At 38.3% G+C, this 126,973-nt stretch overlaps 2 protein-coding genes and 1 long non-coding RNA gene across 15 annotated transcripts; 1 reads left to right on the top strand and 2 right to left on the bottom strand.

Moving 5' to 3' along the window:
- Nucleotides 1–27,736: 27,736 nt before the first annotated feature.
- On the bottom strand, nucleotides 27,737–37,062 carry LOC114143740 (retinoblastoma-like protein 2). Of its 4 annotated transcripts, none has more exons than XM_028016036.1 (15): nucleotides 36,969–37,062; nucleotides 34,821–34,888; nucleotides 34,615–34,734; nucleotides 34,250–34,356; nucleotides 34,051–34,157; nucleotides 33,184–33,321; nucleotides 32,936–33,103; nucleotides 32,770–32,821; nucleotides 32,581–32,690; nucleotides 32,330–32,506; nucleotides 31,637–31,735; nucleotides 30,992–31,052; nucleotides 30,323–30,462; nucleotides 30,055–30,213; nucleotides 27,737–29,940 (listed from the first exon to the last, which is right to left on the bottom strand). In XM_028016036.1, the coding sequence occupies exons 3-15, from the start codon at nucleotides 34,686–34,688 to the stop codon at nucleotides 29,734–29,736; spliced, it is 1,599 nt and encodes a 532-aa protein (XP_027871837.1). In that variant the 5' UTR covers nucleotides 34,689–34,734; nucleotides 34,821–34,888; nucleotides 36,969–37,062; the 3' UTR covers nucleotides 27,737–29,733. The 4 variants fall into 4 exon arrangements, with proteins under 4 accessions (XP_027871837.1, XP_027871838.1, XP_027871839.1 ...); XM_028016037.1 differs by having other exon boundaries at nucleotides 32,581–32,687; XM_028016038.1 differs by having other exon boundaries at nucleotides 32,581–32,675.
- A 1,017-nt stretch (nucleotides 37,063–38,079) lies between these two features.
- On the bottom strand, nucleotides 38,080–126,430 carry chd9 (chromodomain helicase DNA binding protein 9). 10 transcript variants are annotated; one of them, XM_028015031.1, is made up of 39 exons: nucleotides 126,141–126,430; nucleotides 117,579–119,194; nucleotides 88,285–88,697; nucleotides 74,972–75,080; nucleotides 72,847–72,993; nucleotides 71,128–71,196; nucleotides 70,961–71,016; nucleotides 69,281–69,398; nucleotides 68,841–68,927; nucleotides 68,441–68,578; nucleotides 68,054–68,175; nucleotides 66,507–66,750; nucleotides 64,272–64,448; nucleotides 64,039–64,182; nucleotides 63,434–63,689; nucleotides 61,648–61,858; nucleotides 60,284–60,479; nucleotides 59,978–60,160; nucleotides 57,902–58,087; nucleotides 57,644–57,754; nucleotides 57,332–57,528; nucleotides 56,429–56,628; nucleotides 56,167–56,326; nucleotides 52,802–52,891; nucleotides 51,565–51,668; nucleotides 51,186–51,303; nucleotides 51,041–51,098; nucleotides 49,730–49,778; nucleotides 49,310–49,562; nucleotides 48,988–49,193; nucleotides 47,444–48,325; nucleotides 46,649–46,818; nucleotides 45,703–45,933; nucleotides 44,591–44,768; nucleotides 44,102–44,250; nucleotides 43,760–43,981; nucleotides 43,498–43,647; nucleotides 43,044–43,148; nucleotides 40,607–41,608 (listed from the first exon to the last, which is right to left on the bottom strand). In XM_028015031.1, the coding sequence occupies exons 2-39, from the start codon at nucleotides 119,106–119,108 to the stop codon at nucleotides 40,607–40,609; spliced, it is 9,021 nt and encodes a 3,006-aa protein (XP_027870832.1). In that variant the 5' UTR covers nucleotides 119,109–119,194; nucleotides 126,141–126,430. The 10 variants fall into 10 exon arrangements, with proteins under 10 accessions (XP_027870833.1, XP_027870834.1, XP_027870836.1 ...); XM_028015032.1 differs by lacking the exon at nucleotides 126,141–126,430 and having other exon boundaries at nucleotides 38,080–41,608; nucleotides 117,579–119,108; XM_028015033.1 differs by lacking the exon at nucleotides 126,141–126,430 and having other exon boundaries at nucleotides 38,080–41,608; nucleotides 44,591–44,765; nucleotides 117,579–118,676.
- LOC114143211 (uncharacterized) lies at nucleotides 91,996–96,000 on the top strand. The gene is made up of 3 exons (XR_003595191.1): nucleotides 91,996–92,010; nucleotides 92,152–92,717; nucleotides 95,495–96,000. It is a non-coding gene; the product is annotated as an uncharacterized LOC114143211 (long non-coding RNA).
- Nucleotides 126,431–126,973: the final 543 nt, after the last annotated feature.

Raw genomic sequence — 126,973 nt, 5'->3', positions numbered from 1 at the left:
CAGTTTTAAAGAAGAGCTAACCCAGTGCTCACATGCTTTCTATGAGCTTTCCTGTTTACCACAATTGGTAGTATTCATATGTGTTGGAAGAGGATCCATCAAGGATAAAGACACTAAATAATTAATTTAATTGTAAAATGGAAAATTGTAACATTATAACCCTTCTTAGTAATCACTTTAAATTATAAGTGTGTGGAGGCGTGTGTGTGTGTGTGTGTGTGTGTGTGTGTGTGTGTGTCCACTGTGCAAGAAAGTGCTGATTATTCCTATTAGATTTGTATAGTGTTTCAGGCAGAGTAACAGCAGTGTCATCTGCCAGTGTTATTTCATGCTCGGTTGGGTGTGAATCAATTTCATTCCCGGGAACAATTACTGAAGATTGCAGTTTTTTTTTTCTTTTCCTTCCAATCATACCATTTGAATGAAATCATTGTGCTCTGCTCAACATAGTGCCACAATCAAAACACACTGGATGCTCAATGCTGTGATCATGCGATGCCTGCAACAGGTCATTTCTGAGGGAAAAAAAAGTTTTTTCTTTCTTGCTTTTTTGCTAACTGCAGTGTTTGCTTTGGTTTCCCTGGATTTAAAACCACAGCATAATATACTTGTTTTTTCTCTCCAGTTTTCTTTGGGTCAATAAATACCATTCCTGACCTGGTGACCTCTGGCTCAGAGAATTTACATTGTTGGGGCAAGCCAGTCAAACAATAGCCGGAATGGGTAGGTGATTAAGCCCAACACACTCTCCCATTACACACATAAAGAATATGGACTTGGTGATGGACAGAGATCCTGGATTTCATCAGCCTAGTTGGGCCAACATTCCCAGCTCATCCAACTCAGATGGTGAATGAGGTGGAAAATGGGAGAAGTCACAAGAATCCTCACTTCAGCAATTTAAAAAGAAGCTAATCTGACTCAGACTGAGCAGCTATCACTAACATAGCAACAGGCATTCAGACCCTCTTAGAACTACCTGGAGGAAAGAGTTAATCCATTATACAGCCACTATGTTAAAATAGTTCTTATGTAAGATGTCAACCAGACCCCATCAATCAAACTATCTTTATCTATTAGAATGTTCCATATAGAACAAGGGCAGCATAAGGTGCTTTACATACAAACAGGAAAACATAAAAAAATATGAACTAAAGAAGACAATGAACAAAATTAACAGAAATGTGTAATTAGCAGGGATAGTGTTGATTTGAAGACATCACAAATATGAAGTGTTACTTCAAAGTATTACTAAAATAAAATGTAAAAAACAATGTGCATTAAAAATCCAAGTAATTATAACTGAGTAAATACCCACCTCTGTGTAAGACCAGAGCTGGCTGTTGACTAAACGACAAATGAATGATCAGGCAGTTAATTTTTGAGATTCATTAATTTAAAGCTGATATGAATCAAATTATTTTCTGTCTTGATTTGAAGGAGACAGCAGCACTTTTTAGAGTTTGATGTAGATGCATGGACTCTAAAATCACAATAGGTGTTAAATGTAAGATTACCAATAAAAATAATGAGTATGAATGGACATTGACTCATGTCTAAATGAGGTCTACACAATGCTTTACATCAGTGTTTCACAATAACAATATTGTAAATAGCTTACAAGCCACTTGATGACTGTCTTGAAATGAAGTCAAGCTAAGCATAAACATCACATTGGTACAAAAGTAATTAGGCTAAAATCCAAACCCACCTGAATGTAGTTTTCACCCAGCAGCAAATGCTACAAGGTTTTACGAGCAGACATGAAATCATACAGCATCAATCTACTGTGACATGGGGAAACCGAGTTTGACTATTCTCAACCAATTTATATAATAAAACAAATACAAAGTGGTTAAAAAAAAATCTGCATTTGACCGTTTTCAAGCTGTTTAATGTTTTGTAATTATTTGTTAATTTGACAAAATGAAACCAAATCTCCAATTAGTTGTATTCTCTCTATTTTATGAAATACAAAAAGATATTATCTACAGAAGTGTGTAAAATCTATTGTTCAAAGCAGAATAAAATAAGATAATGTGTTTGTAAACATTGACTTTAAAATTGAGGATTTGTTTTGCCATTATAGTCTTAGTTCACATAACCAAGGTCCTATATTTCATCTATTATATGATGATCATATATTTGTGATCATCATATATTTGTTTCTTTTCTCAAATATTCGATGATATTAAATTTTATTTTGAAAACAGGTGAAGGATCTGTGGTAAGATGTATTCTTCAATCCAGAAAAGATAGCATTTCCAGACTCATAGTAAGGAAGATGTTTTATTTTAACCTACTTCTTTTGTGACAGAGAAACTGTTGGAATACAGTGTGCACACTGCATGCATGAATTACCCATCTTTTTCCTGTCCATATCACACAGATCACCAACTGCTTTCAACTGTGCTCTAATCATCAAGACCTGATTTTTCACTCAAGTTTCCACTATATCAAGTTGACAGGAATAGAAGCTATTTCTGACAGAGCCACGAGAGCATAAAAAAGCAAGTAATGGACGAGAAATCAACTGAGATCCTCTTCTTTTTTTATTTTTTTATTTTTGCAGCATTGGGTATTTGTAGTGTGGTGCATTGTTCAGTGCATCAACCTCCCACCCACACTTTGCAGATCTCAACTGACACTGCGTTTGTTGTTTGTTGTGTTGCTCCGGCCATATTTCTATTTATCCTGCAAGACAGCAATACAAATAGATGAAGTGCAACAACATGACATTTTCTGTACTTCAATTACTTTGCAGGGCCGGGCCACGTGGGTTAAAAGCCAACAAACCATAACTTTCCCTGACATTTCCTCCCCTCGCAGTGACCGTTGATGGATTCTCCCTGACAAAGCATTCATTATCGCGGAGAACAGAGAGTGCACTAAAATCTCTTCTCTTTTCTGCCCCCCCTTCCTTCCCCCAACTTTCATTCTGTGCCTCCCTGTCCAAATCGAGATGAACTCAGCTGCAGAAGCAGAATGGGTTCCACACACACCGTCAGAGGAGGAGAGCGTTGAATCGCTGCAGGATATTTACTGGCCATCAAAAAGTATATCCTTATAGCAGGCCAGCGGTTGTGGTGCGCTGGGCAGAGGGGCATATCAAATGGAAACAACTGCTCTGTGCCAGCTCAGATTTGATTCTAGTACAACGGAAAAGCCTGCTATGGAAATGAACTGCGATGGCATGCCATTGAAGATTAACTTCCTTTCATCATTTATCTCAGAGTTCAGTGCACAGAAGCTCAGTGGTCCAAGATACATCAAGTCACCACATGTCTCTAGATGTGTGTAACTCAAAATATAATATTCAGACAGCTCAATTTGTGGAGAAGTTTGAACATGCATGCGTAGCACCAAATCTTTTGGTCGGAAATATTACCTGTGCTACTTTCCTTGTTTTTAAAGCAGACACAGTCAAAATTGTGCGAGGCAACCTGTCAGAGTCTCTATATTACATTTCTGCTTTATAGATACAACCACACATGTACACACACACACAGGCCTTGTCCACCCAGAGGCAGAAGACTGATTGTCTGATAGCATTAGCATTCCTGTCAAACCCCAATAGAAGCAACACAGGAGCCAGACTCACTTCCAGAGCTTCGCAGACAGAAACATATCCATTCACGGTGGACAGGCTAATAAATAAAAGAGTGACCCTGTGACAGTAACAAGCCTGTAAAGAATAGCTATGTTTTACAAGTGAATCAGACAGACAGACAAGAAAGATGGTTACCTTGCCAGAGTCACATACTTTGTACCTTACAATGCTAGGAGGACATTGGGACTCAACTCAACTGTAGGTTGACTCTGCTTCCTCAGGATTTTGTTGTTGGATTTTTAGGCTAAGTTTATGTAACTTGAGTATAACCTGAATTCACTACAAACTAAATAACAACAATAAAGAGTTGGTCCTTCAAAAGTAAAGCGCAGAGATACCATTGACATTTATGTTTAATATTTTTACTTATCAGAAGTCCTTTTGATTTTCCAACATAACAAGAAAAGGGGGTTCTAGATTATAGCCTGAAGTTTAAAATGTATGTCCAAATAGGATTGTTCACCAAATTTCCTTTTCCATTCTGTTCAAGTTTGTAGCACACACTAATTAAACACACTTTCATATGTAAAATCTAGAAATACCTCAACAAACTTAAAGGATAAAAAAAAAACAAGCACATGGGAGTTAAGAACATAGAGGAAAGAGTGCTTACCTAACCTGGCAGCAGTGCAGGACTTAGGAACATTCAAGAGAAAAGTAGTGGTAACAAATTCTGTTGCTCAGATTTCTGCTCATAAAGGTGGTAATTTATCATGTGTGGAGGAAGAAATGTCACAGAGCTTTTATGTAGAGACTTAACAAACCAGCATCCTACCCAGAGATTTAAAAGCACCTGTTTGGTAAGCTCGGTCTACCTGTTATGGTACACGGTGATGAATAATTATTAAAAGGCTGTCATTTGAAAGACTGCAATTCTGGCACTATTTAGAAAGATGTTATAATTTTAGCTATTGTTCTGAACAACGTTTAACAATACTAAGGGAGAAAAGTATCCATAATAAACAGAACTAATAAAAAAGGAAAGGGAGGTCACTTTGATTAAAACATTATTTAAAGAAGTGTCATGTTATCAAATACTGTTATATTTATTTTATAAAATTTACCAAAATGTCATCAAAACCCTTATAGTACTATTTATTTATCAATTTCTGATCAAACTTAAATTATGTTTTAAAACAGAACTAAGGTATAGGATTATTCCAAAGTTACAAATTAATCTCTTTGTAAATGCTTGAAACAGTTCAGATTTAAACATTTAAATAGCAACACTAAGACCCAGGCTTATACAGAGAACTAAGCCAGAAGTGGATCTTACACAATAGACCTGGTTTCTGGTTTGGCTGTCATGACACATACACAGCTGGAAGATGCAGCAGCACTAAAGAAAATGACTCCATGCTAGCATAACGTATAGATGTCAGATACAGGATCATAACCTCTGATGTTTTCTTTAAGAAAAATTGAAGTTCCATCCAATCAGACCAACCTAACTTTATAATATCATTAGCTATGTGGCATAGCGTGCTAGCCCATGCCCTGTTCACTGACATTGTAATCAGCAGCACGCAACAAACATATAAACACATTTGTTTTAATTACACTGAAAGTGCCACTTTGACTCCATCAAATCTAATACATATTAGGAGCGATGTAACACAGCTGTTGCCATGGTATCACTGCTCCTTCAAGAGTGGGGGCTGGGAAACTGAGTCCCCCCAGAAAAAAAACAGATTAGTTTAACCGGAGATCTAGATGCATGCATGTGGGTTTGTGGTCAGAGTAAGAACACGTGTGCATACGGTTTTAGAATATTGGAGGTCATTCATGGTTATGATGGTGGCTGCTGTTTGGTGGATTAGAGAACCTGATTGTGTGTTTATGTTTCTGTGAGTAGGATGGGGGTTGTGGTTTTAAAAAAAAATTGAATGCCACACTCAGGTATGTCAGTTCAACCATGTGTCACATATACCATATGCTTCCAGCAGCTCTGCCGTTGGAGGTACACTGAGCCACAATGTACACCCAGATCTGTGAGCTGATCCAGGGGGACAGTGTGTGCTACCGTTACAGGGAAGCAGCCTGGAGGGCCTTCAGAAGGTCAGGTTTCTACACGAAGCTGGAAGAAATTCAAATCCTTCTTATTATTTATTATGAACACATTTGGTCATGTGGTGTCAGAAAAATATAAAGCTGTGTGTTATCAGCATGGCTATGGTAAGAAATATTGAAATTCATCATAATTTGATCTTGGTAGAGCATGTAGGTATTGAATAAAAGTGGCCTCAGATTAGAGCCTTGAGGAACCCCCACTTGTGATCTTTATTCACTCAGATCAATAAGAGTTAATGAGAAATTTTGGTCTGACAATTTAGATCTGAAACATTTTACCATTGAATCAAACAACCACAGCCACTTTTTCAGGTTATTTATTAATGTATTATAAACACACAGCAGCGCAATTCAGTGTTAATAGGATCAAAATTCATTACTGTTAGGATGTATGTCTTTCAAAACTTTTAATATTGAAGCATCAATTTTGTGATGTGGTTTTGGAGCACAAACAATATCAGTATTTACAGTTAAAATAGTTACAAAGGAGCAAAATATAATCTCAATTGTTAGAAGATAAATGTATGAAAATGTTTATTTTATTGTTATTCCGCCATTTTATCAATGACATTGGTAAAATTAAGTGTTTTACCAATTGTATTGGTTAAACTAACTAATAAAGCACAATAAATACATTATTTATTGAGTTTATGAACTATTAAAACTGCCTTAATATCAAGTCAAATTGTCAACTAAAAAAATTAACAAAAATGAGAAGCTTAAAACATCAAATTGTTGTTTATTTTTATAAAAATGTTTTATTCCAGTATAAATGAACAAACAATAAATATATTCACTGCTTGTTTATTAAGTTTTGGAAAATGTTGTTTTTAAGTGAGTCTAAATGCCTTTTCTAAAAGAATAGCTTTTAAAAAAAATCTTAAGAGCATAGAAAGCAAAATAAGCTTTGTTGTTTGTTTTATTTTTTATTTTTTGCTGGATTTGAGTCAGTCAGTCTTATCTTGGAGGAAAGTTGTAATGTGTCTCCATTTCAGCTCATACTTAATCATGAAATATAATGATTTTTATGCTTGTGTTGAGAATGTTTTGGGGGAAAAAATCTTAACAGAGGCTTTTAAACTTGTCACAGTTGTCATCTTGGCAGATTTCCGGCCAACAGATACAACGTGTGACATCCAAAGCTGTTGCTGCTATAATGTGCAAACATTACTGTTTGAGCTCTTCTGGTCTGATCCAGCACTCTCCCCTCTGCCTCTTGAAGAGCTGCAACCCAAAGCTGTGTGCAGTTACACATCTCTGATCCTGTAATTAAAGTCATTTCAGTGCCTAGTAAAACCATAATTGGAAACAGCTGTTTATTTGTTTTGTCTTTTGCTTTCCCAGTCCACATTATGACCAATCTGACATTTGCAAAAGCATCTCTGAAGCTCAAATAGAAACTATGTTTTCAATGAGCATAAACCTGTTTGGTCCGAATTGCACTTGTCTGTAACTGCGAGCCAACAAAAAGTGGAGCACTAACATGTATGGCATCCTCTTCCATGTTCCAAAGGGCACAGGATTTGGCTAAATCAGTCAAACAAGAGGTCCAGCTGTGCAACGAGCCAAACAACAAAGACAAAAATGAAAATAGATGCAACTGATGGGAATAACAAACATATGGATATGCTTAAATGGAGATATAAAGGCAACTAAAAGCATACTGACAGAAAAGAAAACAACTAGATGGTGAGAGATTGGAGTTGCATTTATGCAAACATTTCCCAGAGGCAGCTACATTGTGGGAAAATATAAGCACACTTCCTCTGTTTTAATGGATGGAAATTCAAACGCAGAGGGTTTATTTTATTGTATTTAGAACTTTTTATTTTCAGTTATGTTCAGGCTTGTGGCAAACAGTAATTGAAGGAAAATCATGAGCATGGGCTCTCAAGAATGCTGCTGAAAGAATTATGTCACATTTACAACTCTGAACACCATAATCCATACCACAGTGATCACTTGAGATAAAAGTAGCAATGGCAAAGTCTGTAGTTCAATTGTAAGATTATTATTAGAGCTTCAATATGACTATTAATCTGCTGACAAGAAAAAAGTCAGACTGAATGATGTATAGGAACAGCAGCTTAGAGACCTATGGAAACGGCACCCAAACTTAGGATTTATAACCCATCTGCACCATTTGTTTGTAATTTGTGATAGTCAAGATAAATTGCTAGTAACAAAAGTGTAGTAAAATAAATTATATGAAACAACTTGATTGCATTTGTTTCTACTCATGTTTTAACCAGCATTATTTCTTTAATGGGCATGGGGACCGGCTTTCTTTTCCTTCCAAACAACTGTGTTTCCAAAAAAGTCCACATAATTCTGACAAATGCTGACAAATGCTGCAAGGATCGTATTAGTTTAACTTTTCTCCAAATGACCTGTCCTTGTTTTACCCATAAGGATTTAATTGCACTGCACCACAGCAATGGAGCAGCTAAAATTATCTGAAATTCGAAGCCTCAAATCTCTGCTCTAAATTGATGCTGCTTCTCTTTTTCCCCCATCTATCTCTGTCCATAATTACAAGAGGTGAGATCAAGTCATTATTTTGCAAGTCACAAGTAATTCAAGTTTTAATTCCCAAATCCCAAATAAAGGCATGAAAGTCCAAAGTCGAGTCCAAACTCAAGGCATGCAAGGCTCAAGTCATGTTGAAGTCCCAATCTTTCAGTTTGGTTTTGATGGATGAATGGAAAATTTGTAATTCACATCACATTTTAAGGAAAATGTATTTGTTGATCGACCTGCAGATTCAAACTTGCCAAATCCTCCCTGCTGATTCTGCTGATTTTATTCTTGTTTGGTGTTGTTTATTAGATTTGATGATAAAATCTGAAGAAACAAAATACTTTGGCAGTTTAACAATTCATTCATGTAGCAAACAGTCTGCTCATGACGGTCAGCGGCTTGGTCACACACTGCTGTGGGATGCAACATCATTCTTCAACCAGTATTGTCATGAATGTGGGTGGCCGTGTTGATATAAGCAAGTTGATGCCATATATAGTTAATAAGGCTTGAGGTAAGAAATGCAGACTTGCCCCTCCACTCACAATTGTTTGGAGACAGTGTCTGTTAAACCCTGCCCTGTGGGGTCAAGCAGTGGGGAAAAAATTTGTTCTTGTAGTTGAAAGGTCAAACCCAAAGGGTCAGAGTGTATGTACTCCAGTATTACAAACACATTTTAAATGAAGATTGGCTATATCTTGCAATTTCACTCATCATCGAGAATACAAAAACACAATAGAACAGAATTATTATAACCTGTGTTTTGCCCCCCGAGGTCAGATCAGCATTCACTACTCTAAAAAAAATAGTCTTTACATAATAACCCTTCATTTTTATTCTGTTTTCCCTGTGATGGTCATTGTTTGTATTCCTCCTGTCTGTATACATTACATTTCACAGACTATTGCTCCGTTCCCACATAATGACCTGCAGGATCTGCTGTCTGATTTGCTATAAAATGTGAGGAGACATGACAGTGAAAATGACTTCCAATTCAACTGTGGAGAGAAAAGCTCTGAGGAAAAACACACATCAGATAAATAACAAATAGAGAAGCAGACTCTGCTATCAAGATATGCAATCACGATGCAACCAAGCAGCACAGCAACAGAAAACACACAATTAAAGTTATCTGAGCAATCAAAACAGAGGAGGCATTTTAGGTTTGAACTGTGTTTTATAAAATTACATTTTGTCAGCGACTGTAGTTAGATTATAATTGTGCTTGTTGTTTTCATTTAGGAAGATTTACTCTAGTCTTGAATGATACTGTCATTCAAACTCTATTTTACGGTAATATAATATTTTTACAAACTGCAAACTCTAATAGGCTAAGTAAGAAAAATTTGAAATACAGTTTAGATCATTTTGCTGCTGACTACAATATATTACAGTTCTCAAAAACTAATAGACTTTACTATAAATGTGCAATTATTTTGAATACTATTTATGTATTTCTTTGAAACTGGGAAAAATCTGCACTGACATGCTGTAGTGCTGTTTTAGTTTTAACCAAATGACCCAAGAACAACAACAATTAGATTTAAAGGTACAGCTTATCGTGGATTCAGTACTGACGATACGTTGTGGCGTGATCAAGTACACTTCTCGATCTTTGATTCCTTTAACCAGGACTAGTCTAGGGCTCATATTCAAAATGCCACAATAGCTGCAACAATGCAAGATATTTAATATGTTTCTGTCTGCAAGTCCCCAGGAGCCAAGAAGAGACAGAGCAAACAGGCAGCTATTCTAATGTGTGCTTGGCTCTTTTCCTTAACTCGGCTGCAACTAGCATGGATAGGGAAAAGATGGTTTTTATATGTATCTATTTCTGAGTGGCGGCAGATGTTCTGATCCTCCAGCAGCTCTCTGTTCCGGGGGGAAATCAGAGAAAACTACGCACTATAAAATTAAACCACTGACACTTCACTGGGCCTGAAACCAAATAGGGCCGGCAGCTCTGGCAAGCTGGAGCCAATCCATCATTTCTCATTTTTAGAAGGTTCCATCTGTGCTGACTTTCATTAACACTGGCTGTTTCTACACAGAGATGTTTTATTACACATAAACATACAAAGTCCAACCGTGTTTGAAATCAGATGAAAATATGCCAGGGCAGTTGGACAATATGTAAAATGCTTAAAGTTGCATTGTAATCTGATTTTATCTGAACTGATTTCAGTGTCTTTATGCATGCTGCATGCAGTTATGTCCCTCACAGGCAGAAAAGTAACGTCTCAGTGTCCTCTGGAAATACCAAACCATTCCATGAAATCAGCAAACTTATCTCAATAGGTGTTGCAATCCTCTATAATCTGATCCAGGTGTTGCATATCAATAATAAATAAAAGGAGCACTAGAAAGGAGCCTTGAGAAACACCTCTTGAGCGCAGATTTATAATTGACCAATGACAGAAAGGAGTCCACAAGTGATGCCTCAAGACATAGTGACAGATTTTTTATAGCTGAGATGAAGTGGGTCAGTAACATGAGCCAAAATATGTGGAACCCTTTGTTTTGGGACACAAAGTAACTGACACAGTATATTTTAGTAAAATGATGCAGTTCTGACTTCTCTTTCATAATATTACCTGTAATGCTGACAAAAAATAAGCTGTATAGGCGCTTATGTTGCTTTTGAAACTCATATTGTATATCTGCATGCCTAGCAGATCTTACTTTCATCTTACTTCAGCAGACCTTCATTATGACACAACTGGAGGTAATGTAGCATAATGAGATATATTTGCAAAATTTTGAGACTCTTAATATCTCAAGCTGTAGACGTTGGTGTATGATAGTAAAATTGTAATTGATATCTCCCCTTAACATCATAAAGTGAATAACATTTTAGGATTGTTGGGTTCTGTTTGTCTTTATGTTTATGAGCATTTTGGCATGCAGTAAATTTGTGGCTAATGATAATAAGAAATGGTTTACAGTGTTATAAACCATAAAGGAAAATTAAGTGTTCATAAAATAAGAATGAAAAGGACAAAGGGAAGATTGCTTTCTGCAGTCTGACTGCAGTCTGAAACACCTTGCAGAATTTACCACCTATAAAAAGTTAAGAAAATGTTCATATAAAGATTGAAAGTAATTAGTTTTGTACATAACACTCATCACAGATGATTAACAGTTTTCAAGGAAAATGGCCATTTTTTATGATCTTATAATTTTAGTGACAGTAGTCGATATGTTTCCATGTTTCACACTGCGACCTTTTAGCCTCTAAAACTGCTTCACTGGTAGCCAACAAACACCCAGTTGAACCTGGATAAGGGGGTTAGGCCTCAGGCATTATAAAAAGAGTAAAGATCAAAAGAGACCCAGCAGCGGACAAAGTGTTCAAGCAGGTAGACTGGTGGAACAAAGCTTTTTTAATTACCCTTTTAATTGCCCCTTTAACAGTACGAATTAGCATTTTAATGACGGGGATGTAATTAGGGTGGAAAAGGCTGCGGAGCTGCAGGCTGCTAATAATGCCTCTCAGCTCAGAGATCACAGCAACAGGAGACAAGAGCAGCTGCACCTGAGCGCCAACACACACTGTTCCACTCAACCAAAAATGAACAGATGCTGCATATACACATGCATACACAGCATGCACAGACACTCACCCAGACATATATCTGTGGCTGTCTGTAGACAAAGCATTTCTGAGAGGCACTGCATTCAACCTTATTGCTGTTTAATGCTCCGGTCTCACCACATGCGCATCTATACAATATACTGGGTATTTTTTAGCTATTCAAACAGATAAAAGGATTAATACATTAAAACAAACCTACCTACCTACCTACCTACCTACCTACCTACCTACCTACCTACCTAACTAACTAACTAACTAACTAACTAACTAACTAACTAACTAACTAACTAACTAACCACATAGATACTGTTCTAATTCAAATGATCAAGCAGCTACATAAAGACATTTTCTATGGATTATGTTTTGATTAGTTTTTGTTTTTTGCATTTGCAACATGTCTGATATTTATTTATATCACATACTGAACACACAGTTTGTGATATAAATCCTATGTATTGATCACTTAAAGACAATACACAGGAGCACAAAACAGCAATACACAAACTGGAACAAAGAAAGAAAGTTTCTTTCCATATGGATCCGCTCAACAATTCAATCATGCGCACAATATTTTAGAATCCAAGTTACAGTTCTCAAAGAGTTTCTCCAATTTCTGCTGAAAATATCTGTCCTTTTTTCATCAGCAGGTTGTAAACTTTCATATTGAGATAGAGGGAGGTTCATTTCAAACCCACTTCAACAGATGTTCTTCCTTGGCACCATTAAAAGTGTTTGAATAACTTCTTCCTGCTGCAATAAAGAGTCAGGAACACTTCCAAGCTAGTTTAGATGTGGATGATCAACTGGTTTACTTATTGCTTTACTGATGGTTACAGATACTGTCCTTAAGAAAATCTGAGTGACGAGGCATTCCCTCAGACAATGGAACCTTGTTCCAGTTTGGATCTCACATTTAGGACTGTTTAGGGAAACTCCACTGTTATACTTACTGTAAACATATCATCAGGTTGGTTCTTGTCCTGTTTGTTTGCTGAGCCCTGTCTGTTCCTCAGGCACACAAGTGCCCTCTTACTCCAACAACAACTCATGTTGTTGCTATCTCTTCTAGACAGGGGAAGGTCAGTTCTTTTAGAGAAATACATACATTTGTGAGACAACACTAGCAGACAGCAACAAAAATCCCCAGATGCTCTGCATCAACGCTCTCCTTGTTCCCAAAATCTGTCCTTGGCAATTACAGTCCAGGTTTTGGAAGCTAACTAATGTACATCCTGGTACTTCCACTTAAAAATAAAGGAAAACAGGCCCCTTGGTTTCTTGTTGCAGTCACTGGTGTTGCATAACTTTCCTGTTTGGTAAACTCCTGGATATAACAGAGTCTTCAGTTCATCAGATCTGCATACATGAACAAGGGTCAGTGGATTTGAATTATATTTACCATGCTTATCAGATTAAAAGTTGAAAATATTAGCACCTCATTTGAAGAAATTACCAAGCATGGTGGTTTTTTAAAGAAGCAATTGTACTCAAACTGTCCTTCACACAAAATAGGCCAACACAGCTAATTGGTGTATTTCTGACAAAAAAGCAAAAATGAAATGAATAGAACCTCTTGACCCAGAAGTTTAGTTACCCCAGAAGAAATGCTGAAACCTTCACTCTGTTTCACTGCAAGGTATCATTGAGATACTAAATATGTTTGTAGTTATTCTTATATAATAATAATAATAATAATAATAATAATAATAATAATAATTAATAATAATATTATTATTATTATTATATTTTCCTATTAATTAATTTATTTTTGTGGTTTAAAAAAACTCTTAAAAGGCTGGTTAAAATAATAAAAGAAAATGCTGAAATCATTAATCAAGCAGCACCACGTAATTGAAAACTAAAACTTGTGATTTTCACTTGTTATGGTAAAAAAATAATAACTATTATATGTAATGTAAAGCATTTAAAATCTACTTAAATTCAAAAGTACACACACACACACACACACACACACACACTACAGGAAACCCCCATCAGTGTATCAGACACTGGGAAGCTTTGATGACCATCCTGTAGCAGTTCACATGCAGAGACTGAAGAATAGAAAATGAAAGTTGTTTGGCTAAAGGCTTTCCAGCTAATTAAAAGACTAACCTAGTGTAGCTTCCATGTGACCATTTAGATTCATTTGGCACTGATGCAAATGGAAAGAGCTGTAAATCTCATTATGAAATGATGGTGAGGATCAAATTAGTGATCATCAGTCAAGCTGCTTTTAAATGCTTATCATCATGTCCCTGTTTGTGCATGCTAAGAAAGCTGTTCACCTGTCCAGGCATCATTTTGTAGAACATGTTCTAGTAATAGCTGGTTCCTCAGGGAAATTTGATTTAAATAATCTCCCCTAATGAGACACTGCTCAGGCAGTTGGTATGGCACGGTTAAATAGTAAGCAGTATACATATTTGTGTGCAAATAATCCTTAAAACTGAGTACTAAAAATTCAAATATGTAATTCTGCCATTCTAAAATGCAAAATGAGTTTTAATGTTCTTTTTTTTTTTTTTTTACTAATTTGTGACTTTATTCAACAACCTGCTGTCTCCGTCTCTATGCTTGTATTTTCCTCTTAGCTGAAAGCAAGTATTAGGTGTCAAATGTCAGTTTTGTTCAAATGCCAAAATGTTAATTTTATTTTTATGAATAAATTTTTAATTGAGTCTTGCACCAAATAATTACCAAAATATCATCAAATGTTTTATAGAAAACTATCCTCAAACTGTCCATATCAGTTATGATATATTTTATGAGTTACAAAATTTTTAAATTTTACTTTTACTTTAACTGCCGACACAACACTGAAATGCATTTATAATTGAATTCAGTCTTTAGCATATTTAAATATATTTTTATTAGAATTTGACATTTTTTGTGATCAACTTAATATCTAGCTCACCAGTCTTACAGTGTGACAATATTTAGATAGATGTTTTGTCAAAAGAATCTAATAAGCAGTTAATCTTTCAAAGTAATACGCAAAGCAATAATTCCTCCTGCAGATTTTTGTATTTTCTCTCTTTCTTTAGCTGGAGTTTTATTATTTTTATCAGTTAGTATTGGCACCAAAAATAGCAACTTCACAATTTCTGCAGCCTTCTGTATCTATTACTAATTTATTGCTCCTGTATATCTCTAGCCCTCTTTAGAGATTGCACATGTTGGAATTGCTTGACCAAAGCCTGGGCAATTAGATGAAGGTGGTGCAAACACAGAGAACAGCAACGTCTTTGTGCAGCGTTACTGCTGTGAGAAACAAGAGGGTTTCTCTGTGCGCTCAAGTCGCCCGTCCTAATTATTTTTCCCAGAGCTGAGGTCACATTCCTCATGGCCTAATCATGGAGTGAGAAGAGCTTGTTATTAACAATCTGAAGACAAACAAACATAATAGCGAATAGGGAGGGGTTTTTTTCCAGCTTTTTCTCCCCTTTTAGCTAATGGCACAATGATCAAACTTAAACAAGCGAATCTAGAAACCCATGGAGAAAATAAATAATAGATCATCTTGATATTTTAACCATGAGAGTTCTTACTTTAGAACAACAGAACTGCTTTTTTCTCTCTCTCTCTTCCCTTGAGGCATTCAGAACTGTGTCATGATGACACAGCAGGCAATAATGCTATTAGCAGACTATTAGTGTTATTTGATGTGCATACAGAAAGCCTTCAGCAGATGGTTTAGTGATGCTCAGGGTATTAGGCCTGTTGTCATGGTGAACACAAAAGGCTCCAGCAAACTGTTGGGGGAAATTATTGTGATAATAAGCCTCTCTTGTCCTAATGGGTTTGTTTCCAGTAATGACACAAACTGAGCATTCAGAAGAAAAAAAAGCAATCAGGAACACATACATTCAGTCACTTTCCTTTCTACAAATAAAAATGTAAAATGTCTGCTGCGTTTATGTCTTTTGTGTAACTCTAATATCCTAAAAAATAAAAAATGTGCAAGCAATTTCTGCATGAGCAAACCATCCTCAGTGTGCTGTATCGGTAGCTGCTTGTCGGGATCTCAGAGGAAACAGCACCAGGCAGAACAAAGAATACACAAACAGCTTCAGGATAATGTTTAAGAAGACGATTGTTAATTTCAGAAGAAATTCAAATGTGTCAAACATTACAGGTAAAGAGTAGGAGGATGAGTACAATGGTTGTCACCTAGTCAATACACTAGGCTGGAGGCAAAGCAGTGTAGCCGTCTATAAGAAGGAACAGAAAGGACTGTTCTTCTAGAGGAACTTTAGGTCTGTTCAACGTAGCAGTATTCATACAAAAGCTAAAAAAACACAATAAAATTGTCTTTTTCTGTTCTGGGGTTTATTTTTTAGCTCTGGATCTGATTTTGGCGCTGGATCCATCTACTGCCCACAGTCATCACCACAACAATTCTGAAAAGAAACCTACAACAATATTTATTTTCCCTTTGTGAATAATACATTGCTTTGAAATTTGATTACATATCAGTGCATCTCCTCATGAAACGATCTTAATCTTCCAGCAAGGTAACTTTTTAAATGTGAGGCAGCCATGTTGGATTTTGAATTCAGAGTACCTCCAACTATCTCAACATTTTAATTCTGAGAGCCAACAAGATTAAATGCTTTTAAACAGGAAGCAATAAATTTAAAGTTGGCTGTTAAAATGGATGCTCAGTATAAAACCCCATATTTACACCTGGTGGTCAGTGTGTGTATCCCAGTTTCCATGTGTAAGTTGTAACTTAGGTAAGTTGTCATGATGTTAATTTATTGTTTGTTTAATTAAATGTTAAGCGTGAAGGATCTGGTGGCCGCGTCCCTTTGCTTTATAACCAGCTCAACTGCAATAATGTGCTCATTTAATCAAACTCATAACTAATTAGTGAGGGAGTGTGTTTACTATCGCACAAGGCAAAAAACAGTATCAGTGTGAGTCTCTGAATTACCTTCTAGGCAATAAGACTGAGCTTGATGGAGGTGAAGCAGGAGGACAGTGGGATGATTCAACTCGTACGTTTCAGTTTTCTGAAAGCAATCCACTCATGAGTTGACATCTCCCACAGAGATATAAAAAACATACAAGTTTTCCTCAAAATGAAAGGTGTTTTGTCAGGTTGATTTCTACCCATACATTTGCTGTCTTTCTAAAAGGATATCTTAAAAGTAACATGAGAGCTCCTGTAAACGTGTTACTCTCACCACAACAAGCAGCGAAAGATGATTTCTGGCAACATTTGTCAAATTTTAAAACACGACCTACCCTCTATTTTACTCTATTATTACTTAGATTTGAAAGTACGTGTTTTCTCTTTCAGATGTAGCTAAAATATCCAACCCACCTTAAAGAAACAAATTTAATGTGTCCCATGGTTTATCTCGCAACCGCAGAGGTTATCTGAGGACCAAAACAAAGCAACAACACAAACTGCATCACACACAACAGCGTCCAATCTGTCTAGATAACACAGTCGCATCTGACACACTGCTCATAAAGTGGCCTCCATCACACATTTGCTTTCACACAGACATTTTTCGTTTTCTTATCAAATTTGATATTTTACGAGGCACTCTCTTCCCCGTTTACAATGGCGGAGCTGATTCTGCTGAAGGTCACCTCGACATCCAAGCTGAATGAATGACATTTAGAGTACAATTTTTTCCCCAGTTCCTTTGAAAGCTGTTACAATACATGAACAGAACATGCACAAATCCGGACTGCATATTTGTACATGTTGCCTTGCAAACGGATTCCAGGTTTTTCTATTTTTTTTAGCTTTAGTGCAGTTGGCTGCAGCTACAGTAGCAACCAGATCACCAGAACCGAAAGACTTTCCGTTAATGTGCATTTGTGATTTAGAAGCAAATTTAAATAAAAACGACAGAACCATGATATAACACACAATAACACTATTGAGAATAGCAATTTAATATTCAAGCAGGGAATGTATCATCAAAAGAGCAGGAATTGAAAGTAAAATGAAACAAAAACTTTACAATGACAGAATTAGCAGAAAAACTCCACTTAGAAAAAAAAACACAAACCTGAGAAAATTCAAACTTAAGGGGATCCATGAAGACTGCATTATGTATCTTGAAAAAGTAAATCCATAATTGAAGACTGCGTTTTCTTTGTGGTTCACAGAGTGAGCAGAACCAGAAACATGCTGAGAGACATGAAAAAGATGTTTAGAAACTCTTTAGTAAAATTAACTCACAAAAAGGACTCTGTACGTTTATTCACTGAAAATTTAATTTCAAAGATTAGAATCATAGAAAGATTAATCATAAGCCTCCTATTATTCATAGCTGGATTATAAAATGAGCAATTATAAGTTCAGAAAATAACCAAAATTTAAAACATTTAGACATTGATTCATATGGTTTATTGTAACATTTAACAATTTGAAAGACAATTCATTGAATGGGTTTGTTAAGATGTGGTTTGTAGAATCTGATTTGGAATAAGGACATAAAAGTTTAGAAATTTCTGTAGATTTACAGATGACACTTTTGTTTCTGTTATGAAAGAATGGTATTTATTTTCTAACCCTTTTGAAAAAGGACATGTCTCTTTGTGCGCCTATCCAGGTTAATCAAGTCATCCCTGTCCTCATGCCTCTCCCCATCTCTCCTCCGGAGCCCTGACCTTTATCTTCAGTTAAATCTTATTTGCCTTCAGGACTTTGTAGGGTTTTCCACTCCTTCATAATCTGTTTGTAGTGTCCTACAGACTTTTCATTGCTATGACATTAGACCAAAACCCCCACCCCAAAAAACAAAAAAAAAAACATGGTAAGCTATTTTATACCCCACTTTCATTTGTGGTTGACTTTTAGTGAAGCACTTTGAAAGCATCTGGATGAGATGGATCGTGAGATCCGTTCTACTCCAGGGAATTTCCTCTGTTGATGAAGATTACCTTACCTTATATGTGTTTCATTAAGCAGCTCCCAAAGGAGGACTCTAAGCTATGAAAAGGGGAAAAATTAATAAAAAAGTAACTTTAAGTTCTCAGAAAAGGTTAACAGTGAACCATTAATAACACACAATAACCTTTATCACTATTGGACATCTTTTTTTATATTTTTTTGTCAGGAATTCACAAACAGAGGAAAACAGATTCAAGATGATTCAACTGCATTTACAATTCATTTGAAATGTGGTCTTCTGTTAGCATCAGATGTATGCTCAGTGTTAGTCATTTAGTCCATTTGGATGAAAAAAGCATTTATTGAGCTGTTTGTTATCATTGACCACAACCCACTGAACACAGAGAGGGGGAGAGAAACACAGAGAGGAACGATACGACAGAAAATAAGATAAAGGCTGCTGGAGCATTTTAAGAAAGCTCGAGCTCGTCACATGACCAGTTTAATTTAAAATATTAAAGATGGCTGTTTGTACAAACATATTTTAGTAACTTTTTTGCAAACAACAGAAGTGCAAGGCTGCTCAGCGGGCCTAAGCGGACACCATGTATTACCAGGCATCATGAACATGTAATACAATATATTCGTTGTTTTTGGGAGGAATGGGGGATTAGGTAGAGTGATATAGATGTTGGAATCCTGTAAGTTGTATAGACAACAACTTACATCATGGCTGCTTAAAGATGCCGGCCTTCAGCATGTTTAACTGACCTTCATATTTTTGCTCCAAGCAAACAAGTTTTCAACATTTCTGGATACTTTTATTAACTGTTGTGTTCAAAATAAGTCTTATCTAAATGCCCTTAAATATCTTTACTATTTAACTACCTTTATTTAGCTATTTCTTGCATTTCTGGATGGTGTTTGAAGCTTAAAAGATGGTGGGACAAAATAAATAAAAAAAAATAGGGCATTCAATTTTATTATTGGCTGACTAGCAAAAAGACATTTTCCCTAAGTCTGCATGTTATTGGCTGATCGGCTTCTCATGATGACTCCTTCCCAAGAAGCTGCTGACTGTTGAGGACTGAGGCAGCTAAAATCACACCGAGAACAAAATACAATTGAACCTTTGCACCAAACAAACTAAAAAAAACCTAACAAAAGAACAGCCAACAAGTAGATCTTAAGACTGAATATCTGGTGAATTAAAATACTATTATTTAGTTAGTAGTATGTTAATATGTTCAACATACCATGCAGCTAAACTAAGACATCATGGTGAAAACTTAACTGAACTTAATACTGAAATGCTTACCATAAAAACACAACATAAAGGAGGAGGCTAAATTGTTTTTTTCCATTTTAGGTATTTTACAAAGGCAGGCTTCCAGACACAGCCAGCTTACACACACACAGATGAAGAGATTGAACTGGAAAACTCTGGACTGCAAAGCTCTCAGTGTTGTCTTCATTTAAGCTGAGATTCAAAAGAAATGGTGTAGCTGGGAAAGTTTGTATTTCTTGAACTTTAATACCAACCTAACAGAGCAGATTTACTTATATATTGAGACAACTCTTTTTTTCTGTCTGCTGCCAAATATACATGATAAATGATGTATTTATGGTGACCAGCTTAAAAAAAAATCAGTCTTCAGACTCAAAACAAATTTGAAGCAGTTAAGTGATTGATGGAGCTACAGCTGTTTCTTTTTATTTGTTTACGAAATAGAACACTAAATGGTTCAACGTCAATTTGAGATAAGATGGAAGTTTATTTTAGTCGAATCATGACCTCCTGCCTAAACTGCAGCACAAAGTGACTGTTACCCATCATAACATCCAAAGAAATTGATGCACCACAGTGTGAAAAAGACTCTCTCTGCAGGCTCTGTTGTGTGGATGGAGAGGAGGGAGCCGGTCAGTTTTCTGGGATCTGTGACATTCTTCAAGGCCAGTGTTAGATTAAAGACCAGAACTGTCATCCCTCTGATCAAATATTCACAAGATTCTCTGTGAAAAATGTGCTTTTAAAGACAGACTGTTAGAAAACAGGGCTGCTATTTGTGAATATTTGTGACAGTCCCATTATATGTTTCAAATAATGTTCCATTGCTGAGTGAGACGTTTAAGCCCCAAAGAGATTTTTGACTTTTCTTTCCCTTTCTTTTTTTTTTTTGTTGCTATTTTCATGTTTTATTTTGCATCTTGTTTGGTACTGTCATGTCCTCTTTGACACTTCACATAAAGAAGAAATGGGGATCCTTGATTTTAATGTTACTCAGACTTACGTATTTTTAAATTACGCTTTTCTGCTTTTTCCCTACATAGACGGAATGTTCTGTCCACATATAAACTTAAAATAGGTTTTTGAACAATGGCAGCATTTTCAGAACAATCCATAAAGTGCTTGTTATTCACCATGCTTCTGCTTGATGTGTGGAGTGTAATTTTAAACCAAGGTAACTGCACTATTAAGTTGAAGAGCAAAATTGAATCTTATAAATATTGTAATTGTATGATTAACCATACATTATTTTCATACAAAACCTTGAACCATCTACCACGAAGCTCTCTAAAGGGGTTCCACAAGGAGCCGCCCTTGGGTCCTCATGTTAGCACTTCATAATAATGATTGGCCATCTTATTTTCTAACTGCAATATTCAAATGTATGAAGATGATACAGTATTCCTTTTACTTTGTATCAATATAACACAGGTTGCTGTCATGAAGTGCGGGGTGTGGTGGTGAGGCAGACGCCACAGACCCAGGTACTACGGAGTGAAATGGTGGTTTTAATGAACAAAAACTAGACACAAAATAATCCAAATAGTCCAAAAACCAAGGCAGCACTGCTAAGCAGAATCCAGGGCTCTACGCAGGTAGCAACATGGCACAAGAATGAACTGAGATGACGGACTGAGGAACATCAGACAAGGACCCGACGAGGAACAAAGGACACAGGTGGGGTTAAATACACAGACGGTAATTAAGGAAACGAGACACACCTGAGAAACAATCAAGGGGAGACAGGACAACACGGAGACTCAGAGACACAGAAACTCGAAATAAACACACAGAAAAACACGGAACATGACAGTTGCAAATAAATAAAAAAATAATCATGATCTAGATTCTAGATTGTGGGGGCATTTCTGGTTTGTTTGTTTTCTGAAGAATATTTCCATAACTGATTGTAGCTTTTTATGTAGGCAATGGTAATTAATCTAAATAATATACATTTTTACTGTATTGTTTTATTATAGCGCTATTGTTTAAATGTTTGATTTTTATATTTGGATCTTGTATTTATGCAGTGTGTTGTCCGTTTGTTGATTCTTTCTGATATATTTTTATTGTGACTGTAACATCGGAGATATGAAATAGCCTTTTGATAACTAGGTAATGTGAGTAAGGTCATGGAATTCATGCAAATGTATTTACAAGTCGCAAAATGTCATATTACTATGAGCTTGTTAGAAAACTAAATTCATATTTGAGGTGGTAAAAGACTAACAAACTACAATGACACTTTATCAACTAATCATTTGTCTGCTAGGATACTTTTCAAATAACTATGAGATTCTGGAAAGCACATGAACAAACCAACCTGGATAGTGTTCAATGTCTGATATCCAAATCTAAAAGTTCTTGATGGGGTTAGAGAGAACTGAAAGTTTAATTTGAAGTGAATTTGATGGACTGAAAAAGTTGATAGGCTCATATTGATCAGTGTAACTTCACATGGAAACATAAATCTTGTTCAGTTGAGGAAAAAAAGCGCTAAATGTCACAACAGTCTTTGTGAAATTATAGACTATTAAAACCCACTAACACAGCTTTGTTCCCACATGAGCTTGGTTAGACTGAGTTGTTTTAAACTGTTAACTTCAGCTAAAACAGATGATCTAACTCTAACTAGTTGTTAACCTCGCACACATTTAGGATTCATTTACTTCTTCAAAAAGCTTATGTTGATATGATTTTTTTATGACAAGACCCAAAACTGTTACTAACAATACCTTCACAGAAAATCTGAACTAAATGTTTTGCATTTATTATTTGGTACACATTTGTAGAGTTTAATAATAGAAAAACAAAGTTTTGGAACATATGGTTTCCAAAACTTATAAATATTGTAATTGTATGATTAACCATAAACTATTTTCATACAAAACCTTGAACCATCTGCCACGAAGCTCTCTTGTATGTTATAGTCTATAGAAAAAGAAACTCCTACTTCAATCATACTTCAAAAAGCCTGATTGGTCAATGTCTGAGGTTTCACAACAAAATCTAGTTCTTTGGAATCAAACCATGAGTAAATAAGGATGACTCAATACTTTTGCACAGCTGTGTATTTATATGTAGCATGTGTGTGTGCGTGTTGTGTGTGTGTGTGTGTGTGTATTATACCAAACAGCCTTGGGCTCAGCGTGCAACCAACCACATTTATGCAGAAATGAAAAATGTCAATAGAGCTTCCTTCCATAATATTGCCTATTTCACTGGCACATAACACTGTCCTTTGACTCATGGACATAAATTCAGTGGACACAGCACGGCGAACTGAATAATGATTAATGTAACTTTCATCTTGGGTTTGCTTCACTTGCTGTGGCCTTGGCTCCTTTAATAGTCATGGAACAGTGGAAAAATGTGATTCTGCTTGTCCTTCAAATAAAATGTTTCTGTAATGGCTTCTCATTAAGGGATATATATTCATATACAGGCACATTCACTCCACCAATTGCTTTGCCCTTTTTATATCTTTCACAAGCGTGTTAATGAAGAACTCTGGTGGATCAGAGCTTTAAAGCACTTGCAAAACAGCATAAAGTACCTCAGCTGCTGAGAAGTATTAATATAATTATCAAGGTTATATCAGGTTGCTTTTAATTCAATTGTCTCTCAACATTTCTCAGCTATGTCAGTCAATGCGCCTGCCTTGTCTTCAAAGCAACAGAAGACTTATCCATTCCAGTACCATTAAAACATCAATGTCTTATTTCTGCTAAATGGCAGAGGAAAGATAATTGGCATGTGTGCATGCATATTAATTAACTGATAATGAGACGATAAGGCCCCTCTCTACCTGCAGGTGTGGAACCACTAATCAATTGGCAGTGAAATGGGGTAAAAACTCTGCTTCTTTTATCCCACCACTGAAATTAAAAACCTATTTAGCAGCACGTTTTCCAACAAAGTGCTTTTCATTTATCTTCTCCAGCACATTATTCAATCACAGTTTCCATTTGTATAATGGTAATATTTTCATGTAATTTCCCGCTGCCTCAGAGATGGGTTTTTTTGATATGGCTTTGTAAAATGGCTATTCCATTCCAGCTCCATTCACTCGCTGGTAATAAACTTACAACCTATATTTCGGATTAAATGTCTTCAGCAAATGGAGCCAGTCTCAGATTTCTCAGTGCTCTGTGGGAAGATCGCTTCTGCTCCCTGGTGGCGACTTTAGAAACCATCCAAATGGGGCTTCCTGCCCTCTGGTGGCAAGAACAGCAAAGTGTCAGAGAATCGATTTAACCCACATCTTGGCAGACTTTCATTTGCTGTGTAAGGTTTCCACGGCTTCTGACTGTCCAAGCAACAGACACCAGAAGTCTGATATGCAAAGCGAGCTGTATAGTTGAGAGCTGCAAGGATTCCCAGAGCTGAAACATAAGCTGACTATCTTAAAGGGTTACTGCTTTAGCCTGCAGCACATTTGGAAATGTTTGAAAGAATGTTTTGTGTCTATCGGTCCTGACCAGAGGTGTGCATAAGGAGAACTGTGGGGGAGGAAAGAATGAACTCATGAATTGCTGTGAAAGCAGAGACAGAAGATGCAGAGCATGAAAGGGGGCGTGAAAATATCTAAGGCTGAAAAACAGCCAGGCAGGATAAACTGAGCCTTGCAAAACACGCTTCTGCAATTCATTTATGTTACATTTACAAACTTCAATTGATCTTAATTGGTTTACATGTCATAGACCAACAAAACGCAGTACATCACTGGAAAATAAAAGGAATAGAAAGAAATATTTTTCTTTACAAACAAAAAATCTTAAATGTTTGGTATGCAATAGTACTCACCCCCTTTATATTAATACACATTTGAATACAATTCATTGCAACAAATCATTTTCAAAAACAATACAATATTTGTTCTCCACCTGAGTACTTTGTAGGCTGCATAGGTTTGAACTCTGGTGAACAAACAGCGTCTGGAGGATCAAGGAACACAGCAGAAAGGATCAGGAAGAAATCTGAACATTGGCTTATTAATGACCTGAAAGGAGTCTGGCACAACTTACCAGGAACTGACATACACCTAACCTGGCAACCCAAACAAGAAGAGCATGTATCTAACTAGAAAATTTCTGGAGAAATTTAAGGGGGCTGCGAAAGTGTTCCCGTCGATTGGAACCTAGAGTTCTGATGCTAAAAATTAGCATCAATTCTAGAGTAAGCTACAATGTACTCAATAGAATGTGGAAAGTCACAAGCATGTTGAGTAACATGGACTTACTCCATTCAGTATGTTAAATTCAGTGCATAAGCTAAAATTTGCCAAAATGCTAATGTTAGCCTAAGTGCTACCAGTAGCATGTGGGGTATCACTGGCATGTTGTTTTAGATTGACTTCCTCCATTCAGTGTGCTAAACATGGCTAATAAATTTTTTTTTAATTGCTAAAGAGCTTATTTTACGGAAAAGGCTACCGCTAGACTGCTACTGAAGGACAGTGCACTGCTATTGCTAATGACTGTGCTACTGTTAATGCACTGCTTTCTGATTTTATTTTTGCAAAAGTAAAAATCAGATGTTTACATCGTGGCACTTCATTACCAGAAAACGTGCTCATCTCTTAGCAACAGATTAACAAGAAATATTGTTATTGTTCAAAAAACTTACGATTTCTTCTGCTCTTTTGAAACTTATCTTACATTATTTAACACAAATTGTGCATATGGTGAATTTGGCAGAAAAATAATTTTTTCTTTTTCTTTTGTCATTGGTGGTAAATATATTTTAAAAGTAAAAATCTGATTTATACTTTGTGACAGTTCGTTATCAGAAAAAAACACTCATCTCTTGACACCAGATTAATAACAAGCAATATTATTGTTTATAAAACAAAAGCTCCTTTGAAATACTTATCTGGTTAGACACTAGAAATTTATAGTATAAACATCTCTTAACACCAAATTAATAACAAGTAATACTAGACAATTTCTGAAGAAGTTTAGACAGGCCTGCCAACGTGTGCCAGCCGGTTGGACCCAAAACAGATGTTCTAATGCTAAAAATTAGCAACAATGCTAAGCTTAGCTAAGCTGTACTCAATACTATGTTAACTAACATTACTTATTCCATTGAGTTTGCTAAAATTAGTGTATAAGCTAAAATTAGCCAAAATGCTTATGCAAGCCTAAATGCTGTCAGTGGCATGTGGGGTATTACTAGGATGTTGTCTTACATTGACTTCCTCCATTCAATAAAAAATGTAAAATAGTTATTATAGGGAAAAGGCTAATGCTAATTCACTAGTGGGGGGCAGTTAAATGCTAATATTTTTGTTAATGTTAATGCACCACCTTGCAGAGGTGATCCTGATGACACAGAGGTTGACGGACAGTAGTGCAGCGTTGCATCCTCTTGCTGACAGGCCTTCTTTCACCCTCAGACAGGCCAATCTGTACACACACCATCTCCGACACCACAGACTCCATCTCAGTCCCCATGCAACCCATTTGTCAAGTCAAACAACCTCAGAGATGTGGCTTTCTAGTTTCAGAGGTGACCCTATCAAAATGACCCCTACGCAATGGCCATAAATCGTTTGCTTTATGTAGCACTATATCCGTCTAAAAGGAGAATAAAAAGACATATATCATGCTAGTAAGTATATTGTCCCAAAAGATCTGAGAATCTGAGAGAAATTCAAAATAAGTTTCATTTGGAAAGATGATTAAGACGGGGATATCTAGTTAAACCTCTGTCTTTTCTTCTGCTTTTTCTCCAGATGTTTGTGTTCGGTTTCTCCTTTAGCATTTCAGAGATCCACCACCGCTGTGTCTTTGCTTGTATTTCAACCCGTTTGACTGATACAGAGCAAGCACACAGCTGATGAGATCACTGAAGCTTCAAAATAAAGGCCATCACCATAAAATCTCGGTGTTGTAGGCTCAGGTGGTTTCGCTCTCCAAAGCATCCTGGAGTGTTGTGTTTGGTAACTTAACCATGTCTTAGCTTTATTTTACAAGCCTTTGTCTGCAGGATTATACAGCCGTTTTAAAATCACCTCCTTAGCAATATTGGTTAAGAATTAACAATAAAGCTTGCCAAACAATGACTACTGATAAAACCTTGCAGTCACAGCCTTGGTTACTGACTTTCTGCCTATAAAACTGAATAAGATGGGTCAGGCTTTTTGAGTATCCTTCCACAAATTCTTAGAATAGTTTGCTGGAACATAATTCTTAAAATTTTTCCATTATGCGTTTGAGGTGTTACCTTAAAATTCCTCCCCAGATGTGCCCCCGATGTTGTGAATTAGCCTTTTAAAAAGCATAAAGTGTCTTGAGATCATAAAATGGGTTTTATTTGTTAAATCATTGTAGATCTAAATTTCTGAACATCAATGAAACAGAAAAAAAATCTCTCACTATTGTGGCAATCTTTAGTATTTAAATACTGAAATGTTGAAAATATTTACAACACAAATCAATTTTGTTTAAAGTATCTTTAATTTAATATTTGGTTTGATACACATATTTTTACTAAAATAAAGCATATTTTGCTACACACATCTTCAACATATATGGAAAGTGCACGTCTGCTGCTGCACAGAGTTGTGACAAATACTGTTTGCTCTAACTTCAGTTCCCAGATCAAATTAAATTGAAGATAATCAGCAGAAGTTCAGCAGATAAACTTATAAGGAGCTTTTTCTCCAAACAAAAAAAAAAACAACCAAACAGCTGAAATGGGAAATCAACAAGTTGACCACTACTTGTTGACTATTCTGAAACGCCTTCTTGGCTTGTGTTCCTTGAACTTAGTTATGATATTTGGACTGTAATGCGTACAGTTCTTTGAGTGGTTAGAATGACTCGAGAGGTGCCATATAAATTCAGTCCATAAACCATCTGATTTTAATGCTTTCATATGGCTCACTATGCAATCATTTAAATAAATACTGGAATTTCTGGACATAGAAAAACAAAGCTCTCTTTTTTGCAGCTGTTCATCATGGTAAATCTAAATAATAAACATTGTGCTTTCCCTTTTATTACATGACAATAAACAATGGAGTGAACACAAAGCAAATAGTAATAAAAATTTTACATTCAGCACAGTACAAAGACACAAGTATGAAAGTTAAAAAATAGGGTGCTGTATAGCTAACGCTTCAGATTGTTATTGCTACAATAGAGATAAATGGGCAACATTCCTCATGCATGAGGAATGCATGAGGAATTTTGATATTTCAAACTGGGGAGTTCTTTAATAATTTTTGTTTTGTTGTAGGATGTATCATCCTGCTAAAAGAAAACAGCAGAGATATGCCTCCGTAGGTCAGAGTTAAGTCTCCTGATCATGAACGGCAAGACGAAAAAAAAAAAAAAAAAAAATCAAAGCCATCCATGTGATGTAAACAAAAATGTGACTCTTCAGACTACACTATTGTCTTTGATTGCTCCATGATCCTGTTTTACTGCTCAAGTACTCCATGTTGCTTTTTTTTTATAGTAGATAAGTATCAGGCCAGTAAGAACTGTTCCTTCTTGGAATACTGCAGACTGGAAACATCCCACTAAAGCTCTAACCCCGTTGTCAAACCACCAATCTTTACCCATATCCAACCCCCTCCCCCCCGGTGTGAACACATCAGCTTTGAAGAAAAAGTGTTCACTTGATGCATAATATAAAATAAATTAAACACTTAAAAGTTACTAATACCGAAAATAGCATGGAAGTAGTAAAAACTTTCAAAAGAAAATATCTGACACCAGCTAACTTCTACAAATTCTAAGTACAAAAGTCCAAATTCCTTTATCAATTCTTACAATTGCACCATACTGCTTAGTGAAATACTTTATCATGCGTTTGGGTTAGAAAGCCTATTTTTTCTGAAAAAGGTTTACAAAAATATGTACGGCTTCAAAGGGAAATATTCTACCAGGACGCTGTTTGTTGGTCTCATCTCTTTTTTTTTGTTTCAAATGCAAGTTCACTATAATAGAGTTAAAGCAGGTGTAACCTGGTTGTATTTCTCTTTTGTTATAACTACACAAAATGCCTCTTTTTTGGTTATTTGTATTGTTTCTTACCTGACTGAAACACCTCTAAAAAAAACTGTCATTGTTTTAACCGTGTTACTTTAAGAGCGGAAGCACCGCCTTTTAATTTCTTCTTCTGTGGTATTGTCTTTAAATTGTTTGTGCCCCTTAGACCCTCCCCTTGTGTTATGTTGTTCTGTGGGAGAGGTGTGTGCTGTTTATTTTTTATCTAAATACATCCAGTTTATTTATAGATTTATCAAGTTAATTTCTGTAATGTACTTTTGTTTTATGTAGGAGTTGGAGTGGGCAGCCTATAACACGGTTGTTTTCTGTTAATCCTTTTTTAAAGACAAACCGTGTCACAGCCTGATCATTTAATAAAACCAGCACAAAGCAGAAAGGATCCAGTTACACAGGAACCGTTTCAATTAAGTAGTTTTCTTTTAAATGAGGAGTTTCTACATTAAAAAAATGAAGATTTTAAATAATCACAACATAGATTTACAGTTAACTTAAGTTACGCTCAATAAAATTGCACAAGTTAATGTTAATCAAACAGTTAATTTTGGACATATTTTTAGTAAAAAAAAAATGTGCAAAAATAACTTATAGGGTTACAATGAGTTATGTGTACATCCATGTCAATACAACTCACTCAAAATGATCAAATTAGTTTAGTTGTGTAAACTTAAGATGTACAACTTGCACATACTAACATTTTTAAGTTTTGGAAACTTAATATTTTTGAGGCAAGGAATTTGCATAAATATTTAAAGTAAACTTCACTTATTGCGTTTTACAGTGTGTATCATCAGGGTGGTTCTGGTTGTTCTGGTTCTGTGCCGCTGACCGATCTTTTTGCAGATTTATCAGTCGACTCTGCAGAGCTGATGGATTTTCCAAGCAACTTTGCTTGGATGAAGGCCCATCTTCTTCCTCCGTTTTAAACGACAGCGCACGTTTTCTGGTTCCATTGTTGATCTTACACAGGTCCTGTGTAAAGAAATAGGAATTTTATTACAATTTTGAAATGTTACCCGATATAAAGCGGATAAAAAGATGAAAATATACTGTATGTCTAGTGTAGTAAAGTTCAATAAAAGTGACCTCTCTAGAGCTTTTGCCAAATTTATAGGTGTATTTGGGAGTATGTTGAGGGACATCTTGTCTGTTTAACGGTGAGACGGTGAAGTTAACACCCTTTGTTGGGTGATAACTTTTTCTCGACGGAGGTGGCGGCAATGGAGATATGGGAGGAGTCTCTCCCTGCAGAAGAAAATAAATATTAGTGGTTAATATAATATTTGTTTGCATTATTGTTTTGATTTGGTTTGTTAAGGTTGATCAAGATGACTTTTGAAAACAACTAACATACCCCATAAGTTTGGGCAAACTTCTCCGCAAATGGCTGCAGTTTTATGCTGTAGAGGTGGTAGAAATTGATGAGGCTGCCTCTCTTATCCTCCACTGAGTTTTCTTCTGGTGTCGGAAAAGCAGCTCTATGGGTTCCAAGATCTGTCAGCAACAGCGTAATAAAATAAATCAAGTCTCAAACAAACATCTGAGGCTTCCACAAGACTTTAGTTACAGCAAGAGATTAAATTAGTAACTTCTTAGGGTCGCTTGCTCTGGATTGTATTTACTGAGGATACATAAATGAAGAAATTCAAAGCTACACACCCATTTTTATGACATAAAATTCCAACAACATAAATTTTACATTTTTGTTTGAAATGGAAAAAATGGGAATGAATACTTAAAGAATAGACAAACCCATAAATGTGGTAACAGTAAATTATTGTTGTGTTAGTGTCAGATATGTGTGCAAAGAGGAAAACTAAAATCTGAAGTTACACTACTATGATGGTTATGTTATCATTTAAACTGCTACAATATTGTTTTTGTTATTATGCAACAACTTTATAGCAGCCTTGCTAACAGGTAAAACAGAAACAAAATATTATTGGGTGAATTCACAAGTTAATACTTCTATAAAAAATAATATTTAATCTCTGGTGAACACCCGAACAGACAGAAATCATACCCATCATCTCTTTGGGAAGATTTTCCAAAGGTGACTCTGAGTTCAGCATCTCTTTGGAAACCTGAGGGTGAAAACGTTCAGTTGACATTTAGCAACATTTGAGGCTTCAAAACATGGCAAAAATGACATTAGATATACATAAAGAACAGTAATAATGAAGCTGCCATCCCCCCAAAAAGTATTCACATCGCTTCATTTTTTCACATTTCTAGTTATAGCCTTATTCCAAATTGTATTAAATTATTAAATGAAACTCTTTCCCAAAAGTCTATATGCAAATACTATTTGCATATAGTATTTGCAAATAGTACTCACATTTATACTCATATAAACACATTTATGTGAGTATTCACAATCTTTGCAATGAAGCTCAAAATTGAGCCATTTCCACTGACTGTCTTTGAACTTCCCCTCCTCCATACCTTTTTTTTGCTTACATAATTTCTCTGTTTCAATTATACCATGCTCTAAATATAGTCTCCTTATGAAAATATAATAAAATAATGGAAGTCATCTTATTCTTAATCAAGAACATGATCTCATACCAATCAATACATCAAATAATGATTAAGGATACTGAGCCAATGACAGTAAAGATAGTGAAAAACTCCCAACACTTGGATAAGTCAGAAAAACAGCACTTACACTTTCATTGGTATATGGCTCTGTCATAGATCGATAGAGAGATGTCTGAGGAGATAGAGCGGCTACTATCTCCTCAAACGTTAGCTTGTTCTTGGTAGCCTGCAAAAGCAAACAACAAGAAAAGCTAGAAACTGAATTGGTGATTTCATAAACAACATATTTTCACATCACTCAGGATGATTTTTTGTATTCTCATACTTTCTGAATTCGGTATTACAATTGTAAACACACACTCTCTGGATTTTGCTTCACAGTGGTTCAGATCTTTTAAATTTATTACCATTAGCAAACTTTCTTTCATTTTTAACCCAATGATTTTAACAGAGTCCTTGTATCAGAGAGAATAAAAGTAACTTTTTTGTTTGTTTCAGCTAAACAACCTTCTGCATAACGGACAATGCAAGAAAGACCATTTAAAAGCCTTCCCCAAAACTTTGTTGCCTTGTCTGGCAGGATTTTTATAGTCATGTTATTTTTCTGGTGTCTATATTTGCATAAAACAGTGATTCTCGATTATTAGTTTTTGACATCTAGACATATTGTACCCTAACATACATTTTGTCTTCAAAAACAACCAGATGAAACTGAGCTGAGAGAACAAAACCTGAAGAAAAAGTCTGCAGTAAAAAACAACATATAAAAGTATAAAAACATGGAAACCGATATGGGAGGGCTTAACAAATCAAAGCCCACCTTTGCTATGATGTAGATGGCGCTAATGAGCAAGTGGTCCAGGTGACCGTCTTTCATGAGGGAAGTGTGCTGGGCCAGGGAATTCTCCAAACAGGTCCACATCTTTGACATCAACTCATCAGAGACGTGTAGTTTCAAACACATTTCCCTCAGACGCTCTCCCATCTCACTGTAAACCTGATCACAGGACAAAGCACAGCTGCAGAAAACAAATATTTTAACTGTGGAAAGTTCTGGGAGTAAGAACTCACCATCCTAGCAAACTGGTGAAGGAAAGGTTGCCCCTTGGGTCTGCTTACAGCTGAGGAGCAATGCTGGTGGTCTGAGGTCGTGGACGACTCTGCTTCCAATATTACATCTGCTAGCAAGCACACAACTTATTGTATTTCAAGTCTTTTTCAATAAACTTAAGCAAAAGGAAGCTTTATCACTCTTTGTACCTTCTTGTGGGTTAGATTCCGGCTGACCTTCGACATTTGTTGGGGAAGTCAGCTGCGTGTGGCATTAGAAACCAGTTGGGATAAAGCAATACTGAAGTCTTTTTGATAAAAACTAAACACATGTCAGTATTTTACAGGTGAATGTTTTGTTTTTGCAATGGCAGACCTGGTGTTTGAAAGGTGGAAATCCTTCATTGTCTTTGATTTTCTCCCACAGGCGAGAGTGGCTGGCCCAAACAGAGCTCTCTAAAACACTTGTTCCAATTGGCTTAAAGCGTCTGATCGAGTCCATAAATTTTCCCTTCCAGAATCTTAATAGGAACTGGTTATGTACCTGTGAAACCACAAGACAAAAAAATCTAAAGCAGGTAACTCAGATTTTATAGCACGTCTTGAGAGTTTTGTGTATCAAACCTTTAAGAAAAGGTAGGAATCCAGTTTGAAAACTTTGAGGAGCAAAGTGACGTCACTGACTCGAAAGGTTAATTTCAGGGCGATCTGCAAGCAACAGGCCACCAGGCAGCGGTGCCAAAGGTCATCCTCCAAGAAGCACTGGATGTGTGATATCACAACAAAAGAACTATTACGTCACATCAAACCAAAGATGTGAGAGGAGAACAAACAAAATCAAAATTTGGATTCAAAATTATAAGTACACACTGAAGGTCCTGCATGTTTTATGCGTTTCCCTGCTGCTGCTCACCTGGTTTAAATGAATGGGTAATTAACATCTAAAATATGCAGCACAGTGGGGCCAGAGGACCAGGGTTGGTGACCACTGTTACACACTATCTAGCAAAGGGATCTCCAATTCCAGCACTGCGACTGTCCATAAGGAAACTACAGTACAGACCAAAAGTTTGGACACACCTTTTAATCCAATGAGTTTCCTTTATTTTCATGACTATTGACATTGCAGATTCACACTGAAGACATCAAAACTATGAATAACACATGTGGAAATATGCACTAAACAAAAAAGTGTAAAACAACTGAAAATACCCCTTATATTCTAGTTTCTTCAAAGTAGCAACCTTTTGCTGTGATTACTGCTTTGCACACACTCTGCTTTTTCTTGATGAGCTTCAAGAGGTAGTCACCTGAAATGGTTTTCACTTCATAGGTGTGACCTGACAGGTTAATAAGTGGGATTTATTGCCTTATAAATAGTCATGAAAATAAAGAAAGCCCATTGAATTAGAATGTGTGTCCAAACTTTTGGTCTGTACTGTACATGCAAATGCAGTTCTTAGTGTGGCCACACGAGGGCAGCATACTCACAGCGATGACACCAACACCAGACTTTAATCTAACCTGAATGCCAGTAAGACTTTCTAAGATGGTGTAGTAGTGTTCTGTGGCCTTTGAGAAGCACTTTTCCTCCAGCTCTGAAAACACCAGACAGTTTAAATGGAAGCATTTTGTTATTAAAATGTTCTGTAAACAAGTAATGGAGTAAATGGGACTCTTTTAGGGTTACCTCTTTTAGCGTTGTCATGTTGATCATCCTTGCAGTGCTGCAGAAACTCTTGCAGCATGTCTTTCAGTCTAATTTTTATTCCCTGTGTGGGATCTCTGGAGCAGGTCCTGAAGGCAATGTATTTTTCACAAGAAGAGGAAAAAAATATGTGTCAGAAATCATTTCTAAATGTGAATAAAAACAGTCTGTAAGTAAACATTTTCATAGATTCAGTGGCTTTCACAAAAAACTTTATCTTATTTGTTCAAAAACTATTGTTATAATAAGCAAATAATGCAAACATTGTAGCTTATAAATACTGATTTGCTAGGGAAACTATAAGTCATTGCCACAGGAGCGAGGAACTGTTCTGTTGCAGCGCTAACCTGAATAGAGTGATCAGACGGTCACTGGGGCCGGGCCCCGGCTTTTCTACGTTAGGTCCAGGAGCGGTTGCCATGGTGAACTCTTCACTGACGGCGGTCAAAGAAGGAGGCCGCGACTAACTGATGAAAAATAACATCAAGAACTCTCAGAAACAGAGAACAAAATCACATCTATAAATATTTGTGATACATAGACTGGGTTTTACCTGGCCAATGCCGATTTCTGATTTTCTTTGAAGTATGGTCTGTCAATCCAGACTTTGTTTTCTAAGGACTATGACACATAAAACGGAGAAATAGTGCAGTGGTGGGGAATTTAAAATCTCCAATAAACACACATTGGCAAGACTACAAACAAATTAACAGCATGATTAAATATTTTTTACGATTGTCACAAAAAGTTTAGGAGACCACAGAGTCACACCCTGCTTGTATATAAAGTTTGAAGCTTAGAAAAATAGCTGGGTACCTCCTTGGTGAACACTACGCATTCTTCAGGCGTTCTCTTATATTTTCTACATCATTTATTTATTCAGTGATGCTTGTGGCATGAATTTGTTTTAGGAGCTTTTCCTTCAAAGTGATTCAACTGATGTAATTTTACATCTTTTAAACACATTTGAAGTTAAAAAGGTACAAACAAAATCTTCATCAATCATTACATGTTTTTACTTTTTTATTTAAATCACTTAAACAACTTTCAACCCTTCTAAAACAATAAAATTAAATTATTTTCACGTTTTTATCCTTTAAAATGTTGGTTTCATTGTTTAGATGATTGCTTATTCCAAAAAAAGACAAATTAGCATTTTCTCTCATTCTGAAAAGCCCCACACTTCAAAGAAAACTAAAGTTTTTAAATTTCTCTGCCTTACGGTATAAAACCCCAAATTCTAAAATTAAATTAAATAAATTAGCCATATTTGAATTTTCTACTACATTTGACATGATTTGTTTTTCCTATTGTTAGCCTTTTTCAGTGAATTCTTGTTTTTGCATCAGCTTGTGTGCATTTTTGCTAGTTAAAGTGTTAAAAGGGTTGTAAACTTGAGGAGGGAACATGAATTAATTGTAAAGGTTTTCAATATTTAAATCTGATGGTGTGGGTGAATTTCTGAAGTATCTATGCATTCAAAGTCAGTGATCTCCACTAACACATGACAGTGATGTGTTTGTCAATAATCACACCGTTTTTGTTCCTACAGAGTCTGTAAGTCTATCTGGGCTGGTCACTGGAACGGCCTTAGTCAAATATGCTCAACAAAGTTTACTTTGGCTCTTCGGTCCTAATGGTATGATGTTATCTTTCTCTATCAACACACTGTATGGAGATTAGTCTTTCTATCTGATCTCATCCATTTATGTTTGTTGTTTGTAGATTTGGACTCTTCCAGGCCAGGCCAGTGTGACCAGAGAAAGAAAATGATGCATTTATCAACATTATCATTGAAAATTGATTTTTAAAAAAAGGTTCAGTGTATTTTCAATGAAAAGTGAAATGATTCATCTACCGCCAAATTTTTATTTACGTACATTTCACTATATGGAATTGAACCAAAATGCGCAATACACTGTATTATTTTATAATTTTCTAAAATGTTGACAATGAAAAAAAAGAAAAAAAATCATTTCCTCACTAGCTCAACCACTTGTTCAAAAGATGTGAAATGAGATAATGATCGACTATATTGCTTTTAGATTAAATGTAAACATAATCAGAATATATTAAATCAAATTGAACAAAAAAGAGAGAAAATACTCCATTTTCCTCGGGGAGCTACAGCGCCCCCTGGCGCCCTATTGGTGCAGCAACCGATTAAAGGCATTAGTTTTAACTGTAAAACATAAATGACGATATATTGCATTGTCTCTTCTAATTTTCACCTTCCTTCAATGTGTGTACGCAAAGACTTATGCTACGTAGCTACAGGCCTATCTTTAAATTACAACTGTTAATCTATATCTCCGATAAATGCATTAAGTTTTAGTTGAGCTGATTCAAATTTCCTGCCATTCACAGGAGCTTCTCGGCGGAGGTAACAACAGAAAAGAGGGGCTGGTCGTCCACCACCCCGGAGATGACGGCGTTCAAACAGAAAGAGTCACCTCAGGCTTTTTTCTTTTTCAACTTTCTAAAAGAAGACACGCGGTTTTGTTTTGTTTTCCCATTTAAAGTCCTGGACCTTTAACTGGTTAATACCGGCTACACTTCAACTGTGCCTGGATAATAATAACTCTACATGTCATCTTAAGTATGATACACTGTTGTACATCTATAGCAACAAGTTTTTACACTTGTTAATAAACAAACATAATCATGCAGAAAACAATTTAGGGTTTTCTTAAAGACTTACCGCATTACTAAGGACGCAACGAGCCTTCCTGTCAGCTGACTGCGGAAATGAACTGTAAGCGCGGGAAATATCAGGGAGGTGCACGTGAAACAAGAACACATCCGGGTACTCAGCGGAAATGTCCTCGCCCCCTTTTAAAAGGACATCATAGAAAACTACGGATTGGATGGGAGTGAAAGCAACTCCTGGGACATTTGGTGCAATAAAATAATAAAATAAGCAAACAACCGTGTTGAGAGTTTTGTTTGCTTCATCTTGCGTCGTTTCGCTGATTTTCTTCATTTTAATAAAACAGGTATGAGAAATGAGACAGAAATTCTGACGTAATGACAGAGGTAAACAACCTCAACTAGAGGGCCAAGACTTAAAGAAATTAACAAGGAGTTTCTTATTACTTTCTTAATGCATCATTTACTTAGAATTACGTTCCTTTGTAACTTTTTTTCACAATTTCTTGCCTTTTTCAAGAGATATAAATAAAAGATACAAATGTTATTAAAATAGGTTGAGATGATTCTAAAGTTATTTTATACAGTATGTTCAGATAGATCAAAGTCAGTCAATTAATCTTCTATTACTGTACTATAGCACCTGGTAAACTGTTTGGCATGTAGAAACATTTTTTTACAAAAAATATAAAACTATAACAATGGCTGCCATGGGTCAACATAAAACTGCATGGACCTCAATATAAATGCCACTTAATGGAATGGAGTATTTAAATGAACAGCTGTCATTAGACAAATCATTGCTGCTATTTATTAACTGTGAAGAAAGCTGTTTAAATTGAGGGGATAAGCATCACAAAGTTACCACTATCATTAATGATTATGAAAATGCATTAGAAAAATAAATAGCAAGATATATGACTAATTTTGAATGAATAAATATGCTCATTTATGTTTGCATCAATATAAAGAAAAAATAGAAATATAAAATAAGCCTTGGAATTACTACAAATGACTGATTTAGGCTTTTTTAAAAACCTACTTGAAGAGACTTTGGAAGAAGAAAATAATTTTAGACAACTGGAAATCCATATGTTTCTATAAGAACTGAACACATTAATAAAAAAGCCATCAGGCAAAGTAAAACGCACAGGCACATGGGATGAATAGTCAGAAGAATATGTTTAATAAAAATAATTAAACCTCAATTTCCTCTATAGAACTTCATAGAAAGTAATCCAATAAATTACAAATTACTTTAAGACGCATTTTCCTGCACTACAATAATTATTTTGACTACACAGACCACATCTTGCAAGAATTACAACTTTCCAATGAGAAAAATAAAGACAAACTGACCAAGGTGACATTTTACGGTCTTATCAAGCTTGAACCAAAAATACAAAACCCACGTTTGCTCATCGTGTCCTCCTTTTACAGCAGTAGTGTTTTGTCACTCCCCTTGCATATTGGTCTCTGTTTACTTGCGTCAAGCCACATTATGAACTCAAACATTTCCAATTTGAGTCCTTTTGCGTTCCCACTTCTGTTGTTGCAAGCCCTAGCACACAAATCAATTCACTGAGGCGTCGCTGAGGGGCAGCAAATAATCATTCGATCAGTGGCTTACAGCAGACGGAGCAGTGGCTGGGTGTTTGCATAAGGGCACTACCAGTTAAAACAGAGCAGAGGTGCAGATATACAAAATGACAGTGGTATGTTTTGCTCAGACATAGAAAAATACCATACTGTTAGTAATCATTAAAAAATGCAAGTTGCATTGAAAGCAAACCATGATGAGGTCTATATAGAGCAGGCATACAAGAAAACCACTTTAAAGCAACATTAGAAAACTGACGTGTCTTCAGTCTTTGTGTTCAGACCTCGCAAATTTTTTAAAATTATTATCATTAAGCCCACTGGAGAGAGAGAGAGAAGGAGAGGTGCTACAGATACTTAGGAATTCAACAGTTTATCCAGGGGGCCCTTCTCCTTGGAAATATCTAACAGTCAACGGTGTAACAGCAGTCCTAGAGCAAGCACTGTTGTGCCAGAGATTACAAAAAGGTACTTCGGCTCGAGTGTAGTCCAGTGTTTATGTGTAACCTGGTTACAGCTCTAAAATGAATGTGCGCGGGGAAAGCTGAAGGAAACACACAAGCATGGTGAGTGAGCGGCTCTATGGGAGGATGAGGTGCAGGATAAGGGCACTTCTACATCTAGCTGAAGCTCAGTTTGTCAGCAAAACATTTTTTGTGAATGATAAAATGAGACAAAGCTGCAGACTCCCAGCAACGCAAATTGAAATGATCAAGCCCTTCCTGAAGCAAACCCACCCAACGCTAACTTTAATACTCAGCTATAATGAACAATCAATACAGTCTTAAACAGGATTGATCCATGTTGTGCTTGTGGCACTTGTACTTTTAACACCACAGGCTGTCATGCAACACATTAAACTTCCTTCCTGAAGTCCCGAAGAGGCATGTTTGAAGAAAAAAGAACACTTGTAATGTGGTGTTCACAAGTCAAAACTAGTGAAGCTCCATAAACACAAAAACATTCAGACTGGAAAAGGTCTGGAAGCAGGAGTTACCGGGGCGTGGAGGGAGAAACGGCATAACATAGTCACAGAGGAGATGGGGAAACTTGGCTTCTGACACACATTCACACACAGTCCAGGAGAAACAGACAGACATGCATATGTACATCTGCACAGTGAAGTCAACTCTTTTAGCAAAGCTGAGGTAAAGATGCAGTCAAATACAATGGGATCTAAGGAATAATATCCACAACACTTTCAGGACATCTGAGGGTAAAAGGGCAGTTTTTTTGGCACACAGTAGAAACTGAATATCTGTCAATAGCTGATCATGTCAACTAACAATTACACAAGTGAATATTTGTGTCTTATTTGAGGAACTACAAACTAAAATGTGTCATTCCTAGGGAGTAGGCAAATAAATGTTCTACTGTCAAATTATTTCTGATTGTGAACATTCTACATTTCCCACTCAACGTGTAATCCTGTCTCTAACCTGAATAAGAAAAAAGAAGGGAAGGGATAGGATGAATGAATTGTGAACTGGGGGTGGAAACATGGCAGATGAGAGAATCTACAGCTTCAGTGACATTCATTAGCTGCCCAGGTTATTGCTGACATTATCCAACATCCATCTGCAAAGCCAAAGTGTCAACAAACCTGCAAATGTACTGGCTATTTTACAAGTGAAACCAAAGTGTTTGAAAAGTGTCAATCCTCCCTCCCCAAACAATCAAAATATATTAATAGTACTGCTCAACGAGCAAGTTGATGTAGTTTCATCTTTTTTTTTTTTAATAAAATTAATCCTGACATAATTACAATAATGCCTTTTCTTCTGTTGCAATTGTACATAATCAGGTGGTACAAGTTCACAGAGTTCAGAAAGTCTACCAAAGTCTGGCATGCAAAATGTCTCAATACAAGACTGTACCTTGTGAATAGACATGGACATTTTTTTTCTGGCTCCTTTAAGTCAGTTTTTTTTAAAAAGGTTTTTACAGTCTTTTTTTACACAACGTAGTTAGTTCTTGTATTTACACGTAAAGAAATCGCAACATAAGTGCTGGAAAATCCATATATATGTGAATAAATGTCTACATTTCTAGGCAATACATAAATAAATTTTTCATTTTCTGTTCGTAGGTTCAGTCCTCGTCACTGGAGTCCGAATCATCAGAGGATGAGGACGAGCTCCCGGACTCTGACGAAGATGACTCGGCTTTTGCTGAACCTTCAGGGCCGCTGTTTTCTCTCGGTTCTGCAGATTCCTCGTCATCCTCTTCCTCGTCGTCCAAAGCCTCCTCAGGCGCCTCGTCCTCCTCCTCTTCCTCCTTTCCTGACGGCTGCTCCATTTCAGTCAGGGAGGAATGGGAGGCTGCGGGGGCAGACGGAAGAGGAGCAGCAGCAGCAGATGGAAGGGTTGAAGGGTCACTGTTTGAGCTCTGCAGCTGTGTGGCAGACACAGGAAGGTTAAGGCCTGGAGTGAGAAGCATCCCTGGGTAAAGCATACTGGAGAGTAACAAGGGGTTAAGAGAAAGTGGGTGACTGGTGGCTGCAGAGGCAGCTGAAGCACTTGGTGTGACGGTGGCAGAGGAAGCAGAACTGGAAGTGGAGGAAGGAGTCGTGTTTACGTCCTCTGTCCTTTCTCCTTTGGTTTCCGAAGTGTTAGAGGGGGCATTAGACGGCTCGTATGTTCCGCTGCTGTCGGTTCCCTTCGTCTTCTCTTCGGAACCTCCCGCAGCTTCCTGAGTAGGCTTTCCAAGCATGCTGCTCATGCCGAGCAGGTTTGGCAATCCGGCCATACCAGAAAGCATCATGGGAAACATGGCGGCAAGATTGCTCGCGGCCAGGTTGCTGGCGTCTGGCGGCAGTCCCATGAGGCCTGCAGTGAGCTGCAGGGACTGTAAACTTTGGAGGTTTTGCTGGAAGGCCTGCAGACTGCCGAGGTCCATGCCAGAGAGGAGACCGTTAGCCAGCAGGGAATTTAAACCCAGGGCGGAAGGTGCAGAGCTGGGTGCTGCTGCAGCCGCCGAAGCCACCGCTGCCTTGGCCAGGGGATTCTTTGGTCGGCGTCCTCGTCGGCTCACCTCCTCGGGAACGATGGGTCCAGTCAGGATCCGGTCAAACATGCTCTCAGGGAGATAACCCTAGTTAAACACAACAGATGCACAGGCTTAGAAGGAAAATTAAACGGGCTCAGTTTCTTACAACCATGAATGTGAATGTAACTTATTGGGGCAATGGCAATGCTTTGCAAGGCATTTCAATGCTCTCCTATCCAATGCATAGAAGTCACCTATTATTGTACACCTCAAGATAACTGGCGCTTCCTTTCGCCGTTAATGCAGCTCATACTGCTGTGTGTCCCCTCACAATATATATTTCAACATGTGAGGCATGATTCCATAAGGGGTACTATTACTTTTGTTGGCATTTCAAGTAACCATGGCGAAGTAAGCAAAAAAACGAGCCAAATTCAAATCAAAACAAATTCTAACTGACACCGTTTTCTGTCAGTTATACTCAAAAAGGAGACAGAATTTTGTCTGCCCCTTTGTGTTTCACTCACACTTGATAGTTTTCAGAGAGGATAAATTACCATGGAAATAGAACACTGAGAAGAGCAGAGATGTAGAGAACTACAGAGATTTTTACCTTTGTAAAATTTGCCAACTCTAAATTTGTTGCGTCTAAGCAGATAAGCAGTATTTCAAAATAACTTTTGTTTTATAAACAATAATATTACTTGTTATTAATTTGGTATTAAGAGATGACTGTTTTTTTCTGGTAACAAACTGCCACGAAATAGAAATCAGATTTTTACTTTTGAGTTGAATGTCTATTTTATAACATGTTTACCACCAATGACAAAACAAACCAAACAAAAAAAAAAACATTTTGGTGAATTCTGCAAGATTCACCAACTGCAGAATTCCTACAATAAGATAAGTAGTATTTCAAAAGAGCAGAAGAAATTTTATGTTTTTTGAACACTAACAATATTTATTGTTAATCTGTTGCTAAGAGATGATCGCGTTTTCTGGTAACCAAGTGCCACGAAGTAAACATCTGATTTTTACTTTAGCAAAGTTAAAATGCATTAACATTAGTACAAACATTAGCAGGCAGTGCCTTTTCCCTAGCCCTTTCCCTAAAATAAGCTTTTTAGTTATTTTTAACATTTATTAAGCATGTTTAGCACACTGTATGAAGGAAGTCAATGTAAGACAACGTGCTAGTGATACCCCACATGGCATTGGCAGTAATTAGGCTAACATTAGCATTTTGGCTCATTTTAGTTTATACATTAATTTTAAAATACTGAACGGAGTAAGTCCATGTTACACAACATGCTTATGACTCTCCACATGCTATTGAGTACATTGTAGCTTACAATTAGCATTGATGCTAATTTTTAGCATCAGAACATTGGGTTCCAACCGAGGGGCACACGTTGGCAGGCCCTGTTTAAATTTCGACATACATTTTCTAGTTTTAATTAATGCTTTTTTAAAACAATTGAAAATACTAATGAATGCAGGACTTATTATTGCAAATTGTGACAAAACTACGATGACTCACCGACTGTTTAACCACGTCAGCCCATTCAGGTGGGACCCCATACTCTGGATTTTCCTGAAGGAACCGGCACAGATCCTTCAGAGGAGGAGCAAAAGCTCCACCGATCTACACAAGAGGAAAAAAAACAACCCATGTGAACAACAGCCAACACAGATATTTACACACAGAAAAACTACTCATATTTAGAGTTTTTGCTATTAAAAATCTGCCAAGTGATTGATATGCATTTAGCTTCCCAATACTACACTACACAGTGAAGCATGGTGATGGTAGTTTATACATCATGCTATTGGGGTGAGCTTGTTAGCTGGTTGTTTAATTAATGGGGCAATGGATGAAGCTAAATAGAAGACAATAATATAAGTATTAATCTTTTAAAGTTTTATTTGTAAAAAAACTGAAAATTGGGCACACTTTAAATAAAAAATAAAATAAATAACAGACACAAACTCACCTTGCGAGCATTTCTCCTGTTTATGATCTGGACTCTTTCCTCGCCAGTTAAACTGTTGACGTCGATCTTGTTAGGGTTCCTGCAGCGGTGCCGCTTCTGCTTGGGTCGGCCATCTTGGAAGTGGAACTGCATCTGCATCTTACCTACTCCCTGGAAACAAAACAACAACACACTTGTTGGGAATATTTCAGTAAACTGTGCGTTCCAACATGAATCAGTGCCCTAGAACGGGATGAAAATAATAAAAATAATCAGTACTAACCGGGATAAAAGCTCCTGTATCTGCGACAAAGCCTGGGTGTTCCCTAAGCCACTGGTCTAGGTCTTTCCTCATGGGAGCGTCGTCGCCTGCCAGTCGGGTGCCGTCCTTCAGGTTGATGACGGGGATCCTGGTGTCTGTGTCTGCAGGGATCTGACTGGAGTTCATTTGTGCAGCAGCTCCTGTGATGCCCACCTGGCCGATTCCACCCCATCCTGGAGCCACCTTGACAGACATATGAACATGATGCTGATTTTATTTAAAGTTTACCTCATACAGCTTGCTTTGCAGGATTTCTTTTGTTCAATTTGCAGAATATTAACAAGAGAGATTAAGAAATTTTACCGGGTCAGGAGTAGCAGATGATTTATTCCTGTTCATGAAGAGCAGCTCCATTCCTTCTACATTCTTCCTTCTCCCCCGTCGCTTCTTAACCACTGGCTGGCCGTCCATTACTCCGTTCAACCTCATCTGACCACTAACACCTGGAGTAACTGAAGGAAAGGCACCATGTTTGTCATCGTGTATATTGAAAGAAAGTAAATTGGCATTTTCAGAAACTTCAAAAGTTTTGCCTCAGTTTTATTATAAATTACAAAACTGCAATTTAAGTTAGGTGTTTTATCCTTCCACCAAACTTTCTATTAACATAATTAAATACAGCAATTTGTTAACAGGAAGAAATGCACAGCAAAAACATGATTTTGGTGCTAAAAACCTTTCATATATGCTGCCATCTAGTGGCAGATGAAGAACACAAACACTGAACATATCCAGCTTATCCTCCAACTTAACCCCCCCCCCCCCCCCCAAACCAAACAAAAGAGATCATACCAGTCTGGAAAGAGCTTTGAGGCTTGGTTATGTCTGCCAGGCCTGTGTCCGAAGCGCTCTGCAACTCATGAAGCCGGGCCAGATACTGTTGCTGGGCCTGGGGGCCCTCCTCAGACTCTAGGGGTCTCTTTATAGGCAAGCCCTGCTTCTGGAAGGTCAGCTTCAGACCTCCTTCCTGCTACACACACAGACAGGATCATGAGGGATGACTCGAGGAAAGGCAAACTCATGAAATAAAAATGAAAATTAAATACCTAGAAGGTTCATCTATGACCTTTAATTCATCAGAGATCACATTAGGATGTTCTCGTTTATACTGTTATTTGATTTATTCAACAAAATACAAATTATATCCCATTTTATTCCTCTTGCCTTAACTTTTAAAAGTTTAAAATCTAATCTATCAAAATTTAAACACACATTTATCAAACAATTACAGAAAACACTGTTCAGGTTGTTGTTTGTTAGTAGTGCTGGGACACATGAACACACAGTGGGTAGTGCTGAGCAAGGCAGTGGGTGAAGTCTATTTGTAGTCTGGACTGTGTTGAGAAGCCATGCCAGAGAGATAGCTGCTGTCAGCATGTAATGTCCCAATTTAAAGGTAAAAAGCAGCTATGAAATGAAAAACCACAGCTTTTTTGGAGTCTCTATCAAAAAGCGGCATCAAAAAAATAAGTACAAGCAAATATGATTCCTCCTTGGGTTATAGCCATGTTGCCAACAAGCATATTAGACAAAACCACCAACGGCAGAAGTTCCCATTCCAGTTAGATTATAGGCAAGACCCCTTCAGCGCAGAGGCTTCAAACAGAAGCTTATCATACGCTCATGACTGAATGATTTGTGTTCGTGTAATCACAGCCTGAGAGCCCAATTCAAATAGAGTGTGTGGGAAAAGAGGGGAAGGCTGTTATTAAATTAATCTCTCCTCCTGCCAGGCAGTACAAACCGCTAATCATCCTCAAAGGAAAGCAGGCCGACGGAGAACGAAGAGACATGCTGAACGCGGCAGCTAACAGCGGTCATGGCAGAGAAGAGGAAGGGGTCCTACAGTTAGGGCTGAAGCGTAGGGAGGGGGACGGAGCGAGGAATTGAGAAATCAAACATACATCATTGAGCTTTACTGAGAACTCCTTGTTTTCTGCAACATGCTTGGTCACCTTTGACCCCTGTGGAGAGGCAGAGGGGTCCTCGCACAGGCTGTTGGCATTGTCCAGCAGTTTGGTGGTATAGAAGGAGGCGACCGTGCTGCCGGGCTCGTAAACCCGACGATGGCCAGGCCACTTGCCCTTGAGCACGGCCTGGCAGATGCTGTCCAGACGGTTGATTATCACACGGTCCTAGTCAAATCAAAATAAAAAGTTAATAATAATTTTTAAAAAACTCACCCCTTGGCACCTCAACCCAAGCAGTTATGTTAGGCAATATGAGAGATTAGTATCAAAATAAAATAACTCTGCAATGGGTGATAGCATTTACTAAAGTTAGAAACTCTAAAATCTGATAAACTATTCACTCAACAATTACAATCACAATTAGTATTCATTCAACATGGGCAATGTGGCTTAAAAATAAAATCTCAAATTTGAATAAATTTTTCTTTTTACTTGCTTTCTTTTCGAAAAAGTAATTACAAATTAAAGAAAATGTTTTCAAAAAGCATCTATTTCAATCATTGCTTCTATACAAGGTGAAGTTTTGTTTAATTACAAGGATGTAATAATATTTTGACAATTTGACTTGAAAAAACATCTTAAAATTACAAGAAAAAAGTTGTTTTAATGGGGAGAGATGCTTAGTTATCAGGATCTGATGTGAGCAGCTCAGCTTATGTAGATCTTTCTTCAAAATAGACAATTGTTTGAATGATCATTTCAAAGTCCTGATAATAATTTCATGCTGAAGTTAAAGGATTAAGTATTTCTATTAATTATTAATTGTAAAATTTCATAAGATGCTCTACATTCCTTATTTTAATTCTTTCAAAAACCAAAAATTTTGATTTATCTATCAAATTGTTTTATCGCCCAGGAGTTATAAACAGGAGTTATTTACCTTGGGCCAGTACGATGCAGCCAACATGTAGCCTCCACCCTGGAAAGGATGGGTGGAGTTGTTTGTGACTCCATTCTCAGACACATGTGAGTCTTGCATTTCGTCCTGTGTGGTGCTCAGGGACGCCACGCTGTCCTCATCAAAACCCTTAACACTTGTTGTTACAGGCACTGTGAAAAAAACACCCAATAAAAATCCAACTCAAACTTTAACACTTTGTAAAGCTGAACAGGTTAGGATAGGTTTATGGGCTATTCAAAACATGTTCATTCAATTTCTTGCACAAAATTATTCTTAGAATTTAGGATTTCCATCTGGTCAGTTCTGCCTATTCTGAGCTCTTTTCAGAATAAACTGTTTTAGGGTCTCTTGTTACTTTAAATCCACTTGCAGGTGACAATGGCTGCAAAATTATAGAAATGTACATCTTTGAAAAGCAGAAGTACAGCCTCCAGCACAACCAACAGGAATGTTATGTGGTTTCTGAATGGTAAATCAACAAAACATTTGTGTTTCCAGCAGCCATTGTACAGCATAAACGAGCCGACAAAACACGTTTGAGTAGGTAACGGGGTTTACTGGAGTTAAAGTGCCTGTCAAATTTGACTGAACAATCCGGAGGTTTTTGAAACGGTTTATTTTCCAGACACCAAAAAACCTTAAATTATTCCCAAAAAACAGTGCTTGACTGTTTTTAGAAGGACTAGAAACCCTAATGGAAGTAAAAAAACAAACAAAAAAAAAACTGAATTGAGAACTAGGAAGAATTATTTCTTTAAAATCGGTGTAACTCACCTTTCTTCTTTGCTTCCTCTCCCTCGCTTTCACTGTCATCAGAAGAGGAGGAGGAGGACGACGATGACGACGAAGAGCCAGAGGAGCAAGATGAGGAGGAAGAGGAAGAGCTGGACCCGGAATGTGAGGAGGATGAAGAAGATGAAGATGAGGATGAAGAAGATCGTGATGAAGAGCTCGAGGAGGAACCGTCTGAGTCTGACTCAGAGCCTCGCCGGGCCTCCCTGCGGCCCCTTTTGCTCGCCTTCTTGGGTTTCCTTTCTGTGGAGTTGGGTGTGAGCGGCTTGGTGCGCGCCGCCACCATCTGCCTCTCACTGTCCTTCGCCACAGAAACGGGTTTCTCCTCCAGGCCTGTCGGAGTCGCTGGAGGCTGCGGGGGGCTCCAGCTCTCCCCCTGTCTTTCTTTAATCTCCTCTTCTTCTGAGGCTTCTTCCACTTTAGGCACAATCCCACAGGGATCTGGGTCTCTCTGGGTGGACGGGGGCAGCGGGGAGCCCGTCGGTAACGGTCCGGCAGCCTGGTACTGAGGGAGCAGGAGCGGGGTTGTTGTGCGTTGCTGCTGCTGCTGCTGTGCGGCTTTCACCTGGCTGTAGTTGCGTTGGGCTGCCATGAAGCACAGATCGGGGTCTCTCAGAATGTGGTAATCCGTCCGACTGACGCCGTGCTTTGCGGCGCCGATCAGCAGGTCGCGGTCGTGAGTTCCGGCCTCCCACCACACGGGTAAGTCGGAGCTCATCTGGCACAGGGACAGACGTTCAAACAGCAGTGAATGTCTGAGGACTTGTTCCCTGACCTGGCGAAGCAGCTCTACTCTGTACAGGGTACGAGAGGCTCGCTCTTCTGTGATTGGCTGGATGGTCAGGGATGGATCCACCGCAGAATCTGGAACAAAAGGAGGAAATGACGGTTTTGCTCTAAAGGTACAACCCAAAGGTTTGTTTGTGGCTACAGCTTAAGCGTCACACTGTTTGCCTTCCGGCTAATGATTAACCACATCACCAGGCTACCTCTGAACTGGTGGCACAACTTGTTTACCACAGACTTCTCTATAAAACAATGTCATACAGATGAGAAACGTGGCACATAGCTCTGCTGGTCTTCTTCAAGTTTGTAAAAAATAATAAACTAAGTACACTGCAAAAACTAAAATCTAAGTAAACTTAAATAGAATTAAGAGTATTAATGCTTTGTTTCTTTTCTGACTAGACACTTTTTCTCACTATGAGGTTATTCAATTAGAACATTTCCCTTATTAAAAGTGTTTTGTTCCTTAATAATCTTAATAAGAAATTAAAGCTTGACATTATGAATGTATTACTTATTATGAGGCAGTTTATGCTAGAAACTAGAATAGTTTTCAAAGAAAAGAAACAATAGAAAAAACAAACTTGTAAAAAATTTAAATCAACATCAGAAACATAAATAGCTTGTCATTATAGATTCAATAATTCCCAGTTTTCATTACTTAATTTGATCATTCACAGTCATCAGAAGGCTAAATCAAAACAAGTCATGCATGTTTTTTATGCAAATAAGATTCTGACCTCCATCTTTGGGTGGCAGGCGACACACTCGTCTACACATAGCAGTGAAGGCGCAGAGGTATTTCTGCAGGCTCTCGTCCGTTTTCTTGTGCAGCCGGGCCATGGCCCTGAACTTGGTCCAGTCAAATCGCCCGAGGTTCGGGTCAAAAACGACACCAAAAGTGGACACAACCCGATAAAAATCGGCCTCTTCTCGCCTTGTCCACCTGCAAGAAGGGCATTTAAATAAATAATCAGATGAGAATCCTAATGCGTAACATGAGTCTTGGATTTCTGTTTTTGTCAATATTTCAGTTTTCATGCATTTCATTTGCTTCCTGACCTCTGTTGGCGTTCAATCTTTGCAGCCATCTTGGGGTTGAGTGTGTCTTTGAGTGTGGGGGGCAGCGGGCAGATGGGGGCAGAGAGCATCATGGCCTGCTGGGGTTGAGACTGGGACTGAGTCTGGTGGATGTGTAGGATCTGCCGGCTCTTGGTGTAGCGCTGAGACGCCGTGATCAGTCGTCTCAGTCTGGCCGTCAACACTGAGGGGGAGGGCCAGTAGGAAGTCTGGCCTTCCGTCACTGGAGGTGCGTCTAATTGTAGGAACAAAAATTATAGAGATAGAATCCTATTTTTAGCCATTAAAATAGAAGTAGGTTGTTTTTCTCCTTCAAACTTTGAGATTTGTCCTGTGTAGGAAGGTTTTGCTTTTAATAAATCGTGATAATTCCACTCAGGATTGAAAAGATTTAATACCCACCTCCAGCATTATCAGAGACGACCAAATCTCCAGGGGAAGAGGCGTCATCCTGCGGGACAACAAACTCATTTTAGACACAACTGACTTTAAAAAAGTAAACATATTATTACCACACATCTAAGGTGGTAATACAACAACAGTTGCACTTGTCAGAAACTGCTAACTTTGAATAAAAACAGTAAAAAATAAAAAATAAAATTTCAAACCGGGATTTGATTATCCACATTTAGGCTTCAAAGCAAATGGCCCCAACATGGATCTTTTTTTTTTCTCTCTAAAACATATGTTGATACATTTATGAATGTTGTAAAGTTTCACTGGCTTACAAAACAAACAATTGCTTAAAATATTTAAAACAACAGCTGGCAATCAACAAACAGGATGTCTACTTGGGATTCAACTGCTGGCTCTACCAGAGCAGATAGCTAAGCTAATTAACCAGCTGATACCAGCTTGTTAAACTCCCAGTGTTACTCAACAGCAGAACATATATTCAGTTGAAAATTACTGCGAAATTTAGTACTGCTTTAGTCTATGTCTAAAAAGATCATAAATACATGGTATAAAAAATGACGATTTCACACTTTATTAAAATAATTTTGAAAAATTGCATTACCTAATGTTATCTTACTGAGAGTATTTCATTCTGGTCCAAGCCCATCATGTTGTTTACAAGTTGAATTTTAATAATCCCACTTTACCTGAAAACCTAATTAGTTGCCATGCTATATGTCAATATAGCAAATATGTCAATATTTGAAAATGTTGAAAAGATTAAAGCAGTGAAGCCAGAAGGTGGTGGTGCAGGACACACTTGCTTGTGGGTTTAATCTTAGAAGTGGTGGTAATTTCTAAACAGAATCCAACCTCAGCCTCTTCTTAAATCCTCCTGTCCTTGTCATGAGATACATGACTATGATATTGAATATTTTCTCAATGTCAGAAAATATTCCTGAATGCTGTTTTCATCAAAAATATTTTGTGTGCATCTTAGAATACAGCGAAAGCTCATTTTTAAATCGTTATGGAAGTTTCTTGACACAGTTCCCACTTTCAAATTAGAAATTACACACCACAGCGTGAATAGCTGTCGTAATAATGACAACTATTACTTTCAAGTCAAACATAATGGGGTTCTGATACCACATACTTAAATAAAATGCTAAAAGCTCACATTTGAGTGAGAATGCAGGGATGACAAATAATCACAAAATTGTCAAAAAGTAGGATATAAAGTTTTCTTAATCTTTCTAATTAGTAAAAATGTTACAGCTGACATGACCTTTTAATTTGTATATTTTGTAGACTTACCTCCATGTCGTCTTTCAGAAGAGCTGGAGCAGGCTTGTACTCTGGATCATCCACATCCCTGCATTCAGATTATTGTTGCAGATTATGCAGGTTTTAATAAACAGGGTACAAGCAGAGTACATGTTGGTGCGGTGTGTCTACTCACCCATCCATGAAGTCATTGCCTCGCTGCTCTGCAGCGATGGCCTTCTCATCCGGTCGCCCGACGCGGTCTAAGAAGCACAGAGTTGGGTCTGCACGAATAGTGTTGTACTTCTCATACCCTGGAAGCATGCAGAAAGACAAACACACACCAAATTTAGCAAAAGATAATGCATGGAAACATGTGGATAGTGATCAGGAAATACACACAAGCTGTCTAATTTCCCACTGGTATCAAAGAACTCAAGTTCTGGTTATAAAGCAAATTTATTTGACTTATGTAGATGAGTTAGTGTCCTACAATGCTAATTCTTGCAAAATTTTGATAAATAAGTTAGAGGATTTTCATTTTCACAAATAGTATTCCTTGTTCAGTTTCTCACCATGCTTAAAGACACCAAGCAGCAGACATTTATCGGCGACTGCATCCCACCAAAGGGCTGGCAGCTCTGAGTGGTCCGGATCTGGCACCCAGATCTTTACCTCACTGTGTGATATAAGGAGAGGAAGTTGTTGGAAAACTATCCACATAGAGAAACAAACACAAACTAGGCATTTTAATCAATTTTAATATCTTTTACACACAGTAACAAGTGGGGGGAAACAATAGACCGACACAAGCAGATCATCAGTGACTATAAAACGTCACATCTGACCTTAAGCAGATTGGATTCTGTGTCTCTTCCTCCAGACACTGCTACTTTGATTACCAAACAAAATGCAAAATTTACATTCACCTAAAGAAAATCTTTTCTACAGAAATCACTGTTTATGCAAGTTTTTCAACTCAATTTTTATCTTCCACGTAACTTTCCATTAATATACTTGAACACAACATTCTCTGAACAATCAGCTACCACCCTTTATATGAAAGTTGTCCCTTTTTGTCTGAGAACAACTGTCAGGTCATATTTAATTGACTAATTTTCTGATATAAATTGGAATTAACAAAAATAATTGGTTAAAATTTTTATGTAATGAATCTGTGGTGGTTTAACTTTTTATAAACAATTTTGTTGAGATGCAGATTTTTTTAAGTGCTGTTTTTTTTATTCAGAACATAAAAGTCGTTCTTATCATGTTGCCTCAATTTGCTGCTAATAAAAAGACTAACCCATTGCAGAGAGATTTATTATTAATCCCACAACACAAAATAAGCCTTGACTCCTACTTTTACAGTCAACTATGGTTTCAAAAAGACATAGCAAGGTTGAACACATCCAAACTAATTTCACCAGCAGGGGGTGCTGTGCATCCATTACAAAGAATATTATGAATGTGTTCTACCTTCAACCAGTTGATATTAGATGCAAATGCACACATGTTCAACCCAGAGAGAAAAAACTATTTCAACATTAAGGCTGCTTCAAACTAAAACTGTTGGCTTTAAGCAGCTTTACTGTCATCTTTGTAAATGTATGAAATCTAAACAGTCCATCTGACCTCTTAAACTTCAGCTTTGTGTCTAAAGTTAACTAGCAGCGCTGTGATTTAGGACAGTTTCTGCTTCTTTTGTATATAAATTATTTTTAAAAGTCCCATACAAAGTTCAGTGAGAGATAATTTATTTGAGTGGAGGCATCTGAGCTGGACATCTAAATATGCTGAAGATGAGCTCACCTGGAGTCCCCGCCGTCTAGCACCTTCTGGGCCTGACTTCCTATCACCTCTTGTTTCAGGTAGTAGAGCATTCTGACCCGGAGCAGCACCCTACGGAGAGAAAACCCGGCTGGTCACAACAAAGCCCCGTCCACCCACAAAACGCTGAGAAAGCAGATCCAACACACCCACTAAATACAATGCAAATGAGCGAAATGTGTGACAATCGAGCTGTAATCCAAAGCTTGTACTGTACAGTCACAGTCCAACAATTTTACTGCTGTACTCACACATTCAAATCAAAAATACATCTGAATTTTCCCCTGTTTTTTTATGAAACTTCCTTACATTACTCCCCTATTTGGTCAGGCAAAATTTAAACGTCTAAGCAACATTGAATAAGAAAACAGTGTGATCAATTGACTTGGTGAAACAGTTGAGACAACATCGTAAAACAGCAGCATCTCTCTGCAGCTGTCTTGTAGAGAGGAAGGCTGGGAAGTTAAGGCTGACAAGCCAGAGACAGCGTGACTCACAGGGGAGACATTAGCTCTATAATGCATGATCGCACATCACAGACGTCAGCTTGGAGTGGAGACGCGCTGAAGTGGTGGGAACTGTGGAGTGCCAATCTACATTATAAAACTGGCATGATATGAGAGGGTTTTTTTCCAGATGCAGAAAAAAATATGACCACTTAAAATGATTTTAAAGAAAGTCTGTCTTGATGCCTTTAAATCGCTTTTGGAAAAATGTGATATTGGGATTTCATAAATTGTAAAAGTTGTTTTTTTTAGCATGCCAATGAAGTTTAATCCTTCTTATGTGCAACCATTTAAATTTTGTTGGAGCGTATATATGTAAAGAAGATTTAAAAAAATAAGTGACACCTTCTATGTAAAGAAAAATTTAGAATATTTTCTGGACAACAGAAAGCAGAAATACAAATCAGTATTCAAAAGAACCTTTTAAACTTTTATTTCTGATCCCGATGCATTTATTAGGGTAAATATTAAGTCTCTACCCACACTTCTTTCAAAAACACTGTAAGCTTTGCTTTGCCACACAGTAAAGCCATGAAGAAAAACTAGACTCCTCCTTGTTTGGTCGAGGTGGCATGGCAGGGTTGAAGTCAACCCTCTGGTAAACCTCTAAGTCAACAAGAGAGGTAATCACAGACCTGAGTTAGTGAGAACAAGTGACGAGAGGGAAGGCGTAGGCAGTGGTCTGCTTTAGAGAAGAGTATCCCTCCCACTAGCTATTTCTGCCGGACTTCATATATAGTGCAAACATCTGTAAAAATTCAAGACTAAAATTTTGGAAAATATCTGTCAGATTAAAGTAATTTCGCAAATAAAAACAGCACAAGCTGAACCATTTTTCAAATCTTGTCACATTTCTTAATTGGATTTGCTTCTCATGTGTGACCTTGGTCTCAACGTTTTTGCTGCGTCTTTAGGTTTCGTCCCAGTATTACCTTTTAATCATTTCCATCCACCCTACGTCGCCTCAGAACAGCTTCCCTGTCCATGATATAGAAAAGAATCCCCACAGCATGATGATGCCACCACCATGCTTCACCATGTGAATGGTGTGTACAGGGTTAAGTGAAGTGTTATTTCACCTTCACACGCAGCATTTTACATGTAGCTCAGAAAATCTTTTTATTTTAGTGTTATTGGGCAAGAGCCCATTCTTGCACATTTTACTCTGTCTCAAACATGGCAGTGATGAAACTGTTTTTATTGACAATAACCATACCCATAAAGGCCAGATTTGTAGGGGAGTACAACAAATAGTTTTCCTGTTGACTGATTCTCCCATCTAAGCTGTGGATATCTGCAGCTCCTCCAGAGTAACTATGGGCCTCTTAGCTGATTTTCTCTTTTAGACTACGATTACCCACTCTGTCTCATTTTCAGGTGACGGAGTTAACACCACGACTATGAAATGTACAAAGCTTGGATACCGTTTTCATAACCCAAGTCTGCTTTTGACGGTCTTGAAATTTTTTTCACATTTTGGGACTTTACCGCCTCCCCAGGTAAAGTCCCGCTGGTGATGGAAAACATGAAACGGCACAGCAAACCTCACCAAAACATTCTGTATCGCTTAGTGGAAACTAGGCATTACAAACTTCTGAGTCCTTCATACAGCAGCTGTATTTATACTGAAATAAAATTACTCCTTTTCCTATCTACGTGACTTCTAACAGCAATTGAATATGTAATAATTTATAACGGGGTATCACTGTAAAGAAGGATGAGTATAACTTTTTAAGGCTTTTATTTGTAAATATATATATATATATATCATTCCCATAAATAATTTTCTTTCTACTTCAATCAAGTGCTTGTCTGTCACATAAAATCCTAATAAAATACACTCAAGTTTACCAATGTCCAAAAGTGCAGTAAAATATCTGCTTTGTGATTCCAGGTATGACCTTGATGTTAATTTATTTTTAAATTATCAGAAAGAAATACATTAGATATATTTTTTGCTACACAGGAGTCATGTGCTTCTGTAAACCTGCTGAGGATACCAGCGAACCCTTCACCCCCAGACCACCAGTCACATTCCAGGTCCTCCGACTGAGAATGCACAAGTCAGCAAACTCTTCAGAGCGTGTGTCCCCAACTGCCCGGCATGTCACACATCACACAATCACGAGATTCAGCACTACTGGACAAAGACACAATGGAGAACTTTCTATGGAAGCTGCAGAACTCTGCACCCAAAGCTCACTGAGCGAATGAATCCATCCTAAAGAGAAGAGACACTATTTAGCTTTTATATGTCAAACAAACGTTTCAATAATAGCCAACTTCTCACCTCTAGCTTAAAATAAGAAAGATCTATGATAGCCATTAGCTGGTCTGAAGATTAATAAGATTTAATAGGGCCGCTATTTTTGATGCTATCCACGTTTGTTAATCAATCAGTAAGCTGTCAGCTCCAACAGAAGTTGGAGTGCTTCCTAATTACTGTGGCTTGGCAGTGCCACCGTCAAAATCTGAGCCACATGCAAATTGTATTTTTATTCATTTAGCCTCCATTCTATTAGAAATAAATGAAGACAATCGCAGTTGGGCGAGAATAATGACCACCTGCTAGTTACTATAATGGCTTAAAGGCTTAAACATGAAGAACAAACACTTTCTCACCCAGAAGAGAGAAAAATTACCCAGGAATAAACGGTCAAAATGAGTTGTCTGCTACAAAACATTAAAACTCTTATCGATGAAGATAAAGGCTTATCCACTCTACCCTTATTACAAAGAATCAAATGTGTCAGAGTACACTTCGTTGGATAAAGTATTAAAATTTCTACAAAGTTGTGTGTAAAATATTTATAAAAGCTTGCCTGGCAGCGGAACACCTACTTGTTGCAATGATGTTTCAGATGCTTCTTGTAGCCATCGTCCTGCAGCATGTGCTCAGGGTTGTGTTTCCGGAGCCACTCAGCTTTGTGGATGTCAAAAGAACTAGTTTGGGTCTTCATCTTTTTGCCTTTTCTGCCCCTAGGTACCGGGGCAGACAGGCCTAGAGGGAGAAAAAGGAGAAATCATTTTGTGCTCCAATGAGGGGTAAAAGGTTTAGTTTTAAGATAAAATCAGTTAATAAAATTAAACGGAAAACACTCACCGAGGTGATTCTGCAGCTCCTTGGTGCGCCCGTCTTCAGTCGGCGCTATGAGGTCCCACATGAAGCTCTTTATTTTGTCATCGCCCCGATAATGGACCAGGCAGTAAGCTAGAAGGGCTCTGCAGATGGACTCCACGTCCCACTCAGTCAGCTGCTTCTTAAAGCGACCGTGGTTGAGGATGTCTTTCCATCGACCCCATCTGGAAAAATAAAACGCCAGAAAAACATTTAGAAAATGAAAATGTTTAAGTCAAACTGCTCTGGTGGGAATTTCAATTCATGTAAAAAATGTAATAGAAAATATCATGTACTGCAATAACTAAATAATAGAAGTGGAACTTGTTATATTTATTACAGACAGAGTAATACAGTTTTTACAGTGTTTATTTCTGCTAATTTTGCTGAATGTGGCTTACAGTCAAAGAAAACCTGTCAGAACTGCTGACGTAAAATAAAAAAAAAATACTTTGTTCCATTTACAGAGTGATTAATCTGAGCACTTTAATGGAAAATTAAGTGAAAGGTAAAACCATGGTAGAAAAGTAGGCACACACAAAAGGGTAACGTCAGCTTTGAGGATATTCTGAAACAAAGTCCATTCAAGAGTTTGATAAAGTTTGATTCAGGTGAAAACCTGGACTAGAGCCGCCAAACATCTTTGTCATTGCGCTTATTTTCAGGTGAAAGAAACTCTTGTTTTTTATTTAGAAATCAAGGTTCCAGAGTTTAGAGAGAAAGTGAGCAAGGTCCTTAATATCCAGTGTGAAATTTCCAATGATGATTTTGTTAGTCATGTTATCTCCTGGCCAAAGACATTAGCTCACCGTGTTTATGTAGCCATCAGATCAACAGAAAAGCCACTGAATATCAAAGAACGTAATCAAACACTTGTATTGAACTCACCCATATACAAGCAAATTCTTCTCTACTCTGAAGCACTCTGTGCGGCCGTAACTGTTGAGGCGATCGTTTCTTCTGAGCTTAGGCTTGGTCTCATCACTGTCACTTTCACCCTCTGACAGCTCTGCCAACTCATCTTTGGTGGCACTGAAAGGTCTCGTCTGCTTTCTTACACGAGGAGTGTCGATCACTAAGCTGTTCTGTGGTGGAGAGGACGACATGTTTTCAGGAAATCAACCTTCTAGGTTTATTCAACACTGTCCAAGTAAAGGCTCATCTTTTTTAAATCTGCATCCACTGTAGTGCGGCACTTACTCTGCCATTGACCATATCCATATCAATGTCAGCTTTCTTGGCCCACTTGTCCCAGAAATTAGGGTCATCCAGAGAGATGTCTGTGCGGTTTCCAGATGCTACAAAGCTGGCCTGAAAGCACAAGCAAAGTTAACTTGAACACACTTTTCAGATTTCTTGCTGATTCAGGATGAAAATCTGGCAAATTACACAAGAATTGGGAGTAAGTATGATATTTGTTATTAGTACTGAAACACTTTTCTCCTTAGTATTGTTTACCTTGGCAAAAGTGGATCCTCGTCCCTCAGACTCAATTGTGATAGTCTTCGTCCTACGCTGGAGGATCTGGTCAATGTCCTCCTCACAGAATTTGGCCCCTTCGTCTTCCTCATCCATGATGGCTCCATAGGCGCCACGTCGCAACAGATCCTCAATCTCTTTCTTGGACAACTGCTGCTGTGCAGCCTAAAGAAAGAATGCTCAGTTATTGTAAATAAATTCACAAATGCATTTCCTTATTTACTACAAGACACTGAAACTAAGCGTCACCAAGAGAATCAAAACATACATACAAGTGCACACGTTGGATTGTTTAGAAATCTGCAGCCCCTGATGTAACCCCAGCTGCTGTTTGGTATGCAAATATGCTGAGCCGACCAGATGTAGAAAAACAACTCAACCTCCATATAGTTCATTTAATTCTCAAAGGGACTCAAACTGCAGCTCAACATCCACCTACACTCTACACACACTGCTGACACACTTCCTCGTAAACAGATTAAACTAATAGGATCAGTTACACAGTGAGAAAATTTCAGTAGTGACCCTCATGCTTTTTTTTGTTGCTTTTTTAAAAAAATAACTTGACATATTAATTGTTTTCCATATTTTCTGGTCTATTTAAGTATTAAGAAACATTACATTTATTTTTATTTTAAAATATTGAAAATTTATTTATGTATGAATTACTTAACCTATTTCACTTTAATCCATAATTATCTGCAGAAAACAACAATAGGAAAGCTGATTATTTTTGGCAAAAACGTTTCTTTCCTTGTGTGATATTCAGATCTGAGCCAAGTAGAATCAAGATACGCCCAATCTAACTAATATTTCCAACAAGAAAATAAAGGTATATTTTTTGATAATGAATAAAATGCAGTGTCTTGCATAAGTATGCACCACTTTAGCTTCTCCACATTTGTCATGTTACAACCACAAACCTTAATGTACTTTAATAGGATTATAAGTGGTACAACACCATAGTAGCACACAATTGTGAAGTGGGAGGAAAGTTGTAGAAGGTTTTTACATTTTTTACAAATAAAAAAAAAAAAAATCAGAAAATTGTTGAGTGCAAAGGTATTTGTCCACTTTACTTTGATGCCCCAAAATAAACTCCAGTGAAACATATTGCCTTCACAAATAACCTACAGTTTTAAGTAGGTTTAAGTTATACAACAGTATCCCAAACCTTGGACATCTCACAAAGTTCTGTTCAATCCATTCTCCAGAAATAGATTGAGAATGGCACATCTGCAAACCAACCAACACATTGCAACTAAAATGAAATTGATGTCATCAATCAGAGTGGCAGCCAAGAGGTCTGTGGTAACCCTGTAGACACAGCAGGGATCCACAGCTCAAGTGGGAAAATCTGTTGACAGGACAACTAGTAATCATGGATTCAACAAATGTGGCCTTTATGAAAGAGTTCCTTGAAGAGAACCCAGTGTTGGCAGAAAACCTAGCAGAGTTTTCTTGAAAGATTATCACATTCAGGTAGGAGACGTGGCAAACAACTGGAACAGTTTGATTTAGTCAGATGAGAACAAAATTCAAGCTTGGCCTACATGCAAAATCACATGTGGAGAAGGAAAACTAACACTACACAACACCCTGAACACACCACAATCACAGTGAAACAATACGGTGCGGATACTTTTCTTTCACCAGAGCCAGTGTTGGTCAGTGCGGAGCTAAATACAGGAAAAAGATGCAAGGAAACACTTAGAGGTAGAAAAAAATTTAAGACTTGGGTAATGGTTCACCTTCCAGCAGGACAATAACCATAAACATAAACCTTGAACTTCAGTAGAACTGTTTAAATACACGCATATCCATGTGGCAAAATGGCCCAGTCAAAGCAGGGCTCCTATTCCAGTTGCAAATCTGTGGCAAGAACTGAAAATTGAAAAATAATTGTCCTTCACAATTGTGCATAGAAAATCCCATAAAACAAATCAAAGTTGGTTTTTATAACAGTAAAAGGTCATGAAAGCTTTTGCAAGGCACTGTATAGTAAGCAGCTGCATGGTTTAAGTGTTTTATAATTGAGATAACTCATCGTCTCACCCCTCCTCCCGTGCCTCCTCCAAGACTATTGTCACGGCCACTCATGCTCTGCAGCACTGCTTTGTCCAGTCCCAGCTTCAGGCTGGCGCGGTCGAACATTTCTCGCTCGTACGAGTTTCTGGTGATAAGACGGTACACCTTCACCGCCTTGTTCTGACCGATTCGATGACAGCGAGCCTGAGCCTAGAGGGCAAAACAAACGGGTAAACATGTACTCAAGGCAAAAAAATGCTAAACTGTACTTTTAACTTGTTTGGCATCTGTTCTTAGTATAATATTCATAGGTAGATGACATGATTTTTTTACCTGCAGGTCGTTTTGAGGGTTCCAGTCAGAGTCAAAGATGATGCAGGTGTCTGCTGCGGTGAGGTTGATGCCTAGGCCTCCAGCTCTCGTACACAGAAGGAAAACAAAGCGGTCCGAGTCGGGCTTACTGAAGCGGTCAATGGCAGCCTGACGCAGGTTTCCACGAACGCGTCCATCGATGCGCTCATACAAGTACCTACAGCCAAGACGAACACAATTAAACCATAATATAAACTTTATAAATGCTTTCCCTACGACCTTTGTCAACAGACTTTGAATGTACCCAAAACTCTGGTTTTATTTTAAACCGTTTTTAACTGGAGAAACTATCTCAAACAGTGCTTCTTCAAAGAGCGGTTGCGCTCTTTCACAGCGCGGCCATTCTCACCCCCTCCCACATTCGAACCCTCGGCCCTCCCTGGAGAAATCCACTTCCACTCTGGTGAAACCTCACAGACTCTCCAGCTTGTCTGATGTGGTGGAACCCCGAGGGCATCTGTAACCTGCTACTGAACCCTGTCCGAGGTCGGAGCTGCTCAGCTACTCACATGCTTACAACCGTTTCAGGTTTGCTCCACATTCTGGCATGAAGCCAGAGCAAAGAAAGAGAGAAAGGAAGGCGAGGAGCCGTAAAAGCAATCAGAAGATGCTGAGAGAAAAAAATAAAAAAATCTGTAAGCAAGAAAGTGGAAAACCAGAAGAGAAGAGGCATACACCCAGACTCTCAGCTATAAATTGTAAATTCTTAAACAGTTTTATATTTTATAGCCATCAACCCATTTCAGGTTTTAAGGAGACTTCAGAGCTATACCAAAGACATCACATAACAGAAACATCACCCACCCACACAGTGTAAGGCAAACAAGATGAGAGCTTATGATGCTTTGATTTAAAAGCTTATACTGAAACTCTACAAATCAGCTTTCAGATAATTGTCAGTCATTATCAACAGCTCCTGGAGTAAAACACTTTTAATACTGAGGCCTATTTGCAGAATGTAAACAATTTTTTTTTTAAAAAAGGTGATTTTATACAAATCAGTGCTATATTGGAAACCTTTTCATGCACAAACGTTTGGTGATGAAAGTAAGAATAATGAATTGTAAAATGTTTATACTATAATTCTAGTTCAGGTGTTCAGTGTTTATCTATCTCTCTGTATTTACATTTTTGTCTCCTGTGACTCGTAGACAACAGTCCAACAATCTAACGTCATCTCTTCCTTTCCACATGCAGCCATTTAAGCTGTGGAAATTTACAGCTATGATAAAGTTGCTCCATAAATAATTTTTTTTCCTCCCAATAAGAATAAGAATGTGGTAAACAGTGTGAAGAATAGCCCTGTTACATTCAACAGACGTTACCTTTTCTGAATGAGGTAGTCTTCCAAGATATCCAGACAGCGCACCATTTGGGAGAAGATGAGCACCTTATGTCCTCCTGCTTTCATCTTGGGCAGCAGTTTGTCAATGAGGACCAACTTTCCAGCAGACTGCACCATCGCCTGCAGGTGAAAGTCAGCGGCAGTGGGATTGTGTACTTCCCTAAAATCCTCTAGGATCTTTTCTTCTGCCCCTAAAGTAACAAAGACACAAATCTGTCAGCAATGCTGTATTTAACATGCTTAAGTTTAATTTCTTCTAATAATTCAACTCAGTTTATCCCTGAAATCCAGGTAAGGCACAGGATGTGTAAATCCTTTTTGGGCAAATAAAAATTACTAAAAAAAATGTGAGCAAAAACACAAGAGGTATTCATGATACTTGAACCTTGGCATATTGTGTCACTTTACAACCCCAACCTTACAGAATTTAAATGGGATGTCATGAAATAAACCAACACAAAGTGGTCTATAATTGTAAAGTGGAAAAAGATCATTGTTAAGGGCTTTCAAGACAAGGTTTATTGTGAATTAGCACTACATAAATAGCCTAAATTGAATAAAAACACATTCAAACAGTTATTATTTTTACAAATAAAAATGAGAAAAGTTAAGCAGAATTGAGAAAATTTCAGTGTTGAGCCCCCTTGACTGAATCCAACTCAGTGTCAGCAACTGCCTTCAGAAGCCACCTAATTAGTAAACTGAGTCCATCTGTTTGCAATTTAATCTCAGTATACATACAGCTGCTCTATGAAGGCCTCAGAGGTTTGTTAGAGAACATTAGTGAACAAACAGCATGATGAGCAAAAACACAGCATATAGGTCAGAGCAAACATGGAGAAGTTCAAAGCAGAGTTAGACTATAAAACCATAACTAAAGCTTTAAACATCTCATAAAGCATTGTTTAATTTATCACCCAAAATGGAAAGAGTGTGACACATGGCAGAGCAAGGCATGATTATCTGCATAAACTAGCCAGTGAATAAAAGAAGAACATTAATCTGAGAAGCACCAATGAGGCCAATTGTGACTCTGCAGAGATCTACAGTTCAGAACGGGGAATCTGTCAGGCAGCGATTAGTTGGAAGAGTGATAAGGAGATACCTATTGTTAATAGAGAGTCACTTGCAATCAACCACAAGCCATGTAGTGAAAACAGTAAAAATGCAAAAAAAGATGCTCTGGTGAAGTGAGACAAAAACTGAACTTTTTGGGCTGGAATGGGAGGCTGTTCTTTAGTCAGATGGATGGAGGAAAATAATCCTGGAAGAAAAGTAGACAACGGCTGGAAAAGGTATTGAGACTGAGAAGCCAGAGCTACGAAGGAAAGGTGTAGATCAAGGCATATTGATGTGCTGGAATGGCTCAGTCAAAGTCCAGCCTTAATCCTATTAAATCTTGCAGGCAAAAAACATGAAAAAGATTCAGACACTCTCCAACTACTCTGATTAAGTTTGGGTAATTTTGAAAACAATGGGGATAAAATGTAGTAGTCAGATATTCAAAGGTTCAGGTGGTTCTACAATGTGTTGACTTATAAATGCATGAAAGTTTTTATGAAAAAAAAAAAATCTATGCATCTTTTTCATTCAACTTCACAGTTCAGTCATACTTTGCGTCGGTCTTCAAGGAAATATATTAATATTTGTTACTATAATGTGAGAAAACGTTGAAAAGTTCTGGGAGTTTTGACACTTTTGAAACAAACTATAGATATTATACGCTCTGAAATGTTGACAATTTTAGCAACTCTGTACCGACTTACCTTTTATGAGGTAGGGGTGGTTACAACACTTTCTTAATTCCATCATGGTGTTGACCAGGTTGGGCATATTTGACTGGCCGGCTCCTTTAGCCAGGAAGGAGAAATTCTTCTCCAGGATGGCGCGATAGTATTTTTTCTGGATATTGGTGAGCTCCACCTCAATGATGGTTTCCTCTTTGGGAGCAAGCTTCTTCTCCACGTCTTCTTTCAAACGACGCAGCATCATGGGCTTCAGGATGCCCTGAAGCTTTTGCACCTGTGGGCCAAATGGGTCACACAGTGAAGCAGCTGCCTGTGCACTAACAGGTGCACATTTAAAAATGCAGCATCATACGCACCGTTTTATTTATTTTTTCGTTTATTCATATCTTTTACAAAAGATTATGTAGTGAAACTGTGTCACTTCTAAGTATTAGGGTAAACATTTTCTGTGGCTTTTAGATCTAGTATCACATGCTGAGTTCTTGCTGTTACAAATAATTCTATGGGACTCCATGCTGAGAAACTGTGGGAGGAAAAACTACCTGCACTAAGATGACAACTGATATGTTTTTGGGAACAGGAAGAAAAATATGATTTATGCTGTTCTATATCTGTGAGCTCACCTGCTCCTCTGTCTTGAGGTCACCAAACTCCTGCATGAAGTTGTTCTCAGAGGGGAAGCGTGCCGGCTCCAGGAAGTGGAGGAGACTAAAAAGCTCCTCCACTGTGTTTTGCAGAGGCGTACCCGTCAGTAGGACCTTGTGCTCCTTAAAGAGGAGGAAAGAAACACCACAAATTAAAACTGTGTTCAGCTTAAGCTGCAGAGCACTATTTTATTCTTGAATCATTTCCGCACCAGGTTCATGAGTTTGAAGCCCTCAAGCAGCTTGCAGTTCTTGTTCTTAAGACGATGGGCCTCGTCGATGATCACACAGCGCCACTCGATGGCATTGAGCTCGGGACAGCCGCCCAGGATCATCTCAAACGTGGTGATCACAGCTTGGAACTTGTAGGCACCTCGAATCACCCGACCCTGAAACACAGGGATGGAACTTGTGATGCTTCAATCAGACCGACATCAGAAATGGCCAATTTCTTAATTTGTTGTGAATTGGCACCGCGTAAATAAACTGACGTGAACTGAAGCCATTTATTTTCTCCTTTTCTTTTGTGAGGAAATCATCTCTACCAGAAGAAGTACATTGGCACCTGCATGTTGAGTCTTACTGCTGTTTATTTGTTGTCTGTCTGGGGAGGCTTTGCATTGCCACGCCTCTCCATTTGTATCCATTGCCTTGACAACAGCCCTCCAGAGATCCTCTGTTATCCTTTAGCTTTCCCCTCCCCTCCTCCAACAGCGAGCCAGCCGGCAGACGACTGGAGGAGCCACTCGTTCAGATATGCTTGAACAGCAATGACAGTGAGCTCCCCTTGGAGAGTGCTATGACATCACAGGCTGCCTTGGAGACAGCAGGGTGGCGGCTCCGTTGTCTTCTCCTCTCCCTTACCTTAATTCCTGTTACGGTTCGTCTGAACACTAAGAGCTCCTAACTGCCTGATGCAAAATATCACATGCCCTGTCAACCACAGACAGCCTCCGTCCAAGGCTCACTAACTACCTCATAGTCTACTTATTGCAGCACAAGCACCCCTCTCTGGTTCTTGTTAAATGCCATCTTGCTAATGCAAAGCTCATTAAAACGATCTCACCACCAACAGAGGAAAAGATTTGCTTTCATGGAAAAAAAATCTATTGCACAATTTGAAAGACTGAAGTAAAGCCAGTAAAGTAAAGCGCCCCTTTAATTCAGGGGTGTCCAAAGTGTGGCCTGAGGGCCATTTGCAGCCCTCTGAAGGATATTGGCTGGTCCAAATCGAGCAAATCTGAACTCCAAGAATAGGTGGTTGATACAGATAGACATTTTTTCCACATTTTTACATTTACATAACATTTCTTAAAAATATATTAGGTACAAATAATAGATTACCATTTATTAATGAGGTTTTTGCATTCATCTTTATTTTGGAGCAAATTTTTCCCAAAAGAAAATTTGATTTGCTTTTAGGAAAAGCAAATTTGATTTAAATGTTTTAAATCAAAACATTTAAAAACAATGGGTCTTTTTACATTAATTTTCTACAAAAATCTGACCATTTTGTTCATTCCAGTCAGAAAATGTTCCCCATAATAGTAGCTTCTAGATTATGATTATTCTTTGTTTATCATTCATAATAGTTCATTGCATTTCTTTGTTTCATTATTAATTAAATAGAAATGATCACAAACACAAATTTAATACCTGATTTTGTTAGCAGTTACTTGTGCTATAGGCCATTCACAAATTTTAGATGAAGAGTAATTATTTGACAGCTTATAATGTAATGTAAAGTTTGAGAAGTATACAAACATCTTATTAGATCTGTAACAAATATCCTTGAGATTGTTTTGATGTATTTATCAACAAAAAATATAATATAACTTATGACTACAGTAAAGCCACAGAAATACTAGCCTTTCCTCTCAATTTACCATGCAAAACCATTTCACTCATATATGAAACAAGTTTTTTCAAATAAAAAAGACACTAATATAACCAAGGTCTTGCATTAGTGACAGAGAATGTGAAGTGTTTCTAGCTTTGTGCTAAATATGGTAATCACGTCCTGCCAAGCGTTTCAATGTGACTCGTTGTAGGCAGACCTGATATTCTGATTCATATAATTACATGGCTCACAGAATTTTGCGTTGCTGACAGCGCTGCTGTTTTCTAAAGAACACTTTGATTAATTTAATCGAAGTGAATCACTGCTTTCCACTTTAAAGTTCAGCAGAACAGTGCTGCTTTTTGTTCATCTGTCTTTAAAAGGTACATTCTATGTACCTCAATCTTGGAAAAAGGCTCCTGAATCTTTTAAGATATCTGGTGTTAGATAAGTGAGATAAGCTGGATGACCTGTAGTCTTCCCTAAGTGTTTCTCATGGAGGTTTTTTTGGGGAAGCTGCGACTTCACACAGAGAAAACACTGAACGGGGCACAAACTAATTTAGACTAAAATCTACATTATAGACATGATAGTGACCAGCCTTTACCTGTGCATCTCTGAAATACATCTCATACTGCTGCAGCATCTGCCTGCTGATCATGCTGCCATGGTAAACGATGACATTAAGGTGAGTCCAGGTATGAAACTCTCGCTCCCAGTTTGCAATAGTAGAGAGGGGGGCGATGATGAGAAAGGGCCCTTTGATGCCGATACGATGGATCTCTTCCAGGAATGTGATTGACTGGATGGTCTTTCCCAGGCCCATCTCGTCAGCCAAGATGCAGTTGCGCCTGATGGATGTTAGGGGGAAAAAAATGGTTAGTGGGGTAAACCGTGCAATGTGGCTGCTTTAATGATGTGCGTAGGTTGGGCTGCAGGAGAGATTTCCACATCGCTATATCACAGAGAAAGTGTTGTGCATTCATCATGAGACTGTGTACAAAAGGGGAAAAAAACTATTCCCAAGACACAAAAACAATAAACTACAAACAATGAGGGAGAAAACAACATCATCAGCAGTAATAACAGTATTAAAAAAACCCCAAAAAAAACATTCGAAATCCAGCATAATCTTTCTGCTGTGTGGTGTGCTCCTGCAATCCATTTATTCAGCTGTCCAGTGGGTGGGGGTATAATGTCTTGATGCTAATTGCAACGTGCAGATATTCCCACTGGCCTCTTAAGCAGCCCTCGAGTTTTGATGAATCTCTCTGCGTAGGCATATGCTAACTCCTGCACGCTCACACATAACTAAGCCAATTCCCAGGGTTAATGCAAGCGCCGACACTTCACTCCAGAGGCATAGCATTGCTTTTGTGATCGTGGGTGAAGAAAAGCAACCGGTTGTGCATTTAGGTGCACCTCAACCAACGGCAAATCTGACTCTCTTCCTGACCCCAAGCAGTCTAAATAGGAATCCTGCATATGAGGGATGTGAGGCATAAGCAGGAAAGCTCATTCATTATTCATAACCTGTAATCTCAAAACCCCCAGATCTTTCTAGAAAAGTACAATCGCAAGCAGAATATATCCGTTTAGTTAGGCATCTTTAATAACTGTGAAATGTTATTTTATTTAAACACTTGTGTAGTGTCATAGTTACACAAAGCAATAGTTAACCACATCAAGGTTTCTGCATTTTTCAGCTAATCAAATTTAAGACCTTTTAATGAATGAATTTAAATCCTACATCTCCACAGAAATGTATGACCTTCGGTCCAGACAGCTGGCAATAAATTTACACTTCCCCATCCATGATAGATGCCAAACAGCTAGCAAGGATATGTTAGCAGTAAATTGCCAGTAGCCTCAACCACCTCAAGTTACAGAACACAAAGAAGATGTCGGCATGTGACTCAAACTTTTGCCTGACAGAAAAGCCCCGTGAGAAAAAAAATACATAAAATATACAAGATTTAATAGTTCTGATTAAATAAAAATCAAGATCTGTGATTAACGTATTTAAGCCCAACTTACTTCCTTTTTAAATGAATTTCAGACATGATAAGACCTTAATGTTGGATACATAAAAAATACTTTGCAAGTGAATCCATGTGAATAACACCCAGGTCATCCACATGGATTAAAACTGACCTGTTGTACCAGTTGAAAAGAAGCCAGTTGACCCCCTCCAGCTGGTAATCCCTGAGAGTGTTGCCATTCCTGTACTCCCTCGACTGCTCCCTCTTCTTCCAAAGGTTGGCTGGAGGCCGCTCCTAAGAGACAAGACGGATAACATTACATTTAGATTTTGGATCAAAACACAGGGTTTTCTAAAACCATTTCAAACTGACAAAACATTTTCAAAAGCACTCAGAACTTGTTTATCTCCTGGATTTTGTCAGGGGTTTTGGTTTTTTCAAGCAGGAAGAATAAGAGAAAACAAACTTTTTACATGTTTAAAACCTGATAATATCAGAACAGCTGTTGCTGATCAGAGAAGAAATCAGCAGGATGTTGGGAAGCACTGCTTCATCGTACCACTCTACGCGAGTCTGGCTTGACTGCCTGCAGCCGTTCAAACTCTTCAATCTTGCTCTGATCGACGTCGTCCTTCAGCTCCCACGTGCTGTCCTCATAAGGCAGAGAACACCACTTCACCAGGTAGTACACCACTTCCTGCAGCAGACAGAGGACAATGAGCACTGGAAATGACTAGAGCGAGGCTAAGCTTTGCTTTTGTAGCATTTTCAAAGGCTGTGAGGCAGCCCATTAGGGTGGCCTTGGGCACTTCTATGATTCATAGATATCATTACAGGCCAGAAGATATCAAAAGGAAGAAAACCAACAAAAGTAAGAAGGGATAAAACATTTTCAGCAACAAAAGCTAGGAGCAAACGCGCTACTCTGATATGTGCTTAACAGAGAAGATTTACTCTACCTCTCCTGTGTCTTTGTCCTCGCAGTACGACACTTCGAGCACTCTGTCGACTTCCACATAGTCTGGGTTGAAAGGTTCCTCATCCATCTGAGAGGAACAGAAGATACAAAAACAGAAAGAGCAGATGCTAAGTAAAAGAACAAATCAAATTCCCACGCGCCATCTGGAAACAGAGAAACAACTCTCTTGTATTTGCTCAGTAAGTAAATAAATTCAAATCAATGCACACAGATGTGCCATCCCACAGACATCAAACAGAAAGCTTTTTAATATCCACACACGCCCTTCCAACACATGCATCCTGAAATCAATTGTCATAAATGATGTAATAATATAAAAAGAACAATCCTCTTATTAGAAATATTAGAATGAGGACACATAAAGCGGTGTGCAAATAGATGGAAGAGGCTGTTTGCACACATATACACACGCAGCCTTACATCTGTGAAGAAGAGCGCCCTCTGTGCTTGTTTCATCTTGAAGCGTTTGATCTTCTGCTGAATCCTCTTGTCCTTTTCTAGGTGCTGCTCAGTGGCCCATTCACAATGGAGGTAGGAGCTGACAAACACACAGAGAGACAACCATGAAAATCTGCTTTTACACACTGCTCACATCACCGGAGGGCGATTGGATTTTCTCCCTGGCCTTATGTTTCACCTCATCTCAGTCATTTTTAAATGAGAAAAATAAACAGTGCCATTAACATTTTCATCATTTTTATTATTTGGCAGAAGGGAACAGAATCTCGCTCATGACAGCTCAGTGATTTCAGAGGCTGCTACAGGCTTTTGGAAAAAAATACATTTGAATTATGAAAGCTGTCCTAACGATGTTTATACATGTAGTGGAGTTTCCTTAGATTTTACCTTTTTCTTTACTTCACTTTTCTCCAGGTCTCTATTATGTCGAAACAACTCCATTTCCACAGGTGGTGTCCGAAAAGTGTCAAAATATGAAGAATAAATGACGGCTGGTTGTTTTTAGAACGTCTGTTAATATTAAAACTACCAGATGTCAAAAAAGGTATAGAAAATGATACCTACAAAATGAACCTCAACCATATTTTATTATGTCTAAAGCAACAGGATGTTGACATTTTTGGTCTCACCGAGTGTAAAAATGTTTTAGAAAAAGCTAATTTCTTTTACCATTAGCTCTATGACCCAAGCCCTCTTCTGATTCTGATCAGCCCCTTCTTACGCCTCCTTCCCAAGAAGCTTAGGCTCTCTGGTAAGCTGCTGAGTTCCACTCAGAAGAAATTTTAAACTTCATCAAGAAGTTTTTACCTGTTAGATAATTATTCATGTTTTTGAGATCTGATTACCATACATGTTTTTGTTTGCAGCATACTGTCTCTTTTTAAAGTTTTGTAGGATTCAACTTTTCGTTCATCAACCTGGGATGTGTGTTCAGTATAACTTTATAACTTCCATTTAAAGTGTTTCCTATTGTATCCAACGAGATTTCAGAACCAAAGTGAGAAACCAGCAACACATCAACAACTGAAACCAACAGTCATGCCTGTTTCAGAGTTACCTTTTGGCCGAGAGAGGGAACTAGCAGAATAATGAGAAGTCCTGTTGGTTTCATGAGTGAAATGACCCAATTTCAAACCAGAGAGACGTACGCAACTTTTCCTTTAAACAGTGGTTCTGATTATGAAAGCTGACAGGCCCAAGTGGTTCTGCCTTCTTCCTTTTTATGCCATACTTTAACTTAAAATAGAGAGTGAAATCAAAACTAGCCCTAAGCTTTTCATCATTTTTACATCTTCGACCAGTTTCTGTATTTTGAATGTTTCATTTCTTGTCATTAAACATAAAAGGCTGTTTTAGACAAGGAGGTGTCTGTGTGACCAATAATATCTGGAAATAAAAATGTTATTTATACTATGCTGTTTTTCCCCCATACTTGGAAAGTATTTAATTCAATTAAATAAAATCTTTTAACTCAAGAGTTATGTTTCAAAGCCTTGGAAGAATTTCTCATTTAACTTGATTGTTAAAACTTTAGGCAGGACAGCAGATAAATTGAAGAAACAGATAATATTAGTTCCTTCATGTTTTTATGTTCAATTAGAATTTTACAAATAAAGATCAACAATAGAAAATTGAACTTACTAGTTTTTGTATTTTACAAAAAACTCTTCCACTTCTACCATTACCCCTGGAGATACCTAGAAGAGGTTTAAAATAACAAAAATGCCAATAAGTACAACAGAAAAATAAAAATTAAAAACAATTAAATTTTAATAATGACTGATGAGAATAAAGTTTTGTATATTTACCTCCTTCTTCATGATACGAGAAGACATGATTTTGTCAACAATAGCAGCATCCTCCTCTGTCGGATTCTCCTGAGAGACAGTAAAGACTTAGATCTCATGTTAAATTAGTCTCCAGATCAGACAACTTAAAATGAGGCCATGTTTAGGCAACAGAAAGGTCAAATATTTCCCACAACATACCACAGAGAAATCCCATAAACAAGAGTTAGCAAAAACAGTCTCATTATGTCTCTCAATATGACTTAAATAAAATTAAATAAAACATTATAAGGAAAATAGTTTTTGCATTACAATGTGAAGTAAACCTAAGTTTTCTAGTTATATTTTGTGTGGAAAGCAGTCATGATTTCCAAAATACTGCAAATATATTTTCATTCCTGTGAGAAACTGCAACAAATTGGATTCATTTTGAAGTCTACAAAAAAAAAATCAAGCAGGATTTATGAGAAGGAAAATCAGCCATCTCTGCTTAATCAATCAGAATATTGATTGTTTTTCTTTGAAAAGGAAATGGTTTCAATAAGACTTGTACAATCTGGGAAAAATGTTTTGCATCTGGCTCTACTGGCTCACAATATTAACTGTAATAATGTCGCTCTCGCAAAAGATTTGTAGGTAGTTATATTTCTGATATATTCATCTAGTAATAACTGTATTCTCATTACACATGATTGCATAAGCACCACACTGTTCATTTCTGTCCAACACCCACATCTTTTTTAGTTGCAAGACTACCGAATCACTGAAGAGGCTCAAAGTAATTGTAATTAAGCTTTTTTTTCTTTCAGGTATAATTAGTGGGAAACATTTGTGGAGCATTTATAGTCATCATGATATCATGCAGCAGCAGCAGCAGGAGTTCTTCCCTTTCTCTGCCTGCAGTGGAGCAGGTGCTATATTTCAAAGCTGCAACGGTTTTCACAAGTTGATTTCATGAAACAAACTTCGTCACAGATCTGAAAACTTGTAAAATAATGCATCCAGGTGGTGAGGGGAGAATAGTGTCTCCCCTCAGTTTTCTGTATGTTATTATGGACAGATCAAATGTATAGCAGAGGTATCTGTGTCACCTCCTCCTGACAGAGGTTTTTGTCTTTTACCCATACCGAAACAGTTTCACCCAGGTCTGCTAGGACCCGGCTTAGAAAGAAAAATAAGCAATAAAACTGTCCTGTGCAAAATTTGTTTAACTTTTTTTCATCCAATTTAAGACAAAAACAATAAAAACAGGGAACCTCACACTTAATAATAAGTTTAATTAGAGCTAAAATAGGAAAAACCTATAGTCTCAGCCTCCCACCACTGGTTTAGTCACCTACATACCGAATATGGGTCAGTGCATTGCAATCGCTATTTTAAGCTCCATCTCTAAGCTTTGTTTGCTACCTTCTGAGTCACAATATTGTCAGGTGTTCATAATAAATGTTGCATGAAAAGATGTGTGCAACTCTGATTTGTAGAATCAGTCGACACTGTAAAGAAAATTCACGAACATTTGTTCCACTTTTAGTATTTGGGGATACTGAGCCAAAAGCAATTTATATTAATAAATGAGTCCAATTTGCTGTGCTGGAAGCTTAGTAAAACTCTCTTGTGTATATTCTTTGGATATTCAAAACTATTGATAGTTCAACCAATCTTTAGTAATGATAACAGAAAATTTACTTTGATATTTAAACTCATCTAACTTGCCAGACTCATAAAAGCAGATGAACTTACAACAAACAGCTGAACAGCAGGGTCCTTGGATGCAGCAGTGTTGCTTTTCTTGGCTTTCACAATAACTTTGACATCCTCATCTGACAATCTGGCCTCCAGCTCTTCAGCATACTTCTTTCTCTTCACCTGACGGTTCGACCGCCTCTTCTAGAGAATCACAACAAAGAAGAGGCAAATTAACATGCAGAAGAATAAATTGATACAAATATAGCAGGTTCATTTGTTGAAAAAATAATGTTTTCATACAGGAGCCCTGTGGTTCCATACGTAAGGCTGCTTAGTAAGGGCTGAAATGGCTTTATTTATCCTCCATGTCTTCTTCTTTATAATTTCATAGTAGTAATTAATCTAATCGATAGTGCCACCTTGTCATTCAGACAAAGGACCATGAGCTGATTTTTCATTTACCCCTCAAACAAAATGATCTTCCAAAACTTGTTCTCCCTTTGTCTAGCAGACAATTCAAATTAGATCAGGGTTAAATTTTGATTCTGTAGCTACTGTTTACAACGTTTTACTTTATACATTTCTTTTTTCTAAAGACCCCATGTTTGTGTGTGGATAAGGTCCAGATGAACTGCCCTTTTGGTACTTTAAAACTGGAATTAGAATTTGAAATAATTTAGTCTTAATTTGCTGAAAATATAACAGAACAGAAATGTATAAAATCAGTTATATTTGATAAACAATGTATGCTCAATGACTCAGCATTAGAACATTACTAACAAATGTTGAGTCCTATATTTATCTAGTAGAAGAAACTATAACTATCAGAACATTATAGCACAGCAGCTTTTTTAACCGAGCTATTCCCAGTGTCAGACTGGGACTCAGTGACAACAATGTCTTAAATAACTTGGATTAGTTTTGGAGACAAACAAATCTTGATTATGACACATCTAACAAAAATATGTCCCACTGATTTATTCCTGATATTTTGAAAATCCGTGGTAAAATACAATAAACTAAGCTGAAAAATCAGAAGAAAGATTAATATAAGGGAAAAAACCAGGAGAGATTTGAAGTCCAGCTTTTGTTTCTGCCTTCCTGTCAAGTTTTTATAATTATCTTATGCGTGGGCTGCTGCATCCTGCATCAATACAGCCCCTCCTAAAGATAATATGTAGTTAATTAGGAATAAATGCCACTGAGCCAAAGTTAATTAGGTGTGCATTATAAAATCCCTGAGGAGACGGACCTTTAAATCTGCAAACTCAAGATGACCAGAGGCACAGAGTCAAACCTGCCATTTTCCAACGCAAAGAGGATGAAGCTCTGAGGAAACCAGGCTTCTGTCATAGCTGTCAGACATGCTACCTCAACCTCTGTCACTAGATCATCTTAAATGAGTCATCAACAGATGCTTTTAATTAAGACCAGGGGCGCCATCCAATGGGGGTAATTATATCATAGGATAAAGTCTGGAAAGGTCTCAGAAAACGGGGAGAGGGGTGATGAAGCAAAGAGTGTGCAACAGATCATCCTCGTGTCAATTACACGTCAGAAAATCAATATGAGCTGTTTAAATAACCAAAACATCAGAGCAAATATTTCATTTTGAATAATATCCCCGTATCAAATTGAGAATGTGTGTTTAATAACTCAAAAAAAAGAGATACCTATGAGGAGGGGGTTTCTGATGCTGTATGGTAGACAGTGCAGCCAGACTGTCGGTTTTCTCCATCATCAACAAACAGAGGAATGTGTACTTGAAATAGCCATCCACTATCTGACCTCTGCATGAACCACATTCAATCCTTTCAAGCTCAAACTAAAGCTGTGAGCCTTCCTCGTTGCCCCACAGCAGCATGAGCAGCCGTCAGGGTGACAGCACCACTTCCCTCACTCAGTGTTGTCAGAACAGTAACAGAAGAGCCAAGCGTCGTCTTTGTGCTCTGTGAGCTAAGGTGCAACACCACAAGCAGCAACGCCTAAACCACATCAGAACCAGATTAAAACTCACTCAGACGCAACTAAGTTCTCACCTGACATCAAAGTGTTAGGAGGAATATGGCAAAGGTTTTACTATTTGCCATATAGTAAATGCCAATGTCGCACTGAAAGTTTTGATTAGAAATGATCACTGTTTTGTGTTTTCTGAAAAAAATAAATAAATGGAACTCACAGAATCATCATCCTTAGAAGAGTGACGAGGCGGGGGATCATCATCCGACTCCTCCTCTGACGACTCTGGCTTTCGCTTTTTCCTTTTTCCAATCTTGATGACAATTTTCCTAAAAGAGAAGGAGAAAAAAGAAACACACCATGAAAACTGCTCTGAAGATTATAATTCTTAAAAATTTCCATGTAAAGAAAGCTCTCTCACTGATGTCTAACATTTGGTACCGCTTAGCTCCCAAACTGATGATTAAGCAGCGGTTTTGGAACATAAAACCATGTTGAGGTGTTTAACAAACACCAGCAGCATCCAGGACAAATTAATATCATCAACCCAATGAACTGGAGAATTCAATAAGGGAAGATCAACACCTGCAAATACTAGAGATGACCCAATCAATTTGCCAGAAATCAGAACCAGCAACTTCCATCGTTTCTGGTCTATTGCCACATAAATCAACAATATGTTAGGGGTTTTTTTATTATAAGTTATAGATATACTTTTTAATGCATGAGTTACGATAATCTTGCAATTTCTTTTATTTTCTGCTGGATTAAAAACTACAACCACTATCAAATAAACTTTTAGTCAGAAAAAGGCTGATTCTCACCAGACAGAGTGAGAATCAGTATTTTTACCCAATAAATGCCAAAATTTTATTCCAACTGTTTCAGTATTTTACTAGACTGGGTTCCCAAGCCAAGGTTTATGCAATGGCTCATCACAGTGAAACCTTTCTGCCAAGGAGGAAGTGGCATTTCTTAGAGAAAGGCTAATTTTGGAATAAACTTTTCTTTCATATGCCTATACTACTTGCTTAGTGAGTTATCTGGGTTACAAGGCTATTTGTGACAAAATTAAGTAAAGGATATGAAGATACTCAAAAAGAGTTATTTTCCTGAAGATAGGCATGTCGCTCTGAGCAGACTGGCAACATCATTTAATGAAGTGAGGCAAAACTGTGTTACAACAGATTTATCACAACAACAGTTAATATGTTATGTGAATTTCACAGATGATATTAAAGCAAAACCATAAGAGCCTGTGTAGAACGCTCACAGGTATTAGCATGCTTATAATGCGAGCTGTTGGTGTTTCTGGAGCTTTGCATAAACCTCCTTGCATTTTCCACACTATTTGTTATCTTATACAATTTTATACAAGAACAGATTGCTGCCTAATAAGCAATTGGACTTCATAGATGGGAAGAGCAGCATAGTGAATAAGGAACAAGCTAGACTTTCTGCAAGTCATTCAAGTGCCTATTCTTTTTTCCATTCCCAACCATATTATTGGTTGTCCTTTTTGAATATATTTTCTCACACATGCAAACACATCCTATCGAGTGCTTCTCTATTTGCGTTCTCACCAGCAAGACAGAGGCACCAAATCTCAGGCTTGGTATATTAACACAAAAAAACATAAAAACATTGTTGCCGTAATATTAAACAGTGTTTTTTCTCCCCTCACACTTTGCATTTGTATGCCAAACCCAACTAGGATAAGGCAATACAGCATTGAACACAACTAGGCATTTTAATGCCTAGTTAAAATGCCAGGTAAAAATGGGAAATACAACATTTATGCTGGTTTATTGTGCATGCAAATACAAAAATCCTGCTTTAAAGCACGCTCTGCATCAGTAAACAGATACAAATGCAACCTACCCTAAGTAATGTCAGTTCATAAGAAAAAAGACGGATCAGCAACGTATTTTAACAAGACACAGGTCTGAGCATTTCCTTACAGTCAGTGTCAAAAAAACTCATTATCAGGATGTACAACTTAAATGTTTATCATTTTAGACTACATAAGCAGTGAAAAATAAGACCTTTTTATATGAAATATATGATTGTTTCAATGTCTGGTGTTGCCAGAAAAAGGTAAAAATATCTTTACGGTTCATTATTGCGGGTCGCTGACATTGGGACCTACTGGGTTATCAGAAGAATAACAATACCACTTGTATTAGCCACATAACAAAAAAACTTAAATGTTTTGTGTGTATTATGAGCATACTTTCAATAAACTATTTTTCTATGGTTATTAATACAATGTAGTTGTGTTACTTTCTCTCCAGCACCGCATTGTGTTTAATTTAAAACTTCTCATGAGTGAAATCACAAGTGTAAACAATCACTCAGCTCATTTCCTCCAATGCCTCACTACTGAAAAGAGGGACGCTAGAAAGCTTTAGGACGCCTTCCCAACTGTAAAGTACAGAGGTGGCTGCATCATGCTCTGGGATCGCTTTGCTGTGGGAGGGACTGGTGGATTTCAAAAATTCCTGTCCCAAAGAGGGGGAAAAATGGCAATACTGAAGCAACCATAAGCTCAAGAGAATCAGGAAGTTGATGGTTGGAGAAAAATGGCCCTCCAACTGGACAATGAACCCAGTTCTGTATCGGCTATAATTCCGCCAGTTATTGTGAAAAGTTATTGGAAGTCTAACAATTCTTATTATTTTGGTAATCTTATCTCAACAAAAACAGGCAATATTTACATTTTCATGTCAGTGAGAAAAAAGCATGTGTCCATAAGTGGTTTCAACTGTTTAATCACGGGAGTGCTCATGCAGACTGCACATGGAGGTAAGTGAACATCTACAAGAGATTGTTTATATAAGACATCTTGACACAGTGTATATGAACAAAGAACCCTATATTGGTCAATACTCCCTCCTTTTGATAAGCTGCCAGACTCGGTTCTTCAGACAGTGAGGGTATTCAGTAGACAGAGTCAGCCGGCCAAAGAATGTGTAAGAGAGAAAAAGTAAACAACTAGGCAAATAAAGCAAATCCATCTCCTCATTTCCACTTTGTTCATTAATCCCCGGATATAGCACTTAAATGAAAACTGAGATTCCCACGCAGTGTCAAATTAAGATTTGATTTACCCTTTTTCCTCCCTTCCCCGTCTCATAATTCTTCAAACAAATGAAACACTGAAAGAAAAAAAAAAAACAGCTTTAATCTGTTCAAATGCAATGTTCTAAGCAAGTCAAAAAAATGAATATTCCCCTTTTCAGCACTCCAAATGTGGTGTTAATTGTTTTCCTATTAGGATCTGAGGTGGAAACAGCTTCCTAGCATGTGTGAATGGTGTTAAACATTTTTTAATTACATTGTGGGAAGAGCAGGAGCATAAGTAAATATGCTTGAAAAACCATGTAAATATTACTCTAGACTTTGATCGTTAAACACCCTGGTTTTTCCAAAATGGTTGCTAATCAGATTATCAAATCGCTATACAAGCAACAGAATTGTGTTGTTGCCAATTAGAAATAAATTTCAATTGGAGGATAATTGGTTAACTGGATAGGCTATTTTCATTACAAACGGATAATGAAAATATTATCGTATTAAAGCTGCTTTACCTTTGACTTCCCCCTATTTATTGGTCACTTATTGTTTGAAGCATAGAAATGTGGCATGTATATTTATCCAATCCTTTCTAATTTGATACTCCTAAATAAAATCAAGCATAGTCAATTGCAAATCCCTACATTATAAATGGAGTCTAATTTAATCTCTGCATAATTATAGCTGTTCAGGCTTTGGAGGTTTACTAAGACAACATCAGCCAACAAACAGCAACATGTAGACAAAGTAACACCAGACAGGTTAGTGATAAAGTTTACAGATACTTAAAGTAGGGCTAGGTTTTACAACAGTCACAACTGTGAGACAAAATGGTGGCAGTATCATACTGTGGGGATGCTTTTCTTCAGCAGGTACAAGGAAGCTAGCCAGAGACTGTAAACCGAAGCATATTTGTTTGTTAGAATGGCCTAGTCAAACTTTACACCTAAATCCAACAGAGAATCTGGGGGGTGGGGGGGGACAGAAAAGTTCAGTTTACAGATGCAATTCATCCAACCTGATTAAGCATGAGCTAAGAATTGGCAATTAAATTTTAATCTCGGGACAGCCAGCTGAATGTCTGCCACAGTTTTCTTAAATAACGAAAACTATGTATCAGTTTCTTTCCACTTTACTATTATTCACCACTCTGTCTTGGGTCGATCAAAAAATAAAATCCATTAAAAACATTACGGTTTGTGGAGATTTCCTCTCAAGCACATCTGTGAAGTTAGAAAACAACAGAAATCCCCAGCAGATTCATGCAGCTGCCCTTTAACAAAGAACCGCCACCTCTAAAGGCATCCCTGCTCCTGTTGTGTGATATTCCATTTCACGGATCCCGGTGATAGTCTCAGATTACCGTTTCTTAGCAACATTCCCTTAGGATTGTATCTGGTGTTGTGCACAGTAACATTCATTTCGACATCACTTCCTGGCAAAGAAGCTCTGCATGTTCCCTAACAACTTCAGGTATATGTTTGACATATCCACTGCAAACCAAAAATAAGCTAACGCGGCTTTTTCATGGGATCTGCCAGCATGCAGCACAACCAAGACATAATTCGGGTTTGATACAGGATGATAAATTTTCTTAAGCAAAATAAAAATCAGAGTCAGACACCCAACATACAGATGGAAATCTTGATCATAATTAGTAGCTACCTTGGTTAAAAAAAGGCCCTACGCCTATTAAAAAGTATAGATTTAGCATACATCCTGTGTGTATGCATCCCACTCATAAATGCAAACAGAATTACACAAAACCTAAACCACATCTTAGCAGTGGGTATAGTCTGTTACACCCTGCTGTGGAAGATAAATCGGACCACCCAGAGATTTAATAACATTGGTTCAAATGTACAAGCTCTTTTTGACTCAACAGGCTTCCAGCTAGCCTCGGAGTTTTCATAAAAAGAAAGAAAACAGATTTTCAAACAGAAACAGGACCGTGGAAGCAGCTACATTTACTCCTCAGAATCCTGGTTAAGAGACTGATGTTAAAACATTCCCCACAAAAATGACACTTTTATTATGTTCATGAAGTGTTTATAGGGTAATTCAATGGTGAAAAGTTGAATTATTTCAGTCATTTCTTCAAAAACTAACTCAAATTGCGTAAATTAATGACAGTCATATTTCAAGCTTTTATTTTAGTTACTTCTGATTCTCAGCAAATGAAACCACAACGTTATGGTTCTCAAAGTTAGAATATCACAATGGGAAAATGATTTTTGTTCTTTTTACACAACAGTTTTCCACATAATCATGGAAAACCTGCTTTCTTGATAGTCTTGATCGCTGAGGGAAAGCTACAAAACATCATTAATGAAGAATGACTTTTCACTTAGTCCTGTTTTTTATGTTTATTAGCATAAAATTGAGTGAAAGGAAAACAATGTGATAAACAATGTAGCTGGGTAGGAACTATATTTATCACTACCACTCCAAGCCAAGAGACTACGACAAAAGTGTCCTGCCAAGGCCAAGTGAAGAAACAGGCCCATTCTATTCCTCAGATAAAAGTACAACTACCAATTAATTTTGAAATCAAGGGCCCAGTCAGTGATGATTTGGGGATCTGTGTTATCTACTGGTGTTTGTTCACTGTGTTTTGAACTCCAAAGTTATCACAATCTGCCAGATTGTTCTTTCTAAACGTAATGTTTTCCTCTGCTGAGGTTTATGGAGATGTTGATTTAATTTTCCAGCAGGAGTTGACTCCTGAACACTCTGTCAAAATTACCAATACCTGCTCTATTGGTCTCATGCTATATTCTTTTTTTTTTTTTTTTTTTCAAATCTCAATGTTTTAATTAGCAACAAACCATAATTAATCAACATAACAAAAACCCCATAAAATATATCACTATGTGTAACTTGTCTATAGAGTTTTACTTTTTGAACAGACTTACTGAAATAAATTAACTTAACTTTCAATGCTACTCTACTGTAATTTAGGACAAGTTTCCTCTAGTTTTACCTCTGCATGCTGCTCTTACTTTTTCTAAATTAAATGTAATTTCTCTATTTGGCACTCCCTCAGGAATTTCCGCCATCTTACATTTCTAATTAGACTACAGCTGCCCCTGATCCGACATTGCTGAGTGATCCCTGATGATCTGCAACCACAAGCTTTTCCCTCAGAGTAATGGGCTGGTTGCTGTTCAAGGCTTTTTTGGCTCTGGTTCTTCTATTGTGCCAAATAACCCCCCATCCCTTGTCCCCACAGTGTTGTCCTGGCCTACTTGGCATGCAGCCACAAGAAGTGTGCGTTTCAATTTTGATTTTTAATGGAATCAACACAGGTTATGGCTTTAAAAGCTCAGACTGTGATGGCGCTTCAGCACGCCACGGAGACTGCCTGCATCGCATTTTTGTTGATCTACTGCTGAAATTCTTGCTAGATAGGACCAACTCATCCTCAAAACTGCCATTAGGTGTGCTCTGAAAGTGTTTGCTTATCCTAGGCATCCTGAGGGGCTTACTGACACAGCCGTGCTCGTTTCTTGTTGGGGAAATCCCCCCTCCCCTTCTTATGAATGGAAGGCTATAATCTCAGTGTCACACAGCTAAGAGGAAGCGGTAGTAACGACATCAATATGGCCCCTCCAAAAAACAAATACTGTATCAGCACAGTGCACATGGCCACACAAGAGCTCAGCTTTTTTTCAGCAAATGCATTAAAAAAATAGGCAGTTCTCCTGGTCTCACTTCCTCACACACACACACACACACACACACAAAACCAAGAGCCACAAACATGTTCAAATAAACCACACACACCAGTACACGTGAACACATGTGCACCCTGCAGGGGATTAACTAGGGAAAAACAATTAAAAAACAGCTTTAGCCTTTTGTAATAAAAAAAAATTGAGGGGAGAAGAGATTAGACACCTAGGACGAGAGCTCTGAAATATGAACAGCCATACTCTGCCGCATATACACTAGACTTAAACCTCCATTTTCTATCATGTAATTGATCTCACAAGCTCCATTTTGTTTGATATTTTCCTGCTACCCTGCTGCTTTGTAATGTAAGCATATCATGAACATGCTTGCTCACAGGAAACACACTGGGTGCACTGCTTTGAGTGAGCTGGAAGAACTAAATTTATATTATGGGGGAAAAAAACGAAAACCTGAAGAGGATAGGGGGGAGGGAGAAACAAAAAGGAGATGAGTGGCATGGTGCTTTCAACGGATGATTATGAGGGTACTTTTCAGCAGGTAGGCTGCCTGGAAAAGCTCATTTCAGCCCACAGAGACCGGTGATCGGTCAAGCCTGACCCATAAAAGAAAAAAAAAATGAATCCCTCAAGGATAGATTATGATGCTTCATATTTTTAGCCCATAAACTTTACCTCAATAAAATACACAAATCACATGTATAATTTTATAGTATTTCTGTAATACTTGTCAGTTTGTTCTGTTAGAAAAAACAAACTGACAATAATATTCGACATTATTTATGCTCTGGTTTCAGTCATTAAAAACAGGAATTGTTTTTAAAACAAAAGTTGCAATATCACATGTCTAAATAACTAAAGAAAATGTATATCTATACAATCTAAACAATCTCACCTTCCAGTGAAAACAATCCTTGTGAAAAACACTTATGTGACATGAAAGACCAATTAAGCTTAGCCAGAACTGGAGAAGTCAGTAACAACATCAGATACAGTTTAGCTCCAATTTCAAACTGCTGCCAAAGCTCAACACAAGTCAGATCTGGAAAGTACTTCACACCTGATATAATTTGCTATATGACAGCGACTGCATAAATAACTGGCTTTTAATGCACGACACAGAAATTACACCTACACAGATGCATTACATCTTGAAGGGTTTGTTAAAACGTTTTGAACTGTGGGTCTCTGAAGGTGTTCTTAACATTTTTGATAGGTGTTTCTGTGTCTTTAGTCTTCTGGAGCTGAAGAGTGAAAGCTAGGCGCTACTCAATGTGGGGCTCAAACCCAAGCAGACTACCAGATCAAAAGAACTTAATAGTTGCAATAAAACTTTCACAATGGGGTTACTTTTACATCAGTTCGTTCTTGTCTGTTTATTTAGACTAAAGACAGTGTTGATCTGTTAGCAATAATAGTCAATCTGAATAGTTTATTGCACAACTAGACATGCAGAGTTACCAGCAGTGAAGCTATCAAACAAAATAATGCTGTTTGGTGCCAAAGAAAACATAGCAATTCAAATGAGTGGTTTTTTTTTACAATAAAACAAAGAAATTAGAGGTTAACCAGAATCTGGCAATTTCAGCCTCATTGGTGACTATTTAGAAGCTCAAAAATCCAATTGCTTTTTGTTTGTTTTTTTCAATCAGTGAAAGAACTACACATAAACATCAAATTGTGGTGACTCTTCGGTTTGGAAGCTTTTACTGAATGAAGACAATGCTACATTTGCTCTTTTTGGTTTTAGAAAGGTGCTTAAAAATGAAAGCGGAAGCAAAGACATGCAATTTAAAAGTTAAGAGCATTTTGTTTGAAACATCCTTAGACATGTCTACGGCTCATCAAGGCAGTGAGAGGGCAAGAGAGACCAAGACTTTCAGTATAAAACAGTAAAACTGAATGGAAATTGTTGTGTTTTATCTGAGATTTTGGCATCCGCCATTAAAATGCTGAATGTAAAAATGTATATAGCCTTCTGAGAACTCAGAATTAAGATAAGCTCAACATTTCTTCCATAATCACTCAGAAATATCTTAGTAATACTGGTAAGGATAACTGTGTTAATCACATAGACGATAATAATGATGTCATATGGTCTGTTTAAAAATGAGTAAATTCTGATCTACTGATTTTTGCAGGATCACCCACACTGTTCAGAGAAAGATGTTGCAAGATACATTGCAAGATTTGCATTAATTCCAAAAAAGCCCACAAATCTGCATCAGAGTTTGAACATTTAGGTTTCTGCAAAAGTATTCTGATGCAGTTTCTTCCTTGTGACATCTTGGTGAAATCTTTGCACTGATTAGGACTCACAATAAATCAGCATCTCTTATTAAAGCTGATGGCAATATCACTTCAAGCTACAGTAAAATAACATGCCGCTTGATATGTCAAGAACCTCCATGTTAGTGGGCTTTAATAATGCCCAAATACATTTACTTTGTCAGAGTATAAATATAAAAATGACATATTCATAATTTTAACGTAGATGTAACAGTTTGTTAGTGCATTCTTCTAATCTGCTCCTTTTATTTACTTTAGTTATCAGTCAGGCAGATTTTCCATGATGATACCAATTCTTTTTCCCCTTTCTGAAACCTTGGTAGAGCAAACAAGCTAAACAATCAGAAAGCACTTGCGGGAAATTAAAAAGAATTAATTCTAGAGGAAACAAAGCAAACTGTATGGTGGTCTCAGAGAAAAAGACAGTTGAGCACACAGACAATTAGGTTAATAGTCTTATCTCAGGCTCCATTCCCTGCTTAAACAACTGTCAGATGATGCAATGGAAGTCTGAGCACACAGTGAACAAAACACACACATACACCTCAGGTTTTCCGTGTCCTGTCTAGCACATTCCCTCAGACAAAGGCTAAAGTGATGACTCTAGAAGTAGGTTAATACCTCTGCTCCCAGGAAAAATATTTTATGGGGAGATCCTACTAGTAAATGGTTATGAACCAGATTTTTCACTGCAATAAATTGTTCACCATGTCTTGATTTTGCCTAAAAGAAAATGCATTAAAACCCTCTTCCAGATTAGGTATTGACATGCGGAATGGTAGTGACTCACACATACAAATGCATTTTACACCAGTCATCTAAATATGACAAATGTAAATAGTAGGGAACAAAAGTACAACCTTGCTTCATCAACTCTCAATGTCCAAGTGAGAAAGTGACCCATATACATGATGCAGGCCCAGTTGCAAAGAGGCAAAGTCCAAAAGAGGTTTTGAAACATTGTACCATCCCCATGGTCATGAAGTAATTATATCCAATGCATTGTACATCAGAAAACAGACGTTAGAGTTTATAATGCAAAGGCTAACTTTAAAATTTTATTGCAGCGGATGCCATGCTAACACTGTTGCAACAAAAGATACACCCGAGCGGTGTTGTATTACGGCTGGAATGTTCTGCTGGGTAAGAAATTTTCCTCCTGTCATTCTAAAGTCTCCAGGTAGTCACACACCCCTTTTAACAAATATACATCGAGCTGAAACTTCACTGCTTTCTTATGAGTTAATCCTAAAAGCCAGTGTTGAAATTTTAATTATGAAAAGAATAATTATGTGGCAGTAAGACAAATGTGGTGGTGTTTGAATTGATATTTCAATATTTGCTTTGCAGCGTCAAAAACTGACTGTTCTTGTTTTTACCTTTCATGGTTGGAACATGTAGTCCACCTGAATGAAAATGAACCTTTCTTACTGCAAATTAAGAAATGTTTGCTTCTCACTTCAGACATTTTTTTTCCACGTTTCATATTAAATAATATTTTTTTAAAAGTTAAACTTGTGTTCCTCATAAAGAGCTTAAGACTAACATCTTTCCTCCAATATAAGCCACGAAGTATCCTTTTTCTGACTACTAGAAAAGTAAAAGATCTACAAGCATGAAATCTTCCAGGCTATGAATTTTCACACCTTACATGAAGGAGTCACGCACTCCCACAAGCCTCTAGTAATACACAGACAGTTAAAGATCACTGTCATGTTAAGAAATAAAAGAATAAAAACACAAAAGAAGGCAGTAAGAAAATGAACAAATCATGTGCCAAAGAAATGTCAGAAACTCTCCTAGTTGGATGCTCAGCTAATACAGGTACAATCCATGAATATTCCAGCAAGAACTGGTTTGAAACACTCCTGTAGAGTCCGAAATTTTACTAAATTCACAACCAATCTATTAAAACCATTTTTAAGGAATGTACAAGAGTGTGAAGAGCTTAATCACATATTGCATCTTGTGCTTATATTAAATACCCCAAAGTGAAAGTCTATTTCCTGTGATGTGATTCTAAGCTTTCTTCTACAAAATAAATATGTAAAATAAGTGTTAAGGTTACCAAGTGCAGGATTTTAATAAAGATTGTTGATCTGGCTATAATCTTACTAACATGCAGGTATTAATTGGACACATATTGGAACGCCTAAAGAGGCTGCACAAAATTAATAAAATGAGAGACGTGATCATGTTGGTGGTTATTACCATAACAATGTGACTAGTGAAAGTAAACAAATACTTAAACTGTGTTTATTTTTTCTGCTTTAGATTCTCAGATAATTGGTAAATATGCAACTACTAGGGGAAAAAATGCATAATTTCCGTTTTGACGAAATTTTGTTATTGAAAGTCTTGCATCCATTTCCGTTTGCTGTTGAAACAACTAAACATTTGAAACAACTTGAAACAACTGCTACTTAATGACTGCTGAATTAAAGAACAAGCATTACCAAATATATAACTAGCAGACTAATGATTTATTTAGCCAATATCTACTGCTGTCCAAGCAGTTCACTGCAAAGCATTATGCAATAAAAACTTTATGATGTATTGTGCAGCCCACATCTAAAGTGAAATATCATTAGGCTTCATAATGGTTTATCAAGTTATTTAGGAGATATAAAAACACATCTGCATTCAGTAGCAAGAACAAAGCATTCTGCTCTCTGAATCAAATATAAAAAGGTCCTTAAAATAATTAGAAAAACTTCACTTGCTAAGGGATGATGAACTGTCTTTCTGTTCAAGAGCTGCAACACTGGAGCTGATTTGAACTCTAAACAACTGTAAGATTGCATCAACATGGCTGATGACACAATCTACTCAAAGTTTCAGCTCTCACAGCTCTATTTTATATTTGCTCTGGAGGTGCACCAAGAAGAATGCCAGTGACTGATTTTATTTGAGTGTATTCTGGACAAGAATGGGGATAACCTCAGAAAAATATTGATCTTTCTTTTGATTAGCATATACTCCAGAAGATTGAAATAGACAAACTTGGCAATTTTAGGTAGAAATAATAAAGTGAAAAGTAAATTTAAAGAAAGCAGACAAGGCTTAGGGAGCTTCTACAAAAACCTATTTACAGCGGTGTTTCACATGTTAACTTTAGGCTGCTACTTTTGAAAAGGAATTAGACTTCAACAAACAACCAGAAGCTAAATGTATCCAAGCAAATTGGTTTCATTGATTCTCTTTACAATTTTCTTTAGAAATATTACAGTGAATGGATGAATTATTAACTTAGTAACCAAACTCTAAATCTTAAAAAGAAAAAATTCATAGTAAATTAGACAGTTATCTAAGAAAATGGATCTTCAGAAACAGAAAGGTAAAATCTTGTGATGCAGCTCACTTGAACTATATTTTTAATAATCCACAGAGACACACCGTTATAATCATAATTCCAACTAATTGTGGCAATTTATGTAGATAACCATTTTTCATTTTGTTATTTTTTATTGCTTATAGAAAAATCTGAATTACCTTTACAAAACTCCGTGATCTGAAATCGGTCTCTCTTTATCATCACATGCACACAAACCCACAACAAATGAAATCTATCATGTTCAACACCTCTCCTCCTCTGCCACGCTCATCTAATTATTAACCAACCCAGCTGCTGGGTGAAGTGTTGACCGCTGTCAGTCTGCCACAACAGGTAAAAAAAATTAAAAATTGTTCGTTTCAGTGCTCTAAAAAATTACTGCTCCCTTTTCCCCAGATTCAGCTCAGTCTGAAATTACTGCATTTAAACATTAGTCTGCTCCTTTGTCTTCATGCCTCTGCATTCACATCTGCACCAACTGATATTTTAATAGCTTGTGTTGGGTGTGGCTTATAGCTGCACACTTGCATATAGCAGTTAAGCATTGGGGGATGGTAGATGGATTACGATATCTATACATCAGGACTTCTTCCCTAAACATCTGAAGCAGCAGTATCTCACATGTAAATGCAGCCTTTGTTTGGTCCTGCCATGTCTGTGCTGATTAAGCCTGGTTTATTGTTATGGCATGTAGTAAAAGTTGAACTTTGAGCTCCCATCTTGGTAGCCATAGGAAGAAACTGTACAAAGACGAAATACATTGCTGCTACCTGGCAGAATATTTGTGTTCAATGGATTTAAAAGTAACATTTCTCCTTACCATCATATAACTATCCTTGTCAACTCTGTGCTGTACTGTGTAATAAATAATTCATCAATGGAGCAAATGATGGCTATAAATGATTTATTATTATTACAAACATAGAATGATTGCAGCTCTATGCTGACGTGTTGGAGCACAGCAGCAGCAGGCAACCAACCAGAGGCATGTGTCACATGCTAATTTGAGCTCATGTATTGCTGCGGCGATTCAGGCAGGAATTGAATTAACAGAATAATGATCAAAGGTCTACTTAGTGTGTTATTCTTTAATAAGTTGTGCGTTTTGGCGGTTTAATAAAAGAACGAAGGCCATTTACATACCCGATCTTGGTCTTTTGCTTGGGCTTTGAGGAGGGTACAATGCAGGCCTTCCGGGAGGATTTCTCTTTGGTCCGGGCCTTCCCGTTTCCCTTGTGCTCGCGCTCACGGTGGCTCTTGTACTGAGAAGAAGAGGTGGGGAAGCTCTCCGGGCTCATAACTCGTGGGATGTTCTTCTCTCCTCGCTGTCGGGCCTTAGCGATGGCTTCTGATATTATCCTATTGGCCTTCTCTTGCTTCTCATGCAGATTTGACTCCATCTGATGGTGTGTCCTCCGTGGCACCCTCTTCTCCGATGAGGAGCTGGATGAGGATGAAGACGAAGAAGAAGAGGAAGAGGAGGAGGAAGAGCTGCTCTTCACAGGGGGACTGAGGACCTGCACCTGGCTACTGGGACCATTGGGGTTTTTTCGAGGCTAAGGGGAGAGAAGAACAGTGGTAGAAGTTTATTATTCAAAATTGTCATACCTTCCTCAAACACATTTCACAAATAAGACAGACATGATATAAATAGCACTTTCTTGATTATCCAAACCAATATTACAGATACCACTGCACCAGGTCCCCTGAATAAAATCAAATTACCTCTAGGTGACTTTCTGCTGACCAAAATCATTTATTGTAGTTGTAAAACCGTATTTCCTTACAGCAAATTAGTAGCAAATTGTACAAAATTACTTTTAATTGTGTATTTTCAAAGCAGGTACAAATCGACCTTATTGTGGTTTCCAACCTGGCCATGGTTTCATACAAAGTGCAATTCCAGAGATGGCACCAAAGGCCCTAAAACAGACAAAGTTAAAAATGGTAATAGCAGTAGCATAACTGTTTTTAATAATCGAGGAGAAAGGTTTCTTGTAGACCAGTCAGGCCCAACAAAGGTTTTTTCCAGTGAACAGTGTCCAGTTCAGTGTGTTTTTTTTTTAATGTTGTCCTGGTTCAACTTAATTATATAACTGGATCGATACAAGGTCTCTTGGGAATTAGAAGACCTGCTGTGAAGGTCATTCTCCAACTTGAATCAGCTGAGTTGGAGCAGAGATGCATCTAAAAACAGGCAGGACACCAGGCCCTCATTGACTGAATTTGGACACCATCAACCTAGTTTGATGTATTTTTATCTTTTATGCGTACCATTTTCTTTAATAAGTTTAAGAAATTTCATTTAACAACATCATATTGTTACAGACTGTTTTGTAATTCCAGTTTTGAACCAGAGAACAACGTTCAATTTCTAGAACTAAATGGTTGGCAGTGGTGACGTGCCTGAGCCTTGCTAAAAACCTCAGCAAATGTCATTAGATAAGAAACTCAACAGTATTGCAGCGATACAGTCGAGTTGCCACAATCTGCCAAATTTTTCAAGGAGTCAAAAGATGAAAATAAAAGTGAACAGTAATTTCAAAGACACCTGGACAAGAGCAATCAGGAAATGTTTTGTTTTATGCTCCTTTGACCTCTTTGCCATTTCGTACGTTTGTATTTTTGGTTCTATTAAACCTGATTCTTTGGATAGTTTTTACCTTTCAAAAATCTAAAGTGTTTTTCTATAATTTAATCATGTTTAATTTAAGGAAGAGTGATCATTTAATATCAAGAAATGCCTTTTAGCAGGAAAGTTTTCATTGCTATTTGATCAGTAGTAATCTCTCAGTTAGCTGGCCCAAACTGGGATATGAACTTCAAAGAGTAAAGGCACATGAAATATTTATCAAATAGTTACTACAGTTTTTTTAAATATAATTTAATTTTTAAAGTAATTAATCTCTCTAATTTATCTACAAATACTTAGCTACCATGAGAACTGAACCAGTATATAGATATGAAAAGGTTTGAATGAAAGGGAAGATAATTGCCCTTGAGGGTATAAAAAGTTGATTTCAAAAGGAAACTTAACCCAGAGCAGTCAGCAGCGCTAATATTCCACCCTTCATATGAGTACATTCACAGTAAACAGTTACATTCCTTTATATATTGCAGTACGATGTTTTAACAATCACACATCATGACTTAAGGGCCAAGAGGAGACTCAAAATCCCAGGGGTTTATGAGGAAGACGAGGAAATTGGACTCAGTCCTATACACTTAAAGCAAATGAAAGGATTTGTTTGTGTTTTTTTTTTGTTTGTTTTTTTTTTACAAAAAGTAGGTACATATTGTACAGTTAGTTTGTCACCAAATATGGTATGATAGCATAACTAGGTATGGGAATATGATATATGAAAGTAAGAGTCTTATTAAGAAAGTAGAGACCAATTGTAGGCTGTGTCAGACAGCGGAGCCTCTTTCTCTGATGCTGTAGGTGGGGGGTGGACCAGTCTCACTCTGCCTGTTACTCACTTCAACTCTCACAAACCCCATCTAACTCAAACAAGTGGAAATGTAGCAGGAGGGAAAGATCAGTGTTCCTGTGGAGAATCTTTTCAGATCAGGTGGACACCAGTTGACATGACAAGTCTGATGTAAATTTTATTCTATGACTTGGTCGTTGACTTAATCACATGCTCGTTGTAGCAGGTTACACTGTGCCTTGCAGACATAAATAATCCAGCCTCCGTGATACATGATAATATGTGAATAATGGATGCAGTTACTGCAGTTATGCCCCGTTGTGGGCTGTCAGCCCAGCAAAAAAGAGAACCCATAAATGGATGACCTAATCTAAAAATGTGTTGCGTATGGCTACATGGCCCAGGCGCGCCTAGTTGCTTTTTTTTCTCCCCCTCTCCACACTGCTAGCAAAATAAAAGAGAATTAGCTTAAACCTCAATACCAAAGTGGGGGGAGGGAATGAATGATTAGCAATTCCTCTGGAAGAAAGTAGAGGAGGGGAGAGAAAAAAAACACATACAAGAGCTGCATTATGATTTTCACGTGTGCTTCTCTGCTGAGGTTATTAGGAAGAAATTTCCTGGATCAAGCTGGAATGTTCCCATTCAAGTTAATGGTTAAAAAACAGAGGGAGGAGTTGAAAGTAATGCATAAGAAAAGAACATGAACACACATGAAGGAGGAAGGGCAAAAAAATAATACAAAAACAGGCTTCTATCAGCGAAGCTAAAGAGAGGGAGAGAGAAAAGATAAAATGCACCAAAACTGAGAGCGCTGCAGCTGTGTAATACATCTATAAATAACTGAAATTACAGCCTGCCAGCACTGCAGTGATTTCAATCTCTCTCACAGCACGCAGTCCCGTGAAAAACAGCGGGGTCCGACAGAGCCCACGAAAAGGTAGAGTAAGCTCCATTTAGGTTGGACACCTTTCCCTCCATGCCCACCCCTCATATCCACATGGAGTGGGCTCTCTGGTGACTGACGGGCTCAACTCGTGGAGGGCAAACACACACCACACGGTGCACTGAAACTACAGAGCAGGACAGCTGTAGGCGCAGATCAACAGGAGAATGACAAAGTGATGTGTGACATGAAAGGCCGAGAGGGGCTGGGGGAAATTAGATGAATCCGCCGCGTCTTCATTATGCCACACGCAGTAGAAAGAATGAGAGTAAAGCGGAACACGGGGGGGAAAAAAATAAAAAATTAAAAAATTCAGCAATGAGTTCAAGATGGCGGCAGTGCAGCATGAGCCAGTAGCAGAGGAGGTTGTTCAGTTGCTGCCGGGCCCCTCCTCCTCCTCCTCCTCTCACCCCCCCACCCTCGTTCCTCCTCCCTCCCAGCTCTGAGAGCAGTTCACTTACCCTTCCTCTTGGCCTCTTCACTGTAGACATGGTGAGTTTTTTTTTCTTCCTCTTTGCTCCCCCTCTCCAACCGGCTAACAAAAGCCTTGCCCTTTCACCGTGTTCCTGCTCTCTCTGTTGCTCACTCACTCCTTCTCTTCCAAACACTCCTCTCTTTTTTTTTTTTCCACAGTCCGGTTTCTGTCACTCTTCCTTGATCTGGTGTCCCCCCCCTCCCCTCCCTCACTTGCTCGTTCCTGGTTTTCCTCCCCTCCTCCCTCCTCCTCCTTTCCCGGTCAGCTTGTCTCCTCGGGCGAGAGTGAGAGCGGTGCTGGAACCGTTCCGTCGCCTCCTCCCCCAGCGGGCAGGGCTCAAGAGGAGCGCATGGGGAGCTCTCTCTCTCTCTCTCTCTTTCTCTCTTCCTCCCTCTTTCGTCTCTTCACAGGGTGATGAGTGAGCAGCGCTGTTGGCGGTAGAGGAGGTGCGTGGCAGTCCAGGAAGCTCTCATTCTGCTGCTGCGTGCTGCTTCGCCGTCGTCCGGCTTCAGCCTTACTCTCTCTCTCTGTGCGTGTGTGTCAGAGTTGCCTTACCCTGCCTCCTCTCTCCTCCCCCCCACATTGAGTCCCCTTTTCCTCCTGCCTCTCGTGAGTGTGCTCTCGGTGCCTCTCTGGTCCTCTTAATTCTCCTTCTTTTCGTCGTTTCTGCTCTGTCGTCTCCCTTTTTACGTATCTCCTCGTCTTCTTCAGCAGACAGATAAAGGTAGGTTTCTCCTCTTGTTGCTTAAAGAAAAGGCTTTGTTTGACCTTTCTTGGTTGTTTGGTTTTGTTGGTTTTCCCTTCTATTTCCCCTCCCTATACTTATCCCTTTCCCGGTCCTTGCTTGTTGCCCTTCTATCCGCCTGGCTCGGGTGTGTGGCGAGCTTGCGACTGAGGCAGCCGGAGCAGTGGAAAATGAAGGCACAAAGAAGCAAAATGCATCAGCATGAATATTAGAGATGTCGTTAAAACCCAGACTCGTTTTTCTCTCGCTCACTCACCCTCTCTCTCTCTCTCTTTGTGAGGAAGTAGGCCAGCAGATGGTGCTAGCAGTTATTACATTAACTTTCTCAACTTAACCCCCAAAGTACTGGATATCTCCCACGTTGTAGATTTTCAGAATGAGTGCTTTCTTTTTTTGAGTCCTTGCATCGGCTTCTATGTAAGATGTGCCAATTTATTTACAGATTGCCAAAACACGCAGATAAACCAGTTCCCAAATGCTAAAATTGATTTCAAATCAACACCAGCACTTAAACAAGGTCAAAGTTGGGCCATTATGCAACAGTGACGAGGAAGAGCGTTAAGACAGGAAGGTAAGAAAAGTACTAAACAGGCATTTCCTGACCAAAGATGAATGCCAGAATAAAATCTGAGAGAATGAGAACACCTTTAAGGAAAGTCCTGACACCACAATCCAGCGGCCATGTGCACCAGCTCGCACATGGTACTGGGAATTTTTCAGACACGCGACTGGCCTGAAGCCAGGTACAGCACTCAGCACTACTGGGTCAGTCCTCAATCACTAATGCATATAACTAGAGGTGCATCCAGTTCATGACATAATGGGCTACGAGAGTGAAACAATGAATGATTTGTGTCATATTTGGGAGACAATTCAATCCCCCACATCCCATTTTCTTGCTTTGTAAATTACAAACTATGTTTTTCAACAATGCTAACATTCTACTAAAAATTTCAGAGATGGGAATAAGGTCAGTGTTTTGCAAGTCATAAATATGAGTAAATCCGTTCAACTCAAGACAAGTCCCAAGTCATGTACTGTCAAGAAACTGAAAGTACTAAACTTGAAATTTAAATCTTTTGTGTTTACAAACATAACTTTTTTTTAAGTGTAATCATTTTCAAATAAACTTTCCATTTAACAGTAAAATTATCAACAAGTACAACATAATTATTTTAGTTTTTTTCTTCTTTTTTGCTGCACCTCATTTTGTATTGAGTTAAGGTCGAGCAAATACAAATTAATTTGGAATAATGCTATTTAGGCCTGCCCTGCAAATATAAACTACGAACATGGCTCTGTATAATACAGTCTGATTGATAGATACTGTCATCACAAGATCAATGTGTGCTAAATTATTATTATTATTTAATAACACTATTAACAATGCAATACTTGTTGGTCACATATTTGATGTTTTTTGCCTGGCAATATGGTTATCTGCCTATTTAACAGTCTACCTGCAGTAAGTGCAAATGTTATTTGTAACAGAGAAAGTCTAAGACACACAAGAGAAGTGCGAAAAAAATGGAGCAACATTTGTAGCAACTGGTTTATCCATCTCTGCATTAATCAATAATATGGGCCAATAAATAATTTTCTAAGATGATTAAGTTATAACTCTATTGCTACTTTGAAGTCACTGTCAGGAACTGTGTGTAAAAAATAATAAAATATATTTAAAAAATACCTTAGGACACAATGGCGCAGCCAGTTTTTTATAAACCGTGGGATGTTTAATTAGTTTCAAGAAAATAGGTAATATTTTGGTTTAAAATACTTAATAGGTGACATTTCTGAAATGTCAATATTTTCATTTCAATATGCATTGTAACTAACGTTTTTACTAACCAATGTTCTTGGCTGTTAAAGTGACAAAATGAGAAAATATGTCATAAAGGGTAACTGATGTTACTAAGAAAAGGGGAATGTGGGTAGTTGATATAAACTGACTGAAAATGAATAAAATTAACAGTTGCAATGCATAACTGGTACAACTTTCAAAATAAAATACCCTCAAAATGACATTTGGGATGCACAACACGATAGCAGGCGTAGGGAAATTTACTCAGAGCTGATACATTTTCAGAGAAATAACTTTAAACACTATGTCCCATGTTTGCCACTCTAGGACAAGGTTCACTCAGACAACATGTTCGAAAAACCTCTCAGCTGTTAGATGTAATCTAAAAATTAGTGCAAGATAGTTGCAATCATGCATTTATGCATGCAAAATTCAGATTTGATGTGGAATGACTGCTTACAACATATGACTCAAACCATTAGCCCTCTCTTACACACAGCACCTGGTTACTCATCTCTGTGCCAGTCAGACTGACGATAGGCAACTGATTCAAAAAGATTCATTGAAGAGCAAAATAACAGAAGGAAATCAGAGAATTTCGATAAATATGAGCACCCTGACTGCCAGTCACAAACTTTACAGGCTATGCATGCTATGTACTATGCCGTCTTATGCAATCTCCACCAATATGGTTCCATTCCAACCCCCAGTATCACTCTAATACTTGTGAGTTTGCTCAGATGCAGTGTGAAATATGTGGGTGACCATATGTGGTTAATAACACAATGTGGCTTTAGCTTCTAAACAACCAGGATGGTGTGGACTAGCTCTGAAATTACACAAGTATTCATGTGGGGACGAGGTCATGTATGTAGAAGAATGGTTGTAGAGGCTCTCACAGTACCTCTCTGTGGTTTGTGTTGTTTTACATCTCTCTGCTCTGTGTCTCCAGCAGAGACGGAGACAGCTTCCTGGAGCGCAAAGTAATGGCGGCTCTTTCCAAGTTTCAGCGGCACCGGCAGCAGCAGGCTTGGGATCAACCTGCCAAAGCACAGCCTTGAAGTTTGGACTTTAAAGCGGACCGCCTGCTTGCTGGGATGCTGAGCAGGACAGCCCCTCCCTCCCAGCTAAACAAACTGTTAGATAATGCCCACCAGGGTACAGTACCTGGGGATGAGTTGAAAAAGCACACATGGCCAGTAAAATGCAAACAATAAAAGGTCCCCTCAAAAATCCCTGTGTCTAAATAAATTAGCATGCTCGAAAAACCCACGGTGGTTTCTCCCTCCTATCACATCTGATGAGCAAAGAAACTGACTCTGAGCAGAAGGTGAAAAACCTTCTGAACTGAAAAGTTGATTTTACGTCCCTCATGTGTCATTCATTCAGAAAATATCAGTGTATACTTCCTGATTTTACCAAAAGAAGAATAAATCTGGAAAACGGAGTAACAGTTAACATTCACAGGCTTCAACGGTCAAATGGCATGAAGCCACAGCTCCCTGGCAAGTAGACAGTTAATATGCAAACGAGGCAGGCAGCACTTTCTGGAAGGGAGGGGCTTCCTTTTAGGACAGATGACAGAGTGGAGAGGAAGAGGAGGGGAGGAGGAAGAAGGGGAGTGGAGAGGCAATGCTGGTGAAAGGAAGTGGGTTATAAATGAAAAAAAAAAAATGTCCTTCCCGCCCAGAGAGGTAGAGCTGCTTCAAATATACAGGTGTCCGTCTCTAAACACGATTACCATCAAATAGCCTGTATTAGTGAGGCGGTCCTCTGTCCCAGGGAAGAGGGGTCTATAACTAACCAACCATTACGGAAATGAGAGCAGAAAGCGAGCAGTGTGCTGACTGGAGCCGACAAGATGGCAAGTTCATACCCGCGCTTCGGGGCATACACAGAAATGATCCAGCAGAGGAATATGATGTTACCCAATGTTATCCAGGGCACCATCAACGGTTAGCTGAATGGGAACAAGCTGTTTGATCCATCATGGACGGCAGCCAATGTTGGATGTTTTATCTGGTAAATGGCTCCTTCAGATTACTGCTTTCACAGTAGTAAGGAAAAAAAAAACCCACGTTATTTAGGGCAGATATTGCTGCTTGTGGAGCTGGATCACCCTCCTGAGGGTGACTTAAGCCATTAAATTAACTCAAGACCAAGTCTGACTGCTTTGTGTATGACCTTTACTATTTAAACCCGTTTATGTATATAGAATATGCCGCATTTTTATTAGTTTATTATTTAGTTTAAAGCCAGAACAGACTTATTAAAAGAAGCTTTTCAAAAATGCAACCTGGGAATATTCTTTTTTCTCCCAGAACTTGAGATTGTTATGGGTTACAGAATCAAGTCTTTTACATAAATTACGTCTCAACATTAAATGGGTAATTTAATAACAAAGAGCCTCGCGTCATAAAATCCAATGCTGAGATTTTCCACAGTTTCCATAATAATTATGCTGTACAATTTATGTAGAATGCAGAAAACAAGTAGAAATGTGCAAGTATAACAAACTAATTTAGCCAGCACAGACTTCCAAGATCCCTGTGTTTGTGAGCCGAGCGCAGGACAGAAAAGAAAGAAAGAAATCTGGTCTAGATAACATCATTATTTAATTTAATATTTCACATTAGTTACACTCTAATGGTGTAAAAGCCATCTTAAAATCAGGAAATGTTTGGAACAGCTACGTAAATTTAAAATTTAGTTTCTTTCAAACCTCAAATCAGTCAGTGATGCCTCATCCTGTGGAGTGAAGGGCTGAAAGTGAAAGACTGAACTGGATTTAACTCGCTCATTATTTCTAATAACTTTAGTTGATTTTATTTACATATTAGAATGTAATCACTGGAAACATTTAATCCCAGCCACTTGTGTCGGTGATATTTAAACAAAAATAAAGACTAACTTTTGTATGAATTAAAGGTAATATAAAATATGAATAATAAAAGAGTTTAAAACTTAATCAAAATGCTTGGAATATGCAAGGTGGAAAACACCTTACATTTCAAAAATATCAAAACACATGGTAAATAAGTATCACCAATTTCTTAATTGATATGTAGAAGTTATTTTGGTTTCATTCCGACTCACCTAATTAATAATTGAATATCTTTTTCTGGTTAGCATCAACCACAGCCTGAACCCTGAGGTTCAGAAGCCATACCAAGTGCTTAGTCATTTTCCTCTTTACAGGAGGTTGTAACACCTTCAGACACTGCCAACAAGAGCTCAGTGCCAGCCTTCTTACTACACAAGAGTGGGTATGAATATTGTCTCAAAGACATATTGATCAGAAGTAATTTATTTACATTTGATAAATTCTAAGTCAGCAGCAGAAGGCTCTTCTACAGCCTTATTATCACTTGCATCAACAGTTCCCTGATAAAGCTGTTCACTTTGACCGCACACTTACATTTAGCATAAGCTTCCTTTTTCACATCTCCCTTTCAGTGCTGTTCACTTGGAGCAAACCTGATCTGTGAAGTTTATCACACAAATAAAATAATTACTCTTCATAAAAAGAATTATCCAAGAACAAAAGTCAGACCTATTTATTAGACAATTAAGGTGTCTAGGTGTAGAAGGAAAAAAAACAAACAAACAAATAACCTTGTTAATTAGTCCAACTGCTAAAGGCCAGCTTGTAAGCCAGAGCAGAGGCTCTGGCAGCAGCTGCAGCGCTGATAAATGAAAGGAGACATGATGCACAGTGGTGCTTCCTCAACCAATTAAAAGCAGTGCCATGCATTAATGATCGTTGGTTCAGGGTCAAGAGTAAAACTAGCTAGGCTGAGCATGCTACCCTGAGGGGAGGATGTTGAAAGTATAACGGAGCATGGTTACTGTAGTCCGGCTGTGTGCTGCGACAGGACGATAGCAAGCTCACGACGCAAATTCAATTCACAACAGCCGACTGCTGCTACTGCTGGGTCAGGAGGTTCAAAGAGGGAGAGAAGGTCTCTCATTTACTTTCCACCAGCTGTGCTGTGATTTTCTTTTGCCATGTTGTGACGTTTGCTGGCAGCAACAACCAAACTTAATAATTAACTCAAAACAAAGATATGAACGGAAGGAAATAATCTGAGTAATGTGATGTGATAAATAGAGTAACTTCACACCACTTTTTTGTCACATTTACCTGCACAATGCCCATCAATATTAAACAATTTACAATTGGCTTTAAATGTACAGTCTAAAACCAAAACAATCAGGACCCTGTGTGGTGCAGCTGCATGGTCAAACAGTCAGAGGTGGACAGGAACAGCGTACAAAGTTCAAACCAGACAACTTTTTTGCTTGTTTCAGAAGGTGTAATACGGCTTAGTTAGAGCTGCTGAAGCGTATCGCCAGGCTGTGAAATTTGCAATAAACAAGAATAAAACTAACACATGAGAACCTGTTGCAACATTAAACCTGCCTTAACTTTGAACTAAACAATTGTTTTCTTTTTTTGCTTAAAAAAATTATTAACTTAACCAACTGGTCCAGCAACAGTAAATATAACACCACTTCATTTAAGTCAACAGGCTTTTACAAATGCAACATTTAACCCTGTTGCCATACAAAAAGAACAAGGTGATTTTCTGATCTATTGGATCAAGCTTAGTACATAGACATAAAGAAATAAATGGCCCAATAAGGTTTCCTGGCTGATTTTTAGATTTTGATTTTTTTTTCAGTGTTCCACGACCAGGACGAAAACCACACTGCTCTTCCTGAATCCGAGGTTCGACTATCCGACGGACCCTCCTCTCCAGGACCCCTGAATAGACCTTGCCAGGGAGGCTTAAGAGTGTGACCCCTCTATAATTGGAGCACACCCTCCGGTCCCCCTTTTTGAACAGGGGGACCACCACCCCAGTCTGCCAATCCAGGGGAACTGCCCCCGATGTCCATGCGATATTGCAGAGTCGCGTCAACCAACACAACCCTACAACATCCAGAGCCTTAAGGAACTCCGGGCGGATCTCATCCACCCCCGGGGCCCTGCCACCGAGGAGCTTTTTAACCACCTCGGCGACCTCGCCCCCAGAGATTGGAGAGCCCAACCCAGAGTCCCCAGGCTCTGCTTCCTCAGTGGAAGGCATGTTGGTGGGATTGAGGAGGTCTTCGAAGTACTCTGCCCACCGGCCCACAACGTCCCGAGTAGAGGTCAGCAGCACACCATCCCCACTATAAACAGTGTTGGTGCTGCACCGCTTCCCCCCCTGAGACGCCGGATGGTGGACCAAAATCGCCCCGAAGCCGTGCGGAAGTCTTTCTCTCAGTTCTCCGGGAGTATGGGGTACCGGGCCCTTTGATACGGGCTGTCAGGTCCCTGTATGACCGGTGTCAGAGTCTGGTCCGCATTGCCGGCAGTAAGTCGGGCTCGTTTCCGGTGAGAGTTGGACTCCGCCAGGGCTGCCCTTTGTCACCGATTCTGTTTATCACTTTCATGGACAGAATTTCTAGGCGCAGCCAAGGTGTTGAGGGGATCCGATTTGGTGGCCTTAGGATCTCATCTCTGCTTTTCGCAGACGATGTGGTCCTTTTGGCTTCATCAGATCGTGATCTGCAGCTCTCGCTGGATCGGTTCGCAGCCGAGTGTGAAGCAGCCGGGATGGGGATCAGTGCCTCCAAATCTGAGGCCATGGTCTTGAGCCGGAAAAGGGTAGAGTGCCTTCTCCGGGTCAGGGGGGGTGTCCTGCCCCAAGTGGAGGAGTTTAAGTATCTCGGGATCTTGTTCACGAATGGGGGAAGAAGGGAGCGGGAGATCGACAGGCGGATTGGCGCAGCGTCTGCTGTCAAGCGGGCGCTGTACCGGTCCGTCGTGGTGAAGAGAGAGCTGAGCCAAAAAGCGAAGCTCTCGATTTACCGGTCGATCTACGTTCCCACCCTCATCTATGGTCATGAGCTTTGGGTCATGACCGAAAGAACGAGATCGCGGATACAAGCGGCCGAAATGGGTTTTCTCCGTAGGGTGGCTGGGCTCTCCCTTAGAGATAGGGTGAGAAGCTCAGTCATCCGGGAGGGACTCAGAGTAGAGCCGCTGCTCCTTCACATCGAGAGGAGCCAGTTGAGGTGGCTTGGGCATCTGGTCAGGATGCCTCCTGGACGCCTCCCTGGTGAGGTGTTCCGGGCACGTCCCACCGGGAGGAGGCCCCGGGGAAGACCCAGGACACGCTGGAGGGACTATGTCTCTCGGCTGGCCTGGGAACGCCTCGGGATTCCCCCGGAGGAGCTAGAAGAAGTGGCTGGGGAGAGGGAAGTCTGGGCCTCCCTTCTGAAGCTGCTACCCCCGCGACCCGACCTCGGATAAGCGGAAGAAGATGGATGGATGGATGGATGGATGGATGGATGGATTTTTTTTTCACCCCCAAGGAATATTCCACATAAACCAGAAAGAGGCTCTGTGATCGAGGCATTAATTTCTGATCAGACAAAAAAAAAGACAATCACAAGAATATCCCCATTTACGCATCAAAGCACACTCCTTTCCTTTATCAGATTTTTACTGATCCCAGAATAGTGCTTTAAAGTGAATACATGTGGTTTATAGAGCAAAGATTGTTAGGAATATTTTAGTTTTGATTATGTTAAGTAATAGGAGAAAAGGATTAAAAACTGATTTTCATGATTATTCATATCAATCAGAGCTAATTTAGGGATAACTGATTTCCAGCTCAGTCTGATTTAATTGGCACATAGTGATATCTTTTACCAAAACAAAGGTTTTTGAGTTTAAACAGATCTGTGTAGAGACGCATATTAAACATTTTGATGGGACAGAGAGGACCAGACTTTCTGGTTAAGGAGACATTCTCTGAACATTTATGAAATACTATATTGATCTATTTTTATTATATTTTATGTGGTATGAGAAAGACAAAAAAGAGAGAGTTGTACGACTCTAAAGTGCACAGCATACCAATAACAGCCAGTCTTTGAGCTCTTTTATGTTCATTGTTACAACTTGTTCCCATCACAGCATCACTGGTGCTCACCATTTGCAATGGCAGTCTTTAAAAATGCTCCCTGCAAAATAGGTGAATGGATGGACTGAAATCCAGTTTTCTTGAGAAACTAATGCATAAAGACCCCACACAGTGAAACAAAACCATTTAGAGAACAGCCAAGGCCTGACTTGGCATCAATCAAGCTCTATGACTAAGAGGAGAAGGCAGTTATTCTAACTAGGGCATTTGCTCTTCTTCATTCCCTCTTCAAGTGTCAGCTTAGAGGGCAGCTGCTCAGCATGATTTAAGATATTTTAAGGGTGTGTGCACTAATGAGCATAAGTTAGATTTAAGAGAGAATCTAAGATGTAAATTCTCTCTTAAATCCCACTGATGTTCAGCCATCAAGCAATAAATTTTGATGTTTTCTGTCAGTTTTACCCAAGAAGAAGCACAAAGTTAAATCTGAAAGAAGGGCTTTTGGTAAATGAAAAACCTGAATTTATCATAAAATGGACTTCATCCTCTCTCACACTGTTTTTACATCTTCTTCCTGTTTAGTAAAGCCAGCGGGAAAGGCAAGTTTCACTATAAATAAACTCCCTTCCCATCATCATCATCATCATTTAGCATTTTTTGGTTAAGTTAAAACGTGAATTCACTGCCAATATCAAGATGTTTTGAAATACAATATCATCGAAAGTAAATTTATCTCAGTAATTTATTTAAAATAATGGCAATCAAATAGATTCATTACACACAAAGGGATAAATTGCAACTGTATTTTCAATGGCTTGAATATCAAACGTGATCAATAAAATGGATTTCTAAACACAAATGTTTTATTATAGGAATGTTGTGGCCCACACAATTATGGGATAAATACAAGTAGGATAAGTCATAAGAAGCTGACTGTAGAGAGTGCTGTGTACAAAATAATTATTGGAAAGCTGGGTGGAAGGAAAAAATGTGGTAGAAAAAGATGCAAAAGCAACAGGGACAACCACACCTTTAACAATGAAGCAGAGTCCATTCAAAAGAAACACAGAGACTCAGTCAGTTCTTTAAAAGTCACCAAAGAGTATGGAGGCACTGAATCCAATTTTCTTGAGATCCAGTGTAGATTTCTACAGCTAGTGAGGATTTGGAAAGTCATGTCATCTGTCAGTATGTGTCTGTTTTTTGAAGTCCAAAGTCATCGCAGTCCTCTTTTAGAGCACATTATGCTTCCCCAAGTTGTCCTTGGATGCTAATTTCACTTTGCAGCAGGACTTGGCACCTGCTCTGATTGGCAGTACCTGGTTTAATAACCTGAATTGGCCAGCTTCTAATAGCCTAAAGCTCCCTGCACGCTGCGCAATTATCAGCTGTTGGCAAAAACATTTTGTCATGAAAGAAAATCTCTGATAATGTTTGGTACTCTGTGGTGGTTCAGGAACCAATTCAACTCTCTCTCAACCAAAGACAACCAGAGACAAATTTGTAGCAGCGTCTGATATTTTCAGCTGTGTTACATCTGCATTGACTAGTATTTACATACAAGTCTCCATCCCTAACTTTTTCCTATAAATGCAGCGATTTTAAAAGTATTTGCAGCCTTTGAAGAACTAAAGATTTTGCTGGTGTTTTGTGATTCATCTACTGCAAATGTAAGAAACAAACTTGTTCTGCCTTTCAAACCAGCAAATGTTTTTTGTGGACTTTACATGATGGGCTACAAGCACAATTTAACCGCAACCCCCCCCCCCCCCCCCCCCCCCCCCAAGTCTCCTCCTAAAACTGTGGTTGTTGAGAGTAATGATGTGCTGCTCTCTGAATCAAAGATGGCACAGCAGGTCACACGCCAGGCACTGAAGCAAAACTGAACTGTGCAAAACAGGCAGGCTGGATGATGCTATTCATTAACGGGAAGGTCGGAGCAAACTGAAGAGTGGAGCTGAGAGGAGGTCCCTCAGGATGCACTAGAGAGCGCCAGACGGAGGAGAGAGAGAGGGAAGTAGAGACATGAGTGAGGGATGAAGTGCGAGGGAAGTAAGGGGCTTACTGCCAGACCTTTACAACTCCTTCATTATTGAATCGGTGCAAGGAGAGAAAAGGGCCAATGCCTGCTTGCAAGGGAACAAACACGGTGGCGAAATCATAACAGTGCACAGGCAGGACACGGTGGTTCCCTGCTTAGTCAACCTCCAGCCTTCAGGATGTGATGAAGTGAGGATTTCTTTTGTCTTGTGTTGGTTTCTGCTTCTTGGCAAGGAGTAAAAATTGCTGCTCTTCATAAAGACTCCCCTACATGTATTCATTACTCAGCATTCTGAAGTAAGTCCTGTTTAAACCTGATATTTAGCTTGGTGAGCACCTGATTTTTAAAGTCAGGGTGAACATCATGCTAAAATAAAAAGAGTTGTCTGAGGTCTTCAAAAATAAGGTTAAAACAAAATCTAAAAACAATTTCAGAAAAATGATAAAATTTATAAAATAATTAAATTAAAAAAAAGACTTTTAAACTCTACAGCTAAGTAAGTTAATGATACTCTGTGTGTTTTACTAATGTAAAAACTGGCCAAACTCTTTTTATTAAAAATATATGAAAAATTCAGATAAATGTCCTCACTTTAAAAAGGATAAGATAATAGAGAAACAACCATTTATTTTCCTTTCCAGATGAGCATAATAAAACATTAATTTTGCATAATCCTTAAAACAGCGATGTTGTTTTGAATACAGCCAACTTGCTGTTCAAACAGTACAGTGCCTTGCTTCTGTATTTGTAACCACTGAACATTTTCATATTTTGTCTCATTGCAACCACAACCCTCAAAGTATTTATTTGAGTTTATGTGACAGACCTAACATAAAGCAATGCCTAAATGTGAAGAGGAAGGAGAACATCCATAGTTTCTAAATGTACAGTATTATAAATTACATTTGAAAAAAGGTATTGTGTGTTTGCTTTCTAACCCCTGTACTCTGATACTCTAAAAAGACCGAGGGTCTGCTGTGTTAGAAAACATCAGTGAACAAACAGCGTCATGACAAAAAGTGACACAAATCCAAAACCACCAAGACATGGATGTCTACCTAAGCCCGGCCTATCGTGTTCTGGAGGAGCTGCAGAAATCGACAGCTCATTCTGAAGTATCAAAACTTTGTAGAAAGAAGCTACGAGTAGTCAAATTGTAAACTTCATCTCCACAAAAAACTTATAGAGTTGACAGCATTATGCATTTAAAACAGGACACAGTTTTTAGAAAGATGAAATATGAAAAGACTTCAGACAAAGACTCGGGTTCACCTTTTGGTCCAACAATAATCCCAATTATAAAGCCAGCTTGTCAGAACATGTCAGTTCAACTTATTATGTATGGAGCAGAAAGTTTTCCCAGGCATTTCCTTCTTATAAAAAAGCCTTATTAATTTGGTCTTAAGATAAAAGCTTTTGTTTACGGTCACAAGGTTCTGACATCTCCAGGCGTTTCATAGGCAGCACGGATGTAAAAATCCAAAAATATGTCCTTGGAAAAATAATAATTTGACTCAAAGACAAGTTTAAGTCATGAGAGTCTTTCTGCATATTCTGAGCTGTATGTTTGTAACTCCAACACATGGTTCTTCCTCCTCTTCTTCACTGGGACAAACAGGAGACATCACTAATATTTTGGTTCTCTAAGCAAAAGCTACAAGCAGTCTCAATGATCAGAAATAAAACTCTGAGTTATTGCTCTTTTCTGACTGATGCACCTCAACTGAGGAAAATATCTTTACTTTTGTGTTTATGTCATCTTGACTCATTTAAAAAGCAATGGGTGTCTAAAAAAATAACAGATATGATTCAGTTTATGTCTCAACGTTATTAAATTGTAAGTATAATTGTTTGGCATAAAACCTATTTTCAAATAACTAGTTAGATGTAAATTGTGGATTTCTTTAATTTGCAAAATGGAGCTTCTTAACCATTTCTGCATCTACTCTCCTGTCTGTGGTTTAATGGTACTCGAGTAGATCAAGTTGACAGATTTCTTGTAACCATGTGATTTGAATCGCTTCAGCCCACTAAAACTGAATTATGAAATTTATGTAAAACAACCAGGTTGGCAATTCTGACAGAGTGTGCAACTTTCTTCAATCAAGTAGACAGAAATTGAGCAATTTATTTGCCATGTCAGCTAAAATTGAATGTTTTACTACAACCACAACTCTCAACAAACAAAGCCTTCACATACAGATGCATCCATGGCAACAAGCTTATGACTTCCTACTGACACAAAACCTGTTTGCTGAACTAACAAATCAGTAACTAGCGAGTTGCCGTACTACTTCTGTGTTTAATGTACTTAACATTTACTTAAACAACAGAAAGACATGAACTGGAACAGAAGTTCACATGGAGAACCACAGTTCATCAAGTTTAACGTCTGCTGAAATTAATCCAAGAGTGTGTTTGAAAGGTTTTCACAGGCACTCCCATTAACACTCTTCACCCACTGTGTCGGGTAAAAACACAAGGACAAAGAGGTCATTAAACCTTTGTGTTTCTAGTTTAGTCTACTGCTCGTAACTCAGAGCTAATCTACAAGTTTTTCTCCTCCTGTCTTGTTCAAATCAAGCCGTGGTATAATCAGAGGCGCTGCTGTGGTTCAGCTTTAGCGTCTGCCAGTGAGAGGTTAACTCGAGTTCATGGAGCTTGCTTCATGTCACAAGTATCACATTCCAGTCGCACACAAACTCAGGCAACGCTTCCACGCTTATTTACAGTACAAACAAACCCCGACCACTTAACTCTGAAAAACAAATGATTCAAAGACACTTGATCTCTACATAAGGTGGCAAAAAGAGAGCAGAAAGGGAAGTAAAGCAGCAGAAAGACTCGGTTTAAATTCAGACCTACTGTAAAGTTGGGGCTGGCAGCGTTCCCACATGCTCCCGATACACTCTCTCCAAGTACAACTTCCTCCTCCCCTCACGCTCTGAGCCCTCCCCTTCCGCCCAAAGCAAAACCCTCATGACTTCCTGTTTACCTCTGACCCTTCGTTATCCCCCGCCTCCGCCCTCATCTGGCAGGTTTCCAGACAGACAGGACGATCAGGCCAGATAAAACCTACAGACTGCTTCAGAGAGCGAGAGAGAGAGAAAGAGAGAGAGACAGACTAAGAGGGAGGGATCTGGGGATGTAGGGGGAGGTGAGCAGAGAGAAAGTGTGTGAATACGTCAGCTCACCACCATGTGGCCACAGAAACAGCAGATTTCCCAGGAGTGTGAGTGTGCAGAATGTTCCTGTGCTGGTGTGCAGCCCATGAGGGTGTTGGGGTGAGAGCCAGGGTTGATGCTTAGTGTCAAGTTTCAGGGCTGATTATGGCATTACCCTCCCAGTCTGGTTTGCTGGTGTGTCAGGACTTGCAGAAGCTTCCAGCATATTAAAAAAGAAAAAAAGCAACCCTGCCACATATCAAAATTAGTTCAAAGAAATAAACTCCCAACCTTCCCAAGCATGGTGTTACTTTTATTTTTAATTTTACTGGTCAACACAAAAAAAGGAGAGGGGAAAGCAACTAATACCCAGTCAAATAAATCTAAGGAAGCGATGCAGACAGGCAGTGATGAGGCACCTGCTCACTGTCACTGCCAGGGGGCCTCTAGTGGCTACAGCAGCCCAGGCCATCAGTATCCATCAGTGTCCACCAGTCGCCACTTCCATCTCTTTTCTATTTTGCTCAGCACAGCAGCCGCTGGCATTCTTACATTTGAAGCCTTTGCTGTGATGAAAAGTACTAACCGTACAACCCAGCAGCAGTGCAAGAAAAAAAAAACAATAGAGCTCTTTGTTAAAGCAACAGTGACTGTAACACACATCAATGTGTGAAACAATGGAGATCGGCAGCAGAACAAAAGGTCTTAAGGCTAAAATGACATCAAATGGACGACACCTTACTCAACAAGGAGACAACAGCGACGTTTCAGTAACTAGGTTTCAGTTCAGGAGCTGCTTTTATCCACAATGATCACAGCTGCTCTTAATGCAATACACAGTTAACTGAAATATCACTGAAAAGCTAAAGTCAGTAACTGAATTAAAAAATATGACTGATATTTTTACAGGTTAATAAGACTAAAGAGTGACATGTTTAAAGCATTTATTTTAATTTCCAAATGAAATTCAAAATCTACTTTTACCTGAAAAGACGACTTTGGAACAACGGTCCAGTTTCTAATGTCAGATCTGGTTCAGTACTGGCTTAGCACAAAGAATGTAGCAGTTCTGCATATGTTCTGGGTTGCAGTGCTGCTGTTGCTTGTATTCCTTTTTTCCTTCCACTCGACTTTCCATTAACATGCTGAAATACAGCATTCAATGAACAGCCAACTTATTTAGCAATGAGTTTCTGTGTTCACACAGCAATATACTAGATGGGTATAATGTGTGTAATTATACATTTGTATTTCAAATATATGTATGTTACTTAATTATCTTTGGTAATCTAATTTTCTAATCAACTGAATATTGGGCCTTGTTATCTGAAAGTCATTTCAAAATGAACAGAAGTAAATGGATAAAATACATCAATCTGTGTGGCAAATTTGTTTAGTTTAATTACTCTTATTAAAAATAAGGTTTTGATGATATTGTAGTGAATTAAGATGAGCCTCAGGTAGTTTGCATGTTTCCACCAAAGATCTTTACCATCAAGCGTAATCTGTTTGTATAATCAAGTGCAGTTTTTCTGCAAAAAAAGCAGATCCAGTTCATTTATGTAGTTATCTTATTCTGCTGAGATATTTAGGGTAAAGCCAAGTATTCCAACACCTCCACAAACTAAAAATACAAGCATGTAGCATTTTAGCAAGCGTACATGGACAGATGCAGTGATGTACTCAAAGCAACTCCTCCAGCATCAGTTCAAAGGTAGGCGTCTACCAATCTGTCCACACAAAAAAGATGAAGAAAAACTAAATAGTGGGAATGAAGAGCTGCCAGAGTCGCATGGGAATGCGGTTCAAGTGACTGGCGGTGCTGACAGAGCAGGTGTACCGTTTGCTGCTAGTTATGCCTCTGGTCTGTTACAGTTGATGGACAACAATGTTTCAAATATTTAAAGTAAAAATTCTTAACTTTTGATTTTGGGTTTGATTAATTGGTCATAGCATGTTAATTTAACTTATTTTTAAAGATAGACTTTTGCTGTGAAGAACTGGTTTAAGATTTAAACTAGATTTACTGACTTGCAGTAATAAAAGATTTTGTTCTTTGAAGGCAGTGTGTCACATTAAGATCTTGTAAAGTAGAGCAGCAATTGGGGGCCAAGCAAGACACAGACAGCAGTGCTCTCAATGTTCAGGATTCTCTCAGAGTTGATTGGACAAGTAACAAGAAAAACTCCCATTTTAATGTTTTAAATGCCCAGCTGATGTCCTAAAAATCACTAAAACCAGTTTCTATCTAGCCTTTGGGGCCTAGTTTAATTTGCACCCATATTTAGCTGAGACAATTCAGACACATGTTATACAACACATACATTAATAAAGACAAAACATACTTTTAAAAATCACATAGCAAATTTGTTACGAACATTGAAAATGAAGATTGGGTTTTATTATCGAAATGGATCTTTGTTTCTCCCTCAAAGCTAGAAGTAAATTGGTAGCAGCAACATTCCTGTCACTTCTGGATTATGGAGATGTTTTATGTATGAATGCTTTGACCAAATGCCTTAGATCACTGAATACTGTGTATCATTGTGCTTTAAGGTTTGTGACCAGTAGCAGACGTCTTACACGTAAGCAAAAGCTGAATGGCATCCTTTAAGCGTACGGAGAAACAATCACTTTATGATCCTGATTTATAAATCTCTACTCGGCTTGGCTCCAGTATACTTAAGCTCTCTCTTACAAAAATCTGTTATTTCCCATTCTTTATGCTCTAATAACATTTTTCTTTTGCATTTTCCACATGTTCGCAGTGAAAAGGGGAAGCAAGCATTTAGTGTGATGGATCCTACAGCCTGGAATCAGCTCCAGTCTGAACTCAGGATGTCAGAACTGATTTCATTGGATTTATTTCTAGGGGTTCTTAAAAAGAGGCAATGAGATTCTATTAAACAGTGTCACTGCTTTTAAATCGTTTTCTACTGTTTTACACTTGTGCATATGTATCAATTAGTTTTATTTTGTAACCAGGTTGCTGTGTATATTGCAGACTTTTGCCCAGGTTCCTCTTGAAAATGAGATCTAGATCTCAATGGTGTTTACCTGATTAAATAAAGGAAATAATAATAAAACAATACTGAACCAAAAAAAGGATCAGTTGTCCGACCATAAACAAAAAGCCTAATGGAGATGTCAGTCATTGTTCTGCAAGGCAACAGAAAAAAATTTAAGGTCTACGTCTTTCTTTCACCATTTTTTTTCGTTTTGCAACAAATTGTCACAGTATGACAAACCTGTGTAAAAATAGCATACATTTGTAATATGGTTTTGCAAAAAAAAAAAAAATTCAAACAAAGATGCATAACATTATTTTTTTGTAATTTGAACCAATTATTTCTGAGATATTCTACTATATTGATCATAACAGGGATGATTTTCTGAAGCATTTATTCATTGTTAGATTGAATTTGATACATACATTTTTTAAATCAAGTAATTTAGTATTTATACAAAAGTTTTAACAGGTTGTGGTTTTTAGTCAGCTGCAATTTTTCATCATAAGATTCCTGCACTTCAAAATCATTTTAATGAGATACCAGAAAAAGCATAAGAATAAACAGAGTTTCTCTGTCTAGACAAAGCATAGAGTAATGCAGTATTACCTACTCCCTGCGCTCTTGTTGTGCATTTCCAGTTAGTTGGCTGAAAGTAGGATACTCAACTTTTCCTTCACAAGAAGGACAAATTTGCCTCTGTGGAAATATTACAGAAAAGATGTGGAAAACTAAAGGACCATTTCTATGGTTTTGCTTTTAGTCTATTTTGCACAAATATAAAACCGCAGAACCTCTCAATGCCCACTCTGCTAGGACACTGGAATTAAAGGGACTATTTTAACAATTTTGGCAATTTCCCCAATACTGCAAGCCCCTTGCTGCAGAAATCCCACAGGGCAGCACATTCCTTCTGTGCGAGAGGAGGTGCTGCAGCCTCCTGTGTCCTGCAGTGGTTGCAGGCACACTCCAAGGCCTCCAGTCAGGAGATCTGCAATGTGCTGTCACAGCAGGAGGCATCAGCACCCACACAAGTCTGAACAGCAGCTATTTAATAATACACGCTTGTAACTGGACAGGGCATCCTCTACAGGTGGTCCTGCCTTACAGCTTGGGAACATTTTTTAAGAATCGTGACATAAGTGCGGGAAAACTTCACTTTAGGTGACAAAAAGTGCATTGTAATGTTTCACTAACACAGCAACACAAGTGCTGCATTAGGATCCGAGTCGACAACCCCCAGGGGTTAATGATGAGCTGACAGTAAAAACAAACCCTGTCACATTTAATTGTGAGTCAAACTCTCAAACTAATTAACAACACATATGGTTAATAAATACAATTGGTAAGGAATATTTTGTTGCTATATTAAAGTGTCAAATATTAAATTTAAAAAAGGTGTAAAAACAGAATTGCAATCATGACTGAAATTAGTATTTTTACGTCATTAAAAATTCAACTCATGCCAAATATTCTGAACACAATAAATGCATAATGTCATCTGTTTTTGTAATACAGAAAGTGGCACATTATTAGGTCTGTCAGGATACATTTTATTAGTGGATAAATTGTCCTAAAGATTCCTGTGATAAATGATAACAGTTTTGGGACAATTTTCAAGTAATATAGTGATAGTGGTACAATAATGCAAGTTCTCCTAAAAGACTAATAAACCTTAAGTACATAACACTCTATGTTGTAACTGAAATATATTTTAAATATCCAAAACAAAACCCAGCAAATAAAAACAATATAAATGAAATAAAAACCACATACAACCAAAAGCATTAAAAATAAATTATGAGATATGTAGACCAGATTTCCCTTTCAAAAAATAATGAGAATAGAAATTATCAAGCTCATTTTTAATTTATTATCATGCAATTAACTGATTAATTGCTTATTGCAACAGGCTAACACGTAATCCCTATATTTTGTACTTAAAAGTGCACATCTTAGCATTTTGTTCATGATATTTAAAGAAAGACAAAGTTTATAGGAAAACAGGCTATGATTTTCAGATGAACATTCAGCTATGTATTTCATTCAAAGAATGTTGATACCAGATTGTTTAAAACAAGTAATTAAAACCCTAAAAATAAAAGAAAGTGATTGATTTTTTTTTACACTACATGACAAATCACAAGCAACCCTACAGTATATGAAATTTCAATATCAGCTTGTCTACCTATTTCACATGTGCAGAATTTGCAAAGACACCAGTCTTCCTGTCTGAGTTCCTGAAAAGACACACAACAGTGTCAGATTTGTGACTGACAGGACGTGAACATAAGCACCACAAACCAGGACCCGGCCCAGCAGAGTATCGCTTCACTGCTTCAGGCAAGCTTCAAGGCCCTAGCTGTTATCATGGGAGTCAAACTAATAACCAGCTACTACAGACTAACCTGTTATACTCAAATTAACTGTACAACACAGAAACCTGGGCCACTCAATCAGTGTTGAGCCTTGGTTGCTGATCACATCTGCAGCTGACCATTACAGTCACTGGAAACCCTAATTAGTCACATTCACTGCGGGGGAGAGGAGAGTGGGCCGCTTTCCCCTGATGCCCTGCCTGTTCAGCAAACACGCCATCAGAAGGCTCTTCACACATCAGTGCACTTGAATAGCACAGTCAGCCTGTAAGCATCAACACAGGCTTGGATGTTGACACAGACAGGGAGGAGGCCCTTGCATATGGCTGTGCTTCAAGGCCCTGTTTTAATCAAGGACCTCTGCAGATGAGTCAATGGGCAGTGAGGATGAGCGCCGGTAAAGGAAGACCATAAGTTTTGTTGTCACCTGCTGAGGAAGAGTCAGGGTACTCAAAACACCACTTGTGTTTTGGCTCAGGGCCACAGATCTGGTTTCAGAAGCAGCGGCACATGGCAGGTCTGCTGCCAGGAAACAGACCTTGTTTAGAGATCAAAAATTAGTCACTCAAGCAGGTCCTGCAACCTTGTAGTCACATACGTAATTACTACACAAAGAATGTAAGAGAAGAGAAAGTAAAAACGAACACATCTGTGCTCAAAAGTCTATATTTAAATACATCTAAGAGGGTGTGTTCAATTACAATAACATTGAATTTGTAATAAATTTTCAAAGTCAGTTCAAAAATGAAACTTCAACTGCACAGATTCACTACACAAGCATACACACTCAAACATACACTCATAAGTATATTGCAAGTATGGCTGCAACTAACAACTTTTTTGTAATCCTTTTTTCTATTACAACTGGCACATTCTATAGGTTTTTTATTACCGATTTAATACTTTTTTATACAATATTAGAAATTCATTAAAATATTTGAGTTTTGGGTGAAACATTACAGACAAACATGTTTTTATTGTTAATGTAGAATGTATTTTTTGCAGTTTTAGCATAAATACTCTTTTGAATATGTTGATTTTCAGCAAATTGCCTGTTAATCAGTTTGTATACTTCAGTTAAAAATTAATCAATTGCTAAATTAGTTGGTTATTTCAATAACTTAATGGTTTCCACCCATATTGCAAGTATATATATATATATATATATATATATATATATATATATATATATATATATATATATTCCTTTATTTAATCAGGTAAACCCCGTTGAGATCTAGATCTCATTTCCAAAAGGGACCTGAGCAAAAAATTTGCAATACATAGCAAGTACTCATTTCTAGTAATTGTAATGATTATGGCTCACAGCCGATGAAAACCCAAAGTAGCATTTTTCAGAAAGTTTTTATATTACATAAGATTAATAAAATAAGAATTTTTAATGCATAAATGTTATAGCAATGTTATGTCCTACAAAATCATGGGAAAGGCTGCTGACATGATTGTCCAGAAGTACCAAGCATGCTTAATGGAAAGCTAAGTGGTAGAAAAAAATGCACAAGCAACAGAAATAACAGGGAAAGAGCCTCCAAACACAAATATCCCAATGAAATGGGCAACAACTGTCACATTGTTCTAGCTAAGCCACTCATGAACCAGTAATATCATCAGAAGCACCTTGCCAGAGAAAAAGGACTCGACTGTCACTCAATGGCATGACCTATTGTCCTGCAAGTTTTAGATGCATCCCCACTCTAACACAGCTGAATAAAATGATTGCATTAACTCTTCAGCCATCAAGTTTAGCAAAGGCCTGATAAAGAGCCATTCATTTGATTCTAGTGTGTTGAGTCTACATTGCATCTAAAATCTGCAGGACGGTAGATCTCAAGTGCTAGGGTTGCAGACCCTGGTCTAAGATCGTCTTTACATGAAGGAAAATGTTTCATAAGTAAATTAAGGTCCTGGAGTCTAAAGAACCAGTGGAGGGGCACAGAATCTAAGTTTCTTGAGGTTTATTGTGAACCTGCTGGTGTTGATTCACAATATTATCAAGTCCAAAGTCAGAGCAGCCAGAGTCTACAATGACATTTTAGAGAGCTTTATTCTTCCCTCTGCTGGCAAGCTTTATGGGGATGCTCATGCTGCTAAACATACTAATACCTGGTTTAAGCCCCATTATGGGAGTGCACAAGATGCGTCATAAATGCATCATACCCTCAAATCCATGAATCCGGCCTGCCCTTATACAGGTCACGTGACACGAGGCCACTTGCCAAATCACGGGTGAAACACCTTGAGGTGTTTTGTGAAAGAGGCTATTGATACAGCAAGTCATGCAAAAAAAACACCGATCAAGTACGGAGTGTATACATTATAATGGATACTTTTCAGTATGCCCACATTTCTGTATCAAAGATCCACATTTTCACTGGTCTTAGGAATTATTCTCATTTGCTGAAATACTAAATTTGGGGTTTTCATCAGAAGTAAACTATAATGTACAGAAATAAATCTTTAAAATTAGGGATATAATCGACCAATATTTATTTTATTATTGATGTAATTTTTTTTTCTTAAGGGGGAGCAGTATTTGTTTGATCATGTGACAATGACAGTGCTGCAGCACAGGATTGTGGGGAGTTTAACTGAAGCAGAGAAGGCATGCTTAAGTCAGCAACGTGGTCATTCGTTTTAGTATGTTGAAAGCGTCAGGAAATATATATATATATATATATATATATATATATATACTATTTGCATAATATCGGATTTTTTCGACTTTCTGATTTGAATTAGTGACTCGGCTTAACCTTCCGATGGTTAATTTTTCTTTTTATTGTTTCAATACAAGAACTAAAACAAGTTATTAAAACAGGACCACATGTTGCAGTTTAGGTGTCCTATTGGCATTTGTACAGGAACATGAAATGCCTGCCGCATGTGCTGCTGGTCATGTGTCACTCTGGGGCTGGGAAGCTGCATGGATGCTGCTAAGTTACCAGCCAACTGAGGTCCAAGAACCGCCTGAAGCCTGTTACAGCCGGCTAATGCATTCTCTCCACCTCCCCCTCCACTTGTGTTCTCTCTCTCTCTGTCTCTCGCTCTCTCTCATGCTCTTCCTCCCCATCTCTTTCCCATCCGTTCTTTCCTAAGCTCTCTCCTTTTTCCATGAGCTGCTGCCCTCTCCATCTCCAAACCTTCCCCCTCCCCCGCGTCTCTCAAGTGCTAACCACTCTCCTACAGCAAGCTCTTTCCCTACTGCTTGCACTCACATGCACACGCACTCGTAGAAACTGTGGCAGCAACCACAACAGCGTGCAACCACCCCCACACTCCAGCAAGGCTGTGTGCAAGTGCCTCTGGCTTGCCCTGACCCACATCTTGATATAGCCCTAAGTATGCTTACAGCTAAGTCCTGAAGACACTCCTGCCACTCTTAGCCTAATCAGGCCTGACCTGCTGTCGGCGCACAGGGCAGATAGACAGGCCAGGCTAGACTGACCATTATCATGTTGAAAGCCTTTCAAACTGCTGTAGGAACCGCCTAATATCCACCTTCCCCCACTGCACCACTGATTGCAGGTTTCCAAGCAGAGAGGCACACGTTCTACCTCAGATAGTTAAACATTACACAAATGACTGGTATCTGTGCCATGAAACACAATATTTTTAAAAAAAAATTATCTTAAGCCAATACATCTGCAATGTTAATTAACTGTACATACATGTAAGTTGAGGAAATAGGTTAAAGGGCAGTGAAAATATGATTGGGCCAGTTGGTGATAATCCAGATGTCAACCTCTGCAGTGTTCGGTCAGCCTAAGGGTTTAATGTCCTCTTACAGTCATTGAAAGTACCAGAAAGACAAGAGAACTGCCATGCTCCCCAACCTGTTGCTACAAATTGCTGGTCAGCTGGCTGAAAGAAAGCTTCAATACTTTTCCCTAGTAAAACCAAAAATATGGCTCCTTGAAAATGTAGGATTTCTGCAGTTTACTTTTTTGTTAGCCTGCTTACTACTATCCAAGCAATTCTCTGTTTAACCACTTTTCTTCTCCAGGCAAGTCCACTAATCTTGTTACTGCTTTCTTCCTACAGAAAGTACTAGAGCCGAAATGATTCCTCCAGTGATTTGAGTTCCTCGACTATTAAAATTCCTTGAGGAAAATTTATCTGCCTCGAAACGTTGTCAAGTTATGTTTTATTATTTAGCGCACCGTGTTCCGGCCGGGTTATTACTTACGTTACCCAGCAATCTCACTTCCGCCTGAGTTGTTGACGAAAGCTAAGTGTTAGCAGCATAACGTCCAGTTTTCAAGTTCGGCTTGGGAAGATTTTATTGATTGATGATAATATCCAGGTTTTTGTCACGAACTGGAAAATGTATTTTATATCATCCCGGTCTCAACAAATGAGTGCTGGGGCTCATCGTGGCGGCACGTAGCTGGTAGATGTTTCTGTGTGTGACGAATAAAGGTGTCAAATCCCGTCGCTAATGTGGACACAAAAGCTATAAATGTTTGGGCAAGGTCAGAGTTAATCTGTTAAACTCACTGAAGATGAATACTTAAACCAAAAGCTGGAGTATAGACATTTTTTATAAGCATATTTGTGAGCCTGCCTGTTTATTATTAAATCGAATATAATTTCAGATTTTTGTATAACTTTTCTTCAGGTTAACCTGGAAAGTGAGTCAGGTTAATTTTCGAACCTACAGAAAAGTTATTGTTAGCTCAAATGTGAAAAATTGGACTGACATTGATATGCGATAGTAATACTGCTGTTATGTTAGATTTACCAATGTTTTATTTTATATTTTTTTATCTGATTACTCAATTAATCACAAGGATAATCAATAGATTACTCGATTACTAAAATATTCGCTTACAACAGCCCTAAAAAGTACTCTTGGACCATTGTTATGTTTTTTTTTCATCCTTTATGTCTTCTTTTAGCTGCTAACTCTGAGTGGGCTTCTGCTGAAGATTACTTCCTGTCAAAACAGAATTGTTACTTTTGACTTTTGCCACTTTGTTGATTAGGAGGACTGCTGCCTAAACAGTGGCTAAGCGTAAATGAATGGGTTTTGTTACACTGATAACTTTTAATAAATTTGACATGCGTATCGAGCAGCTGCCTGCAGGCCAATTTGCTGAGCAGATCACCTGACAAACTAGTTAATATCTTCTTGCTATGCTATATTTCTCAAAAAGAAAAAAAACTATAACGGACAATACTGTCAACAAAAACCATGAACACAACAACTAAAAATTGCAGAAAATTTTGACTTGTGCTGAAATATGCGTATCAAAATCAAAATAAATGTGTCATGTTCTGTTATATACATTATGTTGGCAGCAATAAGACTAAGTGTTGCTTTGATGTTTAAAATAAAAGATAAGATTGTTACACATTTTTGTTTTAAATTTGTGGAAATACTTTGAACCCATGGTATTTCATTAGAGGTTATCAAAACTTTATCTCATACCTGGCCATATCTAGCCAGAGAGAACTACATAACGGCTACGGACAGCTCCATAAAAACAAATTTAAAATATTACCTTCTCCTCTTTGCATTCGATAGCTGTTGATTTCCTGTTTTCGTGCCCTTTCTTCTGACTGGAATCAAACCAAGAACAGCTGGATTCGTCCTGCTGCCTGAAAGCGTCCTCCAGCTGGGGGAGCAGATCAGGCAGGAGGTCAGGAGGATCCAGGGCTTCCAAGTCTCCATCCTGCGCCTCTGATGGCATAATATTGTCTCCAAAAGCTTGGTACCCATTAGTGTTAATAACCCCGCAGCTGATCTGCTGCTCAGAGGGTAGGTGGTTTGTCATGCTTGGATAGCAACTCACTGACTCGCCGAACAGCTCTGATGATTTGCAGACTGCCTGGGTTTCTCCAGAACAGTGTAAGGCTCTGAAGGGACACTCGTCTGCCTGGCTAACCGTTGTTCCAGAGTGCAGCTGACTCACGTGTGCTGTGGACTGGAACTGGCATGCTGTCCCAGGCAGCCTAGGCACTGTAGTAGTAATTGGTGTAGTAGTGATGGGCCTACATGAAGACTGCTGACTGAGACTGGGTATTTCTGGCTCTCCAGGGTAGGCAGGGAACTCTGCTGCTTGGTAAGCATGAGCTGAATTGACAGAGCATGCAGGCAAGGAGTGTACTGCAGATGATGGATGTATGGGGAATGAAAGGTGAGAGTCCTCGAGTCCTGATCCGGAGAAGGTCGGACCTCCCCTGACCAACTGGTAGCTCCCCTGCTGCTGACGTGTTTGCAAGCAGGCCCCACTCAAAGAGGCATTCTGACGTTCCAAAAAAGGTTTACCTGGAAGACTCCTGGAATGAAACTGGGATTCTCTTACAGGTAGTTGATGCTGAGAATGGTGTATCTGCTGCTGGCTGCTGGACTGACCTCCCTGGAGAAAGGCGAATGTGGGATGCTGCTGTTGCTGCAGGCAAACACTCGCTGTGGTAATCTGTTGATGCTGGTTTAGCAGCTGTTGCTGATGACTGTGCTGTCGTTGGAGCTGTTGACGCATTCTCTGTTGCTGCTCAGCTTGATGACCAGAACGGTGCTGCTGCTGAGTATGTTGTCTGCCATGAAGTTGCTGGTTGTGCAGTTGCTGATGACAAAGTTGTTGTTGCTGCTGCTGCTGCTGTTGAGATACATGGTGAAACATGTTCCCATTTTGGTCTTGGTTGCCCCACATTGGGCTTCCAGTACTGCAGTACAGCCCGTTGGGTTGAGGTACTTGGCTAATGGTGGCACTGTGGTACTGGCCATGTTGCTCAGGACCCACGTCACAACCTGTGTTTCGAGAACCAGAAAATACCTGCCCCAGGGGATTCTCTGCCTTAACGCCAGTATAATGAACCATCGGCTGGTTGTAACTGGGCACAGCTTGTTGGGAAGAGACTGGTGGCATCATTTCTTGATGCTTTCCTGGGCCAAGTACCTCCACTTGAAGGGGTTCAAAACCAGCACTGAGATTGAGGTCATCCACAAGCGACGGTGCTGAATGGAAACCATCTTCATCTAGCCCATCCAAACCCCCGACAAAGAGGTTGGGATCGTCAAAAAAGTCCATGACTGAAATCAGAGGGCACCTCTGGATCCAAGATGGTCCCAGTGAGTCAGTCTTCACAGTTAGAGCATCTCCATTATGTGGTATTCCTGTCAAAAAGACAAAAAATAATATTTAAAAGAAGCAATTTCTTTTTGATAAATATTTATTGAAAATGATGGTTCACGTCAATAATCCATCAGCACTTCTTTTCATATGTGGAGCAAAGCAGCTGGTGTAAACCATTCACCAGCAGGTGCCTCTTCCTGTACCCCCACCCCTTTCACAAAAACACACACCAATATGCACACACAAACACATGCACTCACGTCAACCCCCCACCTATGAAAGGCTTGAAGCTGCCTGCTCTGCTACTGCAGAATGTGTGGGAGGTGCAGACAGCTGATAGAATTTCAGCAGCAAAGGGCAGAGGCTGAAGAGGCCCTCTACGCACATGCATGCAAGTGCTCTGCAACCACAGACCAGCGGAAGATGACAGAAGCTTTCCCAGGTCAGTCATTACATGCTGACTTGCACTCTGAAGCCCAAACACAGACATATTCCCTTTAAATGTTTAACATGACGCTTCAAGAATGGCTTTTCTTTAAATATATTAAAAGTTTAAATCACATTAAACATAAAAAACCTTTAGTCATATTACAACAGCAACACAGAATTTATTTATTTTTTAACCAATAAAAACCTAGAAAGTGTGAAATGCATTTGCATTCAGCGTTTTTCACGCAGTTGATCTGTAAAGGCCTCAGAGGTCTGTTAGAGAACAACAACAAACAGCATCATGGAGACCAAGGAACACACAGGAGAGATAGGTGGATGGAGCAAAAACAGGTCAACCACAGAGGATACAAATACACCCAGAGCTGCAGTGAAAACTTATACGTCAAAATATTGATTTGTTAGAATGGACCAGTCAAAGCCCAGACCTAAGTCTAATAGAGAACATGTAGAAAACTTGAACATAGGTGTTCATAGGTGTAGATGATCTACTGACAATCAGATTTTGAGCCACTTTGCAAATAAAATAGGGAATAAAAATGTCAGTCTCTAGATGTGTGAAGCAGGTGGAAATATAAACAATACGCTACAAAATTAGTGGTAGCTTTCTTCTAAAAATGACAGGCCTTTTTTGTACTTCATTGAAAAAAGACATACATGATGCACAGAAGGCATAAATCGTTAATGAAAGTAATTTTTTTGTTTGTTTTTGTGGAAGAGTAGGTCTGTTTGCTAATGGTTTTCTTTGTACTATCAGTTATCAAACAGGTGGTGTGTCACCAGCTCAAAAGATACAGATGCAAAAATGTTCAGTTCAAGTTAGAGGTTTACACTAATCCTGAACATGAATGTCAATAATTTTAGCTTTTATTGATTTACTTTAACCGTTCTTTTTACAGGGTTAAACAATGCATTGTTATTTTTTAAAAAAAAAAAACAAAAACAACCCTACATACATATCCACAAATTTTGAGATACGTTCCTTAACAGATTTTAAAGAAACCATATGCTTTTCAGGCTGAAAATTTGACCTCTAATAACAGTAATGGTAGACATTATTTAAACTGGGTTGTGGATTAAGCATAGACAACAATTTGTCAACAGAATTAAGGTGTGGAACATTTCAGAAGCTCTTTATCCATTTTAGAAGGAGTGTCAGTGTGTTCGGGATCATCATCCTGTTGGAACTCTTTACTCCAAGAAGAATTTGGAGGTATTCCTTCTAATTTTTTCATTCATGTTTTGCAATGCACGTGTAGTGCCACTGGTTGCAGAACAAAGCCTCACCAAGCTGGTGCCACCGACAAGCTTTACAGTTAGTTCAGTGTGGTTAGGTTTGAAAATCTCACCTCGGGTCCTCCAAGCACACTTCTTGTTATTGTGGCTAAACATCTAAATCTTTGCCTTGTCTTAACTGTAAAACTTAATACAGAACGCATTTAGCACAAACTTGTGAAGTGTTTGTTTTGGAGCAGGCAAGTCGTTCAAGGTCAACACCCTTTCTGTCCATGTTGATGTACAACTCACTTTCATGTAGACACCAACACCAGCGCTTAACCAGTTTATAATGGGCTTCAATCCTTGCTGGTTACTGGCTTAGTCTTCAATATTCTGATCATTATTATTGTTTTATCCAAGAGTGGCATTTTGGGTTAGATGGATAAATTTGGATATAATGGGTTGTTCAACAAAAAATTACTTCAACCAAACTTGCATTGTTCACCAATCTAGTTTGCAGACTATGCTTCAAAGCTAGGTGTGTGCCAGGAAACCTATCAATTTAGTTGAAAATTTACCATAAGTATTCGGCCAAGATTATGCCAAAAACATAATAATAATGACAAAATGAATGTAAATGGGGTGCAAGGAAGCTTAAAGAAATATTATTGAGTGTCATGTATAAATTCAATTCCATTTGAACCAAAGAGAAAAAAAAATCCACAAAAAAACGTAGCACACTTAAGTAACTTAGAAAAAGAGCAGTATAAATTTAAAATTAAAGTCCAATATCAATGATAATCAATTTCTATAATGACTATATGTAAAACCTTTGAATGAAACTATACATAAACATTTTAAAATGTATAGTTATCTAGCTGTAAAATCAGATTAAAAAAACATCACAGATATCTCAGGCTGAGTCTTTTTCTTACTATGCTAGACACTGTCAACAGTTTTATCCTTTTTGTATTATGTATTTCTATATTTCAAAGCATGGATGGAAAGAGATTAGGGATCAAAGGATTAAGGAGATGTAGTCTGCTTTCTAAAGAAGATAAAGAACAAACTTAGTCGGATATTGGTTGGATAAATGTCACAGTCCTGTGACGCTGAAGCACTTAAAGATTTCCTCTGAAATATTAGAGCAAAGTACCACATTGCTTTTGTAAATTAACACTTACTAAAAAGCAAATATTTCACTAAAAAAAATATGTTTCTCCTTCAGTATAAATTTGAACTACAGTGTTAAATAGAGAATAGATATAAATCTGGATTGACATGTCAAAAGGTTGAAATAAAATCAGAATTTTAAAAGAAAACTGCAATCAGTCTTTGCAATATCACAGGATAATTAATCAGAACTCAATTTGACCTACTGCTAGAGAGCATGCCCCTGACTAGATTAATGGAAAGTAGTTCTTGCATTCTAGGAAGTTTGTTTCCTGTTCAAATAAATTAAAAAAAACTGCAAATCTCTAATTTTTTTCACTCAGTAGCTCATCATGTACAAAGCATTTTTCATTTATTAAAAAAAATAAACATCCCCAAAATGTAAAAATTTTAATAATTTGCATGGTCAACATTAACCTTAACTTTATCTTTGTTAGATAAATGTACTTTAGGTCTAGTGGTCCACTCAGATGTTTTAAAAAACATTTTAGATCTGAGTAGAAACCAAATATACATTTAGGGACATGAGTAAGTCTTAAAATAAATATGCTTCCTTTCAAAGCAGAGTGTCACACAAACAGGCTCAACGTCACATTCACCTTCGACTACAGACTGGCAGCAAACATGAAGTCATGTTTGGTTTTGGCAGTACTTCAGATTTTATTTTCACACAACTTTCATCTTGCAAAGCAACAAAGCAACAATCCAAGTATGTTTGTGATCAGAATAACAATAAGAATGAAATGCTAAGTCCCCCGTAACATTTTGATAAGGTTTTATGATTTGTCTCGAGCTGTTCACTTTCAAAAACAGCAGACACAAGCTAGCCACTGCCTCAGTGTTTTGCCATCTGTGAGTAGCTTAAAGGTTCATTTTCTTTTGCTAATATACTTAAATAATGACGGGAAAAAAGATTCATGTGCATTGATCATTTGTGATGACACTTCTGGGTTTGTCCCAAAACAACAATCAATAGAGATTCAATATGTGTGCCCTTTTGACCGCAACCCTAAAGAAGTTAATTAGCACTAGCAAAATAGATTATCCCACATTGGAAAGTATTTCCAGATTTTTTTTTTTTTAATATATTTTGGTCAGTCTTTCAAGCATCATCAATAACATTCTAATAAAAAAGTCCATGAGGGAGAGAAAACAGCTTAAGATGGATTTATCAAACAATATCTAGTATGAAGATTTGCCCAATCTCATACACTTGTGAAGATTCAATTTGATCAAAAAGACACAGATAGAGAGAGAAATAAGGAAAAAATGCAAATATGAAAAAGGCACAGCACCGTGCAAAAGTATTCATACTTCTTGACCTTTTTATCATTTTGGCATGTACTGTGAACCATTACGATTATAGAGTTCTATAATAAAGCAGTCAATAGTGGACAATTGCCATAATAAAGGAACGCTATGCTTTACTCTGAAGACCATCAACTAAATTTAGTGAAACCAGCTGTCTTGAGTAGTTATGTAATTAGTAGAACAGACTCCACCTGTGTGTAATTTACTTTCTGTACAAATGCAGCTGTTCAGTGAAGGCTTCATAAGCTTGTTAGATAACATTAGTGAACAAACAGCATCATGAAGGTCAAGAAACAAAGCAGACATCTCAGGGATAAAGTTTGGGAGGATTTCTAAAACAATATGCCAAGCTCTGAATTTTTAAGAGCATTTTTTGATGTGGCAGGACTGCCAGGCTGTCAAAAATCCAGCCTGCAGTTTGAAAACATGTGGAAGAAGGTCAGACAGAAACTGACCTTTTTGTTTATATGCCCAATGTCATGACTGGTGGAAAACTAATGCTGCACGTCACCGTAAAACCGTGTCTGCCACAGGAGCTTCAATGATTTCTGAAACATGAATGAAGAATCAAAGCAACAATCCAAGTATGTTTTTCATGAGCTAACAACATTTTAACATGAGATAGAGCTCAAAAATGTGGATTTTATATAATTATCCCATTTTTAACCAGGGATGCACATCAAACCAAATGTTTTGTGAACCAAATTACTGTTCACAGTACATTTACATAAGAACTGCCAAATATTGCCAGGTCTGCAATAAATGTTAGCTAAATCTTTAAAGAGAATGCATTCAAGCTCTTTACTGCTGATGTATGAGGCTTCTCATTTAAAGCAGCATATGTTTTAAAAGGTAAAGTGGTGGTGAGGTTATAAAGTCATTAAATTACAAGTAGTAAGTTTCAATGTCAAAACAGCAGATTTCAGCCAGAATCAACTTTTCAGTAAAATCTTGTTGAAATGGCAATTATAAGTTGAAATTAGAATTTATTTTACAAGAACTGGAAAAACTGATTATCTGGAGTTCAGCATTCGCTATGAAACCAAATCGGAAAGAAACTTTAGTTAGCTCAACATTCACCAATATTATCAAATATGCCATTAGTATCATTGTGCCCTAGTTTGAATCAAACCATATTTATGTGGTAAGGCTCAGTCAGACTGTGGGGCAAGATTCAAATTGTTTCTGTCAATTTATTTTAACTGAGTTTGAGCCATTTTGAGAGAAGATAATGGGCAAAAAATCTATTTTTATATGTTCAAAGCCAGGAGACAAACCTCAAAAGACCTGCCGTAGTTAAAGTTAGTCCTACAAAGAAGTGGTGTGTGGTTCTAGTCTGACAAAAAAAGGGGGGAAACCTTCAAATGGCATGAAAACTTTCGTAAGGTATAACTCTGATCAGTTGTCTTTGCTCCAGGAAGATTCTGGGAGGGTATTTTCCTAATTAATAATTACAAACAAAACAGCAAAATGAATAGGACAAATTATCATGGCATGTCACAAACTGTACCTAAAAGTGTTAATGTTTTCATTAAACCCAGCCAAACGAATAAAGGTAAATCTCTAGAATAACAATGTAACACACTAATGTCATGTTGCCCATGTACTCAACAGACTAAAACTAATATGTCCACTCATTACTGAATTAAACGCCTCCCAGCTGGCTTCAGACACAAGACTCTGTTCCTCCTTGTGGGTTTCCAGCTGTTTCCTTCATAATCATGACGTCCACGCAAGTGCAGTTCGTGCAGCACATCAACAGAAATTTGACCCCTTAAAAGCTGGGCCCTGAAACAGCAAATAAACCTAAAGGACTACAATGGCAACTTCTGCGCAAGTCAATCCGTTTAAACTGCGACTTTGGGAATATAATCCTGGGATTAACGTGTGTAGAGCTGGCCATTTAAAATAAATAAATAAATAAACAGAAGAACTGCTGCTCCAGAAAGTAAGGTTTAATATAGAAACTGTTGTACCCCTATGCAAAAGTAGCAACAAGTCCCATTTGGTAACCTCCTTTAAAATTATTTATTTTCAGCTACATCGAAACAGACCAGACCTGCACTCTGGGGTGAGCAGCATCCATTTGAAATTCCTGCAGAAATGGCTCCAGCCCCTGCGAGCTCGCTGTTTGATGAGCCAATGAAGCGGCAATGTGTTGCGCTACTTTTAAAGCACAACCGAGCAAAAAGGACACGCGATGCACGTGGGACATTGGCTTTAAACAATGTAAACTCTCAGCCTCGAGCTGTCCGGAGGGGGGCGTCGCACGTGGTCAAACCTTCACTTTGGATTCAAAAGGTGTCGTGACGTTTTTCCACGGAGGACATGGTGGAGGAGGGGGAGAGAGGAGGTGCTGGTGGAGGCCGAAGATGGATGGAGAGGTCGTCCGTGATGGTGCCCGAGATAATAACTAGTTCGACTTTCGTTTCCATTTAATTGTTAAGAAACTATCGACGTTTTAATCCTGCTTGCATTTACATAACGTTCACATTCTGACTCAACCCGGTTGGTCGCTGTCAGTTCAGGACCACCACCAGAACCACCAAGACAGAAGAACTACTTTAAAGGCGTATTTTTGGTTACCGGACAAACTCTTTAAGTGAGGCTTGTTTATTCGAGTTAGTCTGAAGGGAAACTTTTAAGTTTCGGCTGCTCGACGGTGTCGTGTCTAGCAGAAGGGTACACGCTCAGATAGGCGGTGTGTCATCAGACAGCTGAGCCGACCCTCACCAACTGACTGTCCGATATTTGACAGCTCCGAGCCTGAATGAAACAGAACCGTTCGAGTCCAAATTCGGCCTGCCACAAGAATGAAAAACAGGTGTTATTTCTTACCTGGAAGTAACCCCTAAAGCGCAACTCCAGGCGTCAGTGTTGGCAGAGTGTTATCGGGCGAAGTTGGAGCTGTGTTGTTAGTTGTACTCCTGCTGGCGACCACGGCGCAGCGGCTCTGGTGCTGCTGACGTGACTGCGATAACAGCGCATTTGCATATTAGTGACTCTCTCTGTGATTGGACAGGCTGCAATCTGCTAAAGTAACCCAGTTTAAAGTAAAATATAGCTCCGATTTCCTGGGTATGTGTACCTAGGCGGACTGTGCGCCCTCGGCTGTCTCTCTGAGATCGGCTGATTAAATCATGTTATCAGCTGGATAGTCACTGTGTTGACAGAGTGCATAAGATGGCCGCGTCTACGCCACAGCCAATCCGGAGAGGTTTTACTTTCGCACATGGACCAGAGTGGCTTCTAAATGCGAACGTGACAGAAGTGAAACCCACGATCCTCACTGTGGGTACATGCTGACCTCTAGTGGTGTTCACATGAATGTTGACAATAAACACACGGCAGTGTATATGAATATGGATGTCAAAAATGCTACATCTTAAAAAGCACACTGAAAGTTTTTCACATATTTCAGCTGGATTTTTTTGTGTGATCTTTGATCAATCACTTATATTAATTTTGAAACAGAAGCAAAATCACACGATAAAAATCTGAAAGGTTTTCTGACCTCCCTCAATAGGGTCCGCAAAGGTGCTTTACATGAAATGATAAAAGAAAAGCCTACCCAGTGCATAATTCTGCTATCATGTTGAGAGAATGTCTCCAGGATTTTGTCCAGTGTTAGCTTTCCTCCACAAATTCCATGTCAGGCTCATCTAATCGGA

This window comes from Xiphophorus couchianus, chromosome 4 (assembly GCF_001444195.1).
Source record: "Xiphophorus couchianus chromosome 4, X_couchianus-1.0, whole genome shotgun sequence".
Taxonomy (NCBI): domain Eukaryota; kingdom Metazoa; phylum Chordata; class Actinopteri; order Cyprinodontiformes; family Poeciliidae; genus Xiphophorus; species Xiphophorus couchianus.
Note: the sequence above shows the minus strand (reverse complement) of the source record. Positions and strands in the feature narration are given on the sequence as shown.

Bases quoted from the DNA above. Each gene is read 5' to 3' on its own strand.
- LOC114143740 (XM_028016036.1), bottom strand. From the start codon at position 34,688: ATGGCAACCGCTCCTGGACCTAACGTAGAAAAGCCGGGGCCCGGCCCC. The intron at 32,822-32,935 runs GTCTGCCATTGC...TGCCACACGCAG, and splicing joins TTCCACCTTTCAAACACCAG to CTGACTTCCCCAACAAATGT. The intron at 32,691-32,769 runs GTACAAAGAGTG...TGTGCTTGCTAG, and splicing joins GGAATCTAACCCACAAGAAG to CAGATGTAATATTGGAAGCA.
- chd9 (XM_028015031.1), bottom strand. From the start codon at position 119,108: ATGGACTTTTTTGACGATCCCAACCTCTTTGTCGGGGGTTTGGATGGG. The intron at 48,326-48,987 runs GTCAGAATCTTA...CTTTTGTTCCAG, and splicing joins CCTGCCACCCAAAGATGGAG to ATTCTGCGGTGGATCCATCC. The intron at 46,819-47,443 runs GTGAGTTACACC...TTTTTTTCACAG, and splicing joins AGAGGAAGCAAAGAAGAAAG to TGCCTGTAACAACAAGTGTT.